Raw genomic sequence first — 112,534 nt, 5'->3', positions numbered from 1 at the left:
GACCACAAGCTGTCAGAATTGGATATCCAGTCAAAGGGATTTATTTATGTTGCCTTCATGATCAGTGGCAGAGGAGGCCTAGACTAACTTAGATCAAACATCTATTTTTTAAATGACTTAAGTGACATGGAATGAATCCAAAATGCAGCATTTCTTAAACCCTTTAAATTTATTCTCATTTTTTTAGTATAAAGCTAATCACTCATTTAGATACATTCAGTTCTAATCCCCCCCCAAACTCAAATTTAGTGTGAAAAACCTCAAAATCTTGCTGAAGATTAACTATGAGACTTTTAGGGAAGGATTTAATATGAGAGTAACATGCCTAGATATATAGAGGTCTAAACATACACAGGTGCCTCCATATTCGTAAGCTCTCAGTGGGGCCCTGAATTAGGAGACCTAATTCAGTTGCCCACACATAGATGTCTAGTGCCCTTTGAGATGCCCACTTGTATTTCACGTGGCCTCACCTGCTGCTCCAGGAGGGCACAGGTTTCCTGCCGTACCTGTCTCATCTCTCTCAGCTCTGTGTGGATATCTTCAGTCACCAGGCCATCTAAAATAGCTAATTATGCACATATTAAGACAAGAGATTCATGCCTGCAGTGACAATAAAAAGCCTGGACAACAGATTGGTATCTCCTCAAAATGAAGGATTAATGAGGGAGAAAGGTAGCATTTTAAAAACAGCTACTTCTGCCAGTGTTCATGTGTAAGGATAGTCAAAGAAGCCTACCTCTAATAATGTTGACTCTTCTCCTGTGATGGGTGATAGGAACAAAACTAAATATTGCTCTTTAAAATGGTTTAACTTACCATTTTCTAACTTTATCCTTCATTTTATCAAGGTGTTAAGAACCACTGCTCTGCAGCTATGCTCAGACTAAGATTAAAATCTACTTTTTTCTTTACTTTTTGTGGGTTTTGGGGGGGGGGGGGAATATGAAAATTATGGACAAATGTTATATTTTGGTTTAGAGCAAAATGGTGGGAAGATCACTGCCAGTTAGGCAGTAAAAGGAACAACAGTAAAAGCAGTAGAGTTGGTTACTTATTTTTCAAATGAAGTATTTTTCTCCAAAAATGTGGACTTACTGAAACCACAAGTTTTTACATAGACATACCACACTGCCAACAGTTTGTCAGGGAAGGCTTTCAGTTCCAAGTGGAATTAGGGACTGAAAAAAAGAGAAAAAGAAACAACTGCCCAAATGAGCTAATAAGAAAGGACATTTGGTAGGTTGGTATCCAGCTTCTGCCATGTGTTGTGGTGTTTGGAGCAAGGCTTGAAGCTGAGTCCTGTATCTCAAGTCAATACACAGTCAACAGAATATCCACTATTTTGGCATCAGTTCATTACCCCCCTTTAAAAAGTCTTAGCTATATTACCCAAGGAAACATAAAAGGAGGATGTTAATGAAAGGCAAGTGAAAGGACAGTGGCAAAGGGAATGCCCTGGGTGAAAACAAATGGGTTGTAAGCATCAGCAAGAAGCAGGGCATGTCAGTGGGGGAATCAAGGTTTTCAAGACTAGAATAAGTGCAGGTAGCTCAACTCTGTGTCTCATGCCCAGAACAAGGTTTGCTTGATAGAACTTTTTGCAGTGCTTGCAATAATTATAACATTTCCTATTCCCTGAACAAGGCATATTGGTACTGTGCAAGTGTGTAGCTTAGCATGTGTATTAGCTTTTCTGCTGAAAAGGGAAGTAGCAAGGCTGCATTAGAGAATTAATTATGTTTCCCGGTTCTCAGCAGTTCAGATTTCAAGTATGCCAAATACTTCTTGTCCCTTCCCATCTTCATCCTTCCCAATGACTGTGTCCTCTAGAAAGCCTGAAGACAATGCAGGACTACTTTCATTTGGGAAATGTATTATGATGCATTATATTGCACTATGAACTGCTGCAGTTTAGCTAGCTATGCTTTGCAATGTGGTGCACAGTACTATACCATACTGAGATGGGTGCTACCTTCTTATAAGACATTGTATATGTTATTAAATTATGCTCGCTATTTGGAGTAAAATTAACCAGCAGGTTTAAAAATGGCTGGAGACTGATACCCAGACAGGTACTCTAATGGAGTGATAACTTGAACCTTTGGTAACTAGGCTAAAAATATCCCTGCATTCAGCACTACGCATTGCTGCACTTCTTTTACAGCCCTCCTTTTCCATGTTTAGATCCATCCCAGATCCTCTAGGTTTCAAAAAGCTGTAGACTTAGTGAAAGATGGTGCCACGCTGACTTACCTTTTGCCACACATCTGGAGGACTGCTTCTACCAAATCATATGGGGAGCCCGTAGCAAGAAGTGGAGGAGATATAGGCTGCTTATTGAGTAAAGCATGCAATCCTGAAGGAAAAGTGCTGGCATAGGGGAGGGTTTTTCATGAGCTGCCTTGTGAAAGGACCTCACCTTTGCTTAACATAATTTCTCAGCTCTTTCACTGCTATTCACTGTTTTTCCATTGCAGTGTTGCACAAACACTCCTGTTCCTGCAGTTGTCCAACGGCAGCTGTGAAAAGCCCTCCCCTTCTTCACATGCTGAAAATCCTGGATGCCCTGAACAAAACTCTGAGGATAGAGAGGTGATCGTTCTCTTTATCTTAAGTGATTTGCAAAGTGGGCTAGGAGGGAAAGCAGCAGTACAACAGCATGTGAGGGATATTTAGGGAAGGGGGAATTGTAGGACTGTAGTTCTTTTGTCCCCTTTCCCTTCCAAGACTTCAAAGGGGTGACAAAAGCAATGTTGAAGGCAGGGGCATCATAGGTTATGGATAAAGGCCTTTTGGAACAGTTATAAACAACACAGTCCCTACATAGTCATTTTGCTGACAGACTTGTCATTTGAAAGCTAAGTGCACTGGAAAAGATAGAGGGTCAAAGACGACCAGTTCCCAGGCTGACAAATTGGCTTTTGCTATCTCACAGAATAAATAGGAGGGCACATGCACACCTACAGCCACAAAAATTTATGTCTGCTGATAAACCCTTGCACTGTAGACCAGGAGTAATCAGGGGGGTCTCTACTTGTGGAGGTCACCTGGACAGGCAGCAAAACCAGAAATTCCTTTCTAGTGGGAGGATCATGAGAGGAAGCAAAGAGGTTGTTTGAGCAGTGCGTTGTCTGGAAATAGGCATGGAATGGTGAGAATGAAAAGTGTCCCCTGCCGCATGACTCCGGCCATGCCCCAGGAAGGAGGAACCCTGCTACCACCCACACAAACACACAGGATCCCACTAAAGAAACTCTCGATTATTATTGCTTGTTTCTTCCTAGCAGAAGCAACAATTCAGTCAATGGCCAATCCTTTGGATGAGAAGAACTAGCAGTTTTAATGTGCTTAAATGATAAAGAATAACTGTAACACTTTTTTATTGTGCAGCCTAGCTCCCTGTGTATAATCTGCATTATGTCCATCCCATACAGTGCAGCACCATGTGGATACTGGTGCTGATACAAAGAAACTCCAATCAAGTAAAAGACAAGACCGGGTGTTCCGTTGGAAATAATTCTTAGTGCTTTGTCTATGCGATACTCCTGTTAAACAAGTGATTGGTTCTCACAGCATGCAAGTAATATCCTTGGAGCACAAGGTCACAGAGCTGACAACTGGGAAAAATTTAATTCTAAGAGCTTAAATCTTCCTAGGTTTTCCCTATTGCAAATTACTGTAATTCTTCAATTCGTTGGGCCTACCAATGACTTTACTATGACAATTCTGCTTTAGAGTAAAACATGTGGAAATAATGTGACCACTCTCAGTTTCTCTGTCAAGTCTCTCTGCAGACTGAAAAATTCAAATGGCTTTAATCCACCCAGTCCGACAAACATTAAGGGTGTGATAAATAAATAAAAGCCAGCATTACAAATAATTTATACTGCTGGTTGGCACTTTGCCCCAGGGTAGATGATCCCCACTTATTCACACAGATGTTACAGAAGTCACAGCATTTTATGTGTACATCATGCATCGTGAAATCAAAACAATGCAAAACAAGGGCAAAGGGGAGCAAGGTGCAAAATCTCTGCTTTAGATTTCTTGTACTTTTTTCCGAGAGCTTCTTAGTTGCATTTATTCAGTGAAGTAATTGCTAAACTCATTCTTTTTTTCAGCATAGTATAGACGTACTGCTGCACTCTCATGGCTCAAGTCTACCCTTATATAGCACAGGGTACTTTTTTTTTGTGTATGTGTGATTTGGGTTGGGGTATAACCCTGAAGCACTCTGTTCCCATGCAGAGATACAACGTTCTGGGTATAAACAGGGACCTCACCACTGTCACACACTGTTCTATGAGATGTATTTGGTGGATGTATTACTCTTCGGGGGGGGGGGGGGGGCTGTTAAAGAAGAGCCGTTAGCAATGCATTCAAAATTGTATACAGGCAACCTGTAGTGACACTAGATGGCACTGAAACATTAGCGAAGGATCCAAACCCAGCCTTCAGGCAACACCTCATGACCAGCTGCACTTCTGCATTACACGAATTGGGATTGTGGTGTTTCAAGGTGGTTGCAGATGATATCTTTATTGATCCTGAATAAAAGAACTAACTTACGGATCCAGCACGAGGAAGACTTAGCGACTTAGAGTTAGGATCCCCATGGTCTGGTCTGGGGTCTGGCAATGACTGTGCGTTTGATGTACACCAATTATACCTAGGCAGCCTCCTAGGAGGGGTGGTGATGTGCAATTATTGCAAAATGCCTTCAATTCCAGAAAGGCAGCAGGGCTAGGAGCATGCATAATCATTATTTTTTTTTACAGATAACATTTTCTTAATGAGTTTTCAAAGACAGAAGAGGTATAACAGCTTGTTTACTGAGCCTTTGTGTTCATACAGCTTGATTTCCTAAAGATTTGTGTCTGACTTCCTGTAAATATCCACTGTTGCAACAGTGCTGGTTCCTGCAACTTCTCTTCAACACGACAGGATTTCCCAGCACTTCTCCCTAGAATGATGGCCCTTCTAGCCTTACACCCCAAATCAGTTATCTCTGCTGTAAAATGCCCAGCTCCTTGTATGTCCCATATGCCCTAATGGCTTTTATTTGGCCCAGCTCCTGGTCAAGGAGCAGCACATCCTTACAGCGATGCAGAAACAGGCGTGTGCTCCCTGGGCAGTCAGCACTCTCATGCTGCTCAGTGGGCCAGTAGAACTGACCATAACCACATTCTCCTGCTTTTCCCTCACTGGTAACACTGAGAGGGTCTCACTCTGTCAACTGTAGCATGCAGAAGCAAATACTTTTGAGAAGCCTGTTCCTCTGCCTACCTCACCTAATATCTGTTAATAAGTTGAAGAGCTAACGAACAGGGGAAGAGGACACCAACTGGAAAACAGGCAGACCAATGTGCAGAGACAGACAAGGAAGCGGCCACCTCATTGTCTTGGCAAATGGGGTTAAAAAATGACGCTACATCATACAGAAACAAAACATGATGCATGGTTTGGGCTTTTCAATTAAGTAAATTGATCACTCAGACTTTCTTTTCTCTATGAGTTTGTGCCGTTACCAGTCTGCGGGTGGCTCAAGCAGAGCGGGAGTCAGAGGATTCTTCTCAACATTTTGAAGGGTGTCCCCTGTAGCACAGAGACGAGGAAGCTACCTGTATCTGATGGATCTACTTGTATCTGCAGAGGAATGTGAAAGCAGTGATGATATCTGAGGGCTAGATCTTTCTGCCAAGGCATTTCTATTTATTTCTGTCATCTCTGAAAAAAAAAAATCCAACAATTATCTAAAATAGCCCTTATTAGGAAAGATTTTGAAGATGGAAATCACTGCTGAGGCTGAAGGAATTAAAAAGGAACAGCAGGTCAGCAAGGAAGGGAAGACGGGAAACACGTGGCAGCCAGCTAGCGCCGGTGAAATGCCATCCATCTGCCTTCTGTGAATAGAAGGATGATGGAACTGAATTGCAGTCTCAGGTGACTTTGTCACTTTTCCCTCAACACTCAGTGCCTTGAAAAACCCATCAGCATGTGATGCTGCTTGCTACAAAAAGCTATTGAGATGTATTAATTGTGAAGAAAATGTGGCTTCAGCACACAAGCCCATATATCAAATGAGGTTTACAGCTTCATTATGAGTAAGCAATACCATCAAGAGCAACTTGGTATAATTGACCCTAAACTTTGCCTCTGAGGTAGAGCAGACAAATACACAAATGCACATTTGTGAGAAGATAATCACTTTAACTTGGAGCAGCCTAAGGAGTCAAGTGAATGTACCACAACAGAGATGGAGACTGAGCAGCAACTGAATCAAAACGGTAAAAATTATAGTTCCAAGGGTATAAGAATCTGACCTTTTATGTTACGTGATAGCAGGATAAGTACTCTTGCTGTTCTTAGTCCACATTGAACCTTGCACTTAAACATAAACCCTTTGCTTCTTATCTTCTGTGTTACTTGCAAACAAACAGCCAAAATATTTTCCAAATATCTGCAAAAACCTATCTGAATATTCCCTAAAACTGACGATGAGCCTGATTCCTTCATTCAACTCCCACCAGGGGTGGGACTTCTCTGTGAAATGCGGTAAGGGCTCTGCTCACATTCTGCAAGATGCTCACCCACCCTGGGTATTCTGTGCAATCACTGAAATGCGATGTATAACAGCACTCGCTTTTCCCGGTACATCATCCTGGTGATGAATGGGAGCATTTTATAGTCTCCAGGGGGGTTCAGCTGCAAAGGAGTCTCTCTGAAGGCAGAGATACAGACAATTCTGGTACTGCAAGCTGGCCTGCTTGTCAGTAATGTCTGCATCACAGCAGGATTATAGTTGTCTGCCAAAATAACCTTATAATTCACTGCTCAATTACACTCAATAATGGGCTATTGCCCTTCTTGGGTCACTCATCTTCCAGGTGTTTCTTCATGAGTCCCAGGATTTGCCTGAAGCCAAGGGAATGGTCAGGCTGCATTGTGCAGCCCATTTTCCCTGAGGTGACTGTTAGCATTAACCTTCTGTTCAGAAGGAGAGCACACCTTGCTATAGGCCTTTTGTCGAGCAGTCACCTCTGTACCCTGTCAGATGGCCTGTTTAGTCACTGTTACATTAGAACTGTGTGAGGACCATTTTCATATCCTTCGGGTTTTGCTTTTGCACAAAGAGCCTGCGGGAGTTTGCTGTTATGGTGACTCTTAACACCTACGAACACGTATTTCTCTTGGGACAACTGCAATATCACTGCTACAGTAGCAGCTGCATTTTGTAGGACAATTCCCTCATTATTTCCTTTTAAATTGCAGTACTATCTATAAGCCACAGTAAAGTGTAAGAGTCATAATGAGGTGGCTGCTCTACAAATGCAATGAAAAGACAGTCTATTGTCCAAAGAGCTAAATGTTTAAATTAATTAAACATATAAATCATAGGGATCATAAAAATCTGGTTTTTTCAGACTATTAAGTTAAACTTCCTGTGGAAGACAATTTTCCTGAATCAAAACAGCTTGCTTTAATCCATCCTTCTTGTTGATATGAATACTGAATGGAGTCCCTGCAGAAGTGGGCCCAGAATACCACTCTTCTCTGTTGCTGCTAAAGAACATAATTTACATTTCTAAATCTGCTAAGAAGGTGTGACAATGGTTTCCTTCTAGTGCTTCACTATAAAGAAGAGGGAGATAGAGAAGGAGGAAAGTGAAGATGCTGGGTTTGATTTCTCTTATTTTTTTATACAGAAATAAATCCAGTAATCCTATCCATGAATTATTCCTGATTTGTGCTGATATAAGTGAAAGGATTCAGATTCTTCAGTCAGTGCATTTGTTCTTTTAGATCCAGGAAAATCTAAAATTCAAAAGTCTATTATAACATCAAGAATAAGTCACTCTCCACCTCTACAGTCTCCATTTTATTGCTGCTGGTTGTGAAGGATCTCTGATCACAAGGATGTAGATGAGGCAAAGGAATGGTTTACATATTCTGTTTTGGTTGCCTGGACTATTTCAGGGTAAAATGAAAATTAAATATACTTACAATGTGCACAGCCCAAGTACAGACAGATAGACCTTATATTCCTGAGTACAAATAATACCTACAAACTATACCAGGTATGTAACTGAATCAATCATCGCTTGTGCTCTGTATTACTTAATTGGTGGGAAAAAAAGAGAATTTTTTGGAAGACCTGTTTCACCACTGTGTTCTGCTTGATCATTTTTTATAGGCTTTTCCATTTGGGTTTCCAAATGTTTCTCTGGAATAACATGTTTCCTTGAGTTCTGCACATCATTTTCTGTTGTGCCTATGGAGGGCACAGTGGGAGTCAGTCTTTCAGCCAGTTCACTTTTCACTTTGTCAGCCGTATCTTTCCAGATATTTTCTGCAATAATAAATAAATAAAATGATAGGGTAAGACTGCAGAATCTTAGCAGCAGATAAACACATGATCACCACAAATTCACAAAATATCAGTTGAAAATTTTGTCTGGGATCTTACAACCACCATTGATGCATTCTTTTGCTCTGAAAGGGAAGTGCACTATGGTGTGGTGTCAGATACCGTAACTATTTTGCTGTCAGTAGGGAAAAGATATTTCTATGTGAATCTTTATTACTGCCAGTCTTCTTGCTGGCAGCTGCTATAAAACACAAGTAATGCGTTTCTAGAGAAGTGAGAAATAGTGGCTCTATCCAGCACATTCCAGTGACCATCCGTTATCTGCACAATGTGTACTATCACCTCACCTTACTTCAGACAGATGATATTAAATATAAAGAAATACCAAACACTGCTATAACTGCACTTAGTTCTCCAGGTAGCACATGCTTACGAATATTCTCTTTTTTCTTTTCTGGTGTAGATAAAAAGCCATCACTCAGCTTCCTTGAAGTCTGTGTTTTCTGTTTTGCTCTGTATATTTTTGGTTCCTGGATCCATGCATGCTTCATTGCTTCATCGGGAGTCATGCGCAGGGCAGGTTCCCACCTTAAATCCATGGTAGACAAATAGTTATTCAACTGTTTCTAGCTGAAAATTAGTTTAAAAGTCAAAAGTTTCAGTATTGTCTTCTGAAAGTCAGGTCATGAGGATATTTTTTGAAACAAAAGAATTTTAATTGAAAGCAAGGAAAAATCTTACGTGATCTTCTCCTTCCTTCAAAACTTTTTATTTACTTCAGCACTGTGTGCTTTGCTGATCAAACCCTCTGCAGCATCAAACCATTATTAATATGCAGTTCACGGTGTTATTTGAATATTTGTTTCAAGGTTTTCACATTCTGACAATGCAAGCTCCAAGAAAAGGAACATAAATGGGACATAGGGTAATTCATTAAAAGATATGTCTTCCCTAATTTAACTGCACCTGAAACTACTGTAGAGACTTTGTGTAACAAAACTCAAGTGAGATCTTATTATGGAAATGAAAGGTGATTTTTTTTTTTTGCAAAATCTCTACATTGACTTTATCCTCTCACAGGTTTCATTCACTCAGTTCTCCCACCTACATACTCACAAGTACCAAGTGCTCTGGCCAAGACCACTTGTGTGTCATGCAAAGGACAAGGGTTGTCAGCTACTGAGTCATCATCACATCTCTGGAGTTCGTCTTGATTGGTGATGACATACTAGTCTTTGGACAGATCTTTTACATCCTTTAGGAGTCACCTGCTGTTTGGGCATGGTGCTTCAGATCAGAACTTTGCTGACTTCAGTCTCCATAAATGTTAGGCAAGGTAGCTATTCATGGTCTGATTTAACTTGTATTTTGGAATATATGTTTGTTTTCCTTTCAGGCTAACAGGAAACTGAAGGGCATATGTGATATTCTGCAACCTTGTTGCCATGCAATTGAGATTTTTCAGCGCTGGTCACCTGTGCTGTGGCCTCACCAGTGTGCAGCTTTCCTGGCTGTGACACAGACAACACACTCCCCAGTTTTACAGGTGGAAGCAGTGCCCTTTTTGTTACCAATACGTACCATTCTTTCCACCCCGTTCTGCTTTTTCTTCCAGTGCTAAAACACACGTACATTTCCATTCGTACTGCATTCATATCAAACCTAGTATTTCTGTTACTAATTTCTATATCAGTTGCAGACTATTTCGTTCTGATTTGTCTAATCTCAGTGCTGTCCAGAGCTGTACAGGAATAATGTAGGAAAACAAGCAGATTCTTGTCATCACAAGAGCAGAGTGAATTATTTTTTTGTCTGATGTTTTCATCCACAAAACAGGTCTCTACAAGTTGAACAAAACTATTTGTGACATCATGGCAAACATATCAGGCGGCTTTGGACAGACACAGATTGGCAAATGAAAAAGACAAAATTCTTTTTGTATCAAAATGAGTTTTCATTTCAAACCTTACTTCATTCCTTTGAAAATTTAACAATCCCAACATAAAACATTTTTTCCTGTGTGACCTGAAATGACTTGTTTACAATTTTTTTGCTTCACTGAAATTATTTTCTAAATGTTCTGATTCAGCCAACGAACCAAAATGGATCAATGGTTCATACAGATTTAGCAAGCAGAGAACATTAAAAGCAACCTTCTTGTGAAACAGAGGGATGATTTTTTTTTTTTTTTATGTAACTACAAGTTAGCATGGATTTCTTTAGGAAAGTACTACTGAACTGTTAGAAAGAAACTTACAGTCAGCTCTAAATAAGACACAAAATATTAGCCTTGCATAAGATACAGGTAACACTGGAAAAAGTAAGGAACCAGCTTCTGCTGCCATACCATGGTACACATTAGGATCCAAGCTCACCCCGACAGCATTATTGCACCTATTGAAGAGTATTAAAGTATTTAAAGCAACCAGACAAAAGTTTGTTCCTGCACGCTCAGTCTTTTAGTTTGATGGATGAATAAAACCTCTTTAGTAACCATCTCCCAAGCAAAAAGACCTATTAGTAAAATGACACCTCGCATCAGCAGGGTCCGTGGAGTCCCACCCTGTAAAATCCTTAGTGACCTGACCGCCTTGGAAAAGACACGTGATCATGTTTGAGCCATGAAATAGTTTGCTTCTCCCACAGTACTTCATTTATTAAAAAGTGCCATTTACTTTGTGATCACAGATGATACGCTGGTGACACTAAATCACGTCTCTCTTCCCCCACACAAACACACAGACACTTTGCCGCTGACGCTCTCACCGTGAGTGTGGTTTGCTATTGGAGCAGGTTGTCCCAAGAGGCTGTGGATCTTCCTCTTTGGAGATACTCAGAACCCGACCAGACAAGGTCCTGAGCAACCTGCTCCAAGTTTGCTCTGCTTTGAGTGGGAGGGTGGGCTAGATGACTTCCAGAGGTCCCTTCCAACCTAAATTATTCTGTGATACTAGGTAAAAAGTTCCTGGCATAGAGGACCTGTGGGATTTCTACCTTGTGTGAAGGCAGTTAACAATTACATGTTATTTGCATTTAGCAGTTTACAAAAATGTGCAAATCAGTTTCCTTTAAGAAAACAGCTGTGGGCCACTTGTCATGATAGCAAAATCCTTGACTGGAGTAAAGTCAACAATTTATCCTAGAAATGACAGGATCTGAGACATATTAGACCCTTCTGGCCTTCTGAGGTCCGGTGATTTATAAAAATCTATTCCAATCAAGAAAAATACTGTCTATCAAATAATTCTTGAAATGTGCAATGTGACTGCTGTCAATGAAAAATAAGTATAACTATGATAAAGAGAAAAAGGGCTTAAATCAGCATGTAATCTACAAGGTAACACTCTGGTAGCTGCGCTAAGTAATTCTCCATGCTAACCACCACAGTCAAGGAGAAGCAAGGAAACAATACCTTTGATTCTGGGGTGGAGACATGGCTGAATGTACTTTGCCTTTTCATCCTCTGCTAAGGGGGAGGCGTATGGTGTATTGGAACTAAAAAGAGTCTAATCTCATCTGAGGGAATGTGCATGCAGAGAGCAAATCTTTGTAAGCAGATATTCAAAGAAGCAGAACTGTTTTCATACATATACGACAGTGTATTGCCTGATTGCCATTTCCAAGGCCTAGCACAGAAAATACACTCAAGACCTTCAAGCCAGCTAAGTCAGCTCCAAATACAACTCCTGCTGGAGGAAATTGGAAGACTTTCTTCCCACCAGAGTGGGAGTTAGATTTAAGTGCAAAACCAAACTTTGATCTCCAGATATGCACTGCCTTGGGACAGTGCATTGCCATTACCTATGTTACCTGAATGAACCTTTATCTGATAAAACAGAAAGGATTTCATACAAAGGCCTCAATGGGTAAAAAACATTTAGAGTTTAGTCTCCATCATCAGAAGAAGATCTGGTTTTAGATATGATGATGTCAGCTTTCTTTTGTTCCTTGGACTAATCCCATATAGTCTTTCTGTGCATTGATTTTTACCTGCAATAAGCTATGAATAATAGTAATAGTTATCCAAGTGCTATTATGTGGAAAAAACAAACAAACCCAACAGATACAAAGATTTTAAAGGCACAAGAGAATGAAAGCAAAGCCAAAACTAGCCTGCTGCATATAAGTCAAAACTATGAACTCACATTAGACATCCTTTCAGAAAGTCCAAGAAACCAGCATCATGGGTTTTCAGCACTGTGCTTAGATCCTTGGAGTCTGGACATCTCTTTTTTCCCTTGCTGTTAGTTATGGATTTAGGAAAACCTTTGGAATCTTAAAAAAAAGAAAGATATGCTCAAAAAATTATGTTAAAAATCCTCACCAAATATTTAAGAGAATTGCAAAACCAGTACCCATATCCATCCCACTAACTCCGGTTTTGCCCTGTTGGACTGATAGTCTGCCAGTGTTGTGGCAAACAAAATTGGTTACATCCTGGCGACTGCATCCTACACTGTGTTTTTTTGTCATCTTGTGTAATTTCCAAAACCACATTATACACAGAAGAATGAACTTAATGTAAATTAGTTCCCAAAGCCCACTGTGTCACTTTTAGCAATAATATTTTTTAAGAAGTGACAGTGGAATGGATTTCCCAATCCCTTCTCTATCACCTTGGCAATGAGAGGCCCATAAGACATGAAGAGCACAGCACCAGGTTCATTTGTAGGCCTCATGTTACCCTTCTGCTTCTCCTCAATACCTCTTCCTGAAAGAAGTTTTGTCAGCTAAGAAGCAGCTAAGGTTCTCTGGCCCTACTCTCTACCAGTGCTATTAACTAGTGGTTAACTAGCAGGAAGGAATCCGGCAAGGACAAACAATCTGAAGCAGTTACCAAAGAATGTTCTCTTCCTTGATGCAGCCTGGATAAAATCAGCTGGTGGAAGACCCAATACCTTCAACATAGAAAATGAATTAATGGAGTTACTCCTCATTTCATAAACATACATAACAACTATCAGGAGATCTGTGGTATTTCACCCTCCATTTGAAAAGAAGTTGAATGTTGCAATTCACTGTGAAATGTCTACAAACCATTTCCTCTTGTGCTATTTATTGTGGAAGGAATTGAGGGATTCCTCAGAGCTGTCTGCACACACAAAATGTGATCTTATAAAGGATGACACGGGGATCTTCACTACCACAGAAGCCTCTAAGAACAAGCATCTCTGTTAATGACAGCTGTTTAGGAGGTCACATGGAGAGATTCTGACTGAAAAATCTTATACAAACTAGCATGGCACTAGAAGGATCAGAACCTGGGCCTGAGTTCAACGTCAGGTTGCAGTTTAGTGATTGGTATGGAGTAAGTAACTAACTTGCTTTCATAGGTCAGTTTTGCACCTACTGTAACATTTGCACTGGGTAGGTGATCCGGGACTGGAGATATCACAGTACACAAAACTCTTTGAAAAACATTTACAAAGATGATAGAGCCAAACCCCTTTGTAGGGGCAGACAATATAAGAAGGGGCAACATCCACAAGTTGTGGCTTGAGAAGTGCAGGGTGACTATTAGGAAAAACTTTTTCACCAGGAGAGTAGAGCAGCACTTGAGCAGGTCACCCAGTGGGTTTGTACTCAAGCCTTTGAGGTTTTCCAGATTTGCTGGACAAAGCCACGGCTGACTCCTCAAATGCTAGAAAAATCTCTCTTTCAGCAAGAGTTTGGACTAAAGAGAACCAATTTGACCAACGCATATTTGATTTCTAAGAGAAGAGGAGCCTGTTATAATTTGGATTGTTTTTCCTTCCCCTTAGACATGCTTCTGTTCTAACTTCTCTGTACAAGTTCTGACCAGTTTAAAATATGTTTCCTTCAGAAGGAAGACAGTGAGTGTACAAAGCAGTGTTTGGGACATAAAACGAAAATAACAGTTTTGCATTAGAACCCATCCTCTCAAAGAGCCCTTTGGCTGTAATAAACCTTCCTCTAAAAAGCCAGCCCATAGCCAATTATATTTCATTATCTCTTGAGATTTCTCTTTGTTGCTGGCAGTGTAGTTTATCAAATAAGTATGCAATTCAAAAGACAATCCCAAAAGTTACCTCCATGATGCAGGCAAGTTGGTCAACTTCATTTTCCCCTGGAAACAGTGGGTAGCCTGTGTAAAGCTCAGCTATGATACAGCCTAAGCTCCACATATCAACAGCCATAGCATAAGGATGACCAAGAATCACTTCAGGCGAGCGATAAAACCGGCTCTGAACATAGGTGTACACTATATCAAAAAAGAAAATTAGACAAGAAACAAAATATCATAATTGGGACAGAAACGTGGATTCCAGATTTCACAGAAAAGTGAAATACATGTTCAGGCATCATATATCTACTCTATCCATTAGCTGACATTGAGGGATTGCTCACAGAGGCTCTGAAAACCTTTTCTAATCCCATCCTAAAATCAATGGGTGATATGCTTTCCACTATTCCATTTGGAAATTATTCTTCAACAAGCTTCCCTGAAAGAAATAATTCTACTAAAGCTGTGATTCAGCTTACTCCATGTTCATTTTTCAATTTGGAGGGCTTCCCCTTGCATCAATCAATAGTTCTTCATTATCACAGGCTTGCACTGTAGGAAATACTGGTTTCACTGACACCTAGGGAAAATCTCCTACTGCCTTCTGATTTCCCCGTTAACGCATTATAGCCCCACAGCAGATGTCAAAAGATCTCATTCCAAGATTGGGACTCAGCATAGTGAGTAGACGAATTCTTTCACCTCTTGTCATTCAGACAACTGAACAAGGTTACAGCATGCAAGCTCTTTTATTTTCTTATTCCTTATCTCTCTGATGGTCACTTTGTTTATATTTCTGCACTTCTTTGCATCCCCACATATTCAACATCTTTCTGGAAGGAAAGCGCCCTGAAAACTAAGTGCTGCACCGTACGTGATCTCACCAAATCTGTCCAGTTGCCATTGGTGGCAATCTGTGCCCTTGTGAATTTAACCAACTGCATAACTGTTGTCTGCTTTTTGTCATTCTTGTCACAAATAAATAGCTGACTTCTTGTTTTCTACTCTCTAATCCTGTACCACTTTAAGGATTGTACCAATTCTTGTTTCAGCTGACAGAGTCTCCTCAGTCATGCTCCATCTTTCTTTTCACTTGTTTTGTGTTTCAATTTGTTACTCTCTGCAAATATTTCAGGCAGCATCTCAGATTACATTCTATTCAAACATGGGCAAACCTAAAGTGGTTATGCACTCCTACAAAACTGGGATGTAAATCTAATGGTCTGAATCCCAAAATGTAGGTTTGGCTCAGCTTAAATAACAATCTTCCGTAGGAAAAATATGAGCCATTTAAGACTAGTTTTGTTTTTCTAAGTTAATAAAATGCAGTGCAGGTTTCTTTCTTGGGTTTTGCTTTTTTGTTGTTGTGTTTGGGTTTTTTAACAGATGATATTTACGTTCCTGATGATGATATCATTCTTGCTTTACAATATGTCTATTAATGTTAAGATTTATTGTTAGGTGGATTTTTATACATTCATTTCTCCTTTACAAATTTTGTTCTTGTTATCTCCTGCATATTCTACTTAAATCCTCAATAGAAAAAAAATAAAACTGACCTTAGACTTTCTAAACTAAAAGCATAGCTCCCATTTACCCTGTTGTATTCATCCAAAAAGTGCCTATTATAATTTAACCATCCCACTGAGAAAGGCTCTCTGGACCAGATAAACCCCTTGTTAAGTGAAGTATTGGGATTATTCTCATAGGCCTACTTCAGCTAACCACTCTTGCAAATGCAATTCTGATTTCAACAGGAGTAGAGGAGCTGATCAGGCTTGGGACAAAGGAAAAGCACGGTAATAGCTTACTTGTCTCCTACCAGTATTTGTTCCACAACCAGTGGCTGAACAGTTCATCAGATTGTAATTAGGGGCATAGGTCACTATATTAGCTCAATCAAAGAAATAGTTTTTCCACATTATTTAAAATTAAGAAAGCTTATTAAGAAAATTACATCAACTTGACTTTTCTGCAAACCTCTTTGGTGTTCATAGCAGCTTGATCCAAAATCAATAACTTTAACTGAACCTTGGCCTTTGTGGTATAATAATATGTTCTCCTAAAGAGAAAAAAAAAATCACAGGGAAAAAAGGGGTTTAACATCACATTAGGTTAGCGAACACTTTGGAAAACAAGCAATGAATAACACATTGGGTTTACAATTATCTGCATAATAAAAGCTTCAAAATACAACTTCCTTGGGAATGCATTTGCTAACATGAGTAGGCATCCGATAATGTGCAATTAACCAAAGCAGAGGGGAGATTTGTAAAGACACCCAGTTTGAAGGTTAGCTAGACAGGGACACCAGTGCCTCACATACAAGCCAAGCCACTGCACTGTGCAGTGTGTGGTGCTGTGAAGGCAGCAGCCAGTGAGAACGCTTGCCGTGTGAGCGGAGCGAGTTCCCCATACTCATTGTGGTTAAGCTAGTAAAAGGCAAACTGCATCTGGTTGCATGCTGTGCTAAATTAACCAGAACCATCCTTTTGTAACCACAGAAAGCCCCTGCCCCACGAACGAGTCGTACTTCACAGTTCTTCCTTCCACTGCTTTCAACTTTCTCCAGACTCTCTGTAAGCATCTCCCTCTCTCCACCTCTCAGCTGTGCGATGCAGAGATCCCAAGGTAGTGATGAACGGAGATGGTAGGGTCCTATGGATTATTAACTGGGTGCAGATGGGCACAGCACTGTGTGCCTACAATTCCAGCTTGAGAAGTGATTCTTAAACAGCTCGCTCAGGCATATTTGCACTGATGAGTAAACATAGCCTATTAGCTCTCTTCTGCAGAGTTGAATTGTATCCTCATTAAAAATCTATCTAAATCAAAGATTTCCTTTGATTTCCTTTCTGATCATACAGTCTTCTCTACTTCTCAGCAGAGAGATGGCTACCTTTATCAACCAGTTTTAAAGTGATTATACATCAAAGCTTTGAAGGACTGAGCAGTTCCCAGGTTGATGCCAAATAATGACAAAGTAGTTTCTTGGGTAATTAGTGGACTCATAAGGAAATATTGTGTGTGACAGGAGGGAGAAGCTGCTGCTGCTGAAAGTCAAGGCAAGGTCTGACTTCCACTACCCACGTGCTCTTGGTTCTGTTATGGAAAGAAGCATCCTCTCTCTGCAGCTAGCTATCCCTTCATGCTCATGATAGGACTCTGTCACTAATACCAAATCTCTCAAAATGCAAGGGAGCGAATTAACTGCAAAACCAGGTGCTGGAGCTAGTGATTACCTAGCATTAAGTCCAGAGAAACTCCATACTCTACCTTATGTTGAGAAATATCATAGGAGGCAGATGGAATAATAGATGCAAGTTTCAGGCAACATAAATTAAATTCATGAAACTGTACAATTGTAGAATGAGAACAAAATTCTCTCTTAGTTAACTCACTAAATGTTCACTAATACGTTACTCTATTTAAATACAGACTGCACTCGTTCATCTTGCCAACCTCATTCCTTGTCAGTGGCTGCCTGGAAACAGATTTCCCATTGGGCTAACTGTTTCTGATTAAGATATTTTGATTATCATCTGGCAAACCTCACTTCTCACTGAAAATTGGTCTGGCAAAGATGTTGGCAAGACAATAGGTACAGACAGTATGTGATCCTTCAGACTTCTGAGTCAAGATACATTACACAAAGTCAGAGCAGAATTTCATCCTTAGCATTTTTACTTGAGAGCTTATTTATTTATTTATTTATTTATTGGTTCATTTGCAGTTTTGAAAAAGAAATCAAGAGAAACATTCACCTGAAATGAAAACAGAATTAAAATACTTCAGAAATCTCAGAAAATTGCAAAAAAAATTGACTGGGGCTTAAGGAGAATGGAAATGTTTCACCTAGCATGAATGATTAGCAGATATAGCAGCAGGAACTGGATCACATATGTTCCTCCAGAAACAGGTGAGCACCCTAAATACTGTACTGTAGAATTGCTTTGTCATTTACTAGGCTACTTAAGTTTATCGTTATGCATATGAAATTAAATAGACTTAACAGGATAACCTGAAACAGACTGCCTTGTGAATATCTCCTTGCATTATAATATCCCCCATATTGAAATACTTAATTTCACAAGTACTTTTTTCTTTCTCTAAGCAAAAAGTCATTACCTGAAATTGATTCATACTTGCATAGGTTTTGGCAACAAGATAATCTCGTATAATACTGCAGTGAATGAACTGAATCAACAGAAAGAATCACTCGACTCTAGTACTAACACAGTCTGAAATAAATGATAGCTTCTGTACAAATACCCCACTGGGTTTTAAGGATTCTTCTGAGAGTTCCTCTCAATCAATAAAAAATAGGATGAAGCTAATGTATTCTGTACAGAATAACAGGTTATGAAATGACTGTACTTACAGGCTTCAGATCACAGTGAATGATTCTTTCCTGGTAGAGCACTTGTAAACATCTGAGCACACACTGAGTGAAGTGTCGAATTAAAGACAAACTGAAACCTTGGAAATTGTTCTTTTTGATCAACTCATACAAATTTATTCTGCGGGGGTTATGGGAGTGGAAGAAGAAGAAGACAGAATGCAAAAAAGAGATTAGGGAACTTACTTTTAAAGGCATGATTAGTTTATAGTGTATTTAGCCTGTCTTCCTACATGAGGGAGGACGCATGCAGAAGAAAATGACTTAGCCGTTTTCCTCCTTGGGAATGCTCTTCTACATGTAATCTGCACAAACATCTCCCCAAGCCTCCAGATCTAAAGAAGTCATAATGTCAGCAGACTTGCTTGCTTGCTAAACTCTGTGCTATGTTACGCAGCTGTGCTGATTTTCACCAAGAACAACTATCATCCAGGAACTGCGAGAAATAAATTTTCTTCAGTCTCCTTTCGCTCTCGTTTGTCTTTGCTTTGGCACCTTGTGTAAATCCTTTTCATCTAAAGAGTCTTTAATCAGCAGTAAATCTTTCTAGATAAACACCCCCACAAATTCAGGTCTCGTTAGGTTTTTATGTCCCTCCTGCCACCATCACCTCTTACCTCCTCCCAGCAGGGCATTACACCATGTTGCTAACTTCTGCCAACCGCGGCTGGCAACACGTGAACGCTGCCCTCAGACCCCCAGGGCCCCGACGGCCCTGCCCGGCAGCCGGGGGTTCCCCCCACCTACCCACGCCCCAGCACCCCGCCTCAGCCCCCCCAGGGCCGTCAGCCCCTGCTCCAGCAACCCCACCGCAGGGCTGGTCTCCGGCTCCCCACAGCCCTGCTAGGGGCCCAGCCCAGCCCAGCCCACCCGCAGGCCCGCCGCCCAGCCCAGCCTTGGCCCATCCATCCCCGCACCCAGGGCCGGGGCTACCCCCAGTGCCCCCCCCGGCTGCCCTGCTCCTGGCTGCCAGGCCCTGCCCTGACGGACTCCAGGGAGCCCCCATAGCTCCCAGTGCCAGAGCCCCGGGGACCCCCCCAGCCTGGTCTGCGCCCTGACAAGTGCCGAGCGCGGTCGTTCTTCGGAGGAGGGAATAGCCACGGAAGGGATGCACGAGCGTGTCCTCAGCGGCGCGACCTCAGGAGGTGTCCTCGGCAGGACCGCGGGCGCCTGCGAGGACACCGACGACGGCAGCTTTCTGCCTTCGCTGCTCGTGCGGCCGCTGCTGTCAGGCACGGCCCGTTCCTTCAGAAGTAAATGAAGTTACCAGGACTTGGTGGGGAAGAGAGTTCACAAATTAAGGGGTTTTCACTGTATTTTAGAAGCAATGCAAATTTCACCAGGCAATGAATTTTATATGACAACCAGTCTTCAACCCTTCTGTAGAGCTGAACACGGTGGCTATCCCGTGAACATTTTCCTATGAGTTTCCATAGAAGCTTTCTGAAAAGACTGGTCTGTGTCTTCTCTGGAGAGGAGTCAACTCTTACCCCTGTGTGTCTGTGAGCGACAGACTCACGTGCAGCAACATGATGAATTTAGGTCTCTTTGAGGTCAAGCCTTCCATATGATGACGAATCTTCAGCAAGGGCTATAACACGTGCAGCAGTAGGGGGCTTTACTTTAAAGGATGGGGAACTGTGGGTAACCTCCATAATTCCAGTTTAATGCCCTGATTACAAGGAGGCTGGTGAATAAAATGATCTGACTTCTATAAAATTTCTCCAAAATTCCTCCTAAGATGTATCCTGCAGCACAGGTTCATAGAAAGCAAGAAGAAGCTATCCTTTTAAATTATTTAATATTATTCATATTTATATACCCTGAAGTTTACCAGTCCTGAATTCATTGTTTTACTCTTTTCCCCATAGGTCTTTCAGGGAAGAAGACTTCAACACAAAGCACAGAAAATAAGGGTGGATCATGTCATTGTCTGTGTGAAGTCTGAACGGGGCCCTTTTCAGTTCACCTTTGGTGATCAAAGGCTCAGTTATGCAGTCTTTATTTAGACAGTATTCCTTTCTTCTAACATTGAGCTGCAAATTCTTCCAAAGAAGGCATAAAAATTAAAGCTTGTAAGGCACAAGATCTACAATGCTCCTTAAGATTTGTGTAAAGGAAAATATACTTTACCCCAGCAGTTCAAAGGAAATACAGAAGTGATTGCGAAAGTAGAAGTATTCCTTCATGTGGATGATATTGTGAGTATCGTCTTTGTCCTTCTTCAGGAGAGCATCAAGGATCTTCACTTCTACCAAAGCCTGGCTGTGAAATCTAAAACATCACATGACATAGGAATAGTAACATTAACACAGTCTAGCGTTTGTAGAAATACAAATGCTATAAATGCCACAATCTTACTGTAAACTCACCATGTGGGACAATGATTAAAAATTTACCATTCACCCCTGTTAGCTACTGTAACTTTGATTCATTATGTTGTTTCCTAGCCTAAATATACTGGCCTTACGTAACACTTAAGAGTATAATTTTGACTTGTCTGAAAAAACGTTTTAATGAAAAAATTTCAAACGAGAATCCAGAGTAAAATCCTAGTGCTCTCAAGGTCCATAGGAGTGCTTCTGTTTACCCAAACAGGGCCGTATTTCACAACTACCACAGTAAGACAGTCAGTTTTGAAGAGCATCTTTACATTTAGTGTTCACTGAGGGGAAAACTAAACAGCTGAAATTCTGTTTCTGGAGTCAACAGCACCGTTCTCATCTGCTTCATTGACTCTGGTTCAAGCTAAACTCAACTGAAAATTTGTAACCAGTCACATAACAAGAAGAGGTTGCTTAGGACCATAGTGTAGAATTTTTCATGTTAAAATGAGAGACTGGAGCCTCCCAGCATATTCCTGTGGTTTTGGAGTCTTGTGGGGGAAGGTAGGCTCTTAGCTCTCAGTCATGCAGGGCTGGTTACCGGGGCTGTGTATTAACGGTGTCGCTGATACAGAGACCTCCTTGTAAGTCTGGAAAAACTGTGCCTGCTTTCATAGACTGTGTCTCCACTGGGTCCAGGCCAATTCTGAGTCCCTGACATCACCTTTCCTCACTCTGTTCCCACTGTGTTTAATGAAAGTCTGATGTACAGGGGCTTTGATTTTGCTTTGTTCACGTTATCCCAGATTGTCACTGCCTATATAACAAAGAGCTGATTGTACTGCTTTAAAGTCAACAGATGTCTTACCTTTTCTTATTTCTTATTATTTTCAGTGCCACTAATTCATTGGTTTTATGATCCAAGCATTTAGCCACCTGCCCAAATGACCCTTTCCCAATGACCTCCAACACTTCATATCGGTATGCAATATGGTCATGTAAAACCTTCGAAAGGAAACAAATAGGTCAGATTCAAATAGTACAACAACGATCAGGCTTTGAAGCAGTTCATGTGTGTGTGAGTTTACTGTCTATGAAAGACGTTGGACTGGTAGCAAGTGAAGTCTACATTAAACAAGGGCGACAGAAAATAACAAGTGCTTGCTTCATTAATCCACCTACCTTGCATCAGTCCTGAATGAGATGCAAAATGGGTCTCCCTTTAGGATTCTCTGTTGAGCTTTAAAGTGATTGGTACTAATGTTTTCACCATGTGAATATTTATCTTCTAGAAACAACATTTATCTCACATAGATCACTTAAGAGTTGGCAGACAGTCACTACAAACTTACTGAGCTGAAAATGAATACCATAATTTTTCCACTTACCTTTAAGTAGGAGCCATGCTCATCATCGTAACAATTATTATTCTGGGTTTCAGGCAAACCTTCAATCTTTTTAGCTTCCAGCCCAAGAAACCATAGCTCTGTATAATTGAAAATTTCTTTTTGCTCATAGACTGTTAACTGGTTTCTAAAATTTTTCAAGGCTTCTAAATCAGAAAACAAGAATATAAAACCAAAAATCAATAAAATGTCAGAAATCTGATGGCAGATTGCTTTTACAATGGAACATTTTACGGTAGACCATGCCACTTCAAGCAGGAGACCGAGTAGCTGGCTGTTAGAGGTCCCTTCCAACCAACATTTCTGTGATTCTACAGTGTTGACATTTTGCACACATTTATGTTTCTTCTTTCTTTCTCTGACTTACAGTGTTATGTTCAACAAAGCATTCATCATCTGTTAGCAAGACTTTTAAGAGAGCTTAGGTAAAAATTATTTCATTCTGAGCAGTTATGTACCTAGATGTTTTTGAAAATCCCATCTGTTGTCTATCTGCTTCAGCAAGCTTCATAGCTTACATAAAAAAAAATTGTATGTTTTTATTGGTTTGATTGTCATGTTTATAAAATGGCAGTAAGCTTTAGTTAACCAAAGCTTTCAAGTACTTGTTTTTCTGATAGAAAATGCCAAGTTTAGATGCATGAGGTTAGGAATTAAATGGGGCCCAAATCTGCTGTTCTCCTAGTTCTGATTCTTCCTGCATAGAAATATTTCAGCTACCCTAACACCTCCACTTATATCATTTAAATCTAGATAAATAATCAGACGGTAGCATTACAAATCAACGTGTTCTCTAGGCACACATGTGGGTGTTTTGTTGAGCGGTGGCAGATCTTCATCCACTAATGCAGGGATGCTAAATCACTTCAAAGCAAAAGGCCACTACTTTTTTTTTTTTCCTAGACTCCTTCTAAAAATAGATTAACTCTGCCAGAAACTTTCTAGATCTGAGAACTCCCAAAATGCAATTTAGCCCACATAGATAAAATGTGACACAGCTACAAGCAAGTGGGAAAAGTGTTTTATCACTGTAATAGAATATTGCTGTCACCTACCTAACCTGTCACAAGTCTTAGACAAATATACATTCTTTTGTATAAGGCATACTTCTCTTATTTATATATTTGCGTTAGTCTGTTCATTCTCCTATTGCGTACGTCCCCAAGTAGGACTTTCAGAAATCACTGAGCCCATCCATATTGCTGTCCTCCAAATTGTTTGTTAAATGTTTCAGTGACCATTTAGCATGGGACCTCTGGTCACCAAGTATCCTGACTGCATACACTCCTTATCTGTGCAGGCAGCCCGTCACTCCAGTCTTTTCAGCATGTTCTGTTATATTCTACCTGAAGCTGTCATAGGCAGTTTGACACTGATGCTGGTGCTTTCCAGTTCTGATGGTTTTGTCTGGGCTCTGCTATCACTTTCAGGAAGACTGTCTGGAAGGTTAAATTGGGAAAAATTGCCTTGAGTTCCATTTTCCTGCCAAGCAAAAAAAAAAAAAAAAAAAAATTTTGTTTCCAGCTATTTTCATGAACATTCAGCTGATCTGCAATTATATAAATATATACAAAAATATATTAAAAAATGCTACATTCCCAAAGACAAAGCTGCAAGATTTTGGATTTCTTGAGTGATCTCTATGTCAGTTTTGTGCTGAGACAGAACAAGCATGCTTGGGGACTAGAATGCCCTACTTACCCAGAGAGTAAATTCTGCCAATAGCACTAGATGCTATTGGACCATGGAAAGATAAATCTCTAAATAAGAAAAGGAAGTTCATCTTCCAGGTTCATACAATACATGGGCTCTCACTTTCTATAAATGCTACAAACTGCCATGGTTTGGTTAAGTTGCAGTAACTCGCATGAGCTAGTACAGAGGGCAGGAAGGATAGTATAATAGGCATTATCTATCTCGGATTTCTATGTGGGCACATCACTGGAGAGTTGTGCTAGAAACCTTGAGATTGCTTGTGCAGCCTGCAGAACTGCAGGGACACCAGCTTGGGTCTGCACACATACACATGTACAACAGAAACATCAAGTTTGCTATGAATGGGGAATGAATAGGCCTATGTGGGTACAGAAGCACTAGAAGGAAGAAATTGCAGAAGAAAGGATATAAAGATGTCACCTATATCAGCAGGTCATCAAGTTCCCAGCACATGTAGATTCTCAGGGCTACCAGAATGGGAAAACAAAGGACAGACCACAGAATCAAGCCATGAAGAGATGATGGAGGGTTGGAGATAAAAAAGCACCAGCTAAGGAGACAGAAGACAATGTGCTCTGGGATAAGGATGTAGAGTGTGGGGGCCCAGGCCATGTTCTCCTCAACCCCTTCACTGAGGGGAAAAGACTCAGCTGGAGATGATGCATCCAATGGATCCATACCTGGCTGAAGCTACAGAGCGAGCTATGGCTTCTACGAATGTAGGATGAGGAACAAGAACTGCTGAGCAGAAACAGGATCCATCTGATGAAGCAGCGCAAAAGTGTTTGCAAAGAGCTTTGCTAACGTAGTGAAGAGGGGTTTTAATTAGGTACAGCAGAGAAGAGTCACCATAACCTGAAGGCCCTGATACTCATGGCGTAATTCAGTCACCTCAGCATCTGTTGAAGTGGCAAAAGCATTCTGGAAGATTTCTGGACTGTGTTCTTAATGCAGGTGATCTGAGATGCGCCGACGGACCTGTTACTCACACACAAGGAACAATTGGTTGAGGATGTGAGGGTCAAGGAGAGGGCAGCTTTGGCTGCAGTGACCATGTGATTGTTGGGTTTAAAATCCTCACAGAAGTGAGACAAGCAGAGTTACAAACCCTGGTCTTCAGGAAAGCACCTTTTGGCTTGTTCAGGGATATTCTCATCATAAACCCACGGAAGACTGCCCTGGAGGGCAAAGGAAATCAGGAGAGCTCATAGAGCTTCAAAGTCAATCTCCTTAAAGCACAAGAATAGTCCATTCTAACATGCAGAAAGTTGAGCAAACATTGCTGAAGTCCAGCATGGATGAAAAGGGAACTTCTGACCAGGCACAAACACAGTAAGGAGCACAAAAAAGATAGAAGCAGGGATGGGTTATTTGGGCAAAAGACACTACCTGAACATGGAGGCATGTTTGGGAAAGCCAAAGCTCAGCTGGAATTGCAGCTAGCAAGGGATGTGAACGTCAGTAAGAAGAGTTTCTATGAGTACATCACCAGCAAAAAGGGAAGGCTAAGGGAAACGTGAACCCACTGCCCAGTGGCGTTTGGGACCTAGTGACCAAGGATTTGGAAAAGACCAAGGTACTCCGTGCTTTTCATTGGTAAGTTTTGCCCTCAGGCTTCCCAAGTCCCTGAGTCTGGAAGTAGCGTTTGTGCAAAGAAGCATCACCTGCAGTAGATGAAGATAGTTAGGGACTGCTTAAGTAGCTGGACATACCTAAGTCTGCAGGACCAGATGGGTGTGGAAGGAGCTGGCCAATGTCATTGCAAGGCAGGTCTCTATCATCTTTGAAAGTCAATGGCAATCAGGAGCAGTTCCTGACCATTTGGAAAAGGCAAACATCACACCTACCTTCAAAAAGGGCAAGAAAAAGGCTTCAGGGAAGTACAGGCTGCTCAGCCTTAGCTCAGTCCCTGGCAGAGCTATGGAACAATTCCTCTTGGAAACCATTTCCAACCAAATGAAAGACAAGAGGTTGATTTGGAACAGCCAGTATGGATTTGCCAACATAAGTTGTGAGCAAATGGTGTCTGAACAACTTGATTGCCTTCTCTGATGAAGTGATTTGCTTGGCCAATGAGAGAAAAGCGGTGGACATCATCGAATACTTTGACTTCAGCAGGGCCTGTGACACTGTCTCCCACTGTATGCTTGAAGCCCAAAGAGTGAGACATGAACTGGATAAATGGATCAGAATGTGAGTGGAAAATCGGCTGGACGGTCAGATTCCAAGGACTGTGATCAGTGGCAACTGGTTACTAGTGACATCCCTCAGGGATCGGTACTAAGGCCAGTACAGTTTAGTGTCTTTATTAATGACACGGACAATGGATGAGTTCACTTTCTCAAATTTGCAGACCACAGCAGGGTTGCTGTCCAAAGGGACTTCAGCAGGCTGGAAAAATGGGCTACGGGTATCTTCTAAAGTTGAATGAAGACAAATGTTAAGTCCTGCACCTGGAACAGTATATACCCATGCAACAGGACAGGTTGGGGGACAACTGAAAGGATGCAGCTTTGCAGGGAAGGGCCTGACAACAACCTGAATGTTACGGATGCATGCAGGTCGGGGGGGGGGGGGGGTGTACTGCCACACTGATATAGCAGTGTGTTCTTACAGTAAACACAACCCGGGTTGTACTAGCAAGAGGAAAGCCAGCAGGGTGGGAGAAGTGATCCCCCCCTCTGTTCAGCATTTGTGAGACCACACTGGGAGTACTGTGTCTAGTCTGGGGTTTCCCAGTACAAGACAGACATTGACCAACTGGAGAGAATTCAGGGGAGAGGTCAGGGGATGGTCAGGAGCCTGGAGCCCATGATGTGCAAGGAGAGGCTGCAGGAGATACATTTGTTCAGCCTGCAGAAGAGGAAGCTTCAGGAGTGATCTTACTGACCTGTAGTTACTTGGCAGGATGGTATAAAGAAAGCAAAGCCAGACTCTTCTCAGAGGTGCATGGTTCTAGGACAAGACGGTATGTGGCTAATGGATACAAGTTGCAGCACAGGAAATGCTGATTAGATATTAGGAGAGACATTTTTTACCATGAGAGTGGTTCACTATTGCAACAGGTTGCCCTGAGAAGCTGTGGACTCTCCAACATTTGAGATATTCAGAACCCAGCTGGACAAGGCCCTGAGCAACCTGCTCCAAGTTTGCTCCACTTGTAGTGGGAGGTTGGGCTAAATGTCTTCCAGAGGTCCCCTCCAACCTAAATTATTCCTTAATTTATTTATAATTTCTCATGCCTTGAGAAAGTCCTGATGACTCACAGAAGTGGGACAGGATGGATACACAAAAGATCAGTCTCCTTCAGTGTCAGAAGGGTACAAAAGCCATATTCAATAACCAGCACATGGTTGCCAAGACAAGAACCTAGATGATGTGATATGGACTAACCAGTGGGCAATCCCAGTCCACCATGTCCTTGCAAGAAGTCCTGTCTGGTACCACTTGGATACATGCATCTTGGTGCTTGTGAGTTTTGGGTTAAGAATACGTTAGTGCGAGTGAAAATGGGTCTGTTTTAAAATGAAATCATTTTCCCATACCTGCCTCTAACCTTGCTACTTTTTTTGCAATATTAACTGCTACAAAAGCAGGGCAACCAGGTGTGAGGGGCACTACTTGAACAGCTCAAATACAGGTCTGTGCTGACACAGGTCAGACCTACTGCTATCCTGCTGGGCCCCAGCTTGAGAACTCCGCTCTGCCCATCCCAATACACACTCCCTCCATTCAGCAGTGCTGTGTTATTTCTAAGGAAGGGTAAACAAAGAAGGTCTCCAAAACAGACAGCGCATAATTGTGCTTTCTAGATTGAAATGTTTATTGTTCCCTGGCATCTCTAAGCCAAGCAAAAGGCTTTCTTATTGGTGTTTACATGGCTTCTTATAGAAGTATATACATTCCATTTAAAGAATAATTAAAAAAAACCCCTGCAAAATGCTTGGCTCTAATCTTTTCACAGAAAATAAAACAGAGGGATAGTTCATTTTCAGATGCAAAGCTTAATCATTGGCTTTTGTAGGAGTGCAGGTTTGACTTATGAAGGCCACAGAATTAAGCTTTAAAGAAAATTTAAATTATTTTGGGGACTAACCCATTCCACCTCATCATTCATGCTATTTTGCATCTTGTAGCTTTGACCAATGATACACCCCCCCAACCAAATTAAATAATTTGTAGTAGTAGCAAGCTGCCAATTTCAAAGTCAAAGTACTTGAGAAGACTCTTGACTTCCCAAACAAAATGCTTTAGGTGGGGACTTCCAGTGCAAGAGATCTGAAAAGACTTCATATCAGAGCCCTATGGAACCTGTCAAATCTCTCAATAAAGCGACTCCATTGAAGAAGAAAGGTGAAAAAGGCAGTGATCAGAGTAGTGGTGGTGAGTAGTGCAGGTCCCTCATTTTTTGGGGAGAGAAGCAGCAAAGGAAGAAGAGTACAGACAGGGGATGGACACAGGATTTGGGAAAAAATGAGAAAGAAGGAATGCCAGAAGTGAAGATGACTCCAAAAACTTCCTGTGATGTTGGGTGTCCATTAAAATATCTGGAGATATACACAACCATGCTGGTAAGTAATCTATTTAACTGCTTACAGTTCTTCCTATTTTTTTTCTCTTTAACTATGGCAGAAAACAGAAACTGATGCAAATGTTGACACTAAATTATTTCTCTCTTCCCACACACAAACACACTCGTGACACTTTGCCGCTGACACTCTCTTAGCAGTGCTTAGAGAGAAACCAGGCAAACACGAGATGCCTAAGAGCTTTATAACTCACCTGAAGAGAGGGGAGGACATTCTGCAAGCTCTTATTTGTTATCTGAGGCAGGCTGCTTTCAAGGGGGAGAGGGTTTGCAGCATCTGCAACCAAACCATGCTTTGCTTGACCTTCCAGATGTGGGAGGGAAAGAACACCACGACTGACTTTCTAAATAGAAAGCACAAGCAAATATTACATAACGACCTAGCAAGCAATTCTGTGTAACACCTTCGAAAAACAGAGGGATTGAAAACCTTGGAAAATGTGTATGCTTCACTTCTGACACCTAATGGCGAAGGGGAAAAGAGCAGATACTCAACGGCAGCTCCTAGTTGTACTAATGGGCAGGAGGAGTTTGTCCAGGCAATGGGGCAGCCTGGCACATTTTAGGGCATGAAATTTTCCCCACAAGAACACCTCCATCCAGCATCAGGGCAGTGACTGCTTCAGCTGGAAAAGGTGGATGGGCTTGGAAACCAAACAGCCGTTCCAGGCAGCAGGACTCCTTTGAGTGGGGAAAATAAAGCATATGTAGGGTAATAAGCAGGCAGGAATTATAAATGGCAGGCAATATCATTAGCTATTCCCAGTGGTGGAGGAGAAATTGGGACTGGACTGCTGCCAAACACCAGGAGTGGAGACAGTGGGAGGGTCTTCCCTGCACTGGTTTCCCAATATTCCCCCCCCCATTTCCCATGGAGTTCACTTTGACCAGGGCCCTTTTTGCACTCCGTGTTAGTGAGGAAAAGGCAAGCTCTGTGCAAACGTTACTGAAAAATAAATGCTTATACTCATTTGAAAACTCCAGGATTATTAGTCCTTTCTTTAGACTTCTCCCATTTGTTATTTGAAAAACATTCCTGTGCCACTCAAACTCAGTCATTTAAGGATGTGGTTTTATGAATGTTTGGACCTCTAATATTCTTGGATATCTAAAGTGAGAGAAATCACACTCTTAGCAGCAAAGAAAATTTTCAAGGTAGACTATTTCTTTGGCAAATAATAAAAAAATTATTTGAAATAGATCAACTATGCACTATCAAATGCAGAACAAGGTCCAGACAGTTAAGGCTGCAACCCATAGAAGCCTGTGAAATTTTTGTCATGGGGGAAGGATAGAAACATATTTGTCAAGCTTTTGACAACAAAGGAAAGGTTTGATATTTTCTCAAAAATTAAAGAAGCAAAGCTCTCAATCCAACCAACTTGAATGAGTAAGTTTTCTTTTCCAATACTACGGAAAAGTCTTTAAAACCTTAGAACAGAGATTCCAGTGGACTTTCTATGAAAGCTTCAAGAAAGAAAAGTGGCTAGGCAGAAGAAATGCCTCAAATGCTACTGAAGAGCTAGCAAAAACAAAATACTCGCAGGCACTTGGGACAGTCATACAGCTACAGTGGAAATGGAAGAGGACAGGGAGTAAAGGACTTCCCTCTGCTCAGGTTCATTTATTATAAGGGGTCTCTTAGAAGACAAGCATTCAGATATTTTTAAAGTCAGCTGAAGAGTCACGTACCTGATGGAAGACTCTGTTGGATCCCAGATGATCTCTCTCTTGAACAGTCAGTTGAGACTGAGAAAATGCATCCACGTGGGAAGACTGCAAACATGAAATGATGCTTTAATAAAAATTATTCTGGAAAAAAAAATCCTGAAATCTCTGTATGGTTTCTGTGTTTCTTTCCTTTGCAGCAACGTCTCTGCCAACACAGCGTATGAGAGAGGACCACAAAAGCTGCTGAAAATGCGCTACGCTCTAGCAATTCCTCTCCCAGTTGAACAGCTGTTTTGTGGGCAGGTGCAGAGAGAGCTTGCTTTGCCTATTATGCCTCTCAGCATGCTTGATATGCCCATGTGGTCAGCGGAGGGGAAGGGGGGGCCTTTGCTATCCCTAAGTATGTGCTCGAAAGCTGACAGTGAGTGTGCTTGGAAGGACAGCTTTAAACTGCCTCATGTGGTAGATTGTGAGCCCATTCATTGTTAATAGCAGCATTAAACTGGTTCAACTTGTGGCACAGATTTTATAAAAACACAAATCAATGTTTAACTTTACTGAGACATAGAAAAAAATCCATTGGTTCCAGTGGACAGATAATATTAGCAACAAATACAAAAAAAGAAACATGAGGAAAGTGCTAAAGGGCTCATAATTTTTAGGATTTTGCTGGTGCTTTCAGCAGTTTTTTTATAAAGATAAACATGATAAGTAGCACTGTACATTTCTGTCCAAAAACAGACTGCAGGGAATTCCAGCAATCTTTACAATAATTTAGATACTGAAAACTCTGTGGCTAAAGCAGCTTGGAGCTCTGCTCTATAGGCTGGAGTGAACCCCACTGGGTTTGGTCAAAAGCGCTCCCTGGTCCCTGGGCTCTGAGACACAATGTCGTTCCACTCGTAGTCAAAAAAATTCTTTATCCAAGTGGAGACATCAGTTCCACTGTAGAAGTTCTGAAGTTGTAGAACAGCAATATTTTCTCTAGAAGCAGAGGAACTTGGAGCAGGGAACTTCAGAGTTTCAAAATAACAAATTTGCAGCCAAAATTAGCTTATGGATGTGAGCTGCAGATTAAAAATACTTAAATAAAGCAGCATGGCATTCCTCATTATCTGTTTTGCAGCCAGGGCTTCCATGGCCTGTACCTATCACACAGTCTTAAATGGGCAGAGCACCTGCTGATGCTAAAGTCTTTGCTCTTTGCAATGACTTTTAGCCTATGCAGCGCCAGTATCAGTGCCAGGGGATCACTTTTTGAAGGCCTTCATCATGAACTTCAGTTAGTCCACATGAAAATATGTCTGCATACTGGAGGAGTATGCTTAATGTGTTTCGTACTGGCTAGTGCCATAAAAATCTGCCGGGATGCAGCCTAGCCGCACTGGAAGGGCCTCTCTCTGCGCCTGAAAGAAGGGACAACTCAGATTAGACTGCTGCCTCTGTGCCAATACACTGCATATATATGGAGGAGCTGTAGTGGGTGAGGGACGCTTGTGTACAAACTGCTCCATGCATATACAGTGACCTCGATATATCCAGGGCACATCGGCATTGCTACAAAGGGGCAGCTCAAGCTGAAGATACCTGTACAATGGCTCTGAGACATCCTGCTCTGTGAGTATGGAGTAGGTGCTCAGGGAGGCTGTGGGATCTCCATCCTTGGAGATGAGGTTACATTAGAGACCTCTAGAAGACACTTCCAAACTAAAGATGGAGAGAAAACTCTATGTGCAAATCTGCCTGATGACATGAAGGAAATGCTGGCCTTTTGACATACAGGTTCAACTGTCCCACTGTCAACCATGAAGACACCACTAAAGCTGGGCAGACCAGCTACAAACTGCCCTTTGGACAACTGTGCTGTTAGTGCCCATGGCAGGTATTTTCTCTTTCTTTTCATTTGAAAAGTTGGGAGAAAAAAAAAAAACCAAACACAAATAAATAAGTCCTTCTGCAAGCTTAAAGGGTAAACTTCAGATTCAGAACAAGCCGAGAACAGCCCTAGGTTTAGCCTTATTATGCTAATTGGGTGCAGTTTCAGAGGAAAGGTCATGGATATCTGTGGAGCAGAGGAGAATATTAGGAAAGGGAAAGGTACTAAGACCTGTCTTTGCAGGACATAGTAATTCCCATCTTTGGAACTGGAGATCAGCTGGCTGGGGTAAGGGATTATGCGCTGTAAATCCAAAACATCCCCAGAGCCACCACAACAAATGCTCCCAGAAGACAACCACTGGATTACTGCATCCTACACATGAATGTCCTACAGCGTGATGTACTTTGCCCAGTGCACCAAACGTCCTTGTGGTCACTGTCCTTCAGTGTGAATTTGCATAGATGATCTATGGAAAACCCAGTGCCAGAGTATTTTTGCAGACAAACACTTCACATGCAAACTACGTATCCTGCATTTCAAGGGAGAATCACATTTGTTATGAAGGTGAGTCTAGGATCCACATTCATAACTCTACTAGATATATCAACCCAGCTCTTAATAAGACTATTCATTTTAGTGCATGCTATACTTTTTCTCACACTTCATCTACACTTTACTCCCAGCAACTTTTATTTTTCAGTTTCTGAGACAGATTAAAACATTATACTCCATTTAAAGGCAGTTTCTTAACCACTTTGTGCTTTTCTAACTACAAGTCAATATAAGGCCGGGATTTTAGAGACAGCTATCACTGAAAATCAATGAAACAGTGGACTTCCCATACCTGTACAGACTGCAGTCTTCACTCCAAAATGTCGTTTTCTTAGCAATACTTTTAAAAGGCTATGCAATGATGTTTATATTACTAAATACCAATTTCAAAATATATTGTATTTGCTAATAGAGTATGGACCATTCCCCAAATGTCTTTAAAACTCAGCAAGACCTAAAGAAGCAGGTGAGTGAGCTCCAGGATGTGCTGCCAGAATTTGGAATCCATTTAATTTCCATTCACTGGGGAAAGATTAACAAGATTCTGAGATGGGCATTTCTCCTTTTACACTGCAAAAGCAAAATCAGTCCACCAGCCCATGGCTGTGCCTTTTTTTAATCATGGAAATTTGTGATTCTCTTTGTCTCTCTTTCTAAAAACCTACTTATTAAGGGTTTATAGTTCTTCAGTGCTCTTTGGGAAATTTATTCAAAACACCTTAAAATCAATAACTGATCAACCCTTATAACATTCCCCCAAATAGGTAGATACCATAATCTGTTGTCCATGAAAAATGATCTGTGCGTACAACAGTCCTGCTGGTGGCTGAATGGGGAGCAGGTGGACTGATCAGTTAGTCCACAACAGTGACTTATTTGACGGTCTTGATCCAGATGACCCATCAGCTGCTACTCTAGCAAAATTCTGTACATCTAGTATGGGAACTACAGCTGAGCTGTTGTGACTGGTTTAATTCTGACAGATGCACTCTAAAGAAAAACTGCAGCAACTGTTACTATTCCACTCCATTTCACTCCTGGCTGTCCCACTCCTATAGCACTCAGCCTGTCCTACAGCTCCAATATTGCACTTCAATCCCAAACTATCATGTCCTGCTACTCCAGCCCTTCAAATCATGCATTACCTTGCTAATTCCCATTATCACTCAAGAAACAGAACAATGTCCTCATTCACTACCTGGTCTGCAGTCATAAGGAGTTTTAGATACTGAGCATACAGCATTCTGCAAAATCACAAATTGTGACACATTTTCATAATTCCCCAAATGTCAGCTTATTTTTTTCCAGTTCCCATAGGAATCAGAAATGAGTTAGAATTTTAGAAATGACAAAATACACAACTATATAACACATAGATTCCATTGTCTCCTCATTTAAATGGGCACTTTCTTCTCCCTGTCCTCTATCAAAACTGAATAAAGCCTGTAGAACGCAATGTAGGTGTTAAATCATGCAATATATTAAAAAGCCATAGCAAATGCAGTCTCACTCTCTCAAAATACAGTAGGAACATAAAACATTTTCCCCACCTTGTCAACTATTTCTGTCAGCATAACTGCAAGAGCCGTTAACTGCAGGATGAAGGTTGTTTATTCCATTCGGTGAATGCATTTCAGGAAGCCCACCTTCATCTAGTCAGAGCATAGCAGGATCAGTTTCATACACAGTACCCTGATCAGAAAAAAATGGATAACCCTTCTGCTTGGCTTCAGATTTAAATTTTTATCCCGGAAATATGCCAGTGACTATTAGCTGCTCTAGTATTCTTTTGGTGGCCATCTGTTCCCTTTCTCAGCCTCCTTCTAGCCAAATATAATTTTCCATATTTATCATGGCAAGTCAGTAATAAGAAAGACAAATATAACAGGATTGGCTGTTCTCCTTGCCGGCTCAGTCTGTTCTTTCTCACTGAGCTCATGTGCTTGTGAAACCAAAAACCACTTGAACTTGTATTTTTTCAAAACCTGTCACACTGACCTTGCTATACAGTGAGTAAAATCTATTCACCAAGACTGCCCGCCTGGAAAATGAAAATAAATTACTACCTCAAAGGTTGATTTCTCATTGGACATTATGTGTCATTTACTGAGGACCAAACTGTGGCACCTTGGTCTGTGGTTCTTGTTGGCATGAGTGCAGAGCTGCTCTGCCCTGTGAGATACTGAGGCTTTCATTTTGGTGAGGATAGTGAGAGAGAGCTTAGCTGCCGGCCTGTCTTTCCTTTTCCTCTTCTGGGTGTTGTGCATGTGTGATGGAGCACTGATGGAGGCGTCCCTATCCCCCCACCAACTTAGGGGAATATCTAAAACCGAAAATAAAGTGTGCTCTCCTCCTTCATACAGCCAAGGAATGGCATGTTCCTGCTGGTCTTAAATCTGTCGACAACCCAGAATAGTTCTACTTTCACTCAGAAACCTGGGTTTTCAAAGAAGAAATACATGCTCACCCCCAGAAGCTATTCTAGAAGGCCGTCACTTTTGCTGATGCTCCTGGAACGAGCACCACTTTTCACAGTGTGGTCACAGGACAAACAGCCATTCTTTGGCATTCATGCTGGGCCGCGCAATAGGTCCCTTGCCTAATATAATTGCTGAGGCGCACCATCCGAAAAGGCACATCACTCCCATTTCCATCACTCCCCCTTTTCCATTCTTTCAAGCGTGGCAACTCTCTAGTCAACAAATCCTCCCCAGTATTACACCTCACATACAAGAGAAACTTCTCATTCTCTAGCCAAATAACCACTCAGACTGTCATGCCAGCAGGGCTGGTTCAGCCCTGGGAATGCATGGAGATGCCATGTGCTGGAATACAAATTAAACAGCACAAACGTGCATCAATTGTATTTAAGTTAAATCACTCCCACACAAACATCTACAGACAAATGAGCATGTGTGAGCACATACAGCTAGTTACACTCCAACTCTTCTCTCCTACAAGTATATTAAGCATTTCTGAGCAATCTTCACCAAGGTCCACAAGAAGGGACTTAACTAAGGTAGTGCGTGGCATATATTCTAACTGTGAAAATCTAGATTTGTGATACTGGAAATTATCAGCGCAGTCCACTCTTGATATTACATTTATGTACTACATAGATGAGGAAGGACCGCGATCACTACTGGCACTTGCTAATAGCACTCAGTGTTCTTCTTTCGACCAGCTGTGCTAGGTATATGAGGTGGGGTATGTGACAGAAAGCTGCACACTGCATTCCCTCTAGCTTGTTGTCATGCAGCCATTCTTTTAATTAGAAACTTTATAATACAGCTTTACGTAGCTCCACAACCCTCTGGGCCATACCTTTTCTTCTCAGGTTTTGACTCTTGTTTTGAAACTATTAGCATTCCCAGGACAGCCTACACAGAAAGGAGTGAAGGACAGAACTGACCATGCACTCAGCTGTCCTCTACTTTTTTTTCTTTGATTTATTTCTGTTCTTTGTAATGATTTCTGTTCTCCTCATTTTATTTTATTACATTCTTGTAAGCATATTCAAATTTGCTGTGCTAAAAGTCATGCAGGAATAAAAACGATCTTCAGGGTGATTCTCTTCTCATACCTGAAGAGGACCAACTAATTTTTGACAACACAAGAAACTGTATAAAGTTTTCTCCTACATTTCTCAACAATAGTCTCAAGGCAAGAGAAATCTGCCAGGATTACTACTAAGTTTCGTCATGATACACTGAAGTAAAAAGCAGTGCATAAAATGTTTCAGCTATAAATTACAAAGCAGTTTTGTTAAGTTTGAAGGAAATATTTATGGTCTTTGTAACTGTTTTTTAAAAAATACCTGTTTCTGAAAGATATTTAATTAAAGGAGCTAAGTGCAATGGTAGATAAATTCCTCGTGGATGTGATCACTGGCTGTGATCATCACATAGACAAAAACTTAATTACAAATATATTGAGTTTGGCAACATCTCTGTGAAGTAGAATAGTATTAGAGGTAAAGGAAGTTAAAGAACTTCCCCTGCAAAGGAACAGGCATTCTGGAGGGGGAAGAGGATTCATTCTACCTCAGCCTAAATCTTCAAAGTAAACAGATTTCCCTGTGGAAGTGCCCCTGTCTTTTTATTGGCTTGGCCTGAGAAGGAGCATATGCAAATAATGTAGACTAGCTATCCCAAATTTTTATGTCCCTAAAATTAGATTAGATTAATTCTACTCTTTATACCATTTACTGTGCTCTTCCTGCACTTCAGTCCTCTTGATTTGAGCGAGGACAAAAGACACAGAGGAACAATGAACTGAACACTGTCTCCAGCCCTGTGGCACACCTACAGGCTTGACTAGTGCCATGGAGAGAGTCAAATGCTGCCACTGCAGGCTGAAGCAGGGAAGGTGAATACCAAAAGCCCCTAAAGAATAACATGAGTGCCGTTGCCAGAAAACTTCTTAAATCACTCCTGCTCTATTTGCTGTAATAAAGCATATGAACTATGTCAATAAGACTATTGCAAAATCCCTGCAAAAGGAATGGGTGATTTAAGGTTTTGCATACATTTACTTGGGCAAAGATCCCACCAGATGAACCAATTAGTCCAAGTCTGCTGGAAATGGAAAAGCCAGTCACACAGTTTCTGACTTCTTTAGAATGTGTCTTCCACAGAAGACTGCAAAAGCTTGGGATATGATAAAGTCGAGTTTCTAACATTTAAATTATCTGCTAGCAAGTTGGCTTTTTAAAGTTTATTAACAATTCCTATCACGGTTAGGATCTGCTCTTTCTCCTAGCAAACAAGAAAAGCAAATTAATAATGCTGTTCAGTTCTAAAAGGGCTCAAAAGCTAGATAAGAGTCATGAATGTGATTTTACATAGGAGGAAATCAAGGCATTGTGTAGCTAAGGATGTAATTACCATAACCTTGGGAGCCAATTCCTAATGTCTGAGCAAGGGTCCGTGACTGAATTCAAATAGAATTTGGGTACATGGGGATTTTCCAAACAGCTGTTTGACTGTATAAAGCCACCACGACCTTAGCAACATCATCATTTCTAGGAAACAGACTGGGCTAACAAAGGACAGCCTAGAAATCAGTGCTCAAACAGGTTTTTCTAAAGCATCAATCTGTTCTTAGGACTATTCCAAGAACAGACAATATGGTTATTCCTGGACTTACAAACTGAAGAGGAATCACATGAGAAGGAGGAATTGGACATGGACCAGATAAGCTGATTTAAATCGAGTGGGGTGCACAGATGAAACATAGCTTTAAATATGTTGAAAAGTCATAGGCAAAAAAAAGTTGATAGGCAAATAAGATCATTATCATGATGGAAAAGAATTTTTAGCTTTCCTATCAAGCCCTGACAGCCTTGCAAGACCTTCCTTTCAAGAAAGAGCTCCAGCTGTTTCTACCAATCTGCAGGTCAAGCTTGGGAAACGCCTGGGTCACCCCCGTGATGGCTGGAAGTGGAAGCTGGAGAGGCTAGTCCGGCAGAACCAAGGCCTCCCAGTCCTTGTAGAGTTCATAACTACTCTTACTAAATACCTTCACAAATACTACTGACATCAGACATTCACCTGTGCATTCAGATAGACTTCCTAAATAGTGCCATCTGGGGAGGAAAACCAGGGGCATCATTTCACAACTTTATTACTTCAGAGGGGTTATACTAGTATAAAAGTAGCAGCTCATCAAGAAATGACCCCTCACATTGATTTTCCTGTAGAAGGTCCTTTTAAACAAAATGATCAAATGTCAGGTTTAAACTTAGAAACACACATTTTTAAAAAGGCAGAACTTTTGATTTCAGATTGATACAACTCACTGGGATTTCTATAGAGCATCTTTTTTTTTCTCTAAAATAAAAAATAGACCAGCTGTCTACAAGATACATATATTTTTAATAAACCACAAAGCCTCTCACATAAACCTAAAGGTCAATCTGAAACCTATTGCAGAACCCTAGGTACTCTGGGATTCTACAAATCAATTATTTGCTCACCATTTATGCAGAAACCTATAAGATACTCCTGTAACTTAAAAATGTTAACTGTTCTTAACTTTGCAGCATTAATAATGTTAATGTTTTCATTAAAAATTGTCATCTTAATTCCACTTCTCCAAACAAATTTAAATAATGATTAATCCCATTAAAATATCATATGGAATTGATGGTAGATGGTACAACTGATCAAACTGTCTTCTTTCTGTTTTCTCGTAGTTATTTTCCATTCCTCACAACAGGTATGTCATAACCTAACACAGACATTTGTACATCAAACAATAAAAACAAATACCAACCACTATTACCTTAGGCTGGATTCTTCTATTTCTTCTCATTCGTAAACAAGAGCTATTGAAGAAGCTGAAATCACAGCAGCTCTCGCTGCGTCTTTCTTTCCCCATAATGACAAAGCTCCATGTTTTAAATCTGCCTCCATTAAATTGTTCTCCTTGTAATTTAAACTTGACACTACTGTTCACCTAATCCAACCCGGCCACACAGGTGCCCCTCTATGAATAACAGCATGGGCTGATTGATGATTTTGATGGGGGAGCTGGCTGGAATCCAATCACATGTTGTTTTACCACAGTTCCCCAGCACTGACACAAACCAAGTAACATCAAACCGAACTGCGAATAGTAGCATATTTGCTGACGTGCTATGAAATCTTTGAGGACTTAGCGCAAGCACAACATGTTCGTCAATTAGGCTCAGCGTGATTGCAAAACCCTCCCTCGAGGCACCACAAGGTGCATCATTTGCTTTCCTTTTCTTTCTTCTTTTTTTTTTTTCTTTTTCAAAGACACAGCCATAGCTTTAGCTCCCCTGCTACAAACATAAACTGTCTAATGAAGGTAATTCAAAGGTAATTCAGAGTTTTACTGAGAGTCCCCCCAAGCATTTCACTCACAGCTTCCTCTTAGCCCTCAAAACTACTTGCAGTCTTGGAATGACTGTTTCTAGGTAGTCCTGTCTCTGCTTAAATTTTAATCCTCTATGTGCCCTGACAGCCTTTTAGATATTCCATCAGCAAAACAAATGCTTGCAGAAGGAGCAGCCTTAGCTTGGAATATTAAGGGAACAGGCTTCAGTGATCTTTTATTCAGCACGCCATAATCTATTTTTGTACTCCTGACAGGCTTCATGGGGGAATAGCTAACACTTAGTCTCAATTCATTATTTTCTTTACTTTTCTTCTGAGAACGATAAAGCAATTCACGTTTCATAAAAAGCAGAAAAATGCAGACACAATCTTTGTTGAAGTGAAAGAAAGATTTAAAAAAGAAGAAGAGCAACACAAGCCTTATGACAGTAAAGCCATACTGGGTTTGGAATAAAAAAGAGAAAAGAAATCTCCAGATAGGCTTTTTGGAAAAGATTGAAATTAATACCAGTTAAATTTCTTATATTTTTACCGTTAAAAAATCATTTTACAAACACTAACATTATTTGATCCTTATTTCAAAATGTTTTCATGCAAAAAAAAAGATTCAGGACCTCAGAGACATTGAAATTATATTCTCTCGTTAGTCACTTTTTATTTCCTTTGGAAATCTGAAAAAAAAATGGGAGGGAAGGAAAGAGAAGGATGAGAAAAAAGACAATTGGATGACAAAATAGAAATGCCAAGAAGTCAAAACCCAAAACTGTTTTAATTTTAAAAACCCAAAGAAACAAACAATAAAATCTGAAGACCACAACTTTTCTTACAAAACAAAGAGAATCTCAAAGCTTGAGAAAGACTTTAGAGAATCAGCAAAGAGTTTGTTCCACATGGCAGAAGATACAGCAATAAATTAATAAATGGGAGGGCTTGCGCTATAATGTCTATAATGAACAATTTCTGCCTTTGCCTTCATATCCTGCTCCAATTCACATCAGTGAAGTGTTCCTCTGTTTCTGGGAATCAAATTTAGAGCTTGAAAGGAGACAAGGGAAGTGATGGAAAATGGAGAAACTGTATGAAGTCAAATAAGTTTTTTGTGAAGTCTAGTGGAAGATGGATCATTCCCCAGATCCTGAACCACAGCCGCTATGAACTGAGCAAGTCAACATGAGAAATGTGAGCTTTCATTCACGCATTGAGAAACCTGTCATGACTCCCCTAGTTTTCACAAACACAATGCTTATGAACCTGACAAACAAAAGGTGCCAAATAACTCTGAACATTTTAGTGTAGGTTACGATACATGCCAAATTAATTTGGAGGTGTCGGGAGGGGGCAAATGGACTCTCTTCTCAGATACTTGAAAAAGTTAAGTCGATTTGAGAGAAAAGACAGCTAAATGAATCTGCACCAGCTCCTTTTAGAGCTCAAAAAGTGCCAGTGCACGGCAGTGACTTAACATCAGTATACGGCTAGAGCAAATATTATTGACGTGTGGAAAATAACAGATATTAAGAGGTTTACATACCATCCCTCGAGGTATTTAAAAGATGTGTAGATGTGGCGCTTAAGGACATCATTTAGTGGTAGACTTGGCAATGTTAGGTTTATGGTTGGACTTGATGATCTCAAGGGTCTTTTCTAACCTAAATGATTCTGTAGCTCCATGATTCCCAGTTTCCCAGTGCAGATGTCCCAACCAGGCACATCCCAGACCCTTGAGAGCTGAACCACCTTCCTGCAAGTTCAAACTCACAGTGCTCTCTGCCATCGCAGCTTCTACTTCAGTGGTTACTTGTTTGCCCACCTTACTGCAGATATCTCCTGCCTCTGCTGAATAGACCTCAGGCCTCTTCAAGCAACAATGCCACTGACATTACTTGTCTTCCCCTAATTTTCCCATTTACATTACACCAAAATTTTCTTGTCAGTCTTGCAAATCGTTTCGTGTTATATTTCCCTAGAAGTTTCCAGAGACTTGCTGCTAATCATAGGCCACGTCTCTTCTATTGTCATCAGATAGAATCACTTCATTTCTTCATAAAGCGCTCAAAGTAAAATAAAATCATTGGTTTATTAAAACCATACATGTAACAGTTCAAGACCCTCCTCTACGCGTGCACACAGCTTCACTACACCTCTGATTCTCGCAGCTACCTGTATGGAGCAAGACTCTTTGCTACACGCAACAACCCTATATACAAAAATTACAAAGCAAATTAATGCATACTAATCAATATAGATGCATGTAATTAATTACATTTGTTTGCTGCCCAGGTTTGGTGTTCCCTGAAGAATTTTTATTTAATGAATCTTTTTTGGTTAATGTTTTTATAGATTATTTGACTGGAGTTATCAGTCAGGCGTCAGGACAACTTTGTGCTGTTAATGATATATAACACTGCTAGGTAGGGACTGACCCACAAAATGTGGTCTCAGGTAAAGCTGACATCAGTGGTCATAGCCAACGGGAAGGTAGAAAAGGAGGAAAGAAGATCAGATCACTGCAGAACAATGAAGTGTTACACACAGAGGCAATCAGTCACAGGCGTTTGCAGCTAAATAGCAGAGGTTGGTAGTAGGTAAACTGGGAAGACTGTTGGAAGAAGGGACAATTTAAGAAAAAGAGAAAACACTTTCAAAACTGGACAGTTCAATTCTGAATGCAAAATACAAGTAAAGCAGATAACTGAATTTAAAAAAAAATAAAAAAAATAAGGGCAGCTGTATATGCAATCACCTGAAAATCTTCTATGACTCCTAAACTGAGAGAAATCAAGTCCCAGTCAACAAAATAGATGGCCACAGTTTTTATGGGCAACTGCATCATGGCTGCCAGTGAACGGTTTGATGGAAAAAGTGTATGGCAAATGTAATCTGAATGAGCGGATAAGTACAGGAACAAACTTTGGCTCTGCAGATGAACTGTCTAATTATTATCAGAAAACAGAACCCAGATTAAAAAGGAAAAAAACCCCCAAACAATAACAAAAACCAAAAAAAGAAGTGTGACTTTCCAACATTCTGAATTAGGCTGATGAAAGAAATTACCTCTCTCTCCAAACCTTACTTCACTTATATACTTAGTCATCACAATTGCAATTACAAAGCTCCTACTAAAAAATAAAGACAGCCCTGTTCATATATTTTTGATTAGGAATAAAAACAGATCTAATGATCAGGTGGAAGTATGTAAAGGCAGGATGCAACTTCCAGGCACACCCCTCTGCCTACATTTTGCTTTTGACTAGCTCTGGGCGACTTTTCTGGGTGTTTTGAATGGTTCTGCCTTCCTGCAAGGGCTGTCTGTGAAGCCCAGGGACCTTATTTAGGGAGGCTGGACTGTCTACTGCTGGTATCTACTTTTAGCTATTGCAAGAAATCTACATTTAGCCGCACAGGTTCTAGTGGCCAAAAGCCACTTTTCAGAAATGCCGTAGGCACTTAGGCATATCAGAAATGCAGGTGCATGCTGAGTGCAGGGGTTCGCTGCCGTCCACCCCCTCCTGCCCTCACCCAGGGCTCGCCTCATCGAGGAGCCCATGCCCACCTCCCTCCCCAGACCTGCAGCAACACTGAGCCTCTGCAGAGGCACGGTGCTACGGCTGCAGCCAGAGCTACAGAGGTGCTGTAGCATCAGGAGGAAGGGGCACCAGACACGAGAAGGGTCCGAACTGCCTGCCATGCTAGCAGCACTGCCATCCTCGCTGCAGCCTGCTCAGGGTGTTAACAGCTCCTGGCAGCGCTGCGTTCGGCTGAGGGGCCAAGTGAGCAAGCCTGGCAGACCTCCTTGATTCCCCTCTGATGTTGGTGTGCATCACTGACTGGCAACCACTGGCCTAGCGAGATGTTTTCAGTGCCTGGACACCACGAGAAGCCCCTGGGATTCAGACTGCAGTCTGCATTTCACGTGCTGTTATTAAACCGAGCCGTCGACTATGACTTGAGTAACACGTGGTTAAGGCAACACCTCTGTGGGGGAGACATGAGTTAATTAGCAGTCTGAGGCACTGAGGCAGTAAGATATTTCAGCACACAGTTAATTTGAAGTATGCAAGCGCTTCTATGAACTTCAAAGGTGAGTTCTTACAGTCTTTGCTAGATCCAGGTATTGACGCAATCTCGGTATACATGCTGAATTTTAATACATTAATCTCACTGTATTAAAGACAGATGTGCCAAAAAGTCCACACCTGGCACATGAGTGTTGCTACCGTTAATTTAAATAAAAGATTTTAAGTATATGTTTTGCCTCAGTTTCTCTTTGGAGAGGAGGAAAGTGTTACAAATCATGCCCCAGTGGGATTCCAGGAGAAATATGTATTTAATAAAGGAGCTTTCCTGTTATTTTGGGAAAATACTTTAATAATACTCTCTTCACATGCATTATAAATACACAGAATATTAGGGAGTTTTCAAACGAGAACTATTTCCTTAACCATTACATATTATTGTACAAAGAATAATTGGGGTTGAAGTAGATGATCTCAAGAGGTGCCTTCCAACCTAAACAGCTCTGTGACAGTAATAATGCAGTATCACTGCTCACCATACACACAAAGGTTGTATTGACCTGTCTTTTCACTGGTCTTACCATAGTCTTGCCTCACACTTTGGACAATAACAGTTATTTTCTTACCCTGTGTCAAAGACAGCCCCTGCATGTTCAACTACAGAGTGTAAAATGTCATAATCAGACCAGTAATAAATCATATCACATGTTAACGAAAACAAAGTTTGCTCACAAATCCTTTTTCCCTTTCAGGGAGATGCACAGAAAGCATGAAGAGCATACAGAGGAGCTACTGCAGTATGTACTGGGTAACATGGCTCAGGAATGATAGCGATCAAAATTTGGGAGTTAGGCAGAGTTTCTGCTTAGAAACAGGCTGGCTGTGATGTGTGGAGGACAGAATGCTTCACATCACTTTAATAACACACTTCCCCACTCTTTCAGGAGCAGCTGGAAAAATCTGCCTCCAAATTTCTTTGGCAAGAAAGATGAATCAAAGCGAATGAAAAAAGGGGAAGCAGGAGCCGATCTCAGCAGAGACAAGCTCACTCATGTTCCAAAGTATACACAGTTCAGCAGAGAACATAGACTCTATTATCACTTATTTTTTATTACAACCTCACTGGGGCTAATGAAGATACAGTGCACAAAGGTGATAAATGAGGAGAATCAGACCTTCTGTATACAACTGCATAATTAAAGGTGGAAAATATATCCCATACAGACCATGATTTTTCTTTAAATGATGGTCTCAAAACTATTCAGTGCTATATCTATATCTTGCTGATTTAAATGTTCCCAGGAACTTTGGCAGCTCTCCACTTCACATTTACAGTTCCTTTGCAGGTAGCCTAAATTCAGCCGGCTCTTAGTAAATATATATCATCTGCCTTTGCTTTGTGGGCACACTTCAACCTTCCTAGAAAAGGCTTTGGGCCACCGTGTCTGCTCAACGCCGGCTGCGGGGATCTGTCAGAAGGGCAGATGGAACGGGTGGGGGCAGCCAGGCAAGGCACAAGAGCAGCAAGACCCATCCGCACGGCAGGAAAATGAGCTCCGAAGTGTTCACTTAGGGATCTTTTTCTCAAGCATACCAGCTGGGCTGCTTCTCCAAAGCTGGCAGTGGCTTCATGGTTACTTCTGCACAGCCATGTGAACACAGCCAAAGAGACCATCTTTGTTCTCTTGTTGGGAATTGAGTTCTACCTAAAACCACTACAGAACTACTAGATATTATTAAGATTATTATGACAAACCTGCTATGTCTTCATATACGTGGACACAGAGCTTTAGCATACATCATGTCCTGCAGAAAATCAATGCCTTTGACGTAAGATACACCTAAATTCAATGAATGCTGGAGTGGTCACGGAGAAGTAGAATTTTAAAACTCTAAAGGTTACAGATTATATAAACCTATCATGACGATTTCCATCTTATCTTCAATTTCCTGAAAAGGTTATAACCTTTAACAAGCACTACTCAAAGATTTGTTAAAGCCAGTGTATTGGTTTTGTGTGGCAAGGTTTTGGTAGCGGGGGGGGGGGGGGTTACAGGGGTGGCTTCTGTAAGAAGCTGCTGGAAGCTTCCCCTGTGTTCGAGAGAGCCCATACCAGCCGGCTCTAAGACGGACCCGCCGCCGGCCAAGGCCGAGCCAATCAGCGATAGTGGTAACGCCTCTGTGATAACATTTTTAAGAAGGAAAAAAAGTTGGGACGGCGGTATTCGGCAGCCGGAGAGAGGAGTGAGAACATGTAAGAGAAACAACCCTGCGGACACCAAGGTCAGTGAAGAAGGAGGGGGAGGAGATGCTCCAGGCGCCGGAGCAGAGATTCCCCTGCAGCCCGTGGGGAAGACCATGGTGACGCAGGCTGTCCCCCTGCAGCCCATGGAGGTCCACGGTGGAGCAGATCTCCACCTGCAGCCCGGGGAGGACCCCACGCCGGAGCAGGTGGGTTCCCGAAGGAGGCTGTGACCCCGTGGGAACCCCACACTGGAGCAGGCTCCTGGCAGGACCTGCGGATCTGTGGAGAGAGGAGCCCACGGAGCAGATTTTCTGGCAGGACTTGTGACCCCGTGGGGGGCCCACGCTGGAGCAGTCTGTGCCTGAAGGACTGCACACCGTGGAAAGGACCCACGCTGGAGCAGTTCGTGAAGAACTGCAGCCCGTGGGAAGGACCCACGTTGGAGAAGTTCGTGGAGGACTGTCTCCCGTGGGTGGGACCCCACGCTGGAGCAGGGGAAGAGTGTGATGAGTCCTCCCCCTGAGGAGGATGAAGCGGCAGAAAATAACATGTGATGAACTGACCGTAAACCCCATCCCCGTCCCCCTGTGCCGCTGGGGGGTTGGTAGAGAATCCGGGAGTGAAGTTCTGCCCGGGAAGAAGGGAGGGGTGGAGGGAAGGTGTTCTGAGATTTGGTTTTATTTCTCATTACCCTACTCCGGTTGATTTGCAATAAATCAAGTTAATTTTTCCCCAAACTGAGTCTGTTTTGCCCGTGATGGTAATTGGTGAGTGATCTCTCCTATCCTTATCTCGACCCACAAGCTCTTTGTTATATTTTCTCTCCCCTGTCCAGTTGAGAAGGAGGGGGAGTGATAGAACGGCTCTGGTGGGCACCTGGCATCCAGCCACGGTTAACCCATCACAGCCAGAGTAACCCATAATCAAGCAAACTGTACACTGGAGGCAGTGAATGTAATCAATTTCAGTAGAATTTCTATGGATGAGGTTCTATCTTTTGAAAATTCAAAAACCACTCAAAAGATTTCAGAATATAAGCATTTCCACTGGAGCTCTCCAGCTTATGGGATTGAAATAGAGGTCTGGGAAAGGAAAGATTATTCTTTTTTAACTTTGGAATCTTATGACCAAGCATAACTAAGTATGAATTGTCACCATAAATGGAAAACGGGGAAACAAAAATGCCTGTGAGTCTTCAACTAATAGTCCTTAAGGGCACTATAACAACACTATTTGGACACCGGTGCAGGAAGCAAGAAACTCAGCACGTTAAATTGGTATAATTCTATTGTCTTGCTACATTTGAGGCTAAAGCAGTTTTCAGTGCTGAAAGCCCTTGTGTCCTCTTGCCATGACCTGATTAAACAAAGACATATTTAATGCTCAGCCAAACTCTTCTACATTGAAGAATATATGGCTCAGCCACCCTAAAAGGCAACTCTCATTACCTTGGCTCCCTCTTAAAAAGAGATACCCCCTCATACCAGGAGAAATTATCCACCTTGTTAAAAAAAAAAGTGACCAAGTGCAAAAGATCACAGGTAAAATTAAGTCTCTGTATGCCAAGCAGTGAGCACACAATGATGCCTTTAAGTTCTTCCTAGGGTATCCACCACAGGTCAACTTAGAATTGCTCCATGCAGTGAATTCTGCTGGGCTTTTCCAAGGTCACCAGGAAATAATTTATTAAAAAAAAAAAAGAAAAAATCTACAATCTTAGTTATTACTGGGTATTATCCTCAAAAGACCTGACCAAAAGCCTCCTGAAATCAAGACTGATCACAGTTTCAGATGGCTTTGAAGTAAACCTCAAAGTTCTGGACCTGGTGGCCTAAATGATATTGCTGTTGTTAAGAATGAATTTCCTGAACTGTGTTAGTTGAAATTCAAGGTCATATTCTGAGAGGATAAAATGTAGGTAATTAGCAGATATCCCTCACATACCATATCTTTTCCTACTGGGACGTGCTATCGCAGATAAAATGCCAAATACAGAAGAAAATACATATATCTAACATTGCTATTGTCTGCCCCCCCCCCCCCCAGTTTAATTAACACACATTTCAAAAAACATTACTTTTTCATACACAAACCTAAGATTTAGAATTAATAACAGCAGTCTGGATAGGTCCAGACCAAGAACAATTGAGAACTACAAGGAGATGTCCAAGATGTCTTTTCCTGCAGACTGAGACAGAGTACAGCAGGACGGAGAAGAGCACTGTAGTTTCATGAGCATTTCAAACCAACACTGTTGCTAAAAGGGGGCTGGAGAGGCAGGGGGAGAAGTCTGCTTCTCCCTTTGCTATTTATTCTTAATCCTCAGCTGTCCCCTTCTTCATGCCAGCACAAATGTTTCTGAAGTCTTACAATAAATTGGATCAAAAAATAACTCAGGTTAAAATTAAACCAGCAAAACAAACTCAGCTTAGTTTCAACCTGCATCAGTCCTCTTCCAATTCACCGTACAGTGGCAGAAACATTCCTTGTGGTTAAGTGATCAGGGTCAGGGAGGTATTTGAGTGCCTCTTTCAGCAGTGGTTGTCAGTTCATGCTGCCTCACCCTGCTGATGGAACTACCCTGTTGGTAGCATCTCTGTTGTGCTTTGACACTGCCATTACTGTCTGGCATTTAAACTGGAAGCACAGAAATATCTCAGCAAGCTGTGGCCTCTTTTGCTGGCATTTTTAAAAGTAGAACAATTGATATTCTCAATTTGTAAGAGTTCATGGTCTCAAAGGCAGCCCTACCAGGTGAGAAAAATAGATGTCAGGAGGAAAAGAGAAAAAGAGATACTGTCTTACAGCTTGTGAATAATTCTTAGCCATGAATTCTGTGTCAACCTAAAAACTTTGTCCACTTTATTATTTTAAAATGGACTTTTATTAAATATTGAGGGGCTATCCCTCTTGTGATTACGTTTGAAAGAAAGTAAAAGTGTGTGTCCCTCCTCCATAGAGCTGTGAAACATTAGCTGAGGCAGTGTTAACAATCTTCAGTCTTACTTAATTTTGAAATGACTGTACAGCATGTTATATATAGCAGGAACTTGTTTAACTTCTAGTTTCTTACGTTTTGTTCCTTTCATATTCCATGAAGCGTAGCTATTCAATAAGAAGGTCCACACAAGCATTAATATTTCCAGCAGTCGGTTCTTTGGATCACTGATTTTCCTTGGTAGCACCAAAATAACAGATCAAAATCTATACCAAAATGTTGATGATAATTAAAAGAATCATTGTCAACACTCAAGCAGAGGTTATTTTTATTGACAAGAATCAACATCATCAGAATTTGAATAATTAATCAGGACTTGACTAATCCAGCCAAAGTGAAAATCACAAGTAGCACCCGAAAGAAATCACAATATCGTGAAACCAGCTATGAATTCCACATTTAATGACTTATTATTGAGACTGAATTGACAACATCAGGAGTACTGCGATTACTTGAGTTCATGTACGAGCCAGGCAGCTATTCTGCAGTCTGAGTCTTTTAGACACCTGTGAAACTCTTGATACATGAAAGTTGTCCCTTATGTCAAATTTGATTGGAACAAACATTTAATACAAAAAAGATATGATTTTGATTTTTTTTCTCATTCTTATTCTATTGCTATCGCCACGAGTCTCTCAGTGACTGATTCCCTCACTTTCATTGACGTCTAGAAGAAAAAAAAAAGACTACTTTCCTCATGTTGCATATGGATCATCACTCCACTCATGGTCCTCCAGGAAAACACAATCATTCCAATCCTCTTTATAATAAACCAAGACGTGTAACACATGGCACAATATGGCTCGCTTACTAGTGTAGGTTAAAATAGATAAATGATTGTGTAGAGCAACAAATTTATTTTTCTATTATTTGTGCAGCCCTGAGTTAGAAAAAAATATCAATTTTGGAAGAGAAGATTATTTGAGGATTTTGCATTATCACTATCACTTTTTGTTTTCACACAGGGAACCCACAGTTAGCAGTTCCCCCAGTCAATAGACCTCTGGGTCTCCTTCAGCCATCAAGGAGACAGATCAACACATCTTTGAAAACTTTGGACTATCTTTGGGCAACAACGGTAGAAGGTGGTCAAGAATACGTTGGCTGTGTCACAGAGGAAGCTGGGAGGTGCAATGCACTGAAGAACATGGGGTGCCAGGCTGTGAAGGGGGGTGAGAGCCACCTACCGTGCTCTTCTGAACACCCTACACAGGCAAAATCAGGAGAGAAGTGGCTTCTCGAGACAGCAATCAAATGCATAAGGGGAAAGGAACAAGGCAAGGTAAGACATGGTCTACCCTGCCACTGTAGGGGCCTTGTTCCTCTCTGACTCCTTAAGAGAGTGGTTTGTCTTAAGGCACAATAAGACAGATTTCCCTGTACTGCTTCAAGTACAAGTTCACAATTGCAGCCAGCCTTTGTGAGAGGAGCATAGAGAATGAAGGGGGATTTGAATGACTGTATACCATCTGGACCTGGACAAGAGCTGCCGATTGCCACCTAATTTCAATACAGGGAAGCACTATGGCATTCTGAATTACTGGTAAATCTATGCCTCCAACTTCTGAGGTCTATGCAGTTCTCTTACCTTTGGTTGTGCTGAATGCATCCCTTTTCCCAACTTAGCTATGCTGGGGAAGATGACAGATCTGCTTATTCTTACATGTTCTGACTTGTAGGTAACTTTGTTCCTATGACGTGGTGACAGAGAAACTGAATCAGCTGGACCATACTCACAAATTACATCAATATGATTTTTACCCAGGTAGGGGTTGACTTACCATGCTTGAGAAAAATGATAGCAAACATCTGGAAAAGAACTATACGTTAAAGCTTATAAGTGGATGAAATAATGCAGGAAATACCTACTAACATTATTACTCACTTCATCTAAGAAAATGTATTAGAGTAAAACTGTGTTGTTGATATACTTTGACAAAAGGTAAGATGGTTAATACTTATTAAATTTCTATTTGTTTTTCTATTCTAGATATTTTGGATTCAAAAGAAATAGTTTGAAAATAGTTAGAATACCTTCTGGGTATTTTTTTTCCTGTTCAGCAAACCATATTAGGCATTTAAAGCTGCAAGATACATTAGGGCACTAGTACTGTAATATAATGTAATATTTTATTTATTAAGTGATAATTGCATTTTTTATAACACACTTGTGTTCAAGGAATCATAGGCATCAAATATGGAAAAAATTTGTAAGTTCATCCTCAAATCAGTGTGTATTTTTTTTTCTATAGGAATTAGAGTCGAATCTTACTTTTCTAAGACTCCCTGTCACTGAATAATCAAATGCTAGGCTGTTGATAACTGAGAAGTGCCAGTCACTCCTGGTGCAAGTACAGTATAGGTATCTGAATGTCTTCATTCTTATTTTGGCTTCTGCCAAAATACTACATACATTCAAAAAATCTACAGCAGACCTGAGGAACAGCTAACTACACTGGCAACTACCACCTAATAGTCCCACTGTCTGTTTTTATCTCTTTTTCCTAATGTCATTGTAGTGCATTATTGCTATTTACATCCTCTGATGCTCACATACGTCATCCAACTCTTTGATATGTGTACACTTTGCAAATACAAATGTTAACCATATAGCTGTACGGCTGGAGAACCATATAGCTCTACTCTACTGGAATAATAACTTAATGTACTGCCCTCTAATGTTGATTTCCTACATAGTTACAAGCTTCTGTTTGCATTCTAAGAAATGTGCACCTATCTTCTAATGTTTCTGCTGAGATGGGGTTCACAAGGTACTTCTAAAAGAACTACCTGATTATAACTCTTTAGAAACCTTCAGTTTAATGAATCCTGCAAAATTAACAGAATGAAAGCAAGATTTACACAGATTTACTGGAAGTAAAAAAACATGAAATACCCAAGTAAGATCTCTCATCTGTTCAAGGAGGGAAACAGAAAGATAATCTGTCGTCTTTGGCTCTACTTTACAAGATGGTCTATCTCCAAGCAGATAAATATCATCTGTCTTTTATGTTTGATCAGTTCTATTGTCTCACATGTCAGATGATTTCTTTGTTCGTCAGTCTTATAATTTTTAATGACACCATAAATATGATTGCCTTGGCCCCAAGGACTGTAATTATGAAAAAGAATTTGGTGAGAAGAATTGAGATGCCTGAGCATTAAATAGAACGCAGCTTAAATACACTAAGGAACATGTAGATCCTGTCTTTTACACACAGTCCTTTTGTGCTCTTATTCAATCAAGGCTAGGGAAAACTAACTTTTTAGAGACTAGTTATATTCAAAAGCAATTAAAATAAACGGTGGCAAAAAACCCCACAAGATAAGAAACTGAAATTTCAGATTTTCAATATCCCAAATGTATGTGAACAGCGCATGCTCAAAGTCTTTGTTTAAAATGTACATAAGTGTCGTGAATATTGGGTGTGTGAGGACTGAAAGATTCAGCACAGCAGAAACAGCTTTAATTCAAATAAGATCTGGTTTTTTTCACAGCTTTTTGGCTTTCTCTCAAGAGAATGATGCCACACATGAGTGGAGACAGACCAATAATTCATTGAAGTAGCAGGACAAAGCATTTTAAAATGCAAAGAGCAGTTTCTGAACAGAGGATCACAGGAAGTGGTAACACTGGTTTTTCATCTTTGTGGTTTGCACTGATACGTTACCAGTCTGTTGGGTAAAAGAAAGTTGAGACTACAAAAGTGATCAAATATGAAAGAGGGATTACATTTATCTGCTTAGAGATAGTGCATCTTGTAAATTACACCCAACCCCTCTGTCGAAAATTGAAGAGCAGTTTATGGAATTCCTGATGCAATTGATCTCAGGAAATGGCATTTGGGCATTTTTTTTCCTATTATAAAAATAACAGGAAAAGGTTTGTTTCCCTTATTAAATCCCATGGCTCTGAGTAAGCATTAAGTTACACCTGTATTATTTAGCTACTCAAAAGATACAGAATTTCACATTAACAGAATATCTGAGAATAACTAATACAGACCAGGGAAATGAGGGCTGGGTTCCAGACCTTTTGAATCATATAATGAATTATTCACAAGCTGAGAACTTCTGAATCAAAAGTAAATTCAGGGTTTTTTTCAGAAATAATGGAAGTTGAAATAGTGGGTTTTGTCTTATGATGGTAGCGTGACTGATAATATGTCAACAGCAAATAAACAACAAAATCTGCAAGCAAAAGAGTGAAGCCATTAACTGAACGCTTTGCAAAGGCATGGATTAAGGATGATGGTAGTAGCACATGTATTTGACTAAGTATTTAGTGGCAGCTAGTGATTTTTCATATTTCATAGAGATTTGACACATATCATCCCCTGCACATACCATATTCTATAAGATAATGCTAAAGAATGGAAGTGATTGCTCAGTAAGAACTGCTAGTCAGTTAAGTTGCATTAATTTCTCAGCTGCAAAATTTTTATATTCTTACATGTTGCTTCCCAGACGTGTTGCCTGAAACAAGAGGACAAGATGGAGAAACACAAAGGAAAAACTCAGACTGATAAAACTGTATTAAGACAATATCCATGAGTTGGTTAACATTTTGAGGAAGAGGAAGAATAATACTTCATAGAGAGATTCAAACAACGTGATAACATGTCAGCATTAGTATTAACTGTCATTCACAGATCTTAGTGCAGAGACATGTTTTCTGTGAAACTCCCAACCACTATTCTCTAGAGGGGCACAGAGAGTGAAGAGGTGCTGTGGGTGTCCCCAGACGCACAGATTGATCCCACCAATCTGCAGTACTTCATTTTAACTTTTGCTTTCTAGGTTTCTGCTGGTCTTGTTTGTCTGGCGATTTTCTCCTCTCTTTTCGTGGCATTATCAGTACTCTCAAAGAGGGTAGGAAGTGAGAGATGCTCTGATGACACCGAATGTCTGGAGGTACGTACATCTGCTTTATGAATATTCAAAGCAATTTCGCACTGCTGTGTCCCTGAATTTTAGCCATTTTTCACAGGTTTTTTTAAGCTTGTCTCAGACCAAGCCTATGTCTTGGAGCACGGTGTCTTCATGCTGGTGGAATTCTGCAGAGTGTTTTTGTGATGCAGCCCTGCTCTGTATAACCAACCTGCATCCCCGTGGGCATAGCAAACGAACCACTCACACAGCTGCACAAAGGCAGCTTTCAACTACCTCACAGTTGACTCCATCACGAGGAATACTGCATATCCGGAGTGGCAATCAGCACTGGAAAAACCCTCTGCTGTTCTGAAGCAAGAGGTGATCTCTAGATCGGACAGGGCACCTACTAACCGTTGTGACTTTGATGAGTTGGCAGCAAAGTTTGCATCTACAAATAGTGATCTCTTCTTTAACAATCTTGTTCTTACTTTTTTACTAATACAGGTGCAGTTCTAAAACAGCAACTATGCGAAAACTGTGAACTCTGACATGCAAATCAACACACTTTCTGATTGCTTTACAAATTGAAATCAAAACACATTTCATGTCATACCGTTGTGCAAGCAGTGGAGAAATGATGCATGGACAGTTCTATGTAGCGTTGTTTAAAATTAAGAGCAATGAGAGATCTGTAAATGTTATTTTCAGCAAAAAAATAGTTTTCCAAGGTTGAAGGCAGCTGGAATAACACAGACAACCTCTCTGTTACTAACAGAAAAAAAACCCCCTAACAATTACAGCCCCTAAATCAATTTGGCTGCTTTTGACCATGTCCTTTAATGACCTAGGACACAAAAGAAGTCATCTTTTATAAAAATAATCTCCACCTACCAGCAAACCTGTTTTCTGCAGGTCAGGTACAGAGTAGCTTTGAAACATACAATCAAGAACATTTACAACTTCCCTTTCAAAGACATTTTTTCTAATTGCCTATGTGCAATTTTCACAGCAAAAAAAAGCAGAGAAATACTAGAAAATCCTCATGAACTGGAAACCCATACAGACTTAAGGAGGGGCTCAAGTACAGGTGACAGACTGAAAATTGTGTAAGCCCAAGGCTCTCTGTGTTTCCCGTTTTGCTGCAGCCGCTTATCCACTGTACACTTCAGAAAGGGGCTATGTAAGTAAGCACAAAGAAAGGGAATCAAGGAGAGGAATAACGTAACATATGCATTACAAACTAGTTGTCACAAGCATTATTCTTGGACACCTACCTTTCCTCCTGTGGGTACTCCTGCTTCACCTGTGTTTGGGAGCAGTTTCAAGCTCATCTGATGGCAACATGCTGCAAACTTCTGTTTTTTCGACGTGCTGTTTTAGCAAGCTAAGACAACTCACGACCAAGTCAGGCAAGCGCTAGAGGCTGCAGGCACATGCCTTCCCTCCTCAACTCACTTAGCCCAGCTCACTGGATCATACTTCACTCAGGGCTATGTGATTCCATGCCAGGAATCCCAAATGCAGATGATGTGAGATTATATGTCACAATGCCCATGTTTCCTTGATTCTGAAAAACATTTTCATCTACAGATTTCTTCTCATTCCTTCCATAAGGTAATATGCATATTGTTTTTAATAAACTTGCATCTATTAGTATCTTGTTCTAATAATGTAACTACTATACAGTTAAAAAGTAATTTGCCACACCATAGTTTTACTTTAGGCAGCACCATGCTTTTGTCTATGTAATTACTCTCAATAGGGCTATACATTCCTTTGTTAAGGCAGTTCACTCAGTCATGACCAGATCCCTTGAGTAATACAGGGAGAAATGCATCTTCTGTGTCATCTGACATCATCAATATGCTTAGATAAGAAATTATTTACACTGTGGACTAATAAGTTTGAAAGCTCAGTCTCGTTACTCAGTAACTTACCACTTCAACGCTTTACAAAATCCACTAACTGTGCATGGTACCATTGTCTTCAACGAAGACCAAAGAGCTCAAAGCAAAATCCTCACTGTCTGAGCCTGACTAATGCTGCTGACTTCCAGCAACAGTCTGCGCATGCAAAAATATTTGCTGGACTGTAGCCAAAATTTAGAAGTGATTTTCAAAATTAATAAAGTCAATTAATATGACTGATTATATAAAGTATTTTATTTTAGTTTTTTTAAAAATACAACATTCTAAAAAACATTTATATCTATAATACATAAAACTTCATTAAAATACACATGTAAGACATGCAAACATTAACAGATTTTGAGAGTGGTGACAAATTTTCCAAGAAGGGGGTGGAAAGTGATAACTTAACTCTTCCAAGAAATATTTTTTAAACTGTGACTTTCACTTGTGTTAAGAATCCATCTGAGATATCAAATTCTGTAGCTGACATAGTGCTGTCTAGACTATTTTAATGCCAAGAGTTTAGATTATCAGAGAATTAAAATTATCACAAACCCACACCTCTATCATACATCAGAGCTGGTAACCCAGATGTCACCTTGATTAAATAATATTATTATTCAGTAGCACTTAAGGATGCCTAGCATTTTGCAGAATAAAAACTCATTCTAGTATTTGACACGTACATAAACAACAGTCCTCCAAAATGGACGATGCCATGAAGCTTTTGCTGCCCACCCTCTATTTACAAGCAAAACACTTTCCAAAGTCTTTTCCTTCACGTGGCACCTTGTCACTGACCACTTAACTGCTGGTAGCACTGGGATGCAGTGGTTTGACTCTTGCTAGTCTGGAGAGGCCGAGTCTAAGACACTGAGTAGGTGACTTAACAGAAACATATTTCATAGAGTTATTACTGCTTCCTGATGCAGCTGAAAAAATTTTTAAAACAAAAAAGAAGGTGTAAGAGGTTTAAAGGGGGAAAAAAAATCGTATATTGTTTTCTTTTTATAGTTTTCATCGCAGAACAAAAACAGTATTCTGAAGGTATTGCAAAAAGGTCTCAACAACATACCACAGAGGCACATGAAAATCAGCGTACTCACCAGGAATCAATCTATTTGGGAGCCAATGCAGCAGGTAAGGTGCACAGTTTTAATTAACCAGCAGTACACTGGAGCGACACTGGACAAGCACATAAAAACCGTTCCCACTGTACTATGCCTTTTCAGGTGCTCCACAGTGAATTACACAACTGAACACAATTCCAAGTGGGAAAAGAAGGCTTGAGAGAAAGGAGCCAACAGAACGAACACGTACAGAAAAGAAGAGTAAATATGAAGGAAAATCAAAGTAAGAGGCAGGATTCAGCAGCAGCATGCTCAAACACCTTAAGAAAATAAAGCCTCTAAGTATTTGCTTCACTAGAGCAGTTAAAATGCTCCAACATTTTTCTAATATTGTTTAGAATAGATAATAATGCAGCACGTACTAGAGATAAAGAAAGCTCTTAATAAGAGAGAAATGGCCACAAAACAATCTCTTGATTAAGACTTGATCCACACTCTGGAAAATATTTTATTAATGCCCCCACATAAAGGAATTAAGGATAATGCTGTAAGAGGAAAAGAAGCACGGAGATAGCTTTGCTTTCTTGTTTTTTCTTTTTTTTTAAATCTAAGGTCAAAAGAATTCCTTTCATTATAAGGGGGCAGTCATTTTTCTGAAATACTGTTTATTTGTTTGTTTGCTCTTAGGAGAGTTTGCTAAAAACTTAAGTCAACTAATGTATCCATTTATAGTTATAATCTTACAGGTACCTGGTGGTATCCATTTAGGCTTCTTCTGTGTTACAGGACTTGATGTATGTAGAGGCTTCCCAACCGGTTCTGAAGAACTGGACATCTTCTTTTGTGTTGGATCAGACTTTTCTTCTGTTATCCGTGAAGGTGAAACTACAGGCGATACTTAGTTGGAAAATAAAAGTGACCTTAGAAAGATACTCTTTAGCAGAGAAATCATCACACTGCATAAGATGATAGATCATTGTACAGCACAAGCTCTCTGCATTAAGTGAAATAATTGGTTTGTTACTAGATTGTCACATCTTTAACAGCATACATTTATACAGTCAGTCCTGTTCTACTCCAGAATTTCAATCCTGGTTTGAAAATAAGCAATGTAACAATTTCTTCTTGAAGACCTATCAAATTCCTAAGAGGGAAGATTCTTCTGTCAGCTACGCAAAGCAAACCACTCCTTGTCATAACTAAAACTAATTTTAAACTAAATTACACATTGTAAACTCAGGCCTGAAATTAAAACACATTACCAAGTCAGACACAAGATTACACCACGATAAGAATCTTCTTAAGCTATTTAAATAAATTGTGTTAGCAACACAGTGAACAATTAACTCTGAAGGGCATGCACATTTCATGGTTTTTGCCAAGTGCTTAGTAGAACTAGCATTGTTTAGCTATCCTTGGATTAAAAACTCACAAAGGCAACTGCAAGAGGAGGCTCTGAGATTATAATTTTTTTAAAATCCTCAGATCACTCATTGTTATTTAACCTTTTCTTAAAAGCCAGATATAGTTACATATGAAGAAGTGAACTCTGCCTATTAATTTTTGTCTGCTTTTATTGCAAGGAGCGTTAGTTTACTGTAAAGTGTTTTTTTCTTTCAGATTTTTTTCTACTCTCCTCCCTTTACTCTGCATATAGTTATTTTCATCATAGCCCTGCACAGTCAGTCTGTCAGCCAAATTTATCTATGCCTTCAGTGTAAATAAAAGGGACTTTTATCATAAAGAAGCCTATTTCAAATTCATAGTCCAAACTTACCTGTAGTATTAATCTTGGATTTGGGAGTTATCTTCTCTCTTTCAGCTGGCATCTTTTGTTTGGTTTTCTTTTTATTTCCTTTAGCTTTCTTCTTTTCTATAGCAAAGTCTTCATCATCACCTTCACTATAATCTGAATCTTCTGATTCCTCACCTACAGCAAGGAAAAAGGATGTCATCTCTTTACAGGAAATACAATTTACTATTACTCCAGGGCCTTCTAATCACATTCTGGACATAAAAACCCAGGATATCTTAAGGATACAGTAAACCAAATTTGCATATATTTATATGCTGAACTGAGAAAGAAGTAGCCTCCATAAAACATTCTGTATTTACAGAATTCTTGCTCTGTACTTTAATAATGGAACGTCCTGGTATAAACTCCATACAATAATGATTTTAACAGCAGAATTACCAATATTCCATGTGTGCAAGATGAAAAAGTTAAAGTTATTTGGCAGGGCTTCCAATTTTTACATATTCTTAGTCATGACTATTTAAAGTGGAAAAACACTATGCCTAATTTCAGCTGTAAGAAAGATTTTATAGATCTATTGTTAAAAAAGCCAGACATTAGCAAATCTTAAAAATAGTTCTCTATCAACAGGAATATCTGGATTATTCCCTTTATATTTTATTTCACTGACAATTCTAGAAAAATTTTCCAATAAACCTTGCAGTAAGGAATAAAAGAAAGGATACAGACACATTAACCACTGCGGAATGAGACACGTCTATCATATTCTGCAGACATTCAATACTGGGCTGCTACCAGAAGCAGAGTATAAGGCTAGACTGACCTCCAGTTGGATACAGCATGGTTTCCGAGTTGAGAATTGGAGGAAGGAAAGAAGGGAGGCTGCTTACTTTTTTAAATAAGCTTAAACAAAGCCAATACTGAAAGCACCAACACCTGATGCTACTCCAGAGTCACTGTTTTGATCCAAACCCCAGACAACAACTGGAAAAATGAACGGAGGCTCTTTAAAAGAGAAGAAACTTTCCTAGACAAAGAGGTTAGAAGAAACCTGTTCTGATAGACTACGGCAAATGCAGAGAAATAGTATCATTTTTGCCAGTTTGGGGAATGTGTATGAATAAGCTGTGTTTAGATTTAGTGTCAAAGTGCAACTGAGATGCCACTAGTATTAAAAGATAATGCTTCAGTAAGGGAGGGAAGGAAGATACAGTAGAAGCAGTATGCATTTAACTGAAAATATAAATTAAATGGAAGGCATCACATTCAAAGCACATCTAAGGAGAGGGTTTTTATAGAGAAGAACTTACTGGGTACACACTCTGGCTCGGAGTCAGTAGCATGCCCTCCGTCATCGCTGTCAATGGTCAGTAACTTCTGATGTGCTGGAACTTTAGATGCTGCTGTCCTTTGCTTACCGTCACCCCTAGGTACGTTATCATCCATAACCTGATTGAGACCTAGAAAGCGGAAGGTGGTCTAATTAATTAAAATTCACAGTAAATCTATTCTTCTTCTCAAAAAGAAGCAGGTATTTGACTCCCAGAATTCATTTTTGTGATTTTGAAGTATACTATACAGAAGCGTATCATCAGCACTTGTTTTCATGTGATTCTCATTTTACTTCTAACTGACCAAACTGCACTTTTTGGTTGTGAAAGTTATCAACATTCATGTGTAATCAAACTAACAAAAGGGCAGAAGACCAAAAATAAAACTGGAAAAACGAAAAAGTTTCCAATGGCACAGCAAATATTCTGGTCATGTTTATTTGTTGCTTAGGCATTATGGACCCATTAAGGAGTTGAGGGTAAGTGTAGCTTCTTGAAGAAGTAAATAAACTCAGCATCTAAAAACATCATGTGTCTGTTGCTTTTTCCAACTAACTTTTAGTGATCTGTAACAATCTCATTCAGCAATCCACAGGTTTTCTCATTTTAAGACTGGGACTGAATTTTTAATGAAAAAATTAATGCAACCTTCATCCTTCAGTCTTTATTTAAGATAAAGACTCTTTTTTCCATGTAAGTGAAAAACAGAAACCAATGGAAACAAAGGAGAGATAAGCTACTTAAATGTATCTTGAAACGCTACTCCTGAAAAGACAGAGTATGAGAACAACTTACCTAAAAGTTCACTGTCTACACTGCAGTTGGAAAAAAGGGGTCTCCTATGTACATTTTCTGATTCAGTATTCTTACCTGTTTCAGGATCCAGAAAACAAACAAAAAATAATATTAGTATTCAAAACCCACATTACAAAAAGTCAAGATATTAAGAAATGAAAACAGCTAACATTTTTAGCTGTCTCTAATCAAACTATATGTTTGGGAGATCTTACAGAAAGTTATTTTTCTCACAGAAAAAACCAAGAATGTAAGACAACAGGCACTACCTAGAAATTCTCATTTCCTTATCATGACATCTTGAAATAAAACATGACTTCAACCTATTTCACTGTAAAATAAATTAAGTCACATTTGAATTCATTACATATAAATAAAGAATGTTGCACTGAACTGAAAAATAACCTTGTTCTTCTGAATTTTGCACGTCAAGGATATTTGCAGAATTTTCTTTGACAGATAAGGCTAAGGCAACTTCCAAACCTCTTTGATAAAGTTTGTCATCCAAGGATATCCTGGAAAAAGAAAACAACAAACATGCTAAATAATAAAACAATGACATGAGTGTTACAGATCTACTTCTGACTTGCTGAACTTCTTTAAATTCAAATACTTGTAAAGATATTAATATTTCAATACATACTTTATAGCATATCATGTTTTGAATACTACTTCCTGAAAAGACTTAGACAAAGTATGCACTAATATTTAAAGCACACTATACTTAAAAGCATTATAATTGCAAAACACTGTATATATATGCACTAATAACTGGCATTATCACAGGAAAAGGTGATTAAGTTTATTTGAAATACCACACTGAGATGTAATATTTATACACAACTTTACCACCAAAATAATCAGATTTCTTTTTTCATTGACTTTGTATTTTCTATCAAGCTTTTTCTTCTTCAAGGAGTCAAAGTTGTCTTTATGTTTCTCAGTTTTAGGAGTACTTAAGTAACTCAGAACTGTTAGTTATTTTGCACTGTAGAGATATCAAGACAAGATCAGACACGCAAACCTGTTTCTGTGCCTATGCAGGCCACTTGCCAGCATTTTTTAGAGGTGTGACAGAAGAGACATAGCTCACTACCGAACTCAGGCAAATTTTCTTGACTCTATGCATAATCGCATTATCCCTGATTTGCAACAATACCAATAAAGCTGAAAATTGTTATCACATTACTATGTTAGTTGTTTTTTCTTAGCTGCTTAAAACTCTAGGAAAAAAAAAAATGCTATTATTGAAATCCATCTTTGCACAGGGTTGACCACATTTCAACATTTCTTACCTTTTACTAGGTGTCTGCTTTTGTGATGGAGTCAATTCTTTGTGTGGCTTTTTTTGCTTCTCTTTTTTCTCCTTCTTTGGATCCTTGAGCTGTGTTCTGGATTTTTTGCTTGAATGTACAGCTATACATGCAAAGTCTTCATCTGTTTGGGAAACAGCAACAAGCTTTAATGAGTTTTGATATATTCTTCCATATGGCCAAAAGAAGTCATTCAACTTCATTTCATCGCACACTGAAAATGTGCCAAAGATAACCTTTTTGAAATTAATTCTATTTTTAAAGAACACAACAACTATACTATTCTTAAATGTATTTTAAATTAAAATTTAACAAGACCTCTTTTGCATATATTTTTATTCAAGAGGTAATTATTTAAATTTTTATTACCAGTATGGCAATAAAGCTTCAACGTCCAATGTGTTACCAGATTTTCAATAACTAGAAGTTCACGTTCTGATATGCTGAACAGCAATCAATTATAATAGTAATCCCTGTCATTAAACAGCTTTTAGAGTTCTTGGTGTTTTGGGAATTTTTCCCCTTCTTAAAAAACGTCAGCTGCTCCCCTTTTTCTATCATTTTCATATTGCCTTTTATCAAATATAATGCATTTCTCCAATTTTCAAAGAAAATTAGAAGGCATGAAAACTGCCTTTCTTCCAACTGAAGACATTGCAGATCACAGTGTAAAATAAGGAATAAAATAATAACCTTCAGTATTCTCTAAATGATGGAGAACCTTAGATAATCACTAATGTTTCTGAGAATTTACACTTTTCTTTAGTATTACAAGTGGTCACTTGTAAACTAAAAAAAGTCACGTACCACATTTAAATTCCTGAAATCAAGAATCTCCATTAATCCACAAGATTCACAAGAGACCTTTAGTATTATTTACTTTTGCCCTCCCCTTCCCACCAATTCAAACTGTTGCCCGGATCCTGCAAACAGCATTAAAAAAAAAAAACAAACTAACCCAAACCAACCCACCAAAACCCAAGAGAGCAACCAAATTCTGTAAGAAAAATGCGTAACACCCATTAGGGCTTAGAAGTAAAGGAGGGCTGTCGTGAAAACAAATAGCCTGCAATCTATTTTCCTTATCAATGGAACTCAAAAGTTGACACCTATGTCCTTAATCCAAAACCCATCAAGATACAGAGCTGTAGGAGAAACATTAGATCTAGGTACAGATGATTCACATCTCCTTTATATTCTCATTTACAACCCTGTGAACTGATAGGCATGTTGGACATGGAGCAACCAATTACCACTGAAAACTGAGGCAGGGAGAGAAATATTCAATTTTCCTGCAACAAGACACAGCGTATTCACCAGTTTCCTGCCATACTGTTGTTATACTCTGGCTTACAGCCATCATATTCTTGTTGTACTAGGATATTTAACAGTGTGCCCAGATTACATCCCGAGAAAATATTTAACAGCCTTTTCAATGAACTAATTCAATAAAGATACTCTGATGATATTTTGGGTGGTTACATTAGTGTTTGGCATTTTTGTTATGTACAGGAACACGCCACTCACCGTCGCCTTCCAAATCCCCAAACTGAGAATAATCAACCATTTTCTTGTTCCTGTGGCAAAAAACATAACACTGTTAATCCTTCCAGATTGAGCACCCTGACTTGCTAACACTCGATTTTGGGGCGCCTCATGTTTTACAATAAAGCAACGTGTTCAAATGTATGTATAACCAGCACTACCGCATACAACGCGGTTATTAGGAAGAGTTTCTACTTTTTTTTTTAAATCGTGAAGTAACAGTGCTTTTTGTTGCGCTCGTTGTGGGAGCATTGTATTCTCCTTACGTACCCACCCCCTCAGAGCCGCTACTGTTCAAGGTTAATTATCTCCTGGGTCACTTTTCGGCACTTGAAACGTGTTTTCCGTGCACTTTCCAGGCCGTTTCCCACCCCTCAGCCAGGGATCCACCCGAGGGTCCCCGACACCCGCCGGGGCTGCTCTCCGCGGGACGCAGCCGCCTCAGGGGGAGGCCCCCGCTGGAAGGGAAACGGCGCGGGCCCGTCCTCAAGCCCGGCGTTACAACGGCCCACGGAGAAGCCCGCTGAGGGAGGCGCGGGGCTCCGCCGGGGCCCGCCAAGAACGGCGGCCGTGAGGCGCGGCGGGGAGCCCGCCCGCTCCCTCAGCGGGTAACGGCCGCCGGCGCTCGCGCGCGCTCGCTCGCCGGGGCCTTTCTAGGAAACGTCACGCGGCGCCGCCGCGGCGCCAGCGGCTCGCGCCCCTCCGCCGCCGCCGCACGTACCTCCTCACCGGCCGCGCCATCCCCGCGCCGGTCCGCGGGGGGGGGCACGCGGGCCGGTGACGACAGCGCAGCTCCCCCCGCCCCCGCCCCGCCCCGGCACATTCGCCACAAAGCGGGCGGGCGCCGAATCTGCGGCTCCGGACGCGAAGGTTCTAACGGGGAGGCGGGAACCGCCCGGCGTCGCCACCTCCCTCAGCCGCTGCGCCCCCTCACCTGCCCGCCCGGGACCCAGGTGAGCGAAGAGGGAGGAGGAGGAGGACGCCGCTCGCTCCGCTCCTGCCCTTCGCGGCGGGGGAAGCGGCTCCGGTCCCTGCGGGCGCTGCCTCATCCGAGCTGAGGGGCTGCGTTTGCCCCGGGGTTTTGGAGCCTTCTGGGGAGGGGGGGTGAAGGTGGATGGGATCCTGCAGGCCTTTCCCGCCCGCCGCCAGCTTTGCTTTTGCTTTTTCAGTAACGGGAGCTACCGTCGTCTCTCTTAGCGTGGGCCGCCGGTCTGGCGCCCCGGAGCCTGTGGTGGAGCTGAGGGAACAAGCGCCGGTTTCGGGAAGGGGGTTTGGGCCGCTCTGCCGGGGCTGCCCGGCTGCCGTCCCCTCGTCCCGCCCTTTTCCTCCCCGCTAAACCTTGGTTTGTTGGGGGTGGCAGAAAGGCGTTCGTCGCTTTCGCGTTTCTGCCTGGTGCCGTTTAAATCCCGCTCCGTGACGGGCCAGGAGACGGCCTCGGTTCAGCTTTGGTTGCCCTGAGATTTTTGTTGTTGTTATCGCGAAGCGATTTGTAACCGATTTGTTTAATCTGTTTCCAAGATGTAGGTTTGTTCACAAAAACAAACAAACCACCCCCAAAAACTATAAACTGGTCCCATGAATCTTGCTGCGGAAAATACACATCTTTTCCTTTCGTTTTCTGCTTTTTTTTTCTCCTTGGACTGTGTTTTTTAGCACTGGGGAGGTTTCACTGGGGAGATGTCAGCTGGAGTAATGTGTCCAGCTTTGCAGGTAGTGCTCAAAAAAGAGGAGTGTAAATGAGTGGAGCAGCCCTCACGGAGGGAGAAATTACTGACAGGTATACGCTCCCATCCTGTATTTTCATCCTGTAGATGGTTCTCTTGCTTTCCTTTGGGCTTATTTTTGATGGTCTTATTTAAAAATAATGACAATCTATCCTAAAGCAGGTTACAAAATGACAAAATAAGTTTTTTCTAAAGATGATTGTAGACTTCCGCCCCCCTCCTCCCCCAAGTCTACCACCTGCAGAAAGGAGGAAGTAAAATCCTAATGCACCGTGAAGGATCTCAGATTTTGAGGCATGCATGGCAGCAGTTCCAGTGTCTCAGTTAAAGTTTGCTATTTATGAGGATTCCTTCTGTCTTGGTTCTGCCTTTAAGTCAGAAGGCTTATACTGTAATTTGTAAGAGTAATTAACCAAGTTCATATACCGATACACTCCATTACAGTTTAGAAGCATTCAGTGGTTTGGAAACTGTTATTTATGCTTCAGTTCCAACCTGTGTGTTTGGAAGTAAAAATTGAGATGACTATCTATGAAAAATTTGGGGGGTTAAGTTTTCTTGCCAGAAGCTGTTAATTATTAACAAGCCATGGTTTTAGTTAGGGTTTTTTACTTAGGATTTTACAAGAATATAACTCATGTTATTTTCATTTCTAATGCAGGAAATCAACTCAAGAAGATGAAGCCTAATAAAGGAAAGACCTGCACTAGGGAGCGAGATTATGTTTACAAATTCAATGCTGGAAATCAACATTTAGTGCTTACAGTGCCTCTCAAATTCCCTGTGCAAGAGAATATTAGTCATTTGCATGGACGTCTAATGCTTCTGCACAATCTGCCATGCTTTATAGAAAATGGTAAGGATTGATTTCTTAAATTAGTGCCATATATCCATGTTCACAAGTGTCTTAGAACCTGCTTTAAGAAACCAAAAGAAGGGTATTTACTACAACAGTCTTAAAAAATTTGGTTTTAAAACAGCAAAACATTAAAGAAAATTACTGTCAGTACTAGCAAGTGAGGTGCCCAAGTAAAAGGTCTTCAGAAAAACTTTATTTGTATGTTTCCTAGATGATTACTGATACTTCCACTGACATTTTCTGTTGATGGACCATTCTCTTCTTGTTATAATAGACCTGAAGCAATCTCTTAATAAGTTCATAGAAGAGGAAACTATAAAAGATTATGATAGAGAAGCTGAAATGGCTCTGGAAGCAGTGAAATCAGGAAAAGTAGACATAAACCAGCTGGCAGATACTTGGGCTAAAGCTTATAAAGAGGTAAGATTAAGGCTGAAAAGTTAATATTCAGGACTTGCTTTGTGAGAGTGTGTGTGCACGTACAGACAGAATCACATCTGTGAAGATGCAAAATTACACTGAAATTCACTTTTACTGATAATTCTTACAATTTTTTCTTTTTATCTGAAAGTGGTTGTTAAGTATTCATCCTACAAGTTCTCAGTCAGGTTCTTCCTGAATTTAGTAGTCAGAAGATACAAAGTTGAGTGGTAGATAGCTAGTGATATTAAAAAAAAAAAAAAAATAGATATAAGGGTTACAGTGAGTTAGAATCAAAGCAAGAGATAGTAAAGTGGTACTCCTATCCTAAATCTCAATAATAGCAATGAAGACTCCAAAGAGAAAGCATATAGTTGGGAGAGACTTTTCAGCTCATGTGACTATTTTACATTATTTAGTGATGATGAGGCTTTAGCTGGAGTAATGTGTCCAGTTTTTCACGTGATCTTCAAAACAGAGGAATGCAAAAGAACTGGAGGAGTCCTAGCGAAGGCAAAAAAAGAATGACAGAAACTGCATCATTTGAGGAAAAGTTTATAGGAATTGAATTTGCTTATCGTGGAATATAGAAGAATGTTGTGAAAAATCCCAAAACATGTCTGTTATAAAGAGAATTGGAAACAAATCATCTGCCTTAATGAATGTCAACAAAATGAATTTAGCTTTACCTCTAAGAAGGAAAAATCTGTATTGGGTGAGCATGGGAATGTGATAAAACACTGAAGGAGTTTACAGTCTTCTATGCCACCGGTTTCTGTGAATGGGTTAGCCTGAGTGCAAGGGTTAGGATTAGATCATTTCTTGACACTTCTAACCTACACTTCAATGGTACAGTCTCAGTTCATCAGCTGAATCTGTTAGGAATGATTGCAAATTTAAGGAGTGTTTCAGTATGAAGGAGCTTGCAAAACTGGCATCTTTGGGCCATTCTTTTTTCAATAAAAATGGCTTTTCTTAAATCAGCATTGTTGAATAAATTCTAGTGACATCAGAGATTAGTCATCCTTTCTAGCAAAAAGTTTTTGTTTGCACAGCTGGTGTTTTGGGCCCTATCTAAAATTCATCAGTTGCAAATATTGTTGTAGATATTATTGTTCTTTCCAAGCTGGTGATTGCTGAAAATCGGTAATTCCTCACTGTAGTCAAAACCTTAATGTTTCTGCTGTTAGTTGCTTTGAAAGAGAAAGAATATGGGAAGGGAGAAAATGTTAAAGCAGAATACCAAAAACTCAAATGAGGAACTGCATGAGGAATTCATGTATGTTGAAGGTTGTGCAACAGTGTGCATGCCCAGTTGGTTTGCCCCACCGTTATGGGTGATCCTTATATGTCCTAAAAGGTACCATATGCTTTAAAATCTCTTATAATTTTTAGACAACGTTAGAATATGCAAAACCTGAAGAAACCAGCTGGGATGAAGATTTTGCAGACGTTTATCATGATCTGATACATTCTCCAGCTTCTGAAATGCTGTTAAACCTGGAACACAATTATTTTGTTAGTATCTCAGAATTAATAAGTGAAAGAGATGTGGAACTGAAAAAACTACGGGAAAGGTATTCCTTTTTTTTTTTTTTCCCTATCTTATTAAATAGGGGTGCATGCCACTGGGTGTATACAACTTGCAGGACAACATGTGTCAACTTGTATTTGTCTATGTAAGGCCTATTTTAGTTTTATGTTTCCCTCTTTAAAGTCACATAATACTTAGCTTGTATTGTTAGGGTCAGCTATCTTATAATCTCCTCAGTCACTGAAAATAATAAAAGCTAAGGCCATCAAAGTAATATAAGGTTTGACTTCCACTGTTCTATCCATGTTGTAAGTGGTATAGCAACGCAAAGTGCTTAGGATATCTAGAAAGTAGAGTATATGTACGTACCATGTTTTGCCTTTGTTATGATGTACTTTAAATGAAAAAATGGAAGTTCCATGGGGTGAAAAGGCGAGCAAAATTTTGAACCAACTTTAAATCAGAAACTGTTGAATTTGAAGTTTAGGAAAGTCTATGTGGGATCCCGAGTTTCTGACTAAGCTTGAATAGCTGCAGGTGGCTGCTTTGCCCACAAGAGGGAACACATACGATGTGGAGTTTTCTGTTCCATTTCGAGACTAAATAGGTTAAGGACAATGAATGCACACAAATACGGGTATAGTATAGGTTCTAAATACTAGGGAAGCTTGTGAGATGCCAGAGTATTCTAAGTAGGTCTGTTTTAGCATTCTAAGTGGCAATATTCCTTGAGTTGTGTTTGTTTAAGCTCACATTATACAAGGCATACCTGTTTATATAGTTTCTTCTAGACTGAATCTTATATATTTCTAATTTGGGGATAAATGTTGCCAATAATGTGTTAGCAAAACTTTTTGCTGCTTATTGACTCTTCTCAAGTACTCATCTAGAAGAAAGAGCACTTAATCTTAAGAGCAGTAATGTTGTAGAGATCTAGTGTGGTATAGCTGTTTGTTTACTCTGGTGGAATTTATCATACCTATTTGTCATAATCAAGAAACTCCATATGTTGGTGGCAGCTGAGACTGTCCCAGATGAGCGTAGGTGGTGTTCTATTTACATAGGAGCTGACTTGGAATCCCTGATCCTCAACTCGGATTTGTTTTGTGGATATTCACTGCTAAATCTGTGCTAGGGTAAATTGATGCCTCGCTGAAGAAAGGGCTGACTAAAGAGGGATGAGTTATTGGATGAACTGATGATAGCAGGGCAGCCCTTTAACTCCAGGTGCCCTTGTTGAATGAGCTGGAAGCTCATCTGACTACTAAAAATAGGTGTGTTTAGCCTACTTCCTGGTGTTTACCTGTCTGCATCAACTGTGGTTGGGGTGGGAGGAAGGCAAGGGACCGAGTAGGTCCATTTCAAAAACTCTTGTAATGATAAGCATAGTGAAGTGCTGTATTAGTGTATCTGGAGATACTGTTGTACCTTCGTTTGAGTATCTGTGAGGGCAGACTTTAAATGTATGAATTCCAATTCCAAAATGAGCAGGTGGACAAAGTACTGCATGGCGTATCTTTCAGCTATGTGTTCAGTTGTATCTCTGCCTGTGATGAACATTGACCAGCTGACTGGTACAACTGGTCACTGTATCAGTAACTGTATCAACAACAATGGGTGTTCTTCTGCCAGTTTTTTTGAAAGTGTTGCTTGTTGTAAATCTACGTTTGCTTCCCTTTCAGACAAGGAGCTGAAATGGATAAGGTGATGCAGGAGCTAGGGAAATCGCTAACAGACCAGGATGTAAATTCATTAGCAGCTCAGCATTTTGAATCTCAGCAGGTAAACTAAGTTCAGTGAACTAGAATATGTTATGCAAATAATTGTCTTAAAAAGAAAATCCAAAACACTCATATTATCGCTGTCGTTAGGATTTGGAGAACAAATGGACCAATGAATTAAAACAGTCTACTGCTATCCAGAAGCAGGAATATCAGGAATGGGTGATAAAGCTTCATCAGGACCTAAAGAATCCCAACAACAGCTCAATCAGGTATTTAATTCTTCTGTGATACTTACTTCCATCTGTAATAGTTCAAAGGACTTGCTTTTATATAATCTTTATTTCAGATTAGCCATTTACATAGGGTAATCAAAGCAAATGAAAGACAAATAAACCATCATAATTAAATATTTGCATTTTAGGAGTTTCTTCATTGTGCAACGTTATAACCTTTCTGTACCAGAAAGTGTTGTAATGCACTAAACTACAACTTGAGCTGAATGGGGTTTCCTCCTGTTTTGCCTTAATTTACAACATCTGTCTTTTAACACTATTTCACAAAGCTTTCTGTTACCTCTTAAGGATGTTCTGCAGAATAATTGTAGCTTAATAAATGTTAACAGTATCACATGTTTTGAATTAATAAGCCTTTATGGGAAACACCACACCTTTGAACAGAGTGGATGCCAGTGATAAGAGGAGACAGGCATGGGTTATAATGCGTGAAATACTTCATCACTTTCTCTTAAGTGTTTCCTGTTGGGATAAGGAAGCTGAGTGTATGGAGCATGAGGGAAGAGAGAGAGGAGGGGAAGTATATTGGAAGATGATGCTGTATTTAGATTTCTCACTACTTTCCTCAGGATTTTGTTGTCTGTGAATTTATGTTTTGGAAGTCTCTTGCAGTTCTCAGGTTAGTCCCAGAAAGTCCTAGGACTGCATAGCTCACAAGCAAGCTGGCCTCTTTCTAACATAGTGACCAGGTAAAACATCACTGCAGTAGTGACAGTAGTAGAGCTCAAGCTCTAAGCCCAATCCTAAAATATTTTTCCACAGAATTTTCATGTTAGCTTTGTTGATTATTTCTGTGAGGCTTTAAAGAGTGAAAGTACAAAGGCTATTCATACTTATCACTTGAACCTCTTCCCATGTTGTGGCCTTCTGCTGCTGTAAAATAAGACCAAAGTGAAGTTGCTTAGAGCTGAAAGCTGGAAGAAAAGGACTGCTGGAGCTCCAGAGGCAAGGACCTCAGAGAGAGTGAGGATGTTTTGGCTTCATAATCTTGGATGCTTATAACAGATGTGAAGTGATAGTATTTTAATCATTGAGCTCACATACACTAGCAGAAAGTGTCATCTCTCTGTGTTAAATTCTGAAAACTATAGGTCCCTAATGCATTTGAAAATAATCTATAGGAAGCCTATAGTAGGGCAACTAGAAGCTTAGAGAGAGAGAGAGAAATGTGTGTTACACACATATACAGACATAAAAGAGTGATATATATACACACGTATATCTTTATGCATCTAGTTGCTTATATGTGTGTGTATATATATTTATTAATGGTATATCTCAGTTTTACCTCATCACTAGATGTTTGCAATTAGTGGAATTGTTTGCAAGTTTATAAAACAACTTTGAAGATTAGGCACTTTGAAAACAAATAAACTTTTCATTAATGCAGAAGCAAATTTGAGAGATGTTCATGTTTTTCATGTAACAGAAAGTACTTATATCACTTACTACTAGACAGTTGAAGTTAGGAAAAAAATTAAAACTGCTATCTGAAATATTTCCTGCTAGTTTGAACACTGTGGAGCATTTTATTTGGCTTTTTCTAACCTCCCATTTTGTGGGGGGAAAAAAGAAATGTTTTAGCTAGTAACTTCATAAATAAGGTTTTGGCTATTATAAATAGGCTGAGAATAATTTTTTTTTTCCTTTTATTCTGACGTTCTTATTATAATTATGTTATTTCTCAATCTCAAAATGCTTTACAAATGAGCTAGGTAATGTAAATCTAACAGTGGACTCTACTCTTCCTGCTGGCATGCACCTGGAGTATTGTATGCCAGAGAAGTAAAACCTCAGATGAGTGGAATTCATTCAAATAGGTTTAGTCTCTTGGTTTCCGCAGACTAGCTGAGAAAACTTTGGATAGCTTTAACAAAATATTGTTGGTCTTGAACAAAAATTAGGATAAACTTTTCAGTACATTTCTCATTATTTTAGTGATGAAATTAAGGTTCAGCCCAGCCAACTGAGAGAATCTGTAGAAGGAAATGGAAGAATTTATGAAGAGCAAAGGCTGTTGGAAGAAAGTTTTACTATTCACTTGGGTAAGTAAAGTAAACTGACACCAAACCCAAACATAATAACAGATGCTAATAAATAATGTATCTAAGTCATGTATTATTTACAGTACTTAACTGTCAATGTATACAATATATTCAGTTTGTAATTGTTTTGTATTTGTTCTTTACATATGTAAGAGAAGTACAGTACGGCATAAACTGTATCAAACAGTATCTAGCTAGCTGAAGTATACTTAATGGAAGACATTGTAGAAGCAAGTTTTTATCCACTCTAGCAAGGTGACTAGTGTAGAAAAGGATACTAACATCAAAACACATAGAGGTTAAAAATTATATTTTAACTTTTCTTATGTTTGGTAAGAAAATGTGGGTATTAAATTCAATTCCCATGATCAATTAACAGAAAAATAGATACTTAAAATTTTTACTTTCGTTTATGCAATGGAGACTTCTTATGCTGTCTGTTTTGACTGCATTAGTATTTCATCCATAACCTTAGAGTAGGGAGCAAGGCTCACTTCAGGTATAGATAAGCCTTGCTTCGTGACAGTATGTGAAAATGTTGCATTTTTCTTCTTACTTTGTAAATTGCTGATATGTATGTAAAACTGAATATATGGTTAAGAACTTTCTTTTGAGGATTATTGATTGTATTTCCCTTAGATCTTTTTCACAAAACTTAGAGGAGCACTTTGATACCATGCATTTTAATAACAATGCTGAGTTTGCTCTTTTACTGTATGTATTAAAATCACTTATATTCTGTACAGGAGCTCAGTTGAAGACCATGCATAACTTGAGATTACTGAGAGCTGATATGCTGGATTTCTGTAAGCATAAGCGCAATCATCGAAGTGGAGTAAAACTTCACAGGCTTCAAACTGCAATGTCTCTCTATTCAACTTCTCTCTGTGGCCTCGTTTTATTGGTAGATAACCGTATCAGTTCGTATAGCGGCATCAAGAGAGGTGAGTCCTCTAATGGGGTATATCGTGTCAGTGAAAACAAGTCTCACTTAAACTTGTTGTCGTCTCTTACAAAAACTATTCTCTGTAAAATTAAAATTTACTGGAGACCCTAATGGTTTGGACATGGTATTGCAAAAGGGTAACAAATGCAAGAGAGATATGTATAAGGATGGGGGACAGACTTGTGCTCTGATATGCTGTTATCCCTCTCATCTCTTTCCTAGGTTTTGTGTTTGAGTAAGGAACATGTTAGAACGAACGCTTCAGTGTTGATTTACCTGCCTTATACTGACTTATTACAGAGTCTTCTAACTTTCTGATGTCAGATTAGCATACTGAAACCTATTTGCAAAGATGGAAGTGAAATATGCTAGGATTTTAAATTGATAAGTAAATGTATAAAAATACCATGTGCTTTAGATATCTGCAGCACTATGAATTCCATTAAAAATGAACAATAGGAATATTACTTGACTACTCCTGGAAAGCTTGATTAGTAGCCATTTTAAGTACCTGTCTTTTGAGTAACTGGATGCTATGATGAAGGTGTTTTGTATCAAGGTTAACCAATGAAATGTGTTTGTTCCTGTTCCAGTTTTGGTCACTGAGGCTTTCTCTGAACCACATTATTGACTCTTGGCTATTGACCAAAATATTTGCACTTGAAATGTTTTTTTGTCTGGAGCCACTATTGTCATTGTTCTAGTGTGCTGTAAAAACAAACAGACAAACAAAAAACTTTGGTGGTTGATGTTCTCTGAAAACAGTGTGGAATCAGGCTTGTAGCAAGAAGGAAAGGGAAGTGTACCAGTAAAAATTGCAGTTGCATTTGTGCCGTTTATGGGTTCCAAGTTACTTAATTCTGACAGTATTATTTCATACTTGTACTCATTTTCAGTTACCTTTTTTTTTAATGCTTAAATATTTAAATTAATAACAAATAGAGAAGATTTGGTTTTATGCTAAATCTTAGGTGATAAGATGGACATTTAAGTAATACTGTTAAACACAAAAGTGCATCTTCTAGCCACCAATTAGATCTCGCAGCCACAGCAGAGGGGAAAATAAGGGACTGTATCACTATCTGTAGAACATAATCCTCAATAAATTTTGATTTCTTTGAGTTCCAAAGGGACTTTGGCAAACTTAGCTATGGGCACATTCTACAGCTGTCTGCACCACCATTCTTTTTAAAAATCTTGCGCAAATTAATGTGTCTCATGCCTTAGCTCCTCTGACCTAGTCAGATATATTACTTTAAACCATCCATGAACGTCTGGTTGTACTGAGACCCCAAACCACTATAGATGGCAACTGGGGTTTGGGCACACTTCTTTAAATCCGCTCTGTGGTGACAGTGGTAGCTTCTGGCAGAAGGGCAGTAATAAACAGCTTTGAGAGGAGACTTTTTGCTCTTAAACTGTTAAAGCTGTTTGTTGCAAGAGTGTTAGCTGGAACCAATTCTCTTTCCTAAAAGGCTCTTTAAGGAATAAATACACTAGGGGTTCAAAGGCTCATAAAGTTGCTATATAGAAGACCTTTAAATGATACATTGATGCTATTGTTTAAATAGAGATATCGTGGGTTGCGCAGTCAAAATTTCTGCATTACAAAAGTGCAGAAACAATTTTTAGTGTATTTTATTAGTTCTGTTGTCTGGCAAACATTTTGATGTTGCATCTTTTGGTAAATCTGTTATGCAAAAATGGTTCCATTTGTCTCAAAATTCAGGATGCATGTGAGGTATTTGCAAGACTGAAAACCATGACTGCAATCTTTTCTGTGTTTCTTACAATGTGTAAACAGCAACTAACAAAATATACCTTTGAAATCAGATTTGGACGCACTTGCAGGAAACAGCCTTGAGCAGAAAGCCTTGAACTTATGTGTGAACTTTCAACATGCTAATTCCATTCAGACTATTTTTTCTAAGCTAGATGAATAGTTTCTTTATATACTTCATATTTATGCATTGCCTACCTCAAGTCTCTAATATTAGGACTTTCGTAGGACTACTGTGACTCAGATTTTGAGTAGGTGTAGCACACTCAGACAAACGATAAACTAAAATTAAAGTTAATTTTAATTTAAATATAAGAGATTTTTCATTCATTTCAAATAAAATGTCTTGTGACCTTATTTTATCTTGATACACACAGAAGATACAATCTTTTGGAATATGAGCTTCTTCTTCCCTTGGTGTTGGACACCAGAATTTAATAAAGCCTTTTGAAAATAGATTTGATGATGGAGAGTTTATGTAAAATGATAAAATACATAAAGATTTTTCTGTCTACCCTGCCTGTTCCTGTTGCAGCCTGTTCACGGGAGTATACGGTGCTCTCCAGATAGGCAATCAGAGTACATTAAGAACTTTAAGGAGGATTAGAGCAGGTACCTCAAAACAGGAAGTAAGTAGTAATTGCTTAGTATAGTCCAGCTCCTTGCTAATGGCTTGTTTTGGCTCCCATTGACTTACTTGGAGAGATGGCTGGACATTAGGATAAGGAGCTTGGAATACCAGTCACGGAGGCAGTATTTTATGATCCTAATTATCAGTATAATATTTCCAAGGCTGACATAATACTTCCTTATCAGGAAAAGGAGCTTGCAGCTCTTTTCAGCTCATGACACTTTTCCTTAGCTTTCTGATCTGTGTTTTGAGAACTAAAAGGAAAGAACTGTAATTCCAGCTTTCCAGATACACTGTTTATGAATGTCATTAGCTATCATTTTTCAAAACAAACTGGAACACTGTTGTTGCTGGTGGAAGTATCTATTATGTATGTTTTAATAAAGTATCACAGACTGAAGGACTGTTAGTAATAAGACATCATTTTTAAAGCACAGTTACATTTAATGCACATATACTATTGCTGTTATTCTGGGGTTTTTTTGGTCTGGGTGGTTTTGTTTGAAGAGCAACAACACTCAAGGGTTTTGGTTTGGTTTTTTTTTTTTCCCCAAGCAATTAATTTCTTTCAAAAAATGTTTTGTCTCTGCCATAAATTTTCTAGAATTTAAAGAGGAGTACTGCAAGGTTTTGTCTGGTTTTGCGGGGGGTTGCCTTTGTAACTGGCCTTGCTTGAAGAGTAGAGCAGAATTATGTAATGTTACTAGGCACAGCCTTATGACATGGATTTTAATCTTATTTTTTTCCTAGATTTTGCAACTGTTTGCCAAGAATGCACAGATTTCCATTTTCCTGGAATTCAAGAACAGCTTGAAATTGTCCAGAAGGTTGTACTTAAGGCCAGAGCACAGCGTAGCAGTAAGTCGAAAAGACATCATGGTCAGTGACAACCAAAATTACTTTCCTTGAAATAGAATAGTGGTCAGCTGAATGTTTATGGTTACGGGCAAGTTGATTTCGCTCTTCTTCAGTTACCTGATCTATAAAATGGAATGTTTCAGTTTATCGATAAACTCTGAGAAGTCTGCATGAAATTCTCTCTTCACAGGCACCATGTTCTCATGATGTCTTTGCTGCTGTAACAGACAGACCTTACCAAAAAAACCCTAGGTCCTTAGGTTCTGATCACACTTCAGCAGCGTGAGAAGTGTATAGGGCCATCGTGCTTTTTCCTCTGCAGTTTAAACTGCCTGTAGCAACACAGACTTTATCTGACTTTACTTTTTAACTTCTATTTAAAGTTTGCAGAAGAGGAGCTATGACTTTTTACCTTCCTTAAAAGTGAATGCTAAAAACTGAATAATAAATTGACTAAATGTGTATACTTCTTAGTGCTGACCAAATCCTTGTGAGTGGTTTACTTTGCAGTTATGTTTACAAATGGCTGTGAAATTTTCTGACCACATGGTGTTAAGGCAGTACTTGTACATGATGAAACTTTGTTTTTCTTGCGGAGAACTACTTATGTGATTTAAATACGTCAGTAACATGAATAGATTCATAAGAGTACATAGAGAAACAAGTTTTCTTGGGAACCTGCATATTGCTGTAATCTTGAAGAAAATACTGAAAGCTCTTTTTGTACCGCTGATTTATGTAAATATCTTTAAAACTTTTCTTGTAATACTAGGAACAACTTTGTTTTAAATAGTTACATTATTTAAAAAGCAATAGCAAGGTACTGTGTAGTTGTGGGCGCAATTTGGAAAGTTTAGTATTATGTCTGTGAATATTGTGTTTTCTCCAAATGAAGAGGTATCATAGGATGATTAAGTAAGAAAGCTAATGATTTGAGAGAGAATTCAGTTCAGTGTCTACCGAAGACAGCAAAAACACTTCCTGTCCATCCTCCTGCTTTTGGGGGACTTTATGGTAACTTTATGGTAAAAATTCGAGCCAAGATATCATCTTAGTATATTCATGCAAAAGCGTAATTATTAGATGATATATTTAATATTTGTGCTATGTATTTATATACAGAAAACAAAAGTAGTGGAAATGAAGATAAATTAAAGAATATTGAACGAAACCAGTCAAATATTTTGCCGGGTGAGTTCTGTTGCATTTTCCCCCTCTTCTTAAAGCAAATTGTGTTTTATAGATGCACATTTTTAGCTCTAAAGTCAGAACATAAATTATAAACTAAACCCGAGTTGACCTCAATCAGAGGAGAAGGATGTTCTTGTGGCTAAGGCAGAGAACTGGGTGTTAGGACATCTGGTTTCTATTCCCAGCTTTGCCACTGCATCATGTGACTTGGGGCAAATCACTTCTCTATGCCTAAAATTTCTTTTCAGAATTTAAGGGTGGAAAAAAAGACCTCTGAGCATCTTGGGAAAAGGTGAAACTTAAATACTAGCAACTAATTTTATTTTTGAAAATAATTATATATATGTCACTGTTAAGATACAGCAAAGCATTTTAGAATGTATATTTTAACTCTGAGAATGTACAAATCCATTCCTTTCAAAGAGGAAGTATCTTCTGTGTATATTGTGATTCCTAGTAAGGAAAGCTTCTGTGGAATTTGAAGATGAATATACAGTTGAGGGGCAGAGGAGTTAAATCCATACAACCCATGACTGAATAAGAGGGCTTCTTAAAATTGCTTTCATGATGGTCTTAGATCTTGTTTGTGTAAGTGGATTATAAATCAAATTGGGTCCTTAACAGATAAATCCAGGTGAATCTTGCTGCAGTGGCTTGTGTATTACTTAGATGGTCATTGCTGGAGATTACTACTTCCTTAGCAGTCATCAGAAAGGTACATACCTGTTCTTCAGCTGTCCCAGTACAAACGTAGTATCTTAACTTAAATGACCAGTGAGAATAGGTTTGAAGAAAGATGTTTATCTGTTGACTGTAACAGTAGGGGTATTGCATACCTGCTTTTCTGTTGGCTGTAGTATAAACACTTGATCTCCAGCGGAGAGGTAAGATGGAGACACTTGCATTTCACTGCCCCTTACTCTTTCTCGACCTTTGATAAATGAATAACAAGTCTAAAAATACCCCCAACAAGATGTCTTGGTAACTTTTTGCAAACAACTGTAACTAATCCTCCCATTACTATGAATTATTTTAAATTCTAATGATCATTGATACCTTTGTCTTCTAGTACGTATCTCAGTTGTTACGTAACCCACTGTCTTTTTCCACAGACTTTCTGCATCCTTTATTTTAACCCATCCATTTTTGGTATTTCCGCCTCCCACATCTGTCTGCAATTCAGTGCTTACGTTATATATTTTGAGTATTACACCTCCTCTGTGTTTGTTTTTCTGTTTCGTGCTATATATAGATCATATCCGCCTGTACTGGCACTGTTGCGTCCTATTACACCAGGTGTCTGTGATGCCAGTGAAACCCATCAAAGCAGGGAATTGAGTGTAGGATGAATGTAAAACAATGATATTCCAAGAGATTTTAGATCAGTTGGTTTCTAACTTTTTTTTTTCCTCTCATGAATGTTTTCTGATCTCTGTTGTGTATTTGTATTTGCCTTTTGTCTTAACTGACCCTATCCTTACATTGCCTAACAATGGTATTTCAGTACAGATCACTACCATAATATCTTGACTTCTTGGTTTATATTATTCTGTAGGAGAATTCTACATCACACGCCATTCAAATCTTTCTGAAATTCATGTTGCTTTTCACCTCTGTGTGGATGATAATGTAAGATCTGGTAATGTAACTGCTCGGGATCCTGCAATCATGGGACTCAGAAACATTCTCAAAGTTTGTTGCACGCACGACATTACTACCATTAGTATTCCTCTGCTGTTGGTGCACGATATGTCAGAAGTAAGTAAATGTAAAGATTTGGTTTGTTTTTCTCTCCTAGGGTGCAACAAAAGTGATTTTTGCAAAGGGTATGTTTCATGCTGGTTTAAGCCAAATGGGACAATTTATCCCAGTCACACGCTCCTGCTACATCATTGCACCAGCTCCTGCCACATGATTGTGCTGGCACTCGTATCTATATGGTGACCCAAATTAAGGAACTGAACCAGTTAAAAACGTTTCAGCCAGCTCAATCACTTTTGGTTTTTATTCCCACCCCTTGCTTTGGACACTTCACTTCCTTGATCCAGCTCATTGCACAGTTGTATGAGCATTAATGAAAGATGGGACTACATGCCTGGAAGTCTTCTGGCAACAGCTCTTGCTTAGAAACTGTATCTTCAGTCTTGCTGATGTGATAATGATACCAAATCCCCAGTTTTAATTGTTGCTAGCTAGAAAACCTTAAAACTAAGTTTTATGAGCAGCAGAACTAGCAAAGCTTAGCTTGGAGTTCTGTATCCCTAAGCATCACTCTTTATCACCTCAGCCCTACAGAGCAGCGAGCAAATTTCACCTTTGCTCTGAACTGTTTCCTTCTTCACTGCCTAATCCCTTGCACCCCTAATTTCTGTCCCTGTTTTCTCTCTAAGTCCCCCAAATATCAGCTGGGCAAGAAGCAGCATATTGCTGAGGCTCTTTGTAGATATAAGTATGCTTACTTACTGTGCTGAACTTTTGTGTTCTCTTCCTCAGTGGGACACTAATATAGAGCTTGTCCCTTACTCAACTGTAACTTTTCAGAGTGCATAGTAATTTAATACTGTTGACAACCTCTTTTCTCTGTCACATCTGGCTCACAAGATACTAGCAGAGAAGAAAAGGGGGTGGGGAGGCAGGAAGAGAAGCGGTGGACAGGCAGTACAGCCATGTGCCTCGCCTCCATAGGAGGTGAAATGTCTACAAACCTAAAGAAATGGGAAAAATAAGATAATGCTGCCATTACTGATACCCTTGCATGGATAATTATAGTCTGTTGTGGATTTTTTAAGTAACCCTTTGATTTTTCACTTATAAATTTCAGTACTGCCTTTCCTTCTTTGAAAGTGCCTAACTCATAGCAAGATAAAGGCTCACCAGTGGATTACCTGTAACAGTGACTTTTTTTTATGGCAGAATTTGATTGGAGCACAGTGTGGAAATGGCCCCCTCTTGCAAAATCAGAGTCTATTATTGGGAAATTGCAAGTAATGCAGAAGTTAAAAATGTCCAATAATGAAGCTTCTAAAGGATATACTTCCATGTATAAAAGTAGACTATTAGGAACAGATGATATTATTTCTGAAATTTTTCATCTCTGGTATCAAAACCTTTTTTTGGGGCACAAATGCAAGTAACCAACTTGCAGGACAGCAGCCTGGGTTACTCATGGGACCCAGTTACTGTGTTTCTTAAATTTATTGACCTTTTTTCTCAATCAAGTTGCATCTAATGATATTTTTTTCCTCCTCTTTTTTTTTCTTTAAACCTTGTTAGTTTTAGCTTTCATTTGCATATCTGTATTTGAAAATACAAATAAAGCACAAGACCAAGTGTTCAACGTGCTTTGAGAGTGTGTTGTTGCTTGGATGTGTGAAACTGAAGAATTATCTTCTTGTCTAATGCTGGATTCTTAAAAGGTTCTGGTAAAACAATTTATGTTTTGTATTAAGTTTTAAGTCTTTGCAGAGAAAGCAGAAAGTGACCCATATGATAAGTGTATGTTTAGCCAAAACTGCATTGTGTGAATTGCATTAACAGCATTGCTTATTACAGTGCTTTGCATCTGGCTGACCTCATTTGAAACACACATATGTAACTTGTTGAGGGAAAAGTGAATAATAACAGATTTCTGAAAGTTAACCTGAACTTGGTGCCTTCAGCAGCCCCAGTTTTGAATCTGCATTTACCACCTACGTAAAAACATTTTTGTAAAGTGGTTAACCAGGAGCACAGCTGCAGAGATGTTTGCATGCTTCACTGTGACAGGCATTCATCATGAGTGTTCTCTGCTTTTCCCAAAGGTTTTCTTCTTTTATGGATGGGAAGAGTGGTGTTTATAATCTCCCAGAAGTAATAAGCGTATCGGTCTCAATGAAGCCATTACATTTCATTATAATTTCTGTGAAAAAAAGTTAGGAATTCTGTTTTCCTTAGTTTTTCTTATGACAACAACAACAAAACCACATTTCTCTGTTCTGATCATTAAGTTAAACAAAGGAAAGAAACTGGGTTTGATACTTGAGAAAGGCAAAAGCAGACAAGTTCAAATTCAGGACAACGGAGGCGTTACTGTCTGATCACTGTTCTGAATCTAATATAAACTGATATATGAACTGGGGAATGAAATGGCTCTAATAGCATGGCATCGCTAAAAATGCCAGAGCTGGCATGCTTCCTCGGTACTTTCAACATAGGAGCCATTGCTGCTGTCCACACAGCAACACTGAGAAAAATGTGACTCTTCAGGAACCTTGGGCAGCTGTCTCTATTACTATAAGTTAACACAAAAATGTTTTGAAAAAAAGTAGAAATGAAGTGAGTATAAGCTGTGTAACAAATATTTATGAAGATGATTTATGTATATAGAGAGATTATTGATGGGTGTATTAACCTCAAATATTTCTCGTCTGAGTTTCCTGCCTTTAAATGTATAGCTGATTATACAGTGTTTAGGATTTGCATAGATATACTATGAGTAAACATCTTGCTAATTCTTAACTTCCTAAAACTAACCACTGAAAGTTGGTTTGAAATCTTTGTCCCACAAGACATTTATGGACTTTAGTTTTTCATTACCTCGTTAAGACATGGTTCTGGAAAGGCATAAACCCTTAGCTTTATAAAAGCAGCAGTCCCATGTAGTGAGTCTGTCACAAATTCGTTTGAATAAAAAGGTTTGCAGCATATCTTTCTAATCTGTGAAGCTGCCACACCCCCCCCCCTTTTTTTTTTTTAAATAAGGAGAAGAAATCTTAGTTTGACAACAGATCACTGCGTCCTAAAAAGGAGTGAGGTATAGTCTCTGCTAGTGAACAAAACCAAAAGGTCCAGGTGTTTTACTTGCTTGAATGCTATTAACCAAAACTCACTATAGGAGATGGGGTGTTTGCTTTTTTCTTTTTCCCTGTCCCCTGCACTGTATTTTGAATTGGTACTTAAGCGATCCTTTATCATTTCCACAACTGTTACTTAGTTTGCATACAGAGGAAAATTCTGATAACATGGCAAAATCATGAGAACTTATGTTTTTAAAGATGGATTAGAATTAAACCACTACTGCATCATTTTCGGTTCTTGTGGCTTGTATGGAGTGACATTCTGGATTCAACTTGTTATTTCCCTGAGTGCCCTCAAGATTTAACATTTTTCTTCCTCTGAAATAGTCCAAGGAATAGTGTCATATCCTGCTGTTTCAATCAGTCCTTTTAAGGCTTAGTTCACTTTATTGATTACACAAGGTACTCCTGAGTTGCCTTCAGAGTAACAGGACCTTTCTTTTTAGACACTTATTTTTTAACTTAAACCAAAACAGTGATCAAAACTAACAATAAATGCCTATGTTACTTGTGACAGAAAGCACACATAGGCAGATAAATAGTAACAAAGATCCAAGTAGTTCTGGAAGATAGCTTAGAAATGAAAAAAACAATAAAATAAGAAAAAATGTTATCCAGCATTGTTCTGATTAATGCGTTGTATACCCTAAAAGCTGCATCTATTGATGCAGTGATTTACATAATGAAGGAAAGTTTTCTGAAAAGGTATTTCTAGCTTATGCTGTTTTTAACATATGTATTTTGGGGATGGCAGGAGATACTCCCACCTAAGGAGGAACTTTGGCTTTCTGTAGCTGTTTAATGCAGCCACGTTCAGTATACTGTTTCAGTGTTATCGTTTGGCATTCTTGGATAACCTGGCTTCTCAAATAACTTCTTTTAATCCTGAAATTAAACCTTTTTGATAATGACAGATTGTACAGTGTTTGGCATTGCAAAATAAAGGCTGGCTTTACTGAATAGAAAATTATGTAAAGCTTAAATTTGAAAAGGTACATAGATTGATAAATTTGTTTCCACATCTGTGTTCAGACTAGAAAGTACTCATTTTCATGTTGAAGAGTGCATCAGAACAAATAGGTACTTTTTTCTTCCTGAGAAGTGTTTAGTGACAGTCATTCTGTCTCTGACTAGGAATATTCATCTTGATATAATTCACTTCGTAGCATACAGCCAAAGAATATTTAATGTACTAAAGCATTTAAACTGTTACTTAAATTATTTAGACCAGTGCTTGTAGCTGTATCTTAAGATATCTTAAACCACTGTAGTTTTCATATCCCATCTTGGTATTTAACTTTAGGTAAGGATTTGTTGTCTGTTTATATCTGAAACTCCTCCATCAGATGAAGATGGATTTTGTTTGTTTTCACTCTTAGCATAAATGCATCTTTAGGGGAGAAGAGCTTCTTCCAGTTCCAGTATTAGAGAGAAGCTTTTTACTGAAGGCATCGGGTATGCCAATAGACCTTAACCAGAATCATCAAGAATACCTAGGAATCATCAATTACTGCTGTTAAGATGTGGTCAGGAGCCTGTCTTTGGCTACGTGAAGCACAAGTATGACAGTTACCCATTGGATATTATACCTTTTTCTGAAGCTCCACGGGGGAATTAAATAACCCTATTTCCAATGGCATTAATAAGATTTGTCAACAGTATTTTATTCAACATCTCAGCTTAAAAATGTATAGATTGTTCTGATACTGGGCTTTCCTACCAATAAGCAGTGGCATTGCTTTTATGGTTATCTATAAGGTATATACCACCTGCTTAGAATACTCTGGAAAACTAAATCCCTCTTCATGGCCTGTAATGCTGCTTGAACACTTGCTGGGAAAATGGGGTTCTATGGCAAAAATGTATTATCTTTAATAACTTCCCTGCTACTATTGTTGGTTAGATTCATCAGGCATTGAGGCTTTTCATTTATTAATTTTTAGGAAATGACCATTCCATGGTGCTTGAAGAGGGCGGAGCTTGTGTTCAAGTGTGTCAAAGGTATGTTAGTGAATGCTTCAGCTGTTTTTTTGTGTTCTGTCTGGTGACATCCAGCCTTAGCTCAGGCTGTGTATTTAAAAAAAAAAAAAAGGTGTTTTTCAATAATTTATTGCTTGTTAAAGCATACACTTATATTTTCTCTTTAATATTATTAATTGTCATACCAATAAATAGTCTCAGACACTTAGAACAGAGACTAAAAATGTTTCTCGAAAGTATCTTTACAACTTAAACATAGTAGAAGTAAAAGCCCTTACTGCTGCTTTGAGCAATCTTTGAAGGAGGGCAAGAGCTGGTGGTTCTCTACAGTATAATCTCCAGCATCATTTGCATTTTGATAGCCTCAAACAATAAGGACTCACCGCGTTTTTCCAAGAGTAGTTTATATGCTAATTCATCTCTTTGCTGGAAAGTCCTCATGACTCAACTTGGTTTACTGTCTTTCCAAGTGGTGTTATTACTTAACTGCATTCTTGTGTGCTGCACTTAAATACTTGAACCAGTCATTTAGAGTATTTAAAATGTTAGTAGTGTTGATGTTCTTTCCAGCACCTACTTGAGGAACGTCTTTCTCTTGTGACCTTTAGTAATTCACAATGGAATATCATCTGTGTAGCCACTTCATTAAACAATTTTTTTTCTGATTATCTTTATTTGTCATGAGTGTGCTCCTGTGGACCTTGTAGTTCATTTGTAAGAAAGTGCTAGCATAAAAATACCATATCGTAACTTGAGCAATAAATGAGTGCTGAGCTTTTTCCATATACGTAGGTCCAGGTAGTTTCTGTTGCTGCCAGATTGTCAGTGTACTTTTGGCAACAGGCTTGTACTCCTGAACGTGGATGTGGTCACGTGAGAGCTAAAGGAAAGAGCTACTTCTCAATGAAAGCAAGCTATTGAAAGAACTCATAACATGCATATTTGGGGAAACCTCTCACTTCTGCTGGCTAGCAGTGTGCTGTACAGTAGGACTGGTTATTCTGCTCTTCAAGAGTATATTGATTTTCTCTGTAACTCTTCATTAGATTTTCCAGTTAAAGCAGATTTCAGTCAGGAGATTGGCCAAGTCCGATTTAAATGCAATTAATGGCATCCCTAGTTAAGGCAGTTAAAATCCTAATTGTAAGTGAAACCTCCCTCGCTGCTTGATAACGGTGTAATTGATAGGGAGGGTTGCATAGGTAGTGCATATAGTATGAATGCTGTTTTTTAGGTTTCATGATGGAAATGGCTTCATGGGATGGAGGAATTTCACGGACCGTACAATTCTTGGTACCACAGGTAGGTTAAATCAAGTTCATGTCCAACCTAGGAGACTGTTGGAACAAGAAGTTAAATGTCAGCAGATCTAGTTTTTTATTTCTTTGCTATGCCGTGCTCTTCTTGTGTGAGCTTAAATTAATCACTGTGGTTTTGGTTCCTTGCCTATAAAACAGGAATAAAAGGGGTTTATATTTTTTGATATCTTGTAGTATCTTCTCAGGATGCTAAAATTTTAAACTGGGAAGTTCAGCTTTACAAACAGTGAATACATCACCTTTGAAAAAGATACTTTTTTGCTATTATTTACTCTGAAGAGATGGGCTAACCTTGCGTTACATAATACTAGTCACATTGTCTAACAGCTTAGAAAATTGCAATGCACTGAGTTCAGTCATACTTCCACAAAGTCATTAATGACTCCAGGTATTTGAAGTTAATTGTAATTAAGATTCTGAAATGATTTAATCTGGAGTTCTAGCTGATCTTCAGAACCAGGAAGTTTTCAAAAGGTGGCCAGCACTAAGTTTTATTTGTTCTAAAATGCAGTACTGGAAGCAATATAAAAATCAGAGTTATATTAGGAAAGAAATAACATGCATTTCTTGACAAAGTAGTGAACTGCTGAGCAAGGACGAAGCCAAGAATAAACCGAGTACTGAAGTTGAATCTAATCCTGGAATTCAGAGAGCAGGAGTCCTGTAGATAACAAACAGCACTGTCCTGCTTATGCTGGGCAGAAATAATCAATTACTGGAACAAGGAATCTACTGGAAATACTTATGTCACATAAATACACAAACAGTATTTTTAGGTCAATCTTTTCCCTTTGATTGAATTAAATAGAATAACAACACATAGTTTGAAAATTGTCTTCATGGTCTTCTGAAAAACAGCAGTTCTCTTAAATGTCAGGAAACAAAGCTGAGAGAGACTTAATTCTTCCAAACTACAGCAAAAAGCCAAAGCTTACTGGTGTATTTTTTTATTTTTTTTTTCCCCAGACAATTTCCGAGGAAATGTTTTACCAACTGAGCAATATGCTTCCACAAATCTTCAGAGTATCTTCTACATTGACTCTGACCTCCAAGCACTGAATTTTGTGCAGCAGTAAGATGTATACTGTTGACAAAGGATGAGATTACAGAGATTCTGGACTGGAATGTCTCTTTTCTGAGGGATGATGAGCATGAAGTGGTATTTGTTGCAATTTCAAGAATCATGTCATAATAAAAGACAAATGCTGTCTGTACTTGGGTGTTAGTGGTTGATTTTTGCCTCTTGCTTTGTTTCAGCACGGTATTAATGTTGAATTCCTCACCTTTATCTGAAAGACATTCAATGTTACTTACTGATGTAATCTACAGAAATATATATGTGATTCTCATACTGAAGTAGTAGGAGTAAGAGCTTATGGTAGGAATAGGATCTTCTGGGTGGGTTTCAGGTTGTTGAGTTTTTAAAACATTTTCTGAATTTGCTCAGTGACATTGTTCACATTTTTTTAAATGTCAGGTGTCTCCTGAGAATAACTTTGATGTAATTTGTCACAGTTGTCTTTCCAGCATCACGGTGACCACAAAATAAAACCTATTACTGCTTCATTTTACTGTTACAAAATGAAAGACATGAAACAAGCATTTAACCTGCTGCATTTTTTAAATCACGGAAGTGTTTAAAAAAAAAAAATCAAAACAATATACCTGTGACAATAATTAGAATTTTTAATTATTATTTCTTCCTTTTTTTTAGTATGTTAACTTTTTGCTTTTATTTCAAGATTTCACATTGACAAGTCTGTCACATGAACAACTTAATAGGAACACTATAGCATTCTAGACTTTGTTGTACAGGTATATTTTGCTGCTTATTAATGTTTTATGACTAAATCTAATTGGAATTGCTGGGGAGACAGCTCAAGAGGCAGCTGTAAAATTTCTTGGGATAAACTTGAATCCAGTCAAAAAAAACAAAACCAAAAAGCCCACAGCCCCCTGCCTCCCCGTGATGGGGAGCACAGGGGAGGTTGGGAACTGCTTTTCCCCCCCATCTCGGACAGGCAAGCTTTTTGAACTTAGCGGTGGACCCAGGAGACTGGAAGCAATCTGGCCACAGGGAAATTCCTGCCCAAAACTGGGATTCTTAGGGCTGCCGGAAGAGTCTGGCTCACAGCGAAGCAGCTGGGGTGGTGAAGGTCCCAGGTGGCTTTTTGAAGTCCACAGTCCTGCTTATGTAGGAAGCACGGGGATCCTGGTGGAGCTGGCTTTCAATCTGAAATCTCTGTGTATTGGTGAAATTCTGCACTTGAAGACTGGAGATCCTGGAAGCCAACTAAACCCAAATTATTTTCTATTTTCATTGTGATTTTTCAAAAAAAATTAGTATTATTTAGTTTGATAAATGTGAAGATTGCAAAGCTCTGTTCTGGGGAAACTGCATAAGTTAAAATTCTTGCAGAGAATCAAAGGAATATTAATCAGTTCGTGATGTTTATAAAGTCACTATGTAATTAATGAACTCTTAGCTTAGTATTTTTATCGAGTCCTGCATGCTGTACAGAAGCCATGTAAGTGACCCAGCAAACATCTATTGCTGAACTGTCAGATGCTTTCTTCTCCTCTGCCAGCAACTTCTAAAGAAGAATCATGCAAGTACTGTCACCTAATTTGGTGTTCTAGAAAAGAAGGATGTAAATTCATCTAGAAGGAGCTGGATTAATCCTGTTAGAGCTCATTTTACATTGCTGGCCTTAAGCTGAAATCAAACTCTAGTCCCAGAAAAGCAAATGCTCTAACCACTATTCTGTTTGTGAAAGGTGTGGCAGCAGAAGTATTCCTCTTTGTAAGTTGTAAGACTTATCTGTGTTGTGGAAAAGATCTGTGTTACATACTTGGTACTTTTACGATTTTTTTTTTTCCTTCAGTCAGTACATCTACCGAGAAGTAGCCTGTGGAACACCAAAAATTCTTGAGCAAATCATCTTGCTTATACTTTTAGACTTTTGTTAAGAGGAGAATTCAGGCATAATTTTTATTATTTTGCCAAAACACAAAGACACCTTTTAATTTAGTACCACTTGTGTAAAACTGCCAGTAATTTCTAAGGAAATAATTAAGATTTTTTGCCCTTCTTTTTTTGAATGTGTGCGTTTTCAGTCCTCAGCGGATTACATGTAAACTTTTCAGCATAATAACCAATTGTTCTCTGACACCAAAATGAACAAACAAGCTCTAGTGGTGAGGTTTTGGAAAATCAAAGTGGTAGGAATGGTACGGGAAAACTATTAGTTCTGCTTAAAATTGTACTGAAGCCTCGCCCTTGTAAATGCTGAATTGGCCTGCCAAACTGAATCTTTGTCTAAAGGATTCTTGGTACAACATCTACTCTTCCCCTTTTTCACATCTATTCCCAAGGAAGTAGTGCCAACAGCAGATTTTTAGCTGTCTTTGTAGAAAAACACAATATAGGGATGGGATGACCTAAACTGTACTGTCTGTTTGATCTGTACCTGGCAGCTGTACAGAACGGTAGCATACAGACCGCAATGTATGGCGTAAAGCCACATGAGAAATCCTGTTTGGGTCATGAGAAGCTATTTGAGATTAAGAGGAAAATGACTCAATAGGCATGAGGTTTTGTATTTGTATATGCAGTGCAGCATTCCTTGGAAAGATGACCATATTTAATGCCTTGAAAATGTTATGTAAAATTGTACCTGTGGCTTGTATTGAATAAATTGTTCTTGCCACAGAGAGAAATGAGGAGCAAATGCCATTGTTGAGCTTTTTAACCTGCTCATGGTGACCAGTATAAACTGCAGGTGCCCTTTACAGAATCTGAACTGAGGTTATTACAAGAAAAAAGAACTGTAGAGAGGCTCAGCTTGTCAAGGACATAGCTAACTGACCTTCAGCCTATTGTCTTCAGCTACATGATCTGTGTCTGTTCGCTTGCATGGTGATGGACAACAGACAGGAGGAGAAGAGTGCAGACAGTTGAGAAACAGATTTACAGACCTTGTCCTGACCAGACTGCTTTTACCCTGTTGTAATTCCAGAAATTTCACTGCTAGTAGATGTCACTACCCGGAGAGGTAAGAATCACATCTGAGGTCTTTCCTTCTGCAGTAGTCCTCTCTGGATAGCAGAATCTAAGTTAGTGAAGCACTGCTGCTGAAATGTTATTTTATAACTTCTCCCATTGTATGAGAGATGAGTGAAGCCACAGAAGGTGATGATGGAGAGGGGATATAATTTTAAAGGAGGAAATTATGACTAACCCAGTTCTGTTATTTCTGTGAGCTTAAGAGGTAATTTATTTGATCTGTACCTCATTTTCCCCTCATTAGAGGAAAGTTTAATTTATGCTTGTGCAGTATTTTGAGCATTAGTCTTACACGCCACATTTACTCTTTATTTCTGGCCTGTACTATATCCAAAAATACGGTGCTGTTCCCTGGTATTCACACCAGGTCAGAAGTGTAAAGAGATGCCTACCCTCTTCTTGTATCTTTGCCTCACTGAGGTATCGGGACAGACCATCAGTGCTGCATAAAAATAAATTTATTACTTCATACTGTATGCTGGATGTGGCAGAAGTCAGTAGCAACCACAGAATTGTGGTCCTATGGGATCACAGAATTAGAAGAATATACTTTTATGCAGAAGTACAAGCAACCTTATTTCTGATTGTGAAGTTGAAGGGCTTGACTTTCTGCTATAATAGCGTTCAAACACTAAGTTGTAATCTTACCCCAACATTTAGAAGCAAGCGGAACAAAGCAAACGTGCATCACAAGTAGCAGCACTCGGAGACCAGCCATGACAGTCATCAGAAGCAAGACAGTGATGACCTGAATGAGTACCCTGGTAAAACTTGTTACGCTTCAGAGAAAGAAGGGACTACCTCCAGCAAGAGGAAGGTATTCTGTACATGAAGGAGTCCTTAGCAAAGCATAGTCTGTCCCGCTAATGGCTTAAGCTGTTTGTTAGCAAAATTACTTTGGAATGCCGGACTAAACCCAGAAGGGAAAGAAGTCTAGCGGTTACAGGTAGCACAGCCAGTGGATGGGATCAGTTCATCTGTCATCAGCTGTCCTCCCCCTTGTGCTTGCTGGCAAAACAGGCGCCAGACAGCTCTGACAAGCAGAATGGGGTGATACCCCTCGATCGGCAAAGCCTGTAGCTCGATAACAAATGTGGCTTTGAATCCTCTCATAGAAAAGCAAATTGAACTGTGGCGCTGCTGAGCAAATACTCCAATGGGTAGTATTAAGTGGGGACCTTAGTACGATGGCAGCGTTTGCCAGGATGCGTGTCACAGGCTCGGCACGTCTACCAGGCTGAGTCACAGAGAGCATGTATAGTGAAGACAACAAAACCGATAATCTGAATGAGCTGGGGCATAGCCAGTTGCTGATGTGCTTGTCATTCTTGAAATGGAGATGAATTTATGAATACTCAGAAGCAGAGCATTTAAATGCCTGGGAAAATTTTCATTCCCGTGCTGCAGTACCAAGCACTTCCATAGGTGGGTACTGGCTAAGCATGGGTGGCAGGCTCACGGTGTCTGAAATAGGCATATAAGTTGCATCTTAATTCCCATTTGGAATGCACTATCTTCCTTCTTTGCACATTATCCAGGCTGTCCTGGTGATTTTAGGCTATAGAGGAAGCCATAAGAAGCCTGCAAAGCTCTTTTCAAGATTATTTCTTGGAGATTAGGCCAGATTATGGGAAAAGAAAAGTGGTTCATGGTTCTTTATTTCCATTCCCACATCTGTCAGAATAACCTGCAAAGGGACAAAACCAGTGTTCACGCTTTATTATAAAGGCTCCAGAAGAGAAAAGCCATTGAAACTAGTCTATGTAAGATGTGAAGTGTCGCAAGCTCTGCCTTGTTATATAAACTGCCCCAGGACATCGTATATGGACAAAGTGCCATGTCCAAAGTCCATTGCTTAGGAGGAGCCACCAACAGTATCACTACAGAGGATGCTGTAGACAGCCAGAGTAGAAGAATACAGCAGGAGTGACCCACCCGTCAGCTCGGACAGCTCTATCAGTGTGCCCTGGGTAAGGAAAAAGATGTTTAGCCTGTTGCCTGTGTCCCATTGAATAAGCACAAGGAAGGCAGCTGCTGTCTGTGGAAGAGGAGAGAACCTCTACCAGTCTCCCGGGAGGCAATGTCTGTCATTAGGCCCGTGGGAAAACTGGGAAAGTAGGTGACCTGCAGTTCACACAGCAAGAGGCATCATACCTGGAATGGCTTGGCTGAGTGGACGAGAAATGGAGGGCACCCATTAATCCTATCTAATTAAGGGTATTAGGGGGTAAAGCGTAAGGAAAATAAACCGAGTGGAAGAATGCAGTGTAAAACAGCCCAGAGAAACTTCTTGTCAGTGAATAGTCAGCTCTTTTTTTTTTTGCTAAATTTTATAATGCCTTTCAACCAGGAAAAACATTGACCGCATTAACAGTCTCTAATGCGGCTGTGAGAGAAGGAAGAGTGGCAGTACAAGGAAGTCAGCTGGAACAGCAACGCAATTTAAACAAGGCCAAGGGATGTGGCTGGGAAATAACTGGTATAATTTTGCAGACCATGAAACATTCACTATATGTTTAGCAGAATATAGCAGAATGGACTGAGCAGGTCACAGAAAAGACTACAGAGGTGGTAGAAGAATGTATAAAGAGTGGGGTGGCAAGGGGAGCTTGGGGAAGGTGAGATAGCTTTAGCAAGCAAAGCTTCCTTTGGGCACTTTCTTCCCACATGAAATTTTTTTTTTGGTTGGAAAATGCACTATGGACTTAAGTACATGATGCATAGTTGTTGTCTCGCTGACCAGTTTTGCTGCTTTCAGAACTGACATGGAACAGTGCTTTCAACCAGGCCTATGCAGGGCTGAGAAAAGGCAGAGAAATTTTCTCTAGTGGGGATAATTATCAACACCCATAGTGATGAATAAGCCACAGAACAAAACAAGGTTCTTCTGTCAGGTTTGTAACACAGTCGTATAAATATGAAGTATCTAGTATCAAATATTCTACGTAACGTAGAAAAAAACCCAAAGCTAACAGTGTTAAATCATAAAAGAACTTGGTACAGACTAGCGCGTAATGATGTGCTATACCTGCACTTCTCAGAAGAGCCATGGTAGATACTGAGATGTTTCAGATGGCTGTTGCAGTTCACAGTGTCTTATAAATCTTTGCTCCAGTCACTGGGATTACAGCAAAACGTACCGTGATAGAAAAGACTTGTGCATTCCAGGGCCTGGAGGATGTGATGCTAGTTTTAGATTGTCTTCCTAGGGTTTATTTAGCAGTCACCTTTATTCTGGAGTCACCTTTTGCTCTGCGTTTTGCTGCTGTAAATTCAAAGTCTAAAGTTCACTGACTTACTCCAAAATTACACAGATATAAGTGAGAGCAGAATTTGGCCTTGTGTGCCCTTCCAAGGGTGCTAAGTTTGAAGAGATACAGAGTAACACTGGCTAAATGACTACTGAAGGGGAATATGAAAACCATCTGTAAATATTTTAAGGATGCAAAGATTAAAGAGGAGGCGGGTTGGTACTGCATGTTCCAAGAAGGATTTTAACTTAACTAACAGGGATAAAACTGAGCAAAGAAAAATATGTAAGAATTGGAGAAGCAATATTTCTAAAAACTTAGAAATCAATCTCATAACGTACAAAGATTTCTCTGAGAATGGAGAGATACCCACTGTGTAATGTACAAAATGACATGAGGATACAGCTATGCCTGTGTGTTATAAAGTACTCTTAAGCTGCCTGGGAGATGCCAAGACAGGGCTTCAGGTCTGCCTTTCTGATTGCTCAGCTGAAACAGATTGATTTCTCCCTCCTTCTGTTCCATCTTTGGGAAGCACATGCATGACCATCTGGGTCCAGACAGACATGGTTTGTCCCCTGTTGGCTTAATAAATTGATCTGTTTTAAATCTGCACAAAGGAGCATACCATGGAGAAAAACTCTCCGTTCCTTCAAGACATACTGTCTGTGACAGACAAAGCCTTGGGGGAAGAAATCCTTTAGTTAAATTAATTCAGGTTTGGATAAGAAGTCTAGAGAGTCGTATGCTACCTGACATTGTCAGCTCTTTCCTAACGGGCATTGGTTCATTTAGAACAGTGCCAAATATCATCAGAGCATCTTTGGGACCTGGTGGTTTCAACAGGGGTTCAAGGCCCTTGGCCCCATGCAGGAATGGACCCTGTACATACAAATTTAGGAGTGTCTTGAACTGGGAAGTTACCAGAGTTGAAGCTGGTTTGGTTGTCTCCCAAAAGTCTTATTTTAAGTGCTTTAAACCGAACCATAACAGCTCCTGCCCGGCATAAATTATAATCCTCCAAAACACTCTGTACTCACTCATGCAAGTCATTTATAGTCACTGTTTCAACTTTGTTCCAAAGAATGCTTTTAAATCCCGGCAGAAATAGCATCATTCCATAAACAGGGGCCTGCTTCCTTCCGCCACTCCTCGTGTGTGCAGCATCTACGTTATCAGTCTTCTGCGTGCCTATTTCCGCAGCGGATATCCTACCAGCGCAAGCCAGCCAAGCCTCCTTTTTTGAGAAATGAATCTTTCCTCGCTCACCAATAAAAGGTGGAAATTGCAGTGGGTCAGTGACAGGAGCTTGGCCTCAAGCTTGACCAGCTACACAAGAGGATGTGAGTGCTTCTGTTGAGTAGTTGTTTGGAAACCGCTGCCTGACCACCAGTTGTTATCTCGGATATGTTTTTAGCCATTTTGGGCAATTCTCCCTGCCCATGGAAGTGGTTCTTTCTTTCAAGCAGTCCATAAATCATGGGCAAGTATTGCAAGCTGATGTTATTACATGCAAAATGGTACATGCCACTCTTGTGTTGATAGCTAGTCCTTCTCTGCTCTCTTTATGGAGCCTTCCTGTTAAGAAATATGAACTGCAAATAAAAATACATTGTTGGCATCCTTCTGAAGTTCACTTGATTTCTAAACCTTCAAAATAATTCAGGGAAGCGCTGCCTAACCATGAGGGATATTGTGCTTTCCTTGGTGCAGATGCTTTTACTAGTGCCAGTTTCTGCTGTTTCAGTAGATGGAATTTGCTGTGCAGATTGGGCCACTGTTTCTTCAGTTCTGCCTTTAATAATGGACACGCTCTGGAGTACTCAAGGAAGGCAAAGTTTCCCTGTAGCACATTTCCTACTTGTGTTTCTGAATCACTTGGTAGCTGGCAGTTATCATGAGTGCCCACAGAGATGGCGGTGTGCAGCCAAGGCTAAGTGATGGATGTAGCACCCAACATGAGTAACACAAAAACTCTGGGTGTCCAGCCCATGGCACACGAGTGACCACAGTAGTACGGAAGGCAAAGCTTTATGGTCTGATTACTGTAGCCCTAATGGGAATTCACTGCCTCACTCTGAAGTACCCAACACCCAACAAAGTCAAACTCCCTATGTTCCAAATTATCCAGTCCTTTTAAAACACCTGTTGTTGCACCAAACAGTTTATTCTACAAAGTTGACGTAGAAGCTGAAGGACTCAAGTGATTGAACAATACATGGTTGACAGTCATACAGCAGACTTTAAGGGTTTGTTGTTGTTAGCACTGAAGCTACATACTGTGGGCCAGATAATGGTGGGATAAATTACGAAGAGGCAAAATGTAGTTGATCAGGAAAACTTTACTGACTGGGATCATTATCAGGCTATAGAAAAGTTAAAATCATTTAAAATCACCTGGGCATTAAAAACCACCTGGACAGCGGACGGGGTGTTCTGTCACGCAGAGATGGGAGCGACCTGTGAAACACAGAGGCCCCTCTTCATTCCTATAGCTTTCTCTCCAGCCTTAGGCTCACGTCAGCCCCACCTCAGGCACCCTGAGCAGGAAGGAAGCTTGCTTGTTGCTTTTGTGTTTGTTGGTTTGTTGTTTTTAATGTTTCATTCACTATTTGCAGAACACAAAGTGCTGTGAGATCAGAGTCCATTACATACTCCAGGACACCAAAATCCTAACTCAAAGGCTACTGGAATTAGTGAAAATGAAAAGCCAGTGACTTGAGAGCACCGGAGATCTCCAGATCAAATCCTAGGAGATTTGATAGCTTTATTATTAAATGGATTTCTTCTGGCCAGACTTTCGTCACGACCTTGGCCTTTTATGCCTCTGTAGCCAAAAGCACAAGCAATCAGGGATGTTCAGACCTTCGTGGTCTGTGGTGGGGTAAGTAACATGCCCAAACTCTGATAGAACCTCGGAAGAAAATACCAGCACCCACAGGTCAATTGAAGCTAATTACTTATAATTGCAGGTCTATACCAGAAAAAAGACCATTTCAAGGGTCTTCCAACCAGACCAATGTACGTAAGCAGCCATGCTCTCTCCCCCTGAAAACAGTAGGATTTGAACTGGAATGGCTCAGTTGTTCTGCCATGACTGTTACCTCTGAGCTATCAGATTAAACACAGTTATGAATGAGTGATTATGAAACTCACCCTTGCAAAACTGAGATATACAGTATGAGCGTGCTGGATAAGTGCCATAACATACTTAAACCACTGGTAAGCAGGTAGTTTTCCAGTAATAATATATACAGCTCCTCACCATGCAAACATACACTTCCCAAAGCCCCCTTGTTAGCAGTGTATCAGTGCAGGTCATGTAAATCTCAAGAAAAAGGACACACATTTCATTCACACCAGTAACGCTATTCAGGTGCTTATGTTTTCACAAGATCTAGTTCCTTGCAGAAAAAGGGAAAGCTCTGAACATTTAACTTGCAGTTAAAAAAAACCAGATAGACAGACAGAAAGACAAAAATCCATTGCAAAAGGTCTTTGCAATAAATTTAATCAGATACCATCCAGTGTATTCAAAAGATCACCCTAGTCAGAGGATTATTCTTAGCCCTATAGTAAGCAACATATGTTAAGTTAGGTGGCTATCTCTCTATGGCTGGAAATATGGCATGAAGGTCAGCCACGGCTTGATCTTTTCTAGAGTTGGCAAGAGTCCCACTTCAAGTGGGAGGTTAGACCAGGTGACTTCCAGAGGTCCCTTCCAACCAACATTTCTATGATAGCATGATCTCACGCCTATATTGCAGTTAAAGGGACCGTGTTAATTCTTAAAAAATCTTTGGGATGTGCAGAGCTCATTAAGGGTATTCATATATAAAGAGTTTAAAGGAAGGGGCTTTCAGTCGCGTTGATTCTTTATCTGTGTACACCACACTTTAGACACCAGTATATCTTAGTTTTACTTACAGTGGGAAATAATTTGCTGAAAGTGGACAACAACATTTTCTAGTTTTCCTTCTCCCCATATTTATTTTACAGTAAGTAGGTATTAATTGATGGGGACGATCAGCCCCGTTGTCGGTGTTTGAGACGCAGCAGGTGAGGTTCTCCCCACGTCACTTTACAGACTGAGGGGGGTTACTGCCTGCAGGGGTGTGGGACTCTGCAGGGCACGCCAGGGAAAAAGCATTTGGGGATTGAACCAGACATATTATGGGATGTTTAGGGAAAGGACCAGAGGTGGGGAGGGAGGGATCAAGGTGGACTGGGAAGGAACAAGTGTGGGAAAACAGAGGGGTAAGGGGTGAAAAGGGGATGGTTGCATGCACACAGGTTGCTGGTCAGTATGCTTGTCTGGTCACCGCAGTCTCTCCTGTCTTCTTATAAAACTCTGTTCCTGACTGTTTTCCTGGGTGAGGGGCTCTCTGTTCTGTGTGCATTTGTGCGTACGGAGGTCTGAGTGCCAGCCACTGGCGAGGGGCCCGTGGGTTAAAAGGGGCCATGAGTCCGAGGTGCCGGCAACCGGGTAGACCGGAGAGCGTGCCTATTGTGTGGGTGTGGGTGTGTGTACTCACTAGTGACTGTCACGCTGGACTACCCACAAGTAGGATAAGAAGCTTTGCAGCCAGGTATTGGAGCGGCCGTAAGCAACCAGAGGGTCTGGGAGTCGGCTACTGGAGGGACCGTGGTGACTGGGAGTCAGCTGCTGGAAGGCTAGTGGAGAGACCTGTTTGTGTATGGCTGTGCACAGGTGATGGGGAGGCCAGGGATCCAGGGGCCAGATACTGGAGAGACCCAACAGCTCAGTCCAGTTATGGGGCGGATCCGTAGGGCACGTGTGTGTCTGTGTAGGTATGCAAGGAGGGGTGAGTACCAGCAACAAGGCTTGCGGCACTCAGGGGCTCATATGTCCAAGTGTCGGCAGCAGGGGAGATCAAAGATCGGGCGAGTTACTGGACAGACTGTCTGAAAGCACTTCAGCTACTGGAGGGACAGTGTGTGTATATATATGTGTGTGTGTGTGTGTATGTATATGTACACATACATGCATACGCACACATCTATTTTCCACTACTGGGCTTTCATCCGGATCAGTCAGAGAAGGTACCAGGATGAGGCCATTGGTGTTTTTTGTGTTTGGTTGAGTGCTGTGTTGTCTCCCTGTGTTGATCTGTAGGACCAGCCACGTAGATATGTATGTACATATTGTGTGCATGTGTGGCTACTGGGAATACATGCGTCGCTACTGGGGGGACCTGGGGGTATGGAGCTGCAGCAGCCTCAGCTGGATTTGGGCTGGATTCAGGCTGGTTTTGGCAACACCCAGCACTCTGGAATCCTTTGAGTCCCAAAAGCTCTGACTTCTTTTTTTGCTGTTGGAGAACTTATAGCTTGTCTGTCTCACAGCTAAAATACATCAGACCCACTGTGTATACAAAATGCAAAGTCAAGGTGGAGAACTGATTTACTTATGACTACAATTCTGCAGAAATATGTAGGGACCTAATTCAGAAAACAAATATTTGTCTAACTGCAGACATATGAAGCATACCCAGACTTAAAGTTATGCTCATATTTAAGCACCTGTTTAATAAGGTTTTATGACAACAGGGAGTCATTTTCCTGGTTGAATTGACAGTCAAGTGTGGTGTTGTTCCTACCTCTAGTCTCCACAATAGTCTCAGCATTCAGTAGTGTTTCCAACCCAGGTTAGACATCTTTTCAAGTGTACGGACTGAGCTTCACACAAGGCTTTCGGATAGACTGGTAACACACCTGCCGTGCAGTGAGGACACATGCTCCATCCACATGTTCCCTGGCTTCAAGGACACGTGCTGGGTGGTGGTTTCTTTCTCATTCATTCCTTATTCCAGCCAAGCCTGGCTTCTTAACACACTCTTTTCCCTTGTTGGTCAAGTCATTCTCAGGAGAGAGCTGGATTTGATCATCTTTAGGCCAAAGTGGGCCTGTAATCTGAGTTTCCTGCTTCAAAGAGATTCATATGGTCTTACATACTGGCAAATATTTACAAATATAGGACATCCTTGCCAGGGCAGAAAAAAGCAGGCTGACCTTCCTTCCTCTTTGGTGCCTAACCTCAAAAAAGGGTTTGGGGTTACAAATCCAGACTTGAGAGAAGGGCCTGAATCCAGTGGCCGTTGGAGGCACCCTTTAGTATTCCCCTACAACTACAGTAGACTGTGCTTCTATAGCTGCTGGCTGCTGTCATTCCCAGGTGACTAACGCTCCTCTGCTGCTCTCCGGGAGCCCGAGGGGTCTCTGGATTCAGCTGATGGCAAAGACAGTGCTACAGTGCTGAGCGTGTGTGTGGGACCAAACACATCAGGCAGGGGAAGGGGGCTTTACCTAGGGAGGCTGGAAAATTGGGGGAGCTCCGAACCCTCCTTGTTCTCCGGCTGCAGCCCTGCCCTCTGAGAGGGTAATTGCCTGCTGTTGGTCACTCTGGCTGACTCCCCCTCTGCTGCAGGTTGCCACCTCCATTGGGTGAAATGCTCCCTGAAATGCTCCCTGGGCCTCTGGAGGCAAAAAGAGGTGGGTCAGAAGAGCTCCTCAGTTGCTCTGTATAAACTGACCCACCTCCGTTTGAAAGGCAGCAGCAATGAGCAGCAGTAGGTGATAATCTTTCAGCTGATGTCATGGCAGTGGGAAGAAAACTCGATCGAGGCCGAGGTATTTATTTGAGCAGGGCAGTGGAGACAGCACCCTAATTCCTATGAGAGGATTGAAAAAAAGAAAAATCCTTTGGATCTTTCCTGACTGCCCTTCCCATTCACCAGGGTTCTCATCTTCCCGCCCCCTGCAAAAAGGCATCAAGAATGTGGCAGTGTAGGCTGTATACGATACATGCTGGATCCATGTCATTTGTGTATTTTCTGCATTTTTAAGGGGAAAGATGCACTCAGTTGTGACTTTGGGGAAGCTCAGGCCATGCACGTAAAGGAAAGCTCTCTCCTGGCTATCCAAACACCAAGCGAAGTCTTCATTTTTGAGTGTCTAATCTAAGGCAGCTTAAGCAGGTTGGCTTTCAGATGGGGGATATTCAGCACTTTCTGAAAGCCAAGCCCTCATGTCTGAAGTTTAATACATCTCAGAAATAGGGGTACTTGGAATCGCAAGCCGTCTGAGAACGCCTTGGTCTATACGCAGTGCAATGCCACAGTATAAGGGCACAATCTGGCTGTTTCCCTGTGGTCTGCTCGCACTGATGACAGTGCTTGCTATCACGAGTAGCTCTGTAAAGAAGCATTCTGCCCGGTAATAACTGCCTGCCAGATCACCTACTTGCTGCGTAAACCATCTTAATTTTTACCGTGGAGTCGTACACAGGCCAGACCTGTCAGACACTTAGAAAAACAAAGCAGAACAAGAACAAAGGTGGCAAACACAAAGCAACCAAAGAGAGGTAAGGATGGGTCAAGCTCGAGATGGCAACAGGACTCAGCAGGAGATGGTGTAAGAGGCTTTCACCTCCTGTATTTGTGTCAACCAGACAGTAATAAAGTACAACAATCCAGGACCCATTAACACGCGCTCCTGTGGCCAGTTCTTAATCTGGTTTCTCGTGGTGGATTTTATTGTGCCATGAGCACAATTATTTTTCGCAACATTATGTTCATGAGAGGTTATTACACATTAAATTACAGCATTCCCATGCCTTCAGGCTTTTTGTAACAGTAGGAGAAATAGTGGGCTGGAGAAGACAGCTGGGTTTGCATGCGGTATATGTCAGTTTACTTAAGCAGAACCATTTTACTGCTGCTGGAGGAATGCAGCAAAAGGTCAGTGTTGAAACTCCACTAAAGTAAGTTGAGCACACATTCCAGCTGCGAACATATGCTCACTACTTGCTTGATCAAAAAGGAAATTTCAGAGCTCTGCTACATGCTTGCCTTGACCCTGCTCCATACCGCCTGTCTAGTGTGCATCAGACAAACTATTCTTTAATCCTGCACGGAATACGGATTCTGGTTAAAGGATGCTTGGAATAGTTGCATATCATCATCAGCAGCGTAATCTTAAACTGGGCCCATGCATATGGAGGAGGGCACAGTAGTATGGAGGGGGATGTCAGAGAAGTGTTACATGAATACGTGAAATGGGTGGCTTTACTTCTTAGTCCTGCATGCCCATCACAGCCTGACCCTGTCCAAATGAGACTCATCTTTACAGGGGAAAAATAAACTCAGTGTTATTATTCAGCTCTTGCATTTTCCTTGCCTGTGTCTTCTTCAAACGTTTAATCTTCTAGATTCTGCCTGATCTGGTCAGTGTCAGAGGAAGAATTCTGTGCTAACAAAATGCACAAAGAAGCCACACCAACTTAATCGGGCTGTTAAAAATTGCAGAAGCGAAGCTCTTATAGCTACAAGAGCTTTTGGCTGATTTAGAACATGCCCTCATAACATCACTTGATAAAAATAAGACTCTGACTTTTTAATAGAACAAATTACTTAGGTTTTATATTTAACCACAGTCACTGTTAAAGCTATAACTGGTTTTCAGAATATTTTAGGAATCTGATCTTGATCGTCCATATGTTAAAAGCCATCACAACAAATACCTTACATTGCGGTTCTTGATGAAGAAATAACAAGGTGGCTGCAGCCTTAAATACAAAGTGTTTATTTTGTGCTCAGATTTGCTACTCTTAAATGAGAGTGTATTGGGTTTGTGTGGTGGGCTTTTGGTAAACTGGCTGGGCGTAAACCACAACACAAAGTAAGTATCAGAAATTAAAATTTCAAGGCAAGGAAGGAGGCAGTCTTGAACCAGAGAAACTTGCAGACCTGCATGCTATTTGGAGAGAGTGCACTAATGTTCTAGTTACTCACAGCCAGCTCTTCGGCAGCTCCCAGACTCCAGTGTGAAAAATGGCACTACTGTTGAGGATCCCTCCATGCACTGGGAGCAGAGGAAATTTTGACACAGAGAGGTGGGATCCTTTCCAAAAATGGGCCTTGCAAGATTTAAAAATATTGCCCAAAGACCATTGTAATCAACCAAATTAAAACTCTGGGTTTACTGATCTCACCTTGTCTCTGGGTTGTGCCTTGGGGAGGGGAAGCTTCAGTCAGTTTAACTGTATTGTACAGTCATGGATTAGTAGCAAAACATCTAGAATCATACACAGATTATAAAGAGCCTGTTAAAAATATGAGGTTAAAGAACGAGGTCTTTTCTGGCAGAAACCCAACCCCTTTTTTTTTAACTTTGTTTTTTACTATGGGTACTATGTGGGATGTCCACATAGTACAAAATCACAATGAATAATAATTTGGAGAGTGGAAACAACATGCTGCATAAATGTAGTAGGCATTTGAGGAAGAATCCATTGCTAGCACCAGATTAGTTTATTTTCACTGACTCAGGAAATTTGCAATTGGCAACAACAAATTGTAGGAAAAGCTGACACAATGAGGGTAGGGCTGGCATCCAGTTGGACTCTGAAAAGCCGGAGGAATGGGTTGACAGAACTCTCATGCAATCTGGCATTAAAAAATGCAAAGCCCGAGCCCTGGGAGGACGTTATTGCTGGCAATAGTACAGGCTGGGTGCTGGCTGGTGGGGGAGCAGCTTTGCTTTTATAAGAGGCTGGGCATCCTGGTGGAGAGTAAGCTGAACCTAAACCAGTAGTTGTGGTGAGGAAGGTCAACCACATACTGGGCTGCATTAGCAAGAAAGTGGCCAGGAGGTCGAGGGTTGAGGGAAGTGGTTACTTCCCTGTAACTGGCACTGGTGAGGCCACATCTGCTGTGCTATGTCCAGTTTAGGCCACCCCAGCACAAAAGAGAGGTCAACAAATTGGAGGAAGTCCAGTGGAGAGTCACTAGGATGCACAGGGAGGATGCTGAAGGTGTTCAAGGAGAGGCTGAAGGTGCTTTCAGCAACTTACTGAGGATCAAGGTACTGCTAAGCTGTTTGTAGCATTTTTTACCAGAGAAAAAATGCTTCTGTTTGTCTTGGAAAGATGTCTTTTGAACAAGGTCCTGGATATCATCAGGGAAGTCATTCTGTCATCCTTCCGCGGAGAATTCACAAAATTTGACCATGCAAGTGTGTCATAAATATATCCCTTCTTCAAGCACAGATGCCAACAGGGTGCAAGTCTAACAGCTCTCCGCAGGAACTCTACAGGTCTCATAGAATGAAGAGCTCAAATTATGGTTCAGTTCCACTTTTTTAATGCCATATTTTACATTTTTCCATGCTTCTTTTTAGAATTTCTTTACTAATCCTGTTATACCACTGAGATACAGGCCGTCTCACTCCTTCACCTCTTCTCTAATACTGATACTAAAAAGAGGTTCACTAACTCTGCTTATTTTGCACCCTCTGCTCCCTAATGCTCTGATTTTAAAACTATTTCTACCTTCTACATGTGCTTATCTTTACTGCTGTTAAGTCAGGCCAGTTCAGCAATCTGCAGCAGCATGTGCCTAATTTTGAGTGTGTGAACAGTCCCAGGTTCCACAGGAGCTGACAACCACAGATTCCAAAAGTGCAACTTGCTAAAAGTCAGGTACTGGTTGATCCCAGCCACCTGCCACATATCTTTTGTCCTTGGTGATGTAAGCCACAATACTTACTAGCTGCGTATTCTCCGTATATTTTTTAGTGTTTGCTCTGCACTTTAACTGTTTCTATTTTTTTCCTGTATGCCCCTGCAGTTCTGATGTGCTCCTCAGAATTTCCAAGATAAATTTCCACACACATGCCTGCAAAATCCCTTCCAGTCTCTTTTGGTATCTTTGAATACCACATCATCACCTTTCTGTCTCAAAATTATGTGGTTTTGCTATCCTTCTCCCTTTTTCTCCATTTCCTGGACAGACTTCTTTCCTTAATCTTTTTTTGCAGAACTGAGTCTTATCAGTTATATTGCCTTAAACAGCTCACCTGTCTTGCATTCCTGGTTCCTTGCAAGGTCTATACAAATCTGGAGCTCCTCGATAAGCTATGGCATAGCTTGAGCCCCCTTTGCTGTATTACTCATCCTGCTGGAGCTAAAAATGACCCTATTCTCTTTCCCCTATTCAGAAAAGGAGCTATAGGAACAAAACCTGAATTACTGCATTTATCTATGAAAACTCATCCTGTTTGCTTTAGCCTGCAAACCTGACCAGAATGTAGATCACTTCTGAAATGGCCCCATTTCTTCATTTAGCCAATGAACTTTCTCTTTGGATGAATTTCTGGCGGCTAACTGAGCTTTAGCCACCCATCTAGATAGCTTTCTGAAAATGCAGCTGCAGCTTTACTAGACCTCTGGTGATGAGAACAGAATAGTTTTATATGCGCATTTTCAAAGAGGGAATGAAAAATCTACTGTTACTCCTATAGATCCAGTTTAACCTCAGGTCCCTTTTAATCAGTCCCAGGAATCAACCTATTTATACTAAATAACAAAGACAAAACTCCCTTGCCCTTCCACCCTTGTTTGCCTATTTATAAAAGTTCACATAAAGAGCAACATGAAAGGAAAACACCAGCTCCAATTTTAAGCTAAAATGACATTTTGGAGCCATCAAAAAGTTCAGTCTGACAGATGTCTGTCTGATTTGTACTCCCAGGGACTGAAAGCAGAGCATTTGATCTTTTGGACAACTTGAGTACGAAGTTCTATAAGGAAAAAATATTCACCGTTAAAAGTGGTGCAGCACTGGAACGGGCAGCCAGAGAGCTAGGGAGTCTCCTGTCTTTGAGAATACTTTTTCAGAGCCTTGAGTACGTGAGGAGGCTGTAACTGCTTTGTACACCTATGCCCTCCAAACTGCACCCTCTGCCCATTGCTCCAGGTGCTCCCTTTAAGCTCAGAGCTGCACCTTCAGTCCTGGCCTAAGCTACAGCATAGGTGTTCCCGTTCCCAGTCCGGTTCCCGGGGGCTCCTGCGCTGTTATTTGGATTTCCTGGTTTGAACTGGGACCTATCTTGCCTTTCTGTGCTGAGCAGTGGGCTGTCAATGGGACCTGTTAGTATCAGCACCCCTGCTCCGCTCACCCAGTTTGGGTGCTGGTGAGGACCTGGGACTGTGCCCTGGCTGAAGGCACTGCCCCTGCCCATGCTGCGGTCACCCTCGGCGGATGGCTTGCCTTCCTTTGTGGAGCAGCCCTGTTCTTGCCGCTGCCTGATGAGGTTAAGGATTTGACTGGGCATCCTGCTCTTGCTTTGGAGTTAGCATTGCTTGGAGCAGGAGGTGGAACTTGATGAACTCCCCAGGTCCCTTCTAATGTAAATCTTTCTGTGACTCTAACTCACTCGTTACTCAGGGAGTTAAGGAATCAGAGAGAAGGTTAATGGGGAAGGGCAGGAGAAGACATGATGAGTTCTTCAGTAATATCATTGACTGTCTAAATTTCCTCCCTGTATGAGCTGTTACATAGTCGCTCTTTTTGTACATGCAATACTATGATGGGCACGTTGCAGAACAATGTTGAAACCAAATAAATGAAATATCCAAGGAAGAAACAAGGTATTTCTGCAATGGGCAGGATAAGGCTGAGTCTGAGAAACCTGCCATGGCATGACAGCAGCAGCTACAGGGAGCTGGAATCCCATGGCTCCCGCAATTTAATTTCAGCATCATAAAGAATTTGGAGAATCTATTTTTCTTGCTCTGGTTCTACAAATTATTCAGACCATGACCCAGCATTTGGCAAGTGGCTGGTGAGACTTGTGTCCCTGAAGTCGTGCTAGCTAGGTAGCCCTACGGGGCTTAATCACATGGAAAGCACATGCAGCCAATGACAGAAGCCAGGGGTTTTCAAAACCCTGCATGGGTCACTCAGCTCAGTCTGGAGTTCTGATGCCCTTTAAAACGTTCTCCCAAGTGCAGATCTGGATGCAGGCAGGGTGAGGATGAGGCACATTGTGCAGCCACTCTCCACTCACTCTTATGTAGCTGGGAATGTGCAAATGCTCTAGCACAAAACAAAGGAACATGGTCTTTGAAACACCCACCACCTCTGAAAACATCCAGGATACTGCAGCCAGGAATACTGAGACACCCACCTGATGCAAGTATGTGTGAAGAGTCTGCAGGGCTTCAGGTTATGGACTTGAGGTGAGATTGCTTTTCAGACTTTGAGAAACATGTCTGTGCCACTGGGAGAGGTGCAAGAGGTTTCCAAGCAGACACTGTCAATGCAGATGCCGCTGGATCCAACACCAGCTCACATACCTTTACCTGCAGTCTGTTTGCTGTTCTGTTGCCAGGTAGGCTGCTGGGTGCCAAGGAAGGGATTCATCCCCAGAGTAAAATACTTCCATTTAGGTGTCTCCATATGTCTCAGCTCCTGTGAAACAAAGACCTTGTCAATGAAGGTAGTGGAGTCCCAAGAGTGCTTCAGCTCACCCTGAAGAAGTCACCTACTTGGTGGTGAGGTCTGTCACTTACTGGGCTCCTTGACTCTATTAACTAGACCCCCACTGACTGTACTGCAAGCTTAGACCCTCAGTGCACATGGACCCACACACTGGTGTCTGAATACAAAGCAGTTTCCCACCCCAAGCGGCCTAAGGACTCTTTTCCTAGCACCATGCTCTACTCTACTCTTCTCTTGTGGTGAGAGGCCCTGCATATAGACCCCTTCCCCTTCCCCTCACTCTCCAGTAACTCATTCAGCCTTCCTCTGTGGAAGAGCAACATGACAACAAGGTTTACACACTTGTCTGCCTTACGGGATTTTGAAGACTTCAGATGCAGTGAGTGCAGCCAAAACATGAAGTACTGTTGCTTTCCCTCACCTCCTGGGGACCAGTGGGCGATCAAGTTGTGCGCCAGAAACATCCATTATGCTTTGGTTCAAGTCTTGTATTCCATTTAAAAACTGAACCATACTCCCTAAGTACCAAGGATCTGAGGAGTTTCACTTCTACCCCTCAGGTAGCTGTGGTCAGGACTCAGGGATGCAGTATCTATCCACCCAGCATCTTCTTACCTTCTGTTCCCTACCAACACAGCAGGGGGAATGGGAAAAGGGTGGTGGAAGAGGGCAGGAGGAGATGTCAAAAGCAGGATCCTTTCTATGGAATTTAAACAACAAATCACAACTGCTATCAAAGCTGGATTACAAGCATTAGACCCTCAGTGTTGCCCGCCCTGCAGGAAAAAAGCTTGGCAAAACCAGGGAAGAGTTCAGATGACTGCACAAACGGCCCAGGATTCAGACTTCTCCTCTGAAATTTGAGGAGGTACCCAGACCAACAGACGAAGAACTGACATGCAAGAGAAAGTCCTCAAATGAGCTAATGGTACACAACACGAGGAAGACACGGTTACCTGGCAAATGGCGGAAATTGCCTTTAACCTCCTATACTGCATTACAGCATATCATCTGAACGGCTTCCACCATCAGGAATTACCCAGAGATCAGGCCAGTTGTCCTCCTGGACAAAACCTCATCATCACCACCAACAAAAACAAGTTATTTTTGCTTTCCTATTAATAATGCTGCCTAAATGGGGCATTTAGCATCCCTGTTCTTGTAGTGTCCCTGTTCCTGCTGTAATGAGAAAACCATACACGTAACCACTAAAAACAAATTAAACATGTTCCACATCATTCCACTCTTCTAATAAATAACACCGAACAGATCTCTGTGGGGGCTGGCGGCTGTCACTTCTTTTTATAAGCTCAACATTTTGCCCTTGGACTGCCTGTCCTTGCAGAGTGGGAACAGCTGAGGAGGTGATGAGAGAGGCAGTGTGGGCTGGTGTGCAGAACACCAGCTTGGGAACCTGCAGGTTTGCCATGAAGTCACCGCTCTGGCTTATGACAGTCATTTCAATCCCTATAAGATATTTGGAGGCAGACATGGCTACTGTTCTTGGTGGGATTTTATTATGCCATGAATGGAGAAGGACCAGAAAGCCAGCTGCACTAAAATACATCTCTCGCTGACAGCTCTGCACCACAGAAGGATTTTTCTACACTTCCAGAGAGCTCCAAATCTCCAAGTCTTCTTCAACTTGCACTGGCAAGAGCTTCACAGGGGAGTCAGTGCAATCACCAGCAGCTTTGACTGTTTCCCTTCTGACTCAATGCCAGCTGCTTCTGCAGGCTATGTGAGCTACCTTCTTCTCCAAGACCCTAGAACAGAAGTTGAAACACAATTTCCTTTCCCAGAGGGCTTCCTGCCTCTGGGTTTCTATGCCAAGCTTTAAACAGGCATAAACCTAGGAAAGATTTTGTACAGAAAATGGTAAAGATAAAGGATGCAAATTCTGCCCTGTTACATCATGGTACATTGAGAACAGCTCTGCTGCAAGAAGGGATTTGTGGTTGTATCATAAAGAGCAAGATTTGCCCATAACCCTGTCTATGCGCACGCACAGCAAAGTTACTCTGTGCCCCTAGGAACTAGCTTCTGTGGTAACACCTCAGGAGAAAAAGATGGGTATGTTTGACTCTATCTGTGCTTGACATTCCCTCTTCAGAATGCGAATTTAGCATGAATAAGCAGTAAACCAAGATTTTTTTCCAAGCAAGCTAGCATCCATCTAGTCCTAAATCCTACACAGCTTCCTTTGGGAGTGAATCCTTTTTCCCTCTTGCCCTCCAAAAAATAGCAGGAAGCTGTTCTGTCATTTGTGTCTGCCTGTAGGAAATCAGCATGTGGAAACCCAGCGAGAGCCGTTGTGGCAAAATGAGAAGATAATTATTTTAGATGACTTTCTAAGTTGTTTAACTTACCCACTCTCTTACCCAGGTACTCTCATGCACCAAGATGCATGTGCCCAAGTGGCCTAGCCAGGATTGCTGTGTGTGTGACATGAAGTACGAGGTAGGTCCCCTGTTAAGTCTTCACTACATACCTTGGGTTCCTTTTGACTGGTGATGACAAACTGGGTTTGACCAGGTCTTTTATATGCTTTAGGAGTCAGCAGTTGTAGTAAGGTGATACTTTTGCTTCAGAAGATTGCTTGCTTCAGCCTCCAAGAGTCTTAGGCAAGGTTGCTGTCTGTTGTCTTGTTTATTCATTTTGGGTATCTGTATGGCTACAAATCCGCCTCTCTGTTGGATAACAGTAAGAGAAATAACAAATATAACCCTTTTTGTCATCCTCCTGCTACCAGAGCTCAGGTCTTTTGCTGATTAATCATCTACACTGTGGCCCTATCCAGTCTAGTCTTGATGACAACACCACACGCCTCAGTGTTTACCAGTTTTATGGCTATCAGTCAGGTCCTTGGATATCAATACAGCTCATCCCTGCGACCCTTGTTCTATTTTTTTTTTCCTGCTGCTTTCATACTGTGATTCCTATTTCATTCATAATAGTCCTAGTACTTGTGTTACAAATCTCTACATGCTGGCCCACAAGCCCTATTAGCCTAAAGATGGTCTGATGGGGCTCCATGGTCAAATTTGGGCTAACAGAGTTTTATGCAAGTTATCCAAAGCCTGCAATACTTGCCCTGCCACAACAGTTAGGTTTGTCACCTGGAAATCTCCCTTCTCTGTTCCACCACCAGCCTGGGTCTTCAACACGAACAATTTTAGTCTGTCCTTCTGTGTTTGAAGGAGGGATTGCTCTTTCCAGGTCTTAAAATAGGGAGAGACTTTCAAGAGATTTGAAAATGGAACTTAGGACCCTAAGTCATCATGCATTTTTGAAAGATGTGCTCTGCACTCATATCATGTTACTGCTCAGCTGCGTGGCTTTTCCTAGACTATCTGAAAGTGGATCTGTACTGCTGTGTTCCAAAGGGGGTTATTTTAATATTGTACTAAAATACTGACAATGAAAACTTGTTACTTTAATTAGGCAGTAAGCACTGTTATCCTGGGTCTTAGATTTTGAGTAAGCAGAGGTTGACTGCTGAAGTAAACTTTAACCATTTTGGAGTTCACAGGATTTATTTTACTGCAAATGCTATTGGTGTCTCTCTTGATGCCTTCCGAATTTCACTGGGCACATGAAGCCAGGACAACATGCTATCTGAAAATCAAAAGACTACTCTCACTGAGTTTTCTGGAAACAGCTACTTCATGGGCCAAGAGGACAAGTTTAACCAGAATGAGACATCTTTTAGAGGAGACAAGGCTTGCCTAATTGAATCAGAAGCTCCAGAATTTACATGGCAGTTCATCTTCAGACCACTTTGCTAATACACAGAAACTCAGCAACCTGCTGGCCCCAGATCAGACTATAGAATGGTTTAAGGCTCATTTCAGCTCCGATACAGAATTGCTGAGCAGTACAAGACTACAGTAGGCACTTCATCTCCCAGCTGCACACCATTTGGTCTTAGGCCAGATGCCAAGAGTCTTGGTCTTATGAGGGCGATGTCCCAGTGAAATCACAATTTTTAGCTATTTGTTTTGGTTTCCAGATCAAGCAAGAGAAGTCCTGATTTTTGCAAGCAAGCAATCTGGCCACCCTTTCCATACAGTATGCTGTCAGTTCCACTTGCTCAGTGAGAAACTGCAGGTGGGAGGCTGTCGCTTGGTCTAGCTACCCTGGCCCACCACAGCTCTCAGCAGTCACTTTCCAGCTGGGCTGACTAAAATCCAAAGCAATGCATCCCATAGACTTGGCAGAATTTATCCCAGTTTTTTGTACTATCATCTAGTATTCACTCTATGATTGAGAGTACCAGGATGCAACGGGGTGCATCCCACAAAGTGTTCCGTTGTCTTGGGCCATCAGAATAGCTTATTGGGAATCTGCAGTGGCAGATGTGCCAGCACAAGTTACAGAAGCTCTTTTAGCCCATGCCTTGGCTTTACTATGAGAAGCCTGACAAATGAGACACAAAGGTGCAAAAGTGATCAAAAGCCAATGACAGAAAGCCAGCCCTGCACCCTCCTCTCTCTCAACTCATGAAACCACTAAATGCTGTTTTGCCTACTAATTGGCAGCTGTATTCTCATTTCCCTCCTAGGACACTGATCATGAGCAAACTGCGAAATTACACTTCAAGCATCCTCTAGGGGAAAAAAAGATCAATTGGAAAGAAAATATTACAATGCATATTTTACAGACAGTGATGTCTCTGAGGTTAGGCAATGTTTCTAGGAGTCATATGCATTGGGAATTGGCAAGTCTTCAGACTGTAGCGTAAGACGACCTAGGAAATCAATGCTCCATCCCTATAAAAGTGACCCTGGGCTTTGTTTCCCACCAGCACTGGCCCTCATAAAGACTGCAGCTATGCTGAGGGGGTGTAAAATACTAGTATTATTCCTTGCTAAAAATTATATATGCACTTTGCATAGCTGAAAAATCATGAGGTGAACTAGAAGGCAGGAGAGAAAAGGGTCTGAAGATTTTCTTTGCGAGCAAAAGGCAGAAGATATTCCGAGTGCTGCTTCAACAAAGGCAGAGAGGCTTTGAAACGCTACCTGGCACAAGCCAGGGTCTTGTCCAGTGGTTCCCAATCTTTTTATAGCCGAGCCTCTCTCAAGAGAATAATCAGTATTTCATGAGTCACTAAATCTAACTGCTCACCTGCCTCAGGGCTGCTATCACCTCCCCTTCGCTCATGGTGTTCCTGCTTGAGTGTCTGCAGTATCCAAGGCCTCATATTACACCCCTGTTAATGTGAAACTGTATGTCACGCCGGGTGTGCTCAGTTCAATTACACTTCCAGGTACACTCCTTATTAATGTGCAGGCATCTCAAATGACACAGACGACACAAGTTCTGTGCTGTGAGAAGCTGACAGACATAATGGCAAAAATATTTGCATAAATCTCAGCCATTTTCCTCCCACTAATGTGTTAATAAGTCCCATGAAACTAATTAAGATAAAAGCCTAATCTGTCCATCTCCAAAGAAGCTGAAACAGCATCGGTGCAAAATGAGCGGAAACAAGACAGTCTGAGCAAATGGAAGGAGAGGAAAATTAAGATGCTCATAGATTATTACAAAAAAGAGAGCATTTGGGCTTGAGGAAAAGAGACAGCGAAACAGTAGGGAGGTGTGGCCATTTCCCTTTTTCCTCTTCTTTAACGCATTACCTAAGCCCTTGTCTTGTTTGCAAGACAATTGCAAACACAAATACAATTGCACCCCTGCAAGAGGCACGCACCCTCCCCAAATAAATGCGATCATTTGGAAGTCACCTCAATGACAAACATCAGTACTTAAGAACATATCAATGTCCCCAGCTACATGTAACTGCAAGATCAATGCTCCAGCCTGCATGCCCTGCTCAGCAGAATTGCCGCTACAAGCAGCAGAAACGTGCTTGCATAAAAACAGTAGGAGCAAGACCTGGGGCTTCCTCTCCCTTTAACATGGCTTACCTCTCTGTTAACCAGCTGGGAGCACTCCTTTCAGGGGTACAGGCAAGCTGTTAGTGTGTGGGCCGCTATAGTAAGAGGTGCATTGGATTTGCTGGGTATATACAAAAAGAGCAATGGCCACTTCAAGCTAATTCTCCCCAAATATTGAGCTGCCCTGACGTACACCCAGTGATCATGCCACCAAGGAAGTGACTGC

The 112,534-nt window shown here is 40.6% G+C and overlaps 3 protein-coding genes across 7 annotated transcripts; 1 reads left to right on the top strand and 2 right to left on the bottom strand.

The window, feature by feature from the left end:
- Positions 1-7,869: 7,869 nt before the first annotated feature.
- Positions 7,870-39,309, bottom strand: DYRK4 (dual specificity tyrosine phosphorylation regulated kinase 4). 2 transcript variants are annotated; one of them, XM_052788744.1, is made up of 14 exons: positions 39,217-39,309; positions 30,522-30,605; positions 29,024-29,173; positions 23,872-24,007; positions 22,508-22,671; positions 21,988-22,124; positions 20,929-21,069; positions 18,778-18,916; positions 16,377-16,458; positions 14,422-14,594; positions 13,209-13,269; positions 12,517-12,646; positions 8,805-8,959; positions 7,870-8,353 (listed from the first exon to the last, which is right to left on the bottom strand). In XM_052788744.1, exons 1-14 carry the CDS (start codon positions 39,244-39,246, stop codon positions 8,118-8,120), a joined length of 1,818 nt encoding a protein of 605 aa, XP_052644704.1. In that variant the 5' UTR covers positions 39,247-39,309; the 3' UTR covers positions 7,870-8,117. The 2 variants fall into 2 exon arrangements, with proteins under 2 accessions (XP_052644704.1, XP_052644705.1); XM_052788745.1 differs by lacking the exon at positions 39,217-39,309 and adding an exon at positions 34,482-34,663.
- Positions 39,310-56,068: 16,759 nt separating this feature from the next.
- RAD51AP1 (RAD51 associated protein 1) lies at positions 56,069-64,448 on the bottom strand. Of its 2 annotated transcripts, XR_008235453.1 has the most exons (10): positions 64,370-64,448; positions 63,631-63,680; positions 62,086-62,227; positions 61,196-61,305; positions 60,791-60,865; positions 59,975-60,124; positions 58,686-58,838; positions 57,659-57,805; positions 56,945-57,123; positions 56,649-56,770 (listed from the first exon to the last, which is right to left on the bottom strand). XR_008235453.1 is itself a non-coding variant. In XM_052788750.1 (9 exons), exons 1-9 carry the CDS (start codon positions 64,387-64,389, stop codon positions 56,643-56,645), a joined length of 975 nt encoding a protein of 324 aa, XP_052644710.1. In that variant the 5' UTR covers positions 64,390-64,447; the 3' UTR covers positions 56,069-56,642. The 2 variants fall into 2 exon arrangements, 1 of the variants encoding a protein (XP_052644710.1); XM_052788750.1 differs by lacking the exon at positions 56,945-57,123 and having other exon boundaries at positions 56,069-56,770; positions 64,370-64,447.
- A 14-nt stretch (positions 64,449-64,462) lies between these two features.
- C6H12orf4 (chromosome 6 C12orf4 homolog) lies at positions 64,463-87,001 on the top strand. Of its 3 annotated transcripts, none has more exons than XM_052788748.1 (14): positions 64,463-64,601; positions 66,034-66,228; positions 66,506-66,651; positions 68,047-68,228; positions 69,868-69,967; positions 70,057-70,178; positions 72,141-72,247; positions 72,994-73,191; positions 76,355-76,462; positions 77,585-77,653; positions 79,209-79,411; positions 84,432-84,489; positions 85,703-85,770; positions 86,754-87,001. In XM_052788748.1, the coding sequence occupies exons 2-14, from the start codon at positions 66,051-66,053 to the stop codon at positions 86,844-86,846; spliced, it is 1,632 nt and encodes a 543-aa protein (XP_052644708.1). In that variant the 5' UTR covers positions 64,463-64,601; positions 66,034-66,050; the 3' UTR covers positions 86,847-87,001. The 3 variants fall into 3 exon arrangements, with proteins under 3 accessions (XP_052644708.1, XP_052644706.1, XP_052644709.1); XM_052788746.1 differs by having other exon boundaries at positions 76,355-76,483; XM_052788749.1 differs by lacking the exons at positions 64,463-64,601; positions 66,506-66,651; positions 68,047-68,228 and having other exon boundaries at positions 66,032-66,228; positions 76,355-76,483.
- The last annotated feature ends 25,533 nt before the right edge of the window (positions 87,002-112,534 follow it).

Source organism: Harpia harpyja, chromosome 6 (assembly GCF_026419915.1).
Source record: "Harpia harpyja isolate bHarHar1 chromosome 6, bHarHar1 primary haplotype, whole genome shotgun sequence".
NCBI lineage: Eukaryota > Metazoa > Chordata > Aves > Accipitriformes > Accipitridae > Harpia > Harpia harpyja.
Note: the sequence above shows the minus strand (reverse complement) of the source record. Positions and strands in the feature narration are given on the sequence as shown.

What these genes read in the sequence shown, in the direction of transcription:
- DYRK4 (XM_052788744.1), bottom strand. Translation starts at nt 39,246, where the DNA reads ATGAGAAGAAATAGAAGAATCCAGCCTAAG. An exon ending in AGCATGGCTCCTACTTAAAG is followed by an intron (nt 22,125 to 22,507) that starts GTAAGTGGAAAA and finishes TTCCTTTCGAAG; the next exon opens with GTTTTACATGACCATATTGC. An exon ending in AACTTGCCTGCATCATGGAG is followed by an intron (nt 13,270 to 14,421) that starts GTAACTTTTGGG and finishes TCTATGTTGAAG; the next exon opens with GTATTGGGTCTTCCACCAGC.
- RAD51AP1 (XM_052788750.1), bottom strand. Translation starts at nt 64,389, where the DNA reads ATGGCGCGGCCGGTGAGGAG. An exon ending in GCAAAATTCAGAAGAACAAG is followed by an intron (nt 60,866 to 61,195) that starts GTTATTTTTCAG and finishes ATCCTGAAACAG; the next exon opens with GTAAGAATACTGAATCAGAA. An exon ending in GCCTAAATGGATACCACCAG is followed by an intron (nt 56,771 to 57,658) that starts GTACCTGTAAGA and finishes AAATTTTTTCAG; the next exon opens with CTGCATCAGGAAGCAGTAAT.
- C6H12orf4 (XM_052788746.1), top strand. Translation starts at nt 66,051, where the DNA reads ATGAAGCCTAATAAAGGAAAGACCTGCACTAGGGAGCGAGATTATGTT. An exon ending in TAAGTCGAAAAGACATCATG is followed by an intron (nt 76,484 to 77,584) that starts GTCAGTGACAAC and finishes ATTTATATACAG; the next exon opens with AAAACAAAAGTAGTGGAAAT. An exon ending in TACAATTCTTGGTACCACAG is followed by an intron (nt 85,771 to 86,753) that starts GTAGGTTAAATC and finishes TTTTTTCCCCAG; the next exon opens with ACAATTTCCGAGGAAATGTT.